Genomic DNA, 121,449 nt, shown 5'->3' on the forward strand with positions numbered 1-121,449 from the left:
CGTGCCCACTGACCGATCCCCTCCTCCTTTTGACTCCCACCCCCATGTGCCACAGAGGTCTCTCCTCCCTCTCCATCACCCTTCCCTATTAATACAACCCGCCCCCACCACCAAGAGAGCCTCAACTGGCATCCGGCCACCCCTCTTCAGGCACACTCCCTTCCCTGGGCACCCATGCCCCTGCCCTCCCTCCGGCCCCACACCTTCCTTCAGCTGCCATGAAGACCGCCCAAGCCCACCTCCGAGCAGGGACAGCGGCGCCTCCGCCCTTGCCCATTGCCCTGCCCTCTTTCTCAGCACCCCACTCTTGCCCTCTCCCCCTCGTTGAAGCCCCTGGCAACTCCCCTTCTTTGCCCTGCCTGCCCCCTCGCCTGTTCACGCTCCCTGCCAGCCCGCCTCAGACCCCTCTCTTGTGCTCCTCCACCGCCCTTTTCCAGTGGGGCCGCCCCACAAGTGCCCCCGGAGTCTCTCGCCCTCCATCTCAACTTGCCCCGCGCTCCCTCCTGCCTTCCACACCCATCCCCGGCTTCTGCGCAGCCGACCTGCTTCTGCTCCCCCGGCTCTTTGGCACACCCGCCGGGGGCGCAACTCTCTGCCCAGCCGGTTCCCCGGCAAGCCCATGCCTCCTCCTGCCCTGCCCTGCATGCATCACCCCACCCTCCACGGAAGACCCCCTTCCCAGATCCCCCGCCCGAGCCCCCCCCATGCACCTGCACACCCATATCCGCCCCACCCCGTCGCTTGTGTCCCCCCTCCCCAGCGCGCTCCCCGCACAATCACGACCCCCCCCCCCACTCCAACCCCGTCCACCCACTAGTCCCTACTGCCCCCTGGCCGCACCCGTCCCCGCCACGCGCTGCCGCCGCCGCGTCCTGCACCCCTTCCTTCCCCGCGCCCACCCCGTCCCCTCCCGGCTCACTGTGGTCCCCTCGGTCTCCCCCGCCCGCTTGCCGCAGCACCGCTCTCCTCCTCGGCAGATGGCTCCGGCTGGGGTGGGCTGCCCTGGCAGCAAGGCGGCTCTCTCCCGCCTGCTCCTACCTGGCTCCAGTTGGCAGAAGGGGGTGGGGTGGCCAAATGGCTGGCGAGGCTGGTGCGCCCCCCCCCGCCCGCGGCGTACAGCTCACACCCCTCCCTCCTGGTGCCGTAGCCCTCCCGCTCCCCCCCTCCCCGGTGCGAGGGGAGGAACGGATGGCGGGATGCAGCCTCCGCCCCCCCCCACGAACCCACCCCTCTTACTTGCTCGCTCGATGGCTTTGTCTGCAAAGCCGCCCCTTCCCCTCCCAGTGGCGCGCGTCAAATGGTCTCATCGACCCCGCTTCTTCAAAGCAAGTGGGGGGGGGGGAGTAGTGGTTTGGGTTTACAAGCATCAGCTGATCTGGCGGGGGCAAGACGCTCGTGGAGACTGGGGCTGGTCCCGGAGGCGTCCCCCGTATCCCGCTCAACCTCCCCCCCCCCACCCGACAGACAGAATTGACTAAAACTTCACATCAGCAAGCCACAAGTGCAGCAAGCATCCAAAGACCGAGGAGTCCCAGCCGCCGGCGCCGATCCCCCGGGGGATCGCAGGCAGGCGGGCGAGGAACGCGACACTGTCAGTGGGAGACATGGCAGGGGGGCGGGGAAGACCCCGTGGGGGGGACTGCGGGGCACAGGAATAGAGGGGATCCCGAGCCTGAGCAAAGGGGAAGGGAATTCGTTGTACCTCCCGCCTGGCTGAGCTCAGCCAACCGGCGCGAAAGGCGTTCTGCACCAGCCAGTGTTTTGGGGGAAATCCGGCATCCTCAGACCTTCCCTGCTCCCCCCTCCGGGAGAAAATTATATAAAATCTCTCCCTTCCAGCTTCTCATCAATTATTTATAACCTATCCCTGCTTGCTGCACAAGGGGGGTGGGGAGAGAAAGCGCCCACAAATTAACCCTTTGCGAGCCACAGTACAGTTCCGGAGCAGCGTTAAGGATCTGGACAGAACCCCAACTGACTCTCCCGAATGCCCGGCAATAGCTCCTTCTCCCTTCGAGAAGAGTTAAATGCAGCAACAGCAAAAGAGAGACTGGAAAACCCCTTGGGAAATCACAGGAAACGAGCAAGCGTTTTGGGAAATCCACTTCAGAGAGCCGAGACTTGTGACCTGGTGCCAGATCCATTAGACATTTTAAATAGGCATAACAGTCCCAAGGAGCAGATTCTGGTCATGTGGGAGGCAGGCAGCGCGAGAGAGGGCAGGAAACGCAACGCTTTCCTTCACACCCAAAAAACGACAGCGAAACACTTTGACAATAAACAAGACAAGAGTATGCGGATATTTTTCCTTCAATGTTTTTACTAAAATCTCTTGCTGTGGAGACACAGATCCAGAAAGAATGGGTGCACAGAAGAGGGAAGGGAACGGGTTTGGGGAAGAGGGCAGGGAGAAAGGATAGATGGACACAGCTTCATTACATTTTGTGTTAACAAAAACAAAAAAAGAAACACAAAAGAAGTTTATTTTAAATGTCGGGGGGGGGGGTAGTTTATATATATCATACAAAAAAGCGAGAGACTCTAACCCCAAACTGGGGGGCTGCATGCAACAAGGAAGGGAATTGGGGGGGGTATCAACGCTTGGTGTGGAGGGCTGACACGCTCGGAACACGAATCACAAGATAAGCCGAGGGAACGGAGCATTAAAACAGACACCACAGAAGAATGAGGTGCTGGGCAGGGAGGGGAGGCCAGAGCAGCTCCTCAGCGGGGGAGGGGGGGATAATGGGCACCGCGCATGGAAGCCCTTCTCTAGCCCGTCCCACCACAGCCCTCCTACCACCCCAGACGTGGGCTCCGGGGATCTAGTGAGCCCCTCAGTCCTGATTCGCACCCCACTTCTATCCCCTTCTGTGGGCTCCCCAAGCTCTGTCAACCCCCTCTACCAAGAACCCGTTAAAGCCTCTACTCTCAGCTCCTTTCCAGCCACAGTGCTGCCCCAAAGCTGCCCTCCACTTCCTGTTCCTGAACTGAGCTTGCCAAATCTTCTGGTCCCACTCGCTCATTCACTTTTTGTGTAGTTCATTCAGGGGCTACAGGGGGCACTGTTGGAAAGGGCAAGAGACTTCTGGTGACAAAGATGGTAGTGTTTCGGCCAAGGACAGGGGAGGGTGCACGGATTTTAGGGGCTCTTGTGGGGGCTAAAAGTTAAGGATGCTACAGCGGGGGAGTCAGTAAAATCAGGCTGCTCTCTGAATGCGCGCAAAGCCCTTCCACGACCCTCAGAACAAGGCGCCCTCTGAATGAGAGAGGCTGTCTCGGCTGGACAGGTGCTTTCCCAGCCCCATTATTTTATGAGCACAGGCAGGGGATAGCACGAATGAAACCACCATTAAATTAGACACCCAAATATGGCCACTGCATATCCATCTGGGCTTGGAGGCTCCAGCTGCTGGGGAGGGACGGGACTGGAAAGGTCGGCTCCTGCCTCCCCACTCCCACAAATCACCAGGGCTGTGTGGGGAGGGCTTGGCTCACAACCGAGGCTCCCTCCATGGGCAGCACCGTGACGGCAGCAGGAGGTGGGGCCGAGACGGCTGCCGCAAGGGGGCAGACCTCACCCGTACCTGTGGAGGAAGAAAGATACACAAGGTCAAATGGCTGGTCATTCTCAGGACCCGCTATGTTTCTAAACTGGCTTCCTTCCTGTCACCCTCCCGTTTTAAACTGGAATATGAAGGTTGAAGATTCATGTAGCAAGAGTAGATGCAGCTGCCCCTTCCTCTACCACAAGCAGAATTTTGGAAAGGTGGCATATATATTCCCTAAAAAAGTACCCTTGTTTTCTTATGGCCTAAAGGGGCGAGCCTTTCCTGAAATGACAGACAACGTTCAGAATCCTCTACGGTCCACATAAGAGTCAACTGTCCTGGCCTGTACTACCTTGACATTTTTGAGGGCCTGTATTGAAGGCCATCCAGGAGCAAGGCTTAAGTACTGCAACGCCTTAACATTATGAAAAAGTGGGAAGTAACTGCTGTCACAGTGCATGGCTGGAGGTTAAGGGGTCAGGTTAGTTCCCCCAGGGGACTCCATTTACTGTTGCTCTCCAGAAGAGTGGGGCAGAACGTAGCCCAACATATGAATGGAACTGGGGAAATCTGCCATCACACCCTCTAGCCAGCTCAGGCTAATGCATCCATTGGCTGGTATCCTACAATCATCACTACCCTCACAAGCAGCAGAATAAGCAATGTGGTTTTGGTTCGAGGCAAATTCTGCAAAACCAGAAAAGAGCTAGAACTCTTATCAATCTCAAGATATTACTGGTGGCTCCAGTACTAATGATGTTTCTTGCACTGGTTGAGACAAAAGACTTTCTGTGACACGCTGGAAAATAACAGGATCCCATCAAATCCAACTTCCAGACAAATGAAATTTTCACAGGATTTTGTGTGCCTTTTAAATCTGTTTAGAGAAAGCTCAAATCCTCAGGTGCCAAATTCAGCACTAGATTTCAGGATCCACCCTTGAAGAAGGAAGCTGCAAAAGGATTTCCTGATTATCGCACATATGCTCACAACCTGGCAGACAACTGCATTACACATGCACTCAGACACAGGAACGGGGTTGTTAATTTAGGATGCAGCCGCCCCAGGGGAGTTGAGATTCACCCTTCTCCCACCTAGAATAAAGGGCACCCTATAGGGACAGTGGGCCTCCCCTCCCCATTCCCCAGGACAGAAGGAAGCGGCTCTTGCCTGGTGGCCCGGCCAGCGTTTCACCGCAGCGGGTGGCCCTCAGTGGCCGCGGCCCCTTCTCCCGCGTGCGTCTGCAGATGCCCGTTGAGCTGAGCCGGGGTCTTGCAGTGCACACCACACAGCTTGCAAAGGAAACGCTCCAGCCGCGGGGCGGCCAGTCCGTGGTCCTTGACCGCGTGGACCCTGAGGTAGGCCGCTGTGGTGAACCCTACGGGAGGGGGAGAAGGACAAAAACCAGCCAGGTCAGTGTCCGGCCTACTGAAAGCGTACCCCAGAGTCCTGTAGTGTTTGGCTGTGCTTCACCCTAGAGGCGGCTGCGTCTGAGCACCTAGTGAGTGGATGCAATGCAACAGGCACCCCTGACTACGGGTAACTCCTTCATCCCAGAAGGATGCCACCAGGCAACCTATCCCTGTATGACCAGCTAGCCCCGCCCTAGGGGCAGCTGCATCTGGGCACTGCAAAAATCTGTAGTGGGAACTTAGGTCTCGGTCTCTTTAACACAAAATATCAGAACTTCAATCTTAGATCAGAAACGTCTAGAGGAAAATACCCCCCCACTCATACCAGATCTACTAACTTTACTTCTCAGCTACATGTAATTTATTACAAGCTATTTGAAAGCCATAATGGGATTTCAGGAAATGATTAGCAGCAGATTGTTTCCTTTTGATGCAGAGAATCCAGAATCTATTTGGGTTAACAGTGTGATTTTTAATATATGAGTAAATGGATTATAGACATGATCTAGAGAAATAATCCAAGTATTACCATAGAGGACAAGCATAGCTAGAATCAAAAGATTCAGCAGGACCTATCACTACTGACTTTTACCAGCTAATCTGCACATTGTCCAGCCAGTTTTGATTCACGTTCTCCTGTGTATTAAATCTTGTGTCAACATGGGCATTGAACATGTCAGATAAATAAAGCTGAAAGACACGCAGCTTAAACTCTTGACAGCCTCTTTTTATCTTTCACTTACAGAACATCTAAGCCATTTAAACTTCTGACAAGATGGAATTAACAAAATGCTTGGTGGGGGGGCATTATAAGATAGTGAAACAGACAGGCAATTTTGTTTTATTGTCGAAGGCTTTCACGGTCAAGTGTTCATTGGGTCTTATAGGTTATCCGGGCTGTGTGACAATAGTCTTGGTATTTTCTTTCCTGACGTTTCGCCAGCAGCTGTGGCAGGCATCTTTAGTGTCCTTCAGTGTTACTCCTCTGAAGATGCCTGCCACAGCTGCTGGCGAAACATCAGGAAAAAAAATACCAAGACCACGGTCACACAGCCCGGATAACCTACAAGAACCAATTTTGTTTTATGGTTGTCTATTGAGGAAATGGGCATACTGAACAACAGCTTTATATAGAGGAGCATCATGCTGTTGTTTGGTTTCAAGTTGTTTCTTTTGACCAATTAAATAGACAGCTTCACCTGCAATCTTTTGCTTAATGCTCACAAAGAACAAGTTTAGTTGTAAAAGGAGTTTAGATTTATTTCAAACCCAGCTTCTTTCTTCTAAAGCAGAATTGCACAACTTGTGACATACCAGCTGAATGTAGCCCTCTGGCCATACACGGTGACCCGCTAGAGAACAGCAACCCAGGACCGCCCTTCCTATCTTTGGAGCCCCAGGCAGGCAGCAAGAACAAGAAGTTTAAGGAGGCTCCAGTGGGTCACCACACGTGGCTGCTAGGCTGTGTGGAAGTGCATGAGTCACAAATTGTGTAAGTTGCTTCCTACACGTAGGAAAAGTAATGGGGAAATTAGGCATGTCTGGTCCAATCTGAGAGTGAGGTATTTGGGAAGGGAAAGAAAACAGACTATTTACTGAAATGGATTATACAAGCCTGACTTTTGTTTTCAGCTGGAATAATAAAGGAAGAAACCTTGTGTTTTACCACCTGAAGATACCAATTGGGACTGCTGTTGCTCTTCAAACGTAGATACTGTGTGCATTTTCCTCTCCGATTCCCTTCGCTGGCTTGGCCCCTTACCTTTGTTGCACAGTTCACAGACATGATTCGGCCCTTGGCTGTGTACTTTCATGTGGTCTGTGATGTAGGCAGAGCTCAGCATCTTTCCACACACGTGACACGGCACCTTCTCCTCGTGACGGACTGTGTGAGCACGCAGCCGATCCTTAGTGGCAAAGGCTGCTTCGCATCTCTGTGGAGACATCAGCAAAAGGATAGGGATGATCATGGGGCCAGCTTTCCAGAGGCAACTACAGGCTAAGGGACTAGCCCACGGCCAAGGTTCCCTTTCAATACAGGATGCCTGAACTTTGCTCCCTCTTACAGTAAAAAGCTGCCACCACTCCTACCCCTCCGCCACTTTATAATGGAAATGAATTATTGGGTAATCGCTCTGTAAATAAAGACAGTGATGGGGTGTCCGTACAGCAGTACTGTGAATAGAAGGAGATACCTCACATTTGAAGGGCCTCTCTGTTGAGTGGACTTGCCGCACATGGCTATTCAAATGGTCCGGCCTGCGGAAGGGAAGGAAAAATGCGTCAGTCATCTGATCTTGGACTTTTTATTTTCCAATAAAAACCCTGCCTCACCCACTCTTCACCAACTTTTCCCTCAGTCCCAGACTGATCTAGTGAAATATTAATCCCACACCATCCTTATGAAAATAAACAAATCAAACACTCTGCTGCAAGCAAATCTGAACATTTGTGCTCGGAAAACAATACATGAACCACTCTGTTGCAACTTTTATGGCATCTTAGAACTAGGACTTCCATTTTCAATCACTTATATACACATTTGCCATTTTACTGGCAGAGCTCCAGTGCATTTAACGGCTGCAGGTATTGAAAATGTGCAGCTTTCCCCATGCCTACAACTGGTGATGACAGCACTTCTTGAGTATATCATTCAGAACCCAGCCATTAAATAGTAACAACCCCGGGGCTCCTTACTCTTGCTATTACTTATTTCAGAACATGTACAAGACGATTAGAGGTACACTGATATAAATTTAGGAGGGGTAGATTAGACACTTAGGGAGCCTCAAGTGCTCGCAAGATGGCTATGGGGACATTCAGATACTCAAGGTTGATTAATTAGTCATAGTTGAGATGCAGATGGATACTACAGAATAATTTAAGGCAAGAAAAAAAAGTCTGAGAAAAATATAAGAATGTGGGTAATTCCCTAGAGATCGGATCTCAGGATGCCAGCTGAAGCTAGTAACAGGCTTAAAAACTAGAAAACATTACTAACAGTTCATGAAGGTTAAAGAAATGCAGTGTTAAAAATTCTGAGTGGCTCACCTTGATTTTGAAATTATTTATTAATTAAAGTGTTTATATCATGCCTTTCCCCAGGGATTCAAAGCAGTTTTTTATAGGCACTTCGCCTAAGGCCACTTTTTAAATAGTGTGTTCCATCCAACCAGACTTTTTGTGTGTGGAAGAAAAAGGAGAGGTCCTTTCAGCACCAAAAAAGGTCTATTCTTGGGATCAGGGGATCTGCACATTCAAAAGCCATTGGGGGGTGTAGCAAGGAAGGAAATTTGGCAAAATGTAGTGAAAAAGCTGGCTGGATCCAATCATTTGTCTTAATTGACTGGAATTTATAACATTTGTCTTAATGATAAGTAGCATCTGTTAAGTTTTTAACAGAGTGCACAACAGATCCTGCAGTCACATGCTCTTCTGCAGCTATTTCTTCCTTCCCAAAGCACATATTTATTCTGTGACCACATTAATACTCACACTTATTTTTTTTAAATTACACAACAGACAGACAAATCCTCAAATTGTATTGTGAAGTGTCTAACTTGAAAAGCTAACTCTGTGGCTTCTTCACTGTTGCAAGTCACAGGCCTGAAAACAAAATTACAGCCTCTACTGGCTTTGAAACCAGTAAAAAAACACAATAATTTTGTAAAAATGAACAAAATCTGTTTCTCTTATTTGCATGAAGAGCTGCTGGGCTGGGTACGTTGCTGCATTCTCTAAGGGCTCACAGGAAAATATAGTCATGGGGCAAGTGCTGACTAATCAATTTCCTTCACATCTGCATATTCAAGTACTTCCGAAAGCACAAGGCTATAGTCAGTATCCTGGATATTCCATATAAGTGTAGGTTCATGGAGAATCTGCGCCTAATGCAGATAGTCAAATTACCTTTGTTGGTTTTTGAATTTTTTACAAGAGGCAAGCTTACAGAGAACTGCTAACATGAAAGCAGCTTCTGCTAAAGCTTCAGAAACCCAAAGGGAAAAACCATGGTCTCAACAGGCCTCCTCAGTCTGGTTGTGGTATTTTAGTGCCCTGTACAGGTCACTCCTGTGACTACCACATTCCCTCTGCCCCCTTAGCTATCTAATCATGATTTCCCTGGCCTCTCCTCCTTCCAGTTGGCAGCGTGCTTCATGTTCCTCCTTACAGATTCCATGTTCTTGAAAAACCTAACTTCTGTAAGTAGAACTATGGGAAATTATTCAAGCTATTATGTGTTCAGTTAAAGTTATTGTTTGCTTTCAATTTGCTCCTTTATGGTTTTTTCAAATATCTCTTAAGACTAAATCTGCTGCAGAATTTTTAATCCTGTGTTTCTTTTTAAAACAAGTTTTTAATCATTGTTACTGTGGAGAGGATGTTAGAAATATGGGAAGAGTGTTTAACAAATAAGGAACTTGGGGAATAGGAAGATAGGATGCCTATCACCGAAAGAGAGAATATAAATGTAATAAACAATCCCTTCCAATTGCTAAGGTTTGGTTATTCCAAAATCTGCCCAAACATTGCAAATTATTTGAACTCTTAAAAAGTATTATGCAAGTATGTTGACCAACTTCATAATAAATAAAAGTTTTAGTTATTTCCCACGAAGAGTACACACATCCCTGTCCTTTTGCAGTTGTTTCCAGGCAAACAGCAGCTGCAAACTTGTACTCTATTCATAGTTCTACCAGAATCCTAAAACTTTCTTCTCTTATGATCTATTTTCTAAGCTGTGGGGTTTCAAACGTTTAGTCTCTATGTGGAAGATGTCCCAAGATTGATTTATTCTTTTGTGGTTTTCACTTTTTCTTTTTGCACTTGTATTTAATATCTTAGAATGCAAAATATTTTCCAAATAACCGAAACTCCAATCTCAGCACACAGACAAATATTTCTAGGCTGGATGCCAGCATAGTGTCATAATGCCATTACTAAATAAGCCTATGAAGGTTTAGTTTTCACAGTGTGGGTTTCCGGCCCCCCCACAAACTGACCTCAATTTTTATTGCTTGTTCCAAGTATAGGTAATTACATTGTCTTGTCTTTCCCGGTCTATGATAAATTGTATGTTAAAAGAAAAAAGAATCCCAATCCTCATTTTTAGGTATCTTACTCTGTCAGACTTCTAACTTTATTGCTGACATGCTAGTTCTGCTTACACAGGGAGTGATATTCAACCATGCACTTTGTGCCTGAAGTGACATAATACCGTGCTATTTCTGATGCTGAGATAGCGAATATTAACATCTGGAATATGCCATGAAACTATAGGTGTCTATGTGTAGCCTTGGCCCTTTCCCACTAACTTTCTGCTGCCCTCTTAAACTGCTTGTCTGCATATTTTCTTTCTCAGGTCTGCCAAGATGCCTTAATGCCAGCAGGAAACCTTCAGTATAAGCACAATTTTAAGGCAATCAAGAAAAACTACCAATTAATTCTTTTTCTAATGGGTTTCTAATTCTTTCTCTAGTGGGTTTCAACAGAACTAATGGTGTGAATAAGGAAGCTCTCTGGTGAGGTTTATACTCTGCCAAATTAAAATTAGTCAGTGACCACACCCGAAAAGAGATGTGCTTTCACATGTCTGTATCCACTCTCACATATCCGTTTGTTCAGCTGAAACAGGTGCAGAAGAACTCAGAGGAAGCTGCTGCTAATAATGGAAGCAGAAGCTATATTTCCTATGTTGCCTTTAACAGGAGCATCAAAGATCTGCCAGTGTTTCTTACAAACCCCATAAAGGACCAAAACCTTGGAGCAAACAAAGCAGTCAAGAGTAATGGAGGAGCTGAGAGGGCAGCAGGCCTTATCTGGTGTACAGATTTCCCTGCGCTTGGTTAATGGGAAAATCTAGTCCTTCCTCTTTGTTTTTGTGTCCCAACAATATGTGGTCTGCAAATGTTTATCTTTGATCAGAAGTACACTTCACAAAGTCAACCTCCAACTTGGCCAAACCCTGAAATAATTCCCATTTGAATTGCCTCCTCCCGGCGCCCTTAACTCTCTCATACCGTGAGAAACTCTTCCCACAATGGCTGCAGATGTACGGCTTGTGCACAGCACCATCATGCGAACGGACGTGATAGCTCATGCGGTCCTTCCGCTTGAACCGCTGCTGGCAGACAGGACACTGATAGGGCTTCTCATCTGAGTGTGACAGCTTATGCCGATTGAGGTGATAGACGTCCCGGAAAGCTTTCCCACACATCTCACACGCGTGGTTCTTCCGGATGCGTTTGCCCGATGCTGTAGTGGTCACCAGCCCTGCGCCAGACCCTGTTGTGTTCCCTGCCCCCTCAGCAGGGGCAGGTGTCGCCGGGGTTGTCCCACCGATGGCTGACACACTAAGCAAGCTGAGGGGAACCATAGTGGGCATCTTCATGGTCGTAGGTCCAGCACGGGAAGCTTTGGCCCCCGTGTGAATAGCTTCATGGCGCCGCAGGTTGTAGCCATTTTTGAACTCTTTAGCGCACAGGGAGCAGATGTAGGGCCCTTTGCTCTTCGGCTTCTTCTGAGCCTCACCTTGTGGCGTGGCAGGAGCTGCCTGGGGAGTTGGGGCTTGGGTGGTTTGAGTGGTTGGTGCAACCTGCCCCCCACCACCTTCAGAGGCGGAAGGCTGCTGCTGTTTCAGGGCAGCTGTGTCTACTGTGGAGGCAGCCGATGCAGAAGCTGTGGCGGCAGCAACTACAGCCGCAGCTGCTGCTGTTTCCTGGGCAGCAGCCAAAACAGGCAGGAGGTCCACTTGGAGGGACTCAGCAGAAGTGGCTGACTGTTGTGGAGGGGCTGTTGTGGTAGCAGTCTGAATGAAAAGACAAAAGATGGTGTAATTTATTAAGACAGTGATGAACATCCAATCCCAAAATGCTGTGGTGTACCCATAAATCAGGTGAGGGAACTGGGCTGGGCTAGCTGATTCCCACTTCAAATGGGGCTGCCATTAATTGATTAAAATAGTCAAAAATCAACCTAAAAATACACCTAAGGAAGACTGGATTCATCACTATGTATCACGTGCTATACTACAGAGCTGGTCTCAACCAAACCTGGGCTCTTAGTGCTCTTAGAACGCAGCTTCCCTCTAACTAAGTCTCTGGTGGATTTTTATTATCACACAAGGTGAGGTCAAAGGACACATCCTAGTTCCATGAAATTTTCCGGCAATCTACTGTGTGCAATAAGCAAAACATAGCATTCATACCCATAGAGTAAGAATAGCTTTTTGTCTTAGACTATGCAAGCAGAGGAGGGAATGAAATGGCTCATTTCCCAGGGCACAATCTGAAGCAGAAAATACAGCAAAGCAGACAAGAGGGCCATCCCAGAATCCCCTTATATAAGAACATAACAGCCCTGCTGGATCAGACCAGTGACCCATCTAGTCCAGCATCCTGTCTCACACAGTGGCCAACCAGTTCCTCTGGAGGTCCAAAAGGGCACAGGGGTTGAGGCCTTCTCCTGATGTTTCCTCCTGGCACTGGTATTCAGTGGTTTATAGACTCGTAGAAAATTGGGATGCAAATGTAATGAATAAAGTAATTATACAGATTAGAAGCCTAATGCCTGAATGGCCCTAAAGACTCCTGCTTTCCAGAGCACTTGTCCAGTTAACGGATGAGTACTCGCTTCATTCAGAGTTGCGTCAATCAGTGGCATCATGTTTATATGGGGGAAATAAAGGGGAAGTAATTCCACTCTGTCTGGCTAAACTACAAGAGCCCAACAGAGAACAGACTATCCTACAATGCTATTTGTGACAATTCTGTCTCCATGGAGCTCCTCTTGCCTGAGCTTTCAGTTGTTGACAGTGTGCACACCCACTTGTATAAATACAATGGGTAAGCATTTGGATATAGAGGGCAAAACTGCTGCCATACCTGTGTGCTTAGGGGAGGATAGGTATGCATGCATGCATACCAGTGTCCCTATGTTTATATATGCTGGGCCAGAGATGAGAATGTGAATACATGGCTTAGTTGGAGATTGTTAAATCAATTCATGCTGGAGGTAGAGTTCAAGCAGAAGAATTGGCTAGTAGACTTTTTTAGACAGTTGGGTGTAATCAGATAGCTCATTTCTTGCTGTATTTATTAGCATATAGTCCCCTTTATTTAGATTATGCATTTACCTTTCCCAAATAGTTTCCCAGTTAACGATTTGTATTCCTTTTTTGTTGTTGTTTAATAAATAATATTATATATAAAAAAGAATTGGCTAGAAGGACTTGCCAACTCCATTGAATATTTAAGTTGCATTTTGGAGTTCAAGCTGTAAAAGCTAGATTTGGATATCCCTCACTGAATACAGAAACGTCTGAACAGGCTCTCACTTAGTGAGATTCATGGTGGAATAGGATTTATTTAATTTCATTTAGTCCCTGCCTCTCTTCTCCATGGAGACCCAATGCAGTTTAAATTGTTCATTTTATCCTGTTGGGTAGGTTAGGCTGAGAGTGGGCGACTGGCCCAAGATCACGGAGTGGAGATTCAAACCCGGGTCTCCCAAATCCTAGGCCACCTCTCTAACCCACACTGAATTTGAGCCTATGGCTCCTAGTCTAACATTCTACCCACGACATCACACCAGTGCTTATAGAACTTAATGTAGTACCACCAGTGCTATGGTATGAAAAGCTTATTCATTCTCACCCAGCCTCACTTTTCTATGACTTGTAGAAACTGCTGTTCAAATTAACAAATTTGCTACAGGAAACCAGCTAAGTGGCTATTTCAAAGCCTGAAGTACAGAAACTTTAGCAACTGGGGAAACTTTCTGCCTGACTCTAAAATTAGCCATGTGTATATCCAATAATTTGCTTTCAGAAGCAAGAAATTCAGGGATTATCAGCAACAGGGCCAGACAGACACCAGTTTGTGCTTATTCCCTGGCCAAAATATTTGCTTGAGATTAAAAAGGGAAACGAATCACAGAGCTGAAGACCTGGAAGGGGTTCAAACCTGTTAATCTATGAAAATATTCACTTAAAAATTCACACATGCAAACCCTAATTATGTATAAACTCATGTCAGCAAAGCTTTTCAATGAGCCAATGGGGCCTTTTTACTTTGACAAGGCTTTCATAGTTTTTTTAAAACAGAAAGGAGATTTTAACTTTTTTTGGATGCATCTTTATAATACTTCATATAAACTAGAGGCAATCTGTTATTTGTCGAGACGTTCTCCTCATTAGTTGTCCTGCAGATGTAAGATGAAGGGCATATCTAGGCTCCAGCCAACAAGGTCAGATATAAAGAGCCCTTAAACACAGGCGTGGCTACCTAGAAGATAGTCTGAGTGCTCTATTGCCTCCACCCACTCCCTCCATACACACACACAGCAAGGAAGCAGCATCCTAATGAGACAATCTTCACTATGTCCTATAAAACGTGTAGACACCAGGAAGGAGATAATTATCTCCTTGAGGTAAAAAGCAGGGGAGATACTTAAAATGAGCTGCTAATTTCTCAGTTTATGACTGCCTCAGAAGCCTGAATTCAAGTCCCTAGTCAGCCACTTGCTTGTGACCTTGGACAAGTTACACACAGAGACAGATCTCAGAAATGTCTACTCAGAGGCAAGTCTCACTGTGCTCAATGGGACTTATTCCATGAAAGTGTGCACAGATTAAAATCTTAAATCTCACTACACAAATCCAGTAAAATGGAAGTGAGCAACTGCCTCAGAGGAGTATCAGAAAAGAGAAGATTGTAAAACACTATATAAACCAACCGGTTATGTAGCATTTCACATATATATCTGACCCATACCGCTTTGAAAGGCTGTCTTCATTATGTCTCACTGCTTTTTAAAAATCAGCCACAAGCACTATGTTATACATTCTGTGTGCCCAGTTTGAACAGTCAGAATATGCAGAGATGTTTCCAGTGTCGAAGCCATAACGGTGCTCACCGCTGGCTTGTCAAAGTCCAAGCTTCGGAAGCTTCCAGGAGCACAATGACTGGTGAGATCTCATGTAGCAACCCAAAGAACACTTCCCTGAAAGTAAGCCTGTTAAACATAGTGGTTGACTTCTGAGTAAAGGTGCATAGGTTCAAGCAGCACAGCAGTTTTTATGGAAAATAATCAATTTTATTGCTTTAAATTATGGTTAACTTTCCCAAGCCCAAGGAATATGAGGCTGGTAATCAAAATAAATGTAACAAGGGTAAATTAAGCCAACAATTAACCTCTGCATATCAAGCTGTTCTGAATTTAGAAAAATCTCAAGCTATTTCTAAAATCCAAAGAAAACTTAGAAAAGTGTGCTAGATTGATTTTATTGGCTTGGTGACTGAGAATTAAAGAGGTGTTTTTTGTTTCTGTTTTGTAGAAAACAGCGTAACAGCACACTTATACTTGGACTCAAAATCCCTGCTGTGAACTTTTTTGGGTGATCTTGGCCAGATCATTCACAAGCTGCCTCCATTCCAACTCTGTAAAAGTGAGCTGCCTTCAAAGAATTATTAAAAGGATGGTAAACCAATATTTTAATCAGAGACACAGGTTTGTTTCTGTGCTCAATTCAAAGTACTAATTTTGACTTTTAAAGCCCTAAATGGCTTGGACCCAAAGTACTTAAATGATTGTCTCTACGTTATGAACCTGCCCTGGTTTTGAAGTTGGCTACAGGGGCCTTGATATGGAAACTGTCCTATCCAAAATATGACTAACAAAGACTCATGGGAAAGTGTCTGCATCTGCTACCTACAAGTTATGGACCTCCTTCCTCCAAGAGGTATGAGTTGCGCCATCCTTATAAGCCTTTTGGCATATGAAAAACATGTTCCACAAGGCCTTTGAACAGTACCTGGCTGCTGCCTCAAGATTTTATTGCTTTTTTATTTCTAGTGGTTTTATTTTAATGATGATTATAGCATGCATTTTATTTATTGTAAGCAGCCTTGGGTATTTTTTTTCAAACAAAAAGGCATAATACAGATTTGGTAATCTATAGACAGAAAGATGGCCTCCATAATGGTTCAGTTTCCAAAGCGTTCCATTACTCTCCCTCATTTGTTACACAGACAAGAGCTCACCTGGAAGGGGCTTTGACCGCAGCCCTGAGCAGCAAAAAACCTCGACTGGATTTCTGTCCCGACTTGCAGCGGGTTCTGTGTATGACTCTGCTAAAAGTAAAGAAGAAAGGAGATCAGAGAACCCTAGGAGAAAAAGAGCCCACTCCATTCATTGGCAAGTTGAGACAGTGTCTATTGAACACCAAGAGGTCAAGGACAAGTCAAGGAGATGGCTTTGATCAGCTTGTCAAACTCCTGGAACAATTTAAGTGAAAACAGGCTTAGGAACTGAGAACACTCCATAAGACAATACCAGGTTTGGGGGAAGAACAATAAGGAGAGGAAGCATGTGCTCGAACCAAATGTCTTTGGGCTGCACACAAACTTAGAGAAGCTGCTGGAACAGGGTAAGTGAGTAAATGGTGCTGTAGGGGGAAACAGGAAATGAGAGAGGAAGGAATAATTGCTTGCGAAAGAACAGCAGCATGGGAGAGGAAGGTAGGAATCAAAGAAAAGCAGGGTGTGAACTGAGCGGAATGCCCTAAATGTCGGTGCATGGGATAGAATATTAGGGGAGCCCCTTTCTTCTGCTGGGGAGGAGAACAGAGTGGGCCAAAGACCCTGAGCAACAGAAGGTATGGATGGGTACTGTGTAAGGTGTGTATGCGAGCTGCTGAATGCTGCTGCTGAAGGAGCAAGAAAGGGCCTTTGCCGAACCCAGGTGTAAGGGCAAAGAACTAGGATCAAGAGCAGCAGAATAGGACTTGATAGAACGCATACGCAGGGACAGGAGAAACTGTTAAGAGCAAAGCATGCAGGAATGGGAACCCGGAAAGGCCTAGGCAGGACTCTGCAAACAGAAAACCACGAGTGGGAGGCTGACTGGAGGTTCACATAGATATCTAGTGAATGAGAACAGGGTGCACGAGGAGGTTATTCTTTGGCCAGACCTGGAAATGGGAGGAGTTACAGGTGTAAAGAGAGAGCTGTCTGAAGGAGAGGCTTGGAAGTGGGAGGGGGAAGAGATTGGGAGACGTGGGTGAGGTCAGGGCTACAAGGTAAGGGGAAGCGGTCCATGGTGTGGCGCTCACATAAGATAAGGGGTTTGGGCCCCACACGCCAATAACAGCAATATAACATGCTTCCTACTGGTCGTGCCTAAGAACGTTAGCTGGCCAATGTACTAAATATATATATATATATATATATAGATAGATAGATAGATAGATATATAGATATCTCTCTCTCTCTCTCTCTCTCTCTCTCTCTGAAGGACTGGTATCTTTCAGTTCTGTAGCATGCCAAGGGACCACCCACGTCCGGGTCCACAAACCGGCTGGCAGCAAACAGGTGGGAAAACCTACTACACCTGTTGGCCCCTAGAAGTGATTACCTCTCTACCTAGTAAGGAGTATATAGACTTGGGGGGCAAGTATTAAGGAAGTAAGAAAGCTGTCTCTTTTTTATAATGCGTGTGTGTGGCCAAGCCCCAAAGGGAGGGAGAGGAAGACCCCTTGGGTCTGGGTGAGAGGTGGGTGGGGGGGACAACATGGACGCATTTTATTTGCTGTGGGGGGGGGGTAACTGTGGGACGGCCAGGAAGGGTCTGTAGGGGCGGGAGAGCCGCCTTTAACAGGGAGGGGCGGCTGCGGCGGGTGCATTTCCTTCTTCTCCCCCCCCTCCCCGACAGGCGGGTGGGTCCCTGGGATCCAGTGGGGCTGAGGGAGCCAAGTGGCGGCAGCGGGGGGGGGGAGAGAAGCGCGAGGGGTTCTGGGCAGAAGCGAGCGCGAGAGGGAGGTGACCGTTGGCGGTGGGGGGGGGAAGGAAGAAGCGCGAGGCGCAGGGAGGGGCCGGGCGCAGCGAGCGTGGCGCGCGAGGGGTGTAGGGGGGGAGCGCGAGGCAGCGCTGGGCGGAGGGAGGTGACCGTTGGGGCAGCGCGAGGCGGCGGCTGCGGGTGGTGTGGTGGGGAGGGGGGGTTGGGCGGGAGCGCGTGCCGAGTGCGCCCTGCCGGCCCGCGCGCGCGAGAGGGGCCCCCGCCCGCTGGGATTCCCGAGGGGAGGGGCGGGGCAGGGAGGGTGGCGAGCGGGGAGCCGGGAGCGCTCTCTTGTCCTTTCTCTGCTCGCGCTCCCCCCCCTCTTTTTTTTTTTTTGGCGGAGAAAGGGAGGGGGGGAGAAGGTGGAGGAAAGGGGAGGGGGGGTTACCTGGAAGATGAAGCTGCTCCAGTTGCTCGGGTCCATGGCGGCGGCAACGAGTGGGGGGGGAGGGGGGGCTCTGCTCCTCCAGAAGGGGGGGTCGGGAAGGGAGGGGGGAGCGAGTGGGGAGCAGGCAGCAGCGTCGCGCGGGCGGGGGGGAGAGGTGGGAGGGGGGAGCGAGCGAGGAGGAGGCAGCGGCGCGAGGAGGCCTCGGCGCGCACGCTGATTGGCCCCTTTCCGCGCGCGCGCGCGCGCCCCTAGGCGCCACTGTTTCTCTGCGCGGGTGGGGGGAAGAGAGAGGGGGTGTGTGGGGAAGGCTGCAGGTAGCGATTGGGTGGGGCCCGCGGTGCTCGCTCCCGACGCGCGCGGGACCGTACAAAGGACCCCACGTGTGCTGCCTGCTGATTGGGCGGAGTGGCGAAGCCTGTGACCGTAAGGATTTTTCCTTTGGAAGGAGGAAGCTGATTGGTCGTTGCCGAGGCGGCCGCGCGCGATTAACGGTCGTCTCCTTCCCCTCCCCGTTAGTTTTCAATTGAGTTATACAGTCCCTTCTCACAAAATGGCCGCCGGGATGAGCGTCCATTTGTCCATATTGTTTTTCTTTCCCCATTCTCTGCACTTGAAAAGAAACGTACACCACAGCATATGTAGGCCGATACATTATAACTGTTAACGAGTAAAGGTGCGCAGAGCGGTATGCGTAGCTTATATGAACTGTGATCCACAATTTGCACAAAAGGAGACGTTACTCTTATTAGGATGGAAGCTGCTTACTAGTGACAACGTTTGCGGGCAACGTTATTTCCTTTCTATATACCTCGCCACACAGCGTAAGGTTGCCAACCTCCAGGTACTAGCTGGAGATCTGCTATTATAGCTGATCTCCAGCAGATAAGAGATCAGTTCCTCTGGAGAAAATGGCCGCTTTGGCCATTGGACTCTATGGCATTGAAGTCCCTCCCCTCCCCAAACCCCACCCTCCTCTGGCTCCACCCCCAAAACTTCCCGCTGGTGGCGAAGAGGGACCTGGCAACCCTAACCATCTCCACACAGTGCAACCTTATCCACGTTTTCACAGAAGCAAGTACTGATGAGGTTAAATGGCACTTGCTCCAAAACTGCACATAGAAATGCAGCATCTTAAGTGATCTACATTTTTGCTGCTTTTTTAGTGTTTGCAGTAGTAACAATTTGGAGGGAGCGCAAAAATTGAAAATCCCAGGAAACACAAATCCCTGTGTTACACCAGCGTCCATTGGAACAGCTCAGCAAGAATAAAGATGCGTGCTTTTCATACTCTGGCCCATGTGTATTTTTTCTGTCATAGGATGACCTCAGATTAAATCACTCCCAGTCTTAAATTATCCTGTAGGTGTCCCCAAGTACAGCGAATATAATTTAGATTTGTCACTACCGTTGTAATTAACTGAACTGGATATTGAGAGAATGTGGTTAGTATATGGTAAAATGGGTGGATGTTTCTGATTACTGCTTGGGCAATATACAAGTTTACAATTCAAGGTGTAGTCCAAATAAACTAGGCTCTTGGCCTAGTGTGTGTCACTCCCAATTTACACAACCAGCTGGACTCCAGAAATCGAGGGAAATGTTTAAAAAATGCTTTATTAAAACAAAGGTGGAGTCAGGGTTATAAACACCCCACACGCCCACCCTCTCAGGTCTTTTATACAACCTTCACAAAAGGATCAGTTTTACTAAGTCCACTTTCTGTTAGCCTTATTTGGCTATTGTATTATAAGCACATACACACATATTTGGGCAGTGATCGCACATTGTCCAGATGATTTTGGTCTAACAATAAACAGTTGTAAATTGTAACTTCTTCCTGTAGTGTTTTATTGCCCTCCTCAGCCAACTGAGTTCTAGCACACTGTATTTTTCTCTAAACTTGGTAAATTTTAGATAAGCATGCCAGCCAGCACTTATTTTCCCAGCAAGCAAAGAACAAAGACAGAAAGTGCTAAGGCTGTGCTAATTTAACCTTTAACCCAAGATGGCTGTATTCTGGCCTCTTCACTACGGCATACTTTTTGTGCGGCAAAAATGCACTTGGCTTAGCAACCACAGAACTGCTTAAATATGCAGCAGATTTCTGTACACATATATAGTCTGCATTATCAATCCACCAGTTCAGTTGTGTGAGCCCTAAGTTTCAAGTCTTGTTGCAGTTCATAATTTTCCACTTCAAGGGCTTGAGAACAATATTTGAAAGCCCCACCAAAATGCCAAAGCATCACATACCGGTTCCTAGGTGACAGTGGGCTGGGTAAACCGAGCGGAGCCTTTGATTTGTCTTTCATAATTGCTGTAGTGGAAGGATTAAATTTCAAACAACCAATTAAGACTGAAGATCCACAAATGCGTCCTTCTAAACTGATAAAAGGGAGAGGCAAGAAATGGCCACCAGATTGGCAGGAAATATCAAAATGGTCACTTTTGGTAAAGATAGGAATTAGATGGCATAACCAAAAGCCAGTGCTGCTGCAATAGTAGCATGAAGTACAGCTGTTCAGCATAACACCCTATGCATATTTACTCCAAAGTACTATTTCTGGAAGCCAGATTTGTTAAAAAGTATGCATGCTAAGGGGGAAGCAAATGCTACTGAGCGCAGTGAGTCTTAGGCCATTTATGCATGGGAGGTTTTCTCTTGGATTTGCTGCTCTCTAGATGCACATTTTCTCCATCCAAATTCTCAAAACTCAACAATAAGCCCCCATGCAGTTTTGAGAATTCGGACAGGAAAAACGTGCACCTAGAGAGCGGCACATCCAAGGCAAAACCTCCCATACATAAATGGCCTGACTTTCAAGTAAGTGGTCAGGAATCCAGACCCAACTGCAGCAGTCTTGTGACACACGTATCTGAAGGTGCCATAAGACTTCTGTTCGTTTTTGGTGCAACAGACCAACCGGAAGCCTTTACCACGGTTGTCATAACGGCTAGCTCAGACATAACATAAGATGGCTGACAGATTAGCAGCAAGACAACCGAAAATACACCCTTTTCCTGCTCGCACAACCCTCCTTTCAGCCGTCTACCGCCTCCTGAAGATGGAAGCGGCCAAAAACAACCTGCAAGTGACAACAAATTACCCAAGCCTGCATAGTTTTTGGAGAACTAATGTTCTCGACGCGCATGCGGGATGGGGAAGGAGAAACTCCGCGCCGTAGTCTTAACGGGAACGGGGGGGGGGGGAACCACGCAGCGAGCCGCGCATATGGGGATGCGGAGGCTCTGCGAAAACAATGCGCGCGTGCGCAGTACGGCTCGTCGGCCGGGCGTGTCGCGCGCCAGGGCGGATCAAGGATGTGGGGTAAACAAATCAGCGCGCCTGCGCCTGTGGCGGCTTGCGGTTCTCCGCTGCCGGGTGCTCACGGCGCACGCGCGTCCCGACGCGCCGAACAAAGCATCCAGGGCGCAGCCGACTCACTGGTAAAGATGGCGGATGTGCCCGACGCATGCGCGCGGAGGGCAGTTGGCGGGTGCTGAGCGCGCTAAGTGCGCAAAGCCGCCTCCTAAAAGAGTGCGAGAGGACGAAAAATAAACAACTAGTATCTGCAATATAAAGAGGCAGGGGCTCCGTTAACACAGGGTTCTCCAGGCTGAAAAAAATTCAGTTGCCTTCGACAATATCAATTATACTTGTTCAATTAAAGTTCAACTGGAATGTTTAGTTAAAAAGTTGCTACGCCCAATCATTATGTATTTCCAGGTTTCTAATAAAACTTTTCCGAAGCGTTCAGGTAATTTCGTATACACTGCCTCGGTAATCCTTACAACAACCTTTGAGGGAGGCCAGTATTACAGCCACAGCCCTCAATTTGCAAGATCTGAGCCAGGCTGTCAAAGATAGGACATTTTGGAGGACTTTGATTCATAGGGTCGCCATGAGTCGGAAGCGACTTGACGCACTTAACACACACAGTATTACTCTGGTAGTTGTGTGTACAATAAACTGACAGATTCCTTTTTGGTCCTGGACTTGGCTGTACATGTGTAGGGGACACTCTTGTTTCACAGCTGACTGGGGGTTTGAATCCAGTTTCTCTAAGTATACTCTGATCCCTTACACTACACTCAAAGCAGTTTTATTGTCAAAGTCAACATTTATATTGGTGGACAGTGTTAATCTTTTCCAGTGTGAATCAGCTGTACGTTGAGGGTTTTTTTTTTCCTGATGGGGGGGAACACCAGTTGCCATGCAATTATACCCTGCTGAGGTCCCTCCAAGCGCAGAGTTCAGAATCTGGTCCTGCTGGCATGCAGTCTCCCCCACCCACCCATCCACCAACACAAACCAATTTCTTTTTTGGCATTGTTTCTTTTTCTTTAACAGTTGCATAACTGGTGAAATGGCAGATGTCCAAGGTTTCCTAAAAAGGGGCAATAGGGTGTTGCTTTCCACCAGTCTAGCAAAAGTGATTACCAACTGTAGTGCCTAGAAACGTTACTCAGATCTGGTCAAGAATAACGCACTGGAGAACAGGAAATTACTTTACAGCTATGCAATTTAATGGTATACCAGTTTAACAGTACAAAGCTGGGATCAAAATCTCTCCAGCCAGAAGCAAGAGAGAGAACCACACTTGCCGTTCTCCAAGCATCAAGCTTTATACATTTCTAACAATGGATTTCAATACGATACAATCCTGCTGTTCCCATGGATGTCATTCTTGGCAAGCAATTCTGCAATAAGTTCTTTTTGTTGGGACGTGAAGGTCCCGTTTACCTAGATAACAAACTAGCAGAGCAGAGGAAGCTGGCAGTGTTTTCGTAATGTTGCACATTGAGGAATGTTAGTGTATGTGCTTTATGCAAACTAAGTGAAGAAGGAAAGCAAGAGAAAATGGGGGGGGGTTCTTGACACGCATTTATCTACATGGGTGTCACGTCTAAAAGGAGGAAACCTGCACCTGTTTATGTACACAGGGGCAGTCTATAATGCCATAGGTAAAATACCTTTATTTGGGGCACTTCACAACCAGATCTCCTTTTGTTGTGGCTGAAGAATCCAGCTCCTGCAGCGAGCCCCCTGAGGCCAGAAGGTGAGGGGACTGAAGGAACGCAAGTGGGACCCTCTTCCACCGTGCCTTGACCATAGGGTTGCAAACAATGGTGTTATGTATGCATATCTGTATGTGTAACTGAATCAAGGGAAACAAGTTCCTTGTAATTGCACCAGGGGAAAACAAGCACCCTGAGGAGCTTGGAGTTCCCCAGGGCGCCTGAACTGTATGCTCCCATTGGCTACTGAAGTTCCCCCCCCCATCATGGACTTGGGGGGGGGGGAGTGGCCGCAGGCGGCCAAGCGGGCATATAAGCAGGGCTCCGGTCACTGTAGTTCAGTTCTTGTTCTCACAATAAAGCGTTTGCTGTTGGAACTCCGTCTCCGACCTCCTGTGTTCCCCCACGTGGACTTAACAAATGGGTTGAGAAATTCCTGGAAATCTGGGGGTGGAGCCTGGGGAGACCAGGGTTTGGCGAAGGGAGGGACCTCCGCGGGGTGTAATGCCATAAGAGTCCATCCTCCAGTGCAGCCATTTTCTCCAGGGAAATTGATCTCTGTGGTCTGGAGATGAATTGTAATTCTGGGAGAACTCCAGGCCCCACCAGGAGGTTGGCAATCCGACTTGCCCAAGACTTCACTATGGACCCAAAATGAACACATGAAGCTGCCTCATACTGAGCGATGCCCTCGGTCTGTCTTGCCTATGCCAACTTTCTCTATCACTTAAGGGAGACTCAAACCGGCTTACAATCACCTTCCCCTCCCCACAACAGACACGTTGTGAGGTAGGTGGGGCTGAGAGAGTGTGACTTGCCCAAGGTCACCCGGCTGGCTTCGTGTGTAGGAGTGGGGAAACAAATCCAGTTCACCAGTTTAGCATCCGCCGCTCATGTGGAGGAGTGGGGGAATCAAACCCGGTTCTCCAGATCAGACGCCCCCGCACCAGACCACCACTCTTAACCACTACACTACGATGGTTAGGCAGGCAGCCACTACACCATTACACCATGCTGGCTAGGCAGCATTCTAACAGGTCAGGCATATTACCTACTGCATCTCTTTCCTGGTAGACAACAGTTGCGTAACTGGTAAAATTGTAGCTGCCCAAGCTTTCCTAAAAAGGGAAACTGGATGATTACTAACCAGATCCCCTTTCCATTCCCCTCCTTCCCAAACATGTGGGGGAGGGCATGCCATTGTATTTAACCATGCCCACCCCTTTGATTTAAGTATGCCACGGCTGTGAACCGCTAAAATGATGGCAGGCGAAGGAGCTCTTTAAATATTCATAACCACCCACTCTTCCAGAATTGGGGCGGCGGATGGTTTCCTCTGCCATGATCATCCCACCTGTCTTTCAAACGGGGCGATCTCCCCCCTCCCCGCCCCCATCACCTTTCACTTTAATATGCTCTTTGTCACTCTCGGCTTCGCTCCTCCTCTGCCAGGAACTATGAGCTGTCGGGGAATACCCAGCCAGCCCTTTGAAACTCTTCCAAAGAACAACAAGCTGCCTGCCTGGTAAGGTTTTCCTCCCCTTAATCGGCGCTCCCCTCCAGAAAACAATCAGTACGGGGAATCTGGGGAGACCCCCAATCCTCTCCCTAATCTTATTTTGGAGGAGGCAGGGGGGAGAGCTCAGATTTGGCATTGGTTGCAAGGGGTTAGGGCTGGGCCCTCTCCCATGCAAGAGCGAGAAATGCGGGCTTGGAGCGGCGAGCTCAGATTTGCAATTACAAGGACCAGCACCAAAGGGTTGAAATTAAATCGAAAGAGTTTCCGTCCAGACATTAGGAAGCATTTTCTAACGGCTAGGGCGGTCCCTCAGTGGGAGAGGCTTCCTCGGGAGGTGGTGAGCTCTCCTTCCCTGGAGGTTTTTCAGCAGAGGCTAGATGGCCATCTGTCAGCAGTGTTGATTCTATAACCTTAGGCAGATCACGAGAGGGAGGGCATCTTGGCCACCTTCTGGGTCACTGGGGGTGTGGGATGTAGTTTGGAATTTCCTGCATTGTGCAGGGGGTTGGACTAGGTGTCCCTGGTAGTCCCTTCCAACTCTGTGATTCTAGGAGTTGGGGCGGGGACTATCCCATGCAATAGTGAGAAATACTAAGGTCTGTTTCCCTTCCCTCTTATTTGCACTTCCCACGAGATCCGGGGCTGGTGGCGATCCTCGCCCTTCTGCTCCTTCCACGCGCGTAGCCCTTATGGGTTTGGGTTGCTAACCAAGTCATCTTGTCGTTAATTGCCTGCGGGATCCTGATTCCACGGGGTGGATCTGGGTGGGTCCTTCCCCTAGCGCCTGGTGGGCGTGGGCTCATTAAACTTCTGGTTAAAAGTCAACTTGCTCGATTGGTTTCCTCTCTTTGCTGAAGGATCAAGCAGGAGGAGTGTGTTTGTTGAAGAATCAAGGGCGAGGAGGTGCATACAGTTGTCAAGGGTAGGTAACAAAAGGTGCCGACAGGTTTCCTCCCTAGCCCTACCTGTTTTGGGGGGAGGGGGGAATGGGGCTTTCTAAAGCGGCTGGCCTCTTCCTTGTGCCTTCAGAGTGCTAATCTCTTGCTGGGACTCCCATCCTTACACCCTCAGGAGGCAAGATGACAGCCGAATCGATCATCCGGATCCCGCCGTACCACTACATTCACGTATTGGACCAGAACTCCAATGTGACCCTAGTGGAAATGGGCCCCAAGACTTACATACGCCAGGACAATGAGAGGTGAGCTTGTGGGGTGGGTGGAGGAAGAGAGTCTGAAGGGTGGGACCCAGAGGCAGCCTTGGGGGGAGTGAACTGGGTGCCCAGCAGGGTTTGAGCTTCATGCTAATTCTGGGCCCCTTTCCCCATCACTAGTGGGGAGCAAAGGGAAGCCGTTAGACCAGTGGTTCTCAACCTTTTTTTTTTTTGCTCCATTCCCCCCTTTCACGATTGTTCAGAATATAATTCCCCCCTTCCCAAGATCGTCATAAACTTTATTGAATGCCGCAGATTAAATTAAAAACAAACTACAATTTTACAGCTTGTACATAATCTACAGGTCTTCACACTTTGCTGAAGTGTGGTCCCATTCCCCCCCCCCCACAAACCCTAAAATCCCCCTCAAGGGGGCATTCCCCCCCTTGTTGAGAACCCATGCTCCTGCCTGCAAGTTTCTCCCATTCCCCAAATAGGCTTCCTCTTTCTTCATTTGTTTTCCTGAGTTTTGCGTTCCTTCTGACCAGGCCCTTCCTAATTGAAGCTATCTTTACAATGCTGAGATTTATTTATTCAGTACATTTTTTTTTATCCTGCCTTTCCTAAGGTTGCCAACCTCCTGTTAGTAGGTGGAGATCTCCTGCTATTACAACTGATCTCCAGCCAATAGAGATCAGTTCCCCTGGAGGAAATGGCCGCTTTGGCAATTGGACTCTATGGAATCGAAGTCCCTCCCCTCCCCAAACCCCACCCTCCTCAGGCTCCACCCAAAAAAATCTCCCGCCGGTGGCAAAGACAGATCTGGGAACCCTAGCCTTTCCTCCAAGGAGCTTGGGCAGGTGTGCATTATTCTCCCCACCTTCATTTTTTCTTCACCCCAACCCTGTGAGGTAGGCGAGGCACAGAGTTCCTAGCCCGGGATTCATGGCAGACTGGGGGTTTGAACCTACGTCTCCCAAATCCTCATCTGCCAACCAGCTACACCACTGTAGCCGCTGTCCTAGAGCAGCAGTTCCCAACCTTTTTGGTAAGGTGACCCACAAGTCCAGGTTTATTTGGTATGGTGACCCAGCCAGGGCTGGCCCAAGGGTTTTTTGATGCTCTAGGCCAGGGGTCCCCAACCTTGGACTTCTGTGACAGAATGGTGGGTGCAGCAACAAAATGGTTGCCTCAAAATGGCTGCCGCAGGAGGCGGAGCCAGCCACAAAACGAATGCCACAGCTTAGCTTCGGTAACGCAGTGTAGATCCTTGTACTGTGGTGGCAGCTGCTGCCAAAGAAACATTTTTTTAAAAAAAATCTGCACAGCCAATCCGAAGTCTTGCTGGACAAAAGTCCTACCTGGCCCCGCCCACTTCCAGGCACCAGAAAAGGTGGTGGTGGGTGCCATGGCGCCCATGGGTACCACTTTGGGGACCCCTGCTCTAGGCAAACGATGACCTTGGCACCTATCTAGTTCAACGCTGCATTTTCTACCGTGGCTAACCAGATGTTTGTGAAAAACCTATAACCGTTGAAAAACCTATAACCGTTGTGCAAAGGGCACAACTGCTCCCACTATAAACTCCAAGCAAATAGCATTCCGACATATTCAGCCTTTGCAAGTGAAGGTTACATTCCAACCTTTGACCAGGCCTCTCCTCCATTATTCCCTCTAATCCCCCCTAAGAGTCTAAGAAACTCGCTCTGGTAACAATCAGGACACTTTACTTGATCAACGTGTACATGCAGTGAAGAAGAAGAAAACCCAATTAATGTAAAGCACGGAAGATACTGTTTCCAGGGTCAGATCTTGGTTCCCAAAATACAAAAGAGGGCAACGGAAAGGGCAGGAGTGGCCGTAGGGAGGGCTGGCCCCCGACCCAGAAAAGAGCAACCAAAATGATTAGGGGACTAGAGCAACTGTCCTATGGGGAGCGGTTAAGACGCTTAGGGCTGTTTAGCTTGGAAAGAAGGCGGCTGAGGGGAGACATGATAGAGGTCGATAAAATTATGCATGGTTTGGAGAGAGTGGACAGGGAGACATTTTTCCCTCTCTCCCATAATACTAGAACACGGGGTCATCTGCTGAAGATGGAGGGTGAGAGATTCAAAACAATTAAAAGGAAGTATTTTTTTCACACAACGCATAGTTAAATTGTGGAACTCCCTGCCCCAGGATGTGGTGATGGCTGCCAGGTTGGAGGGCTTTAAGAGGGGAGTGGACATATTCATGGAGGAGAGGGGTATTCATGGCTGTTAGTTAGAATGGATACTAGCCATGCTGCATACCTATTCTCTCTAGTATCAGAGGAGCATGCCTATTATTTTGGGTGCGGTGGAACACAGGTAGGATGGTGCTGCTGCAGTCGTCTTGTTTGGGGGCTTCCTAGAGGCCCCTGGTTGGCCACTGTGTGAACAGACTGCTGGAGTTGATGGGCCTTGGTCTGATCCAGCAGGGTCTTTCTTATGTTTTTATGACCCACTTTGGGGTCCTGACTCACAGGTTGGGAAACACCGTCCGAGAGCAACGTGCTGTTCAAGGCAGCTATAGTACCATGGCCCTGGTAGAGAGCTCGGAGCTAAGATCTGTTCCTCCTGGCTAAAGCAAATCCACAAGCCTGAGAATCTAGCTTCGCCTTTGACCCTCCCCTCCTCTACATCTCCAGGATTGTCTTTGCCCCAAAGAGGATGGTGATGGTCCCTCCACGCCATTACTGTATCATCCTCAATCCGGTGGTTTGGGGAGCGGATAACGCAGTCCAGTTCGATGCTGTGGGGCAGGCGCGGCTGCGACATGCTGACCTAGAGATCAGACTGGCCCAGGACCCTTTCCCTTTGTACCCAGGAGAGGAGCTACAGCAGGTAAGGATGCGAGCTTCTCTACACAGCTGGGGGTGGGGGCCTTGCACCATGCTGGTGTCTGTGTATCTAGTAATTTCAGGCTGTCTACCGGAGTGCCCCCCCTGGGGTTGCCTCTGTGGCTGTGCCCCCCCCCCCTTTGCCTGACAATCTCCCTTGCTCTCCCTCTCTAGGGGGTTACACCTCTGCAGGTTGTCTCGGCTAATACGGCCCTCCACCTCAGAGCTCTTCTGGACTTTGAAGATGACCAGGACGGGAAACACGTTGCTGGTGACGAGTGGCTGTTTGAAGGACCTGGTAGGTGTTCGATCGGTTCCTTTTCTGCTCGGTGTGGTTTGAAGCCAGCGTGGTGTAGTGGTTAAGAGTGGTGGTTTGGCGTGGTGGACTCTAATCGGGAGAACCAGGTTTGATTCCCCACTCCTCCACTTGAGCGGCGGAGGCTAATTGGTGCACTGGGTTGGTGTCCCCACTCCTCCACATGAAGCCACCTGGGTGACCTTGGGCTAGTCACAGCTCTGTTAAGAGCTCTCTCAGCCCCACCTACCTCACAGGGTGTCTGTTGTGGGGAGGGGAAGGAAAGGTGATTGTAAGCCGGTTTGATTCTTCCTTAAGTGGTAGAGAAAGTCAGTATATAAAAACCAACTCTTCTTCTCCTCCTCCTCCTCACATGCCTCTGTTGTTCGCAGGCACCTATATCCCACGCAAGGAGGTCGAGGTTGTGGAGACCATCCAAGCCACCATCATTCGGCCCAACCAAGCAATCAGACTTCAGGCCCGCAAGGAGTGCGTGGACAGAGAAAAGAATAAACGCGTGACAGGTACCTGCTGCGTCTCTCCCCTCCCGCAGCCCTCCAAGGAGCACTTTTTCCTCTCTGATAGATGTTCTCTTTCCCTTCCCTTGGCAGGCGAGGAGTGGCTGGTGAAACGGGTTGGGGCTTATTTGCCTGGAGTCTTTGAGGAAGTGGTCGACACCGTGGATGCCTTTGTGCTGACGGAGAAGGTGAGTGTCTTGTCTGCTGCTCCTAGTGGCGCGTGGAAGAAGGACTCTTTGGAGAGAGGTCTGGGGTGGGGCACGCTCTTTCTTTTTGTGGTAGATAAAGCTGATACTAGGAAAATTACACAACTTTAAGGTTGACAATAAGGAAATTGAAATTGTCCAAGACTTTCTATTCCTTGGCTCCACCATCAACCAAAAGGGAGACTGCAACCAAGAAATCAGAAGGAGGTTGAGACTGGGAAGGGCAGCCATGAAGGAGCTAGAAAATATTTTGAAGGGTAAGGACGTGTCACTGGCCACCAAGACTAGATTAATTCATGCCATCGTATTCCCTATTACTATGTATGGATGTGAAAGCTGGACAGTGAAAGCTGATAGGAAGAAAATAGATTCCTTTGAAATGTGGCGTTGGAGGAGAGTGTTACGGATTCCGTGGACTGCCAAAAAAACAAATCAGTTGCTATCGCAGTGGTCGGCAAACTCATTAGTCAACAGAGCCAAATATCAACAGTACAACAATTGAGATTTCTTTTCAGAGCCAAATTTCTTAAACTATATAGGTAGGTACACTGTTTATTAACTTAATAAACTTTAATTAAAGTTTTAAGTCTTAATTAAACTATAGGTACACTGAATAAAACTTGATATCATACTTAATAATCTTATTTATTGAAAAAAATTAAATTGTAAGTAAGGTATCCATAAAATTAAATCATGACAATGACTGACAAACACTTAATGTGAACAATGGCCTTGCATCTCCCCGACCCCCACTGACTTCTCGGCGGCCGCCCTGGCACATCCCGGCCGCCTCGGCCTCCCGCGCTCGCCTCTCGGCCTCCTCCTCTTCCTCCTCGCTGCCTCCTGGGCTGTTTCCTTCCTTTCCTCCCCTGCCGGCCTGCCGTCCGCCCCTCCTCAGCGCCTCGGCCTCCGAGGAGGAGGAGGAAGAAGAGGAGGAGGAAGGAGGGGTCTCCTCCCCCCCTCCCCTCTCGCTGGCGTTCTCCAGCGGCGGAAGGGAAGGGCAGGCCACAAGGGCGACGTGCTGGAGCTTGCAAATGAGGAAGGCGGGGGAGGGTGTGTGTGTGCTGGATTGGGGCCTCCCTCCCTATCCCCGGTGCTTGGGCCAGCACGTTGCAAAGGCGTGGCAGCGGCTGCCGCTCTGGGCTGGCGGAAAGGCGGAGAACTTTTGCGGGACTTCTGCGTGCACGCAGAGCCCGGCCGGGGTAGGGAAGGGACGCCAGGCTCTCCTCCACCGCGATGTGCAGCCCCGATCCTCCGCCGAAAGAAGCCAGCCCCCCCCCCGCACCCTTCGCGCCCGGGGAAGGTGGCTTCTCTCGGGTGGGCGGCCGCGATCCTGCAGCCCAGAGCTGCACTCAAGGGGCCAAAGAGCCGCATACTGCTCTCGAGCCGCAGTTTGCCTACCCCTGGCCTAGGCCAGCCTTCATCTTAAGATGGAGTTCCCCAGGCAGGACACTTGCCAGCATTTGCTCCCCCAAATGGGACCTCTTTATAACCAGTGGCCTTGCATTGTGCCTGGTGCTTCCAAGCATCTCTGAACATGAACACATGAAGCCGCCTTATACTGAACCAAACCCTTGGTCCATCAAAGTCCACTCAGACCGGCAGCGGCTCTCCAGGGTCTCAGGCAGAGGTCTTTCGCATCATCTACTTGCCTAGTCCCTTTAACTGGAGAATCCAGGCATTGAACCTGGGACCTTCTGCATGCCAAGCAGATGCTCTGCCACTGAGCCACAGCCCCTTCCCAGCCCCTATTGGCATGAGCACTCCGGATTGTAGCGCCATAGCAACTATTTCCAGTCTGTGCATGGCAAGGACCTTGCAGGTTAAATGGCCTGCCTGGGCATTTTCGCCACCTACCCTGTTAGCCATGGGCGTAGACTGAGAATCAAGTTTCTTGAAGCAAAGGGTGGAAGACATTGAACACCAGCAAGCCTTGGTAAATCACCATTTCCCCTAGTACCTGATAAGTCTAGATACTTAGTCTCACCTGCGGCTTATTTTTCTCATCTTGAGCCTGTTAATTATAGGAAAACCTTTACCCTTGCCAGATGCCAGGCCCTACCATCGGCTGTTTTAGAAGGGAAATATAAAAAGATCACTAGATCAGAGAGGTTTTGTCCGTGTGGGACAGGGGACATTGAAACCATCGAACATGCTCTGATATGTTGCCCATTCTACCGTGAAGTTAGATCAAAGCTTATTTCCCCCCTGCTTGATTAAATTCCCTGAAGAGTCAGTTGAGCTTTTGGCAAAGAAGCTCCTATTAGGAGAAGATCCTCAGCTTACACTCCAAACTGCCAAGTTCTGTGCTGTTGCTATTAAAATACGCAGAACTTTATTCGAGAATGTTAGAATGTTTTACAATTTTATCAAGTTTTAGGTAATAATTGTAACCAAGGGTTGTTTTTATTGATCGTACACCTTTATTTGTACGGGCAGTCTGTAATTCTGCAGTGCAAAACTATTGAGTCTGGAAATTTTGATGTGTTGGCATGTGATTGGTCAGTTGACCGTATTAATATAGATTTGATTTGACCCTGCAAATTGCTTATCTGGATCTCTGTGGAAGAACCCCAGCGGGGTTTCCCCAAACTTTAACCTCCCTTGCCGTTATCTCTTCCTTGAAGAACGCCCTTCATCTCCGGGCCACCAAGACATTCCGGGACTCCCAGGGAGTGGTGAGAAAGACTGGGGAAGAGTGGCTGGTCACCATGGCTGACACCGAGGCCCACATCCCCGATGTTTACGAGGAAGTTATGGGCATTGTTGACATCACCACCTTGAACAGCTGCCAGTACTGTGTCGTTTGCGACCCCGTGGACGCTGGTGGAAAGCCCCAGCTCGGGCAGAAGAAGGTGATCAAGGTACGTCTGTGGCCAGCCCCAAGTTGCGTAACAGGCTGTCTTGGCACCCTGGTCGAGCTGCCGAAAGCATTACAGCAATCTTATACCCACAGTTATGGTAGATCTCCTTACACCTACTGGTTGCATTCACTTATGTATGTATGGCAACAGGCCTGGGGTGTAATGTTAGCAGCTTCACTAGCGCCCTGGTTCTTTGTTCAGCGGTGGTGACATTTTCTGGCTTCCAGGAATCCTTTCTGCCTTAAAGTGTCGGCCATTAAACTTCTACCATTGCCAAGGACACATGAAGCTGCCGTATACTGAATCCGAGCCCTTGGTCCATCCATGTCAGTATTGTCTACTCAGACCGGCAGTGGCTCTCCAGGGTCTCAGGCAGGGGTCTTTCACATCACCTACTTGCCTAGTCCCTTGAACTGGAGATTCCGGGGATTGAACCTGGGACCTTCTGCGTGCCGAGCAGATGCTCTGCTGCTGAACCACAGCCCCATCCCAATTATCCATAACTATTCACCCCCATAAACTCCACTGGTTGGTGCAAGGTCTTTTTATTTTACTTATCTACATTTCGATTTATACTCTGCCCTCACTTCCCGGCTGAGGCTGGGCTCAGGGTGGCTTTGGAGCCCCTTCCTGTGGGTGATACCCACCCCTGCCCCATCCAAGTCTCCTTCCCGCGTGCCATTGCTGGATTTCCAAAGTCCTCTTTTGGAGGAGAGCAGCTGCCCCGTGTTCCTGCTGGCTGAAACATGCCTGTCATCGAGTCTCCTGACTTTCACCTGACCAAAGGCAGCTGCCACCACCACCCCGACACCCTTGCCTGCCAATGCTTGCCTGTGTTTCGTTCTTTGTGTGCAGGGTGTCCTTGCAAGCAAGTGGGGGAGGGAAGGGCCTGCAGGCAGATAGCAGAGGAGGTGTGGGTGGGTGGGGGTCAGTGGCAGTGGGCCCTGGCAGAAGCCTCGGGCCCTGGCATCTGCCCCATGTCAGCGTATGCTGATGTTAGCCCCGTTCCAGAGCCAGATTGTCAACTCTTTGCATAGCACATGGTGCAAGGGTTCCAATCCAGAATTTGGCCCCTGAAAACGTCCCCTGGGTCTTGATGCAGGATCAGGGGAGCCCCCACCTGCATCTCACAATGCTCCCCCGCCCCGTGTCTGCCTCGTGCAAGCTGTGAGCATGTTATAACTTGTGTAAGCATCTCCCAGATTTCTCTACAGAGTCTGACGGAGCTGTACTGCTGAGGTCAAAGGGCTGTTGTTTTAGAACATGTCTGAAAGTAATGGCAAACCATACTGTCTGTACTCTGTTTGTGCTGCAGTTCCATTGAAGGAAGGGCACCTTCATGTTATCTATGCAGATGAGTTCTAGGCTGCACTTTCCGTTTTAAAAAACTGCTCAAAGTAGCTTATGAAATCATAACGGTAAAAACATTTCACGCCAATCTGAAATAACTTCTGAGGTCCTGCTTTGGCTGCCGCTGGCTTTGGCGTTGCCGTTGACTGGAGACGGGGCCTTTTCTGAGTGGCCCCCAGCCTAAAACATTCATGTGGCACCAAGCCGATGGTCTTTTTTAGATGTCGTATTTTATTTTCCTGAACAGCTGCGTGCACACTGCTGTCTTAGTTGTTGTTATGTTTTTACCCTGATACTTCTGGATAGCTGATATTTCACTGTCGTCGTAGGCCATCTTAATAGTGGAAAGGAGAGATATAAATGTTTCAAGTAAACAAGAGTGTATACCTTAATGTAAGAGCCAGTGTGGTGTAGTGGTTAAGAGTGGTGGTTTGGAGCTGTGGAGTCTGATCTGGAGAACCGGGTTTGATTCCCTGTTCCTCCACATGAGCGGCGGAGGCTAATCTGGTGAACCGGGTTGGTTTTCCCACTCCTACACGCAAAGCCAGCTTGGTGACCTTGGGCTAGTCACAGCTCTCTTAGAGCTCTCTCAGCTCCTCCTACCTCACAGGGTGTCTGTTGTGGGGAGGGGAAAGGAAGGTTGATTGTAAGCCGGTCTGAGACTCCCTTAAGTGGTAGAGAAAGTCGGCATATAAAAAACAACTCTTCTTCTTCTTAGGGAAGACCCCAATAGCTGTCCAGTGAATACCTTTTCCTGACTGGAAGTGCCTACTAATGTTTGTGGCCCTGGGTCTTCTAGACAAAAGGGGGCAGCTTGAATGGCTGTATTTCTCAGGCTAACTGGCTGAGCCTCACTTTTCTCAACTTCCGCTTCCACAGGGAGAGACGTCCTTCTTCTTGCAGCCTGGAGAACGGCTGGAGAACGGGATCCAGGACACTTACATCCTCTCGGAGGATGAGGGACTCCTGCTGCGTGCGCTCCGAACCTTGGAAGACGAGAACGAGGTTAGGCCTGAGCCTGCATTGGGTGGGGAAGGGGGAAAAGTGAGATTATGTATGCAGGCATTGGACTCCTTCCCCGGTCTCTCTCTTTGCCTCCTCCTTAGGATGGGGAGGAAGTGACGCGCAAGCCGGGTGACCGCTGGCTGATCCAGGGGCCTCTGGAGTATGTGCCGCCGGCCGAGGTGGAAGTGTTGGAACGGCGCCATGCCATCCCGCTGGCTGAGAATGAGGGCATTTACGTGCGGGATATCAAGTCAGGGAAGGTGAGCAGAGAAGATGGAACCGCAACCCACATTGTCCACTGCCACTCTGAGTGGCAGCAGGACAAAAAAACCCACAGTGTTGTGTGCACTTTGAGGTCACTTCTGGGTAAAACCAGGAAGTGATATTGGGTACTCTAGGAATTGCCGTAAAATGGGAACATTGGGGTGGGGACATGAGGGGGTGCCTGGTATTGCATGTGCAGTAATGTCACTTCCCGGGAAAACTCTGGAGTAGATAGACGTGCCCTGACCTGCATGGCCCAGGCTAGCCCAATCTCATCAGATCCAGGAAGCTAAGCAGGGTCAGCCCTGGTTAGTATCTGGATGGGAGACCACCAAGGAAGTCTAGGGTCACTACACAGAGGCAGGCAATGGCCAACCCCCTCCGAATGTCTCTTGCTTTGAAAACCCTACGGGGTCACCATAAGTCAGCTGCGACTTGATGGCACTTTCCACCTGTCAGGCCTTTGCCTTATTTGCAGGAGCAAAGGCTTTTGACATGAGTCAGGCCAGGTTCTGGCCACACGTCAAGTCCTTGGTTCTCATGCCTATGAACGTCTGTGTACAGTTTCGCTCATCCTGTTTTCTGCAGCTGTGGTAATGTTTAGTCTGTCTTCCTGGGAACCGCTTATCTCGAGGTTGCCTAGCAATGTTTACCTTCTCAGTCCGTAGTGTCTTTAACGTGTAACCTTCCTGTGTTCCCCATTACTAGCCTCACCTGCCTGTAGGCAGTCAGTCCTTTAATCTGTCTTTTTGCTCCTAATAAAGTATTACTGCTTCAGAGCTAACTGCCTGGATGAGTTTGCTTATGGGATGCTAGGGACAGACTCCTGAAACTGACACCACCACCAGCAGGCAGGCATGAGGCCTGACCTAGCCATGCAGTTCTTATGCTGCTATTTTTCTAGACATGCCGTGTGGCTTGCTTATTTCAGTCACCCAGGTTTCTTGCCCTGCTGTCGAACTGTGCGGCGCATCTGACCACTTGCAGTCTAGAATGTACAGGGTGACTTGCAGCTGGGTCACCTCCTAGGATGGTGAAGACCGCATCCCTTGAGAAAGAGGCTGCCTTAGGCTGCTGCGGTAGGTCAGACCACAACCAACGGGTTGAAATTAAATCAAAAGAGTTTCCGTCTAGACATTAGGAAGAATTTTCTAACATTTAGAGCGGTTCCTCAGTGGAACAGGCTTCCCTGGGAGGTGTTAAGCTCTCCTTCCCTGGAGGTTTTTCAGCAGAGGCTATACAGCCATCTGTCGGCAATGGTGATTCTATGACCTTAAGCAGATGATGAGAGGGAGGGCATCTTGACTATTTTCTGGGCATGGAGTAGGGGTCACTGGGAGTGTGTGTGTGGGGGGGAGGTAGTTGTGAATTTCCTGCATTGTGCAGGGGGTTGGACTAGATGACCCCGGTGGTCCCTTCCAACTCTGTGATTCTATGATTTCTGACTGTGGGAGCACTACTGTGTGTGTGTGTGTGGTACTGCGGCTCAGCAAAAACCTTAATCTTTCTCTCCTCACCCCCCCACCCCAGGTCCGAGCAGTCATTGGCCACACTTACCTGTTAACTCAGGATGAGGAGCTGTGGGAGAAGGAGCTTCCTGCCTACGTGGAGGACTTGTTGACCTTGGGGAGGGACCCTGCTGTGGATCGCTCCAGGGATGCCTCAGAAAAGGGCAGCGGGGCACCCCGTGATCGGACCCGGGCTGTAGCCTACCGTGTCCCCCACAATGCAGCGGTGCAGGTGTACGACTACAAGGAGCATAAAGCCAGGTGAGAGGATTTTTTGGGTGGAGTGAATGGGTTCCCTTAACCATGTCATGTTACCCAAATTAGGTGGTCCCTGCTTTAGTTAGCTACAGAAACAGAGTGAGAGGTAGGTAACTGGGATCTGTAACCTAGGTATACCTGGATTAATCCTGGGGGAAACTCTTAAATAAGCAGGCAGTTGTAGAATAAAATGGTTTTTAATAGTAAAGAGTTTTACTTTTCAAGTATTAAGCAAACACACAGAGATCATACAAAAGCTAAGGAAATAAGGGTGGAAAATTGGATAGCGTTAGGGATGGGCAATATTTACCGTACCAGAAGACGTCCAGGGAAAGCAGAGCTGAAGAGGGAAATGACCAGTGTTTCTGGCAACGAGAAAAGAGGCACCTGCACGCAAGTGGGGGTGTATGCTCAGATCCAAGGCAGACACACATGACGAATGCCAAAGGACGAGTATTTATACCCCAAAATGAGTCCTGAGGTGGTATGAGGTAACTGGCAGGAGAAACCCACCAGAGACCAAGGACTGATTGCTTTACCAAGGTCCAAACAAAAAGACAGGAGAGGTTTCTTCCTGCTGCTGTGTGTGAGACCAGGCCAAAGAGGGGATAGAATTGAGGGGAGGGGCAGGAGCTCCGTAAAGGGGAAAGGAATGCATTGAAGGATGGGCTTCCTTGGAAATGAAAAGCACCAGCCCCGGAGACTGCCTGGAATCCACGTCCTGTGGCTGACAGGAAGCCTTTCCCCACCAGTCAGTCTCAGATGCCTGGAAGAGCTTTTGCTGGTGCTTACTCAGCGGTTAGGAAAACGCACACTCATGCTCCAAGAACTGGCACCAAAGGCGGCTCGTATGACTAAGTCCTGCTTGAGGCCAGGCACAAACTGGTGCCCGGTTTCACTGTGGAAACGGGCCAGTTACAGTTACTTTTGAGAGGCTAGTTTTTGGATAGGCTAGTTTTTTTTAATCAGCTTCCAAAGCCTTATACTAAAAGAATCAGATGGAGGCCATGGGGAAAATCACACACTCAAGGGTGAATATCCTAGTTAAAACAAACCTACAAATCTTCATAGAGCTGATTTCCAGCAAGCGACAGGGTGAGGATCTTCTTTCCCTGCTTCTGGGGTTCAGGAAGGATGGAGCCATACACTACCATTTTGGGGAGGGGATTCCAAAACCCGGGGGGAATAAGAGAGAGCGCCAGTTTGGCTTCCCTGTGTGACGAAACCTGAAACTGTCCAGCATGTTGAAAGCGAAAACGATAGAAGAATTTCAAAAGAAATGGAAAGGTTATCTTGATTATGCTAACTTGAAAGAGAGATTTTTTTCCTGAGGGGTAAAAAGCAAATATAAGATTAAAACAGAAGCAATAGACAAGGTTTATAATGTTAGAAATCAAAGCTTTGGAACCTGGAATAATTAGAAGACTAGTAGTGTGGCTAGTAAAGAATAGAAAGCTGATATATACATAGATGAAGTAATGTGTGATGTACACCATTATTTAAAATTGTTAATTAGTTTCCCTGGAAAAAGCCCAATCTGTATGTGAATGGGTACGTGTATGTGTATGTCTATGTTCAATTTGAAAATGTTAATAAAAAGTATTTTTTTAAAAAAAGAAACCTGAAACTGTCCCATGAAGTTCATAAGCGTTGGGAAGATTCATGGTGTGGGGAGGAGACAATCAAGCATCTTTCTTTCCGAGAATATCTCCAGCCTAAGAGTCGGTGCCTCTCTCCTTCTTCTCAGGGTGGTTTTCGGGCCGGAACTGGTGCTTCTGGGCCCAGATGAACAGTTCACGGTGCTGAGCCTTTCAGGGGGCCGGCCCAAGCGGCCCCACGTCCGCCGCGCCATCTGCCTCCTTTTGGGGCCTGACTTCTGCACAGATATCATCACCATTGAGACCGCGGATCATGCCCGTCTGCAGCTCCAGCTGGCCTACAACTGGTGAGTGTGTTGGGGTCAGAGAGCCCAGCTAGGGTTTCCAGCTCTGGGTTGGGAAATACCTGGAGATTTCAGGGGTGGAGCTTGAGGAAGGCGGAGTTTGCGGAGGGAAGGGACTTCAATGGAGAATAATGCTATGGAATTAGGGTTGCCAGCTCTGGGTTGGGAAATACCTGGAGATTTTGGGGGTGGAGTCTGAGGAGGGCGGGGTTTGGGGAGAGGAAGGACTTCAGTGCCATAGAGTCCAATTGCCAAAGCGGCCATTTTCTCCAGGTGAACGGATCTCTATCGGCTGGAGATCAGTTGTAACAGCAGGAGATCTCCAGCTAGTACCTGGAGGTTGGCAACCCTATATAGAGTCTGCCTTCCAATGCAGCCATTTTACCAGCTGAACTGATCTCTGTCGCCTGGAGATCAGTTGTAATAGTGGGAGATCTCCAGCCACCACCTGGAGGTTGGCAACCCTAACCACAGCTGGAGGGAGGAACGCAGTACAGAGTAGTGGGAGAATGCTCAGAACAGTGGAGACTCTGTTGTCAAAGAACAAACAACTCTGATCATAGTTAAGATAATGTATGCAAATTAAGCAAATATATGTACTCTTCAATATCCTGCATGCCTCGTTCTGCCAGCAGGGCATTTATGCATTCCAACGTATTTAATTTGTTTGCAATATATAGGGTAATAGATGGGCTTGGAAGGAGGTGAGGGGGTGTGACAGAAGGAATTTGGCTCAGGGGGATTGAATAAATTGCAGATGCAAATACAGGCATTTGTCAGGAAAGACGGAGTATCCTGCTGGACCTTTCGGCCCCATCCCCAAATCACTGAAGTCCTGCTCAAGGAAGACCAAGACTGGAACATGTGCCAGCAGGGTGTGGCCTTAGCCAATGGGCATCAGGGGCAGCTGCCCTGAGCCCCATGCTTGTAGGGCCTGCTCACAGCCCCAACCCCTCAAAGCAAGGGAGGAAAGAAGGGCAGAATTGCCCTGTTTAAGAGCAGCATTGGGGTCTTGCATTCATCTCTTTTTCCCCCCTGCCAGGCACTTTGAGAACCCCGCTGCTGGCGAGGCCTCCCGCCTCTTCAGCGTCCTGGATTTTGTCGGCGACGCCTGTAAGACGTTGGCCTCGCGCATCCGGGGGGCTGTGGCCGCCGTCACATTTGACGATTTCCATAAGGTGAGCTTCCTGGTTCCGTTGTCCTTTTCGCCGCTTTCTCGCCCAGAACGCAGCTGTGCAGCTCCTCGGCCTCCCTTGGTCCTGGGTCCCTGGCCGGAGTATAGCACCTGAGGGCTGGGACCTGGAATGGGCAGCAGTGTTGGGGGCCCCGCCAGCGGATACTGCTGGAAGTCCAGCATCAGCTGGGCCTCGTAGGCCAATCCTCTGAGCTGAGGAAGAGCCTTTCTCACATGGCAGATGGGTGGGTAAAGAGGCAGGGTGGCCAAGTCCGGGTTGGGAAATTCCTGGAGATTTGGGTGCAGCCTGGGGAGGGTGGGGTTTGGAGAGGGTGAGGACCTCAGTGGAGTATAATTGCCATAGAGTCCACCCTCCAAAGCATCCAAATCCTTACTGAGGAATTGATTTCCTCGGTGATTTAACAGTCCCGGGTTTCCAAGAGCCGTTACGCTTGCTCATCTGAACATGCCGCACCTTCAGCAGTGCTAAATGGAAGGAAGGGCAATTTACCCTACCCAGAAAGATTTTGCTCATGTAACACGAAGAAAATTGATACGCTTTCTCACACAATCCTGAAGCGTCCCCATTTCAAACTCCGACATGAGCAGTGGATTACTCCTAGAGCCAGCGTGGTGTAGTGGTTAAGAATGGTGGTTTGGAGCGGTGGAGTCTGATCTGGAGAACTGGGTTTGATTCCCCACTCCTCCACGTGAGTGGCGGAGGCAAATCTGGTGAACTGGATTTGTTTCCCTGCTCCTCCACATGAATCCAGCTGGGTGACCTTGAGTTAGTCACAGCTCTCTCAGCCTCACTCACCTCACAGGGTGTCTGTTGTGGGGAGGAGAAGGGAAGGTGATTGTAAGCTGGTTTGATTATCCGTTAAATGGGAGAGAAAGTCGGCATATAAAAACCAACTCTTCTTCTTCTCCTCCTCCTCCTCCTCTACCTGCCACCGTAAGAGGTGATAAAATAGTCCCCTTTTTGCTGGTGGATAGAGATCCAAATAAAATACTGACATTGGCCAAGTATCTCTCCACAGTATTTTCCTTAAAGAAAGAGAAAAAACTCCCCATTAACTGCTCAAGACCTGTGGGTCATGGGAGCTTGGAAGGAAAGAAATTGATTTCTGTAGTCTGGCGATCAGTTGTAATTCCTGAAGATCTCCAGACCTCGCCTGGAGCCTGGCCACCTTCGTAAGAGGTGATGCTGGTCTTCCTTTGCCAGGTAAACGTTGTTTTGGGTACCCCACTGGACGCCACACTGCGGCTTCTTCTGTGGAGAGAGGGGGAAATTACTTGCATTGGCCCAGAGAATACAGCTATTGGTACCAGCCATCATTAAAGCTGCCTTTGGCTTTGGGGCGTTTGTGACAATGAGCGGCGATCGAGTCTGTGCCTTGACCTGCAACCGCCATTCCCAGAACTCCAACCGTCTCATCTGCGCTGCCGTGTTCGGCTTCGACGCCGAAGGGAAGCTGCGGAACTCCCTGCGCTTCGCCCCCAATGGCCTCATCATTAGCAGCATCGACATCCAGAGCGTGGAGCCCGTGGACCAGAGGACCCGAGACTCTCTCCAGCGCAGCGTCCAGCTGGCCATCGAAATCACCACCAACTCTCAAGAGGCAGCTGCTCGGTAGGGATTCGTTCTGGGTGGGGAGGCGAGTTCACAGCAACGGTGCATAATCGGACAGTTCCTTGGCCAGCGCTGAGCAGCCAAGCGTGGTGTAGTGGTTAAGAGCGGTGGTTTGGAGTGGTGGACTATGGTCTGGAGAACCGGGTTTGAATCCCCACTCCTCCACATGAGCGGCGGAGGCTAACCTGGTGCACTGGGTTGGTTTCCCCGCTCCTCCACATGAAGCCAGCTGGGTGACCTTGGGCTAGTCACCGCTCTCTCAGCCTCACAGGGTGTCTGTTGTGGGGAGGGGAAGGGAAGGTGATTGTAAGCTGGTTTGATTCTTCCTTAAGTGGTAGAGAAAGTCAGCATATAAAAACCAACTCTTCTTCTCCTCCTCCTCTCTCACCAGCTGGATGTTAGGAAAAACTTTTTTACAGTAAGATCTGTTTGACAGTAGAATCAGCTACCTAGGGAGGTGGTGAGCCCTCCCCCCCCTCACTGGCAGTCTTTAAGCAGAGGCTGGACAAGCACTTGTCAGGGATGCTCTAGGCTGATCTTGTGTTAAGCAGGGGGTTGGACTAGATGGCCTCTATGCCCCCTTCCAACTCAATTATTCTATGATTCTTCCATTGGCAACCCCCTCTTAGCATCAATGTCCCTGATCTCTCCCCCTGCCGCCTGACCCCAGAACATTGTGGCACAACCTTCTGGAATTATTAGGCATCAATAAACCCAGAGTTGTGCATTCTTAGCACTTTACATAGGAAGGGAAAACTGGGCCAAAGAAAGTGTCAACTCTGTGGCCTGAATTGATTATGCAAGACAACTATGCTTAAAAAATATTGTCGAAGGCTTTCACGGTCAGAGTTCATTGGTTCTCAGAGGTTATCCGGACTGTGTGACCATGGTCTTGGTCTTTTCTTTCCTGACGTTTCGCCAGCAGCTGTGGCCGGCATCTTCAGAGGAGTAACACTGAAGGACAGTGTCTCTCAGTGTCAAGTGTGTAGGAAGAGTAATATATAGTCAGAAAGGGGTTGGGTTTGAGCTGAATCATTGTCCTGCAAAAAGTAACAAAGGTAATGTGCACATTACCTTTGTTACTTTTTGCAGGACAATGATTCAGCTCAAACCCAACCCCTTTCTGACTATATATTACTCTTCCTACACACTTGACGCTGAGAGACACTGTCCTTCAGTGTTACTCCTCTGAAGATGCCGGCCACAGCTGCTGGCGAAACGTCAGGAAAGAAAATACCAAGACCACGGTTACACAGCCGGATAACCTACAAGAACTATGCTTAAGATTTTTTGGGGGGGGTTGTTTTTCTCTTTGCACAATTTTCTCTTGTCAGTTACAGAAAGGGATATCAGGAGTCAGAGGGGTTGCACAACCACTTGGGGTCTTTGGGTTGAGTTTTGTGGGGACGTCTGTAACTGGCTCTCTCGATATTCTCTTTCGCTTTGAAAAGCAGCATGAAGGGGCAGCCAGTTTGGGGAACGGCTGATCCATTCTTCGCCACACCGTTTCCCCGAGCGAAAGGGCTTCCCTGCCCCCAAGTTGCTGCTATGCATTTACTTCACTTACAGCCTATCAGCAATAGGAGAGAAAAGGCAGGAATAATAAGGATTCCTGGGTCTTCTGTCCCCCCACCCAAAAAAGTAGTTTAATTTCTGTCAGGAAAATAGTGGGACGGGGAAGGGCTTAAGAGTTTCCTAGCACAGCAGCTGTATCCAAAGCTTCTCCCACTTCTTGCAATAGGGAGGCTTTTCAACATTTAAAGGTTGGATGATCTGATGTTTTGACCTTCAGCCAACCCTCCCTCTCTCGGCCCCCATTAAAGTATTACTTTCCAAACTCCCAGTACTGCTAGGAGTCTGCTCCCATTGATTTTCTCATCTGACTTTCCAAACTCTGAGCTTGCGAGCACCCGCCACCCCCCACACAGCTTTTGGCCCCAGCTCTCTCCTGAGGGCCGCCTTAGAAGAACAGAATCATAGAATCAGAAGGGACCACCAGGGTCATCTAGTCCAACCCCCTGCACAATGCAGGAATTTTACAACTACCTCCCCCACCACACACCCAGTGACCCCAACTCCAGGCCCAGAAGATGGCCAAGGTGCCCTCCCTCTCATCATCTGCCTAAGGTCATAGAATCAGCATTGCTGACAGATGGCCATCTAGCCTCTGCTTTAAAACGTCCAGGGAAGGAGAGCCCACCACCTCCCTCCTTCTAGTGACTCCCGACATGGACGGATCTCGACCCCTTTTAGGCTTTCAGGGCCAAAGAAAATGTCAACTCTGTGGCCTGTATTGATTATGCAAGACAACTATGTTTAAGCATTTGGGGGGGTTGTTTTTCTTTTTGCACAATTTACTCTCATCGGTTAGAGGAAACAATATCAGGAGTCAGAGGGGTTGTGCAACCACTTGCAGCCTTGGGGTTGAGTTTTGGGGCGGGGACATCTGTAACTGGCTCTGATTCCTTCTCTTGTGTCCCAGGCATGAAGCAGAGCGACTGGAGCAAGAGGCGAGGGGTCGTCTGGAGCGGCAGAAAATCCTCGACCAGGCCGAGGCCGAGCGGGCCCGGAAGGAGCTTCTGGAGCTGGAAGCGCTGAGGTGTGGTGGGGTCAAGGCTGGCGGGCAGCTGGAGTCTGCTCAGGGGCAAGGTAGACTTCCATCCTTGCTCTTTCCTCTCCCTGCAGCACGGCGGTGGAAAGCACCGGAGCGGCCAAGGCTGAGGCCCAGTCGCGAGCAGAGGCTGCCCGGATCGAGGGCGAAGGGGCCGTCCTGCAGGCCAAGCTCAAGGCGGACGCCACGGCCATTGAGACGGTGGGTCTGGCTGTCCTTTCTCGTGCTCCTTTGCCAGCCTTGCCTTCTGCTCAGCTCTTATTTATTCATTTAAAAGGTAAAGGTAGACCCCTGTGCAAGTGCCGGGTCATTCCTGTGCCAGTTGCAGTGTCTCCCACGATATGTTTGAGCGCACTGAACACAGGAAGCTGCCTTCTACTGAGGCAGACTATTGGGTCATCAAGTTCGGTATTGTCTACTCAGGCCGGCAGCAGCTCTCTGGAGTCTTAGGTGGAAGTCTTCCACATCACCTACTACTTGATCCTTTCAGTTGGAGATGCCGGGGATCGAACCAGGGGCCTTCTGCATGCTAAGCAGATGCTCTACCATTGAGCCACAGCCCCTTGTCCCCTCACTCCCTCTTTTCCTGTCAATCCTTGCAGGCATCAGAACTGCAACGCCTAGCTAAAGCTCGGGAGCAGGAGCTCGGCTTCTCCAAGGCGCAGGCTGACCTGGACGTGGCCCGCGCTGAAGCTTTGGCTGCCGTGGAAGTGAAGAAATTTGAGTCTGTGATCAAAGCACTTGGGGCCAACACCATCCGGGACATTGCCGTGGCCGGGCCAGAGATGCAGGTGAGAAATGGCAGGAGGGAAGGTCTGGGAAACACGGAGGTGGGGTTTGTTTTGCAAAGGGTCCTGGCAGAGGGGTAAAGGGATGAGTGTGCAAAGCCGACCGGGATGACCGCTGTGTGTGTGTGTAAGTAAAATGCCATCAAGACACATTATGGCAACCCCTAGTGGGGTTTTCAAGGCAAGAGGTTCGGAGGTGGTTTGCCATTGCCTGCCTCTGCGTCACCATCCCGGTATTCCTCGGAGGTCTCCCGCCCAAATGCTTGCCAGGGTCAGGGCTGAGAGTGCGTGACAGGCCTGAGGGCACCCAGCAAGCTTTCAGTGTGGTGTAGTGGTTAAGAACAGTGGTTTGGAGCGGTGGACTCTGATCTGGAGAACCGGGTTTGATTCCCCACTCCTCCACATGAGCGGCAGACGCTAATCTGGTGAGCTGGATTTGTTTCCCCACTCCTACACACAAAGCCAGCTGGGTGACCTTGGGCTAGTCACACTCTCTCAGACCCACCTACCTGTTGTGGGTAGGGGAAGGGGATTGTAAGCCAGGTTTGAGTCTCCCTTAAGTGGTAGAGAAAGTTGGCATATAAAAACCAACTCTTCTTCTTCTTCATAGCAGAGTGGGGATTTGAACCTGGGTTTCCCAGATCTTAGTCTGACACCTTAACTGCGACACCATGCTGGCTGTAGAGTGTGACCTGTTGGCCAGAGACAATGATGGATTCTCACTTTCTCTTTCCCGCAGGCAAAGCTGCTCCAGGGCTTGGGTATCCAGTCCACGCTCATCACAGATGGTTCCTCCCCGATCAACCTTTTCACAGCTGCAGGAGGACTGTTGGGGATTCTTCCCAAACCTTCTACAACCTGATGGGTGGCTGAAATACATACCTCTCCTCCAGGCTTCTGAGTGCCTTAGAGCCCTGCGGGGCCAGGCAAGTCTTCCTTTCCTGCCGGGCTGCCCTTGAATGTGCCTTCACTGGAGCGTTATAGTTCGTTTCCTTCCGTCTTATGAAAATCATGTATTTTTCTTTCTTTCAGTTCTCCTTGCTTAGAGTTATAAGAAGGGGGCAAAAGAATAGCTTGCAATAAAGTCTTCTGTGACACGCAGTAGTTCGTCTCGCCTTTTTGACAATTAATAGGCAGGGCGTGCTTCTCCCCCCCCCCCGGGAATATGATAGCTTTTTGTGGGGGGAGAACTGGGACAGAGGGGGAGGTGCTTACATTGTGAGGTCATAGAATGTGGGCGAGGCCAAGAGAGCAGTGATGCAGAGCCGAGGGGAGCTTCTGCTACTCTGTCTCCTGTCCTTTTTTACAAATTTCACTAGGGTGGCTCTGGCCCTGGCGAACCCCCAACGGGTGACAGGTGAGCACAAGTCCTACTATACGCTCCCTCCACCTGCAAGGACTTGTAGGAACCATCTTATTTTCTCTCCTGTGAAAGCCCCATAGCCCTTCCTTGCTTTTCCTGCTGCCTTCTCTCTTCCCACCCATTGGCCAAACTACCTTTATCTGCCCCCCCCCCTCCTGGCAGCCTCTATCTGGGCAAACTATGGCCCAGTGCACGGTGGGGGCAATTTCCCCCTGAATCTCCATCTCCGCACTATTTCCTCTTTCCCTTCCCCTGGCAAACCCCCAAATCCTCACATTTCCCTGTGTCCTTCTTTCATTCCCACCCACCAACCTACTTACATTTTCTCTGCCCCCATCTTTGGCTATATCACATTTTATTTATTTATTTATTTATGGCGCAAAGTGGGGTTTTGAACCTGGGTTTTCCAGGTCCTAGTCCGACACCTTATACCCTGCCATTATTCATAATGGGATCCAAAAGCACCTTACATCATTCTCCTCCACCAGCATGGTATAGGGGTTAAGAGCGGTGGTTTGGACTCTGATCTGGAGAACCGGGTTTGATTCCCCACTCTTCCACATGAGTGGTGGAGGCTAATCAGGTGAAACAGGTTGGTTTCCCCACTTCTCCACATGAAGCCAGCTGGGTGGCCTTGGGCTAGTCACAGCTCTCTCAGCCCCACCTGCCTCACAGGGTGTCTGTTGTGGGGAGGGGAATGGAAGGCGACTGTAAACTGATTTGATTCTTCCTTATAAGTGGTAGAGAAAGCCGGCATATAAAAACCAACTCTTATTCTTCTTCATCATCATCAGTAGTAGTATGTTAACTGCTGACTTAAAAAACACTCCAAGGCCCCTCCAGTGGTGGGACAAAATGGCTATGGGGGGGGGGATGGGGGGAAAGGGCAAAGCCAGACTTTCCCTCCCTCATGGCACCCTGCCTGCCTTTACTGCCATCCTTCCTAAAATGCCACAGCAGAGCAAGTGTGGGAAAGATTGCAGGAGGCACTAGGGGAATGAAGATGGTGCACAAAAGCATCACAGTGCTGGGAGGCAGGGAGCAATCCCTCCTCCCCAATAAGATCCAAGTTGGGCCAAACAATGTGTGTGTTAAGCGGCCTCAGTGGCGGACCTACATTTTTGGGGCCCTGAAGCTTGAACGGTTATGGGGGCTCCTTCGCAACCAGCAACAATAGGGCAACATCCAACGAGGTCCAAAGGGCCTTGCTGCCCTTGCAAGGACCTTGAGGCCCAAATAGTGGAGAATAGGGTGGTGGGGTGGAGTCCTTGAAAATGGGCCATACAGTGATGAAATAAAACTATAGAACTATTAAGCCGTGCACCAATGAAGGATTTGAGGATCCAGCTGCCAAAATATAGGCTATGAATAGATTCTGGTGAGCTCAGAGAGCCCTTACAGCTGGGGATTCGAGCACTGCAAGCCACTGATAAAATTTTGAAATTTGACCAATTACAGGGACATTTTGAGGACATATGAAATGGGTATTAGAGCATATTCTAAAGTCAATATTAAGTACTTCAACCCATTGGCTTATGATTCTATCACTAAAAAACTCCACCGATTTTGTTGAGAAAATCACTCATTTAAAAAAAGTTGCTTTAGGGGCCCCCCTCCGGGATTAGGAGCCCTGAAGCTTAAGCTTCATTAGTTTCACAGTAGATCCGCCTCTGAGCGGCCTAAATCCTATGAACTGTCGGAAAGAGAGAACTGCTAAGAAGAATCCAACGATGTAGTTGTTCTTGGGAAAACGCAAATGGGAAATCGTCTTGGAAGATCAAATTAATATTTTCATAGAGGAATTAAGCTCCCGCATCCCTTAACTCTCAATGATAAGAGGCTTTCTGGCTTGTTGGGTCTACAGCACCGGAAGAAGAACCAGGACGTGTCAAGGAAATAAAGCCCTCTTCGTCAAACCCGTCGCTCTGGTTCGATTATCCCGACTCCGATAAAGAGAAGATCCTTGCTGTCTACAATCTTATTGGAGAGGAGCCTGCATTCACTGCCCCAAGTGAGACATGGTCCCTACTCCAGTTAAGCGCTGGCGCCCTGCTCCTCCATCCTAAGGTGGAGTTTTGCGGGTGGGAGCCAGCCTACGGTAAAGGAGCTCCCACAACAAACCTACCCACCCCCACCCCTGTTGTTCCCTGCAGGCACCTTCCCTCAGCTGTTGCGGTTCATCCTGGTCGGATCCATCCTGCTCATCCTTCTGTTTTTCTTCTACCAGATCTGCGCTAAAGTGTAGGTGTTAATGCTGGCCTTCCGAGTGTGTTGTGCTGCAAGTATATCCCCCCCATTACCTTTGGAGGTGATGGTGGAACTCCATGCCCCAGGATGTGGCAATTTGGAAGGCCTTAAGAGGGGAGTGGACATGGAGGAGAGGGCTATCCACGGCTACTAGTAAAAATGGATACTAGTATTTGAGGCAGACCTGTTCTCTCCAGGATCAGAGGAGCAGGCCTATTATCTTAGGTGCTGTGGAACACAGGCAGGATGCTGCCGCTGCAGTCATCTTATTTGTGGGCTTCCTAGAGGCAGCTGGTTGGCCACAGTATGAACAGACTGCTGGACTTGATGGGCCTGGGTCTGATCCAGCAGGATCTTTCTTATGTTCCACTCCCCCCCCCATTGATTTCCCTTCTTCTTTTAGGATTATCAAAAAAGGGACTGTGTAAAAAAGACTTCAGAAGATCATATTTTTGCTCCATGGCCAAGCTTTTGCCTCCTTCCAGCATCACTCCTGTACAATAAAACACTTATTGTTTGTGAGAACTGTGATCAGAGGAAAGTCAGGAGGTTTGGGATGGAGAGAGACGGGTATGGGGGAAGCTTGCAAGTTTTAGTAGCAGGGAGACCAACAGTGAGGGCTGGCGTGGTGCAGTGGTTAAGAGAGGCGGGACTCTAAACTGGATGCACCGGGTTCGATTCCACACTCCTCCACATGAAGCCTATTGGGTGACCTTGGGCCAGTCACGGTTCTCTCCAAACTCTCTCGGCCCACACGGAGGCAGGCAATGGCAAACCGCCTCCGAACGTCTCTTGCCCTGAAAACCCTACGGGGGTCGCCATAAGTCAGCTGTGACTTGCTGGCGCTTTCCACCCCCTTGCTCAGGACTGGAGGTTGTGCACAGGGTCGGTCCCAGTTTTTGAGGGGCCTGGGGCAGAGAGTTCCCAGATCCCCCCTCCCCTCTTCTATACACCACCAGGCCCACAACCATGCCCTTGTTTCGTCCACTTGCCTGTGTGTTCCTCCCCTGCCTGCAAGCTCTCCCTGCTGTCTATTCTCACCTCCCCTTGCAGTCCTTGCCCCAGGGGTACTGGGTAGAGCAAGTAGGTGGGAGCATGGTAATGCGCCACCAAATGAGTGAGTGGGGGTAGGGGGGTTGATAACAGCAGGCCCTCCCAGAAGCCCCGGGCCTTGGCAGCTGCCCCACTTCAGGGGTGGGGGTGCTGTCGCCAGCCCTGGTTGTGCAGAAAGCTCAGTGGGAGCCAGCATGGTGTAGTGGTTAATAGCGGTGGCTTGGAGCGGTGGACTCTGATCTGGAGAACTGGGGTTGATTCCCCACTCCTCTACATGAGCAGCAGACTCTAACCTGGAGAACTGGGTTTGATTCCCCACTCCTCCACATGAAGCCAGCTGGGTGACCTTGGGCTAGTCACCGCTCTCTCAGCCTCACAGGGTGTCTGTTGTGGGGAGGGGAAGGAGATTGTAAGCTGGTTTGAGTCTCCCTTAAGTGGTAGAGAAAGTTGGCACATAAAAACCAACTCTTCTTCTTCTTCTTCTGGGAGGAGAGGGCAAGAAAGAAACACACGTGGCCCTCCGCTGGCATTAGATAAAGGCTCCTTTAATACTTCGCAGATTTCAGGTTATAAATACACCCCCACCCCACCCCCTATTTACAGCTGGATCCCCTGCCCGGTGGAGTGGGGATTTCTAGAAGGGAGGAGTGAAGGGGGGTTGTGCGCTGAACTGAGGAGAAGGTGGCAGGGGGGGCAGGCGCTCCCCTACTTGGTTATTGCTAGTTGGGGGCTTGACGGTGGCGAGGAAGCAGCCCCTCTGGTCACCTTCCCATTGCAAGGGTGTGCAGTTTGGGGTGTCCTGGTGGGTGGCACCCCGGTAATACTGAAGATTACTTCCTATTTAAGCAGCACCCAAAAATTCTTGGGTTTTTTTTCCTTATTGGGCATCCTATGAAAATTCCTAAGCACCTTGAATAATACTGGGGGGGATCCTGTGAATATATGGTTAATAGCAGAGAGGGAAAAAATCCCCGTTTGTCTATCGGCCCCCACTGTATCACTAGCATCTCCCCACGCAAATGACTGGAGTTGTTCTCCTCTGGCCCAGCTTGTGCTCAACCTGGGGCTGGCTTCATGGGTAATACTGCAAAAAATCTGGGAATACTCCAAATAAAAATGTTGGGTTTTTCTTTTTGTTTGTTTGTTTGGCTTGGCAGAACCCTCCACAACCCCAGAGCCCCTTTGTTTCATCCCACAGCCCCAAAGACACTTCAACCGTACCCTGTTGCGGGCCTTTCGAAAACCCTCCTGGCCTGAAAGCCTCCCTACAAGAGAGATCCCCCATGTATTCTCCTTTGGCTCAGGAACAGGACCTTAAACGCACCCCCACTATCATGAAACTTCCTGGATTGCTTATAATTAGAGGGTTGCCTTTGGCAAGAGAATCCCATAAGAAACCTCGGGACTCCAGTCTGTGTTGTCGTCCCTCCGAATACTTGGTTCCAGCCCCCTTCTGAATCCCCTTTGGCCTAGGAGCCCATCCCCCCAATACTCCAGTCCCTCCCAGCATCCCCAATAAATAAATAAGTTAGAGGAAAATGTGTTCTGTCCGTCTGAGGCTTGAGGGGAGGGGTGAGCGATCAGTCCAGCGCCTGTGCTTCCTCTGGTCTGTGCCCGTTTCGCAAGGCCTGGTCCTTCCCGGCCCTCCGGGCACGGGAAAAAACGCGGAAGGCCCCACGGCAGATGAGGCCGAACCAGTAAAGCTGGGGCGCCATGAGGATCGCCGACCCCAAGTTGTACTCAGCGGGGATGGAGAAGGGCACGCGGTAGAGGGGGAGCCCAACGTACTTCCCGTATACCCAGTACATGTATGGGAAGAGCAGGATCCGGCAGCAGAAGAATGTCACCAGCATGATGACCCCGTTCACCTTATGCAGAAGGGTGTGCTGCTGCTTGTACTGTGGGAGGAAGAAGGCCAAGAAAATGGGTCAGTGGTAGAGCATCTGCTTGGCATGCAGAAGGTTCCAGGTTCAATCCCCAGCATCTCCAGTTTAAGGGACCAGGCAAGTAGGTGAAGTGAAAGACCTCAGCCTGAGACCCTGGAGAGCCATGAAGAGGGGCCATGGCTTAGTGGTAGAGCATTTGTTTGGCATGCAGAAGGTCCCAGGTTCAATCCCTGGCATCTCCAGTTAAAGGGACTAGGCGAGTAGGTGATGTGAAAGACCCTGAAGAGCAGCTGCCTGAGACCCTGGAGAGCCACTGCCGGTCTGAGCAGACAATACTGACTTTGATGGACCAAGGGCTTGGATTCAGTATAAGGCAGCTTCATGCATTCATGCATTCATGTGTTCGCCCCCCCCTTTCTCTGCCAAACTCAACTTTCAGCCAAACCGGAAGGCCTTGCTCTCATCTGCCAGGACTGCTTTTCCTCCCAGGGGAAACTGCCCAGCCCCACTGCATTACATTCTTTCCCCAGGAAACCCACAGAGCCAGGACACACACTTACCAGAATGAGGACCTTGCCGAGGCAGACAAAAGGGGTGCTGACTTCAGCCATTAGCATGCAGCCCAGGAAGAAGTCTCCCTTGCCCTGGCGCCAAAGCTGCAGTGGAAGACATTGGAGAGGAGTGACCGTTTTGGGGAGCAGCTTTTAAGGGCAGAGCGCCCCCCCTCTGCACTCCAAGGGCAGGCGCATCACGCGCCTTGCCCAGCCGTTCCCCCAACTCACCACAGACACAGGGAAGCAGACCAGCACCATGAAGAGGTGGTGAACCACCATGAGGAACTCCTTGTGCAAGTAGGTGCGGGTGACGGCGCGCAGCGATCGTGCTCCCGCCGCGGCCTCGTGCCCCTTGACCCGGTGCTTGTGCCAATGGCACATGAACATGGCGTAGATGTCGTAGATGAAGTAGGGAATGGCAAACTGGGTGTAGGTGGCAGTCAGCCAGTGTCTGGAAAGGGGTGAAAGCAAAGGGTAAGTTTGTGGGACTGAGTTACTGTAGCGTCAAGGCACGGTACTGAATCATAGAATTGGAAGGGACCACCACGGTCATCTAGTCCAACCCCCTGCACAATGCAGGAAATTCACAACTACCTCCCCCCCCACACCCCAGTGACCCATACTTCATGCTCCGAAGATGGCCAAGGTGCCCTCCCTCTCATCATCTGCCTAAGATCATAGAATCAACATTGCTTACAGATGGCCATCTAGCCTCTGCTTAAAAACCTCCAGCGAAGGAGAGCCCACCACCTCCCGAGGAAGCCTGTTCCACTGAGGAACCGCTCTGACTGTTACAAAATTCTTCCTACTGTCTAGTTGGAAAGTCTTTTGATTTAATTCCAACCTGTTGGTTCTGGTCCGACCTTCTGGAGCAGCAGAAAACAACTTGGCACCATCCTCTATATGACAGCCCTTCAAGTACTTGAAGATGGTTATCAGATCCCCTTCAGTCATCTTAAGAACATAAGGGCCCGGCTAAAGTGGATCAGTGATCCACTTAGATCAGTATCCTGCATCACCCAGCAGTCAACCCATGTACCCCGAGGGGCCAAGAAACAGGGCACAAATGTCAAGGCTTTCTCTTCATGGTCAGAGGGTTTACTGTCTCTGAATGTGGAGGTTCCCTTGAGTCATCACAGCTAATAGCCATCAATAGATCTCCCATGCATCTGTCCAGTCCTTATTCTAAAGCCATCTATACAAGCGGCCAACACTACGTCCACTGGTGGTGAATACCACAATTTAAGAAGTATTGCCTTCTATGTCCAATCTGTTGTGCACCAAAACCATTGGGTGGCCAAGAGTGCCAGTATTATGGGACAGGGAGATAAGTTCTCTCTGTCTACTTTCTCCAAGCCCATGTATACATTGATAAATCTGGAGAAGAGGAGGTTGAAAGTTTAGTCTGGAGAAGGGGAGGTTGAGGGGGGACATGATTGCTCTCTCTATTTTGAAGGGCTGTCACTTAGAGGAGGGCAGGGAGCTGTTCCTGTTGGCAGCAGAGGATAGGACTCGCAATAATGGGTTTAAATTATGGGTGGAAAGGCTAGATATTAGGAACATTTTTCTACAGTAAGAGTAGTTCAGCAGTGGAATCGGCTGCCTAGGAAGGTGGTGAGCTCAGTGGTAGAGCCTCTGCTTGGCAGGCAGAAGGTCCCAGGTTCAGTCCCCAGCATCTCCAGTTTAAGGGACCAGGCAAGTAGGTGAAGTGAAAGTCCTCAGCCTGAGATCCTGGAGAGCCATGAAGAGGGGCCAGGCAGAGGGTGATGTGAAAGACCTCTCTCTGCCGGAGACCCTGGAGAGCTGCTGCCAGTCTGAGTAGACAATACTGAACTTGATGGGCCGATGGTCTGATTCAGTAGAGGGCAGCTTCATGTCCTCACTGGCAGTCTTCAAGCAGTGGCTGAACACTTGCCAGGGAGGCTTTAGGCTGATCCTGCATTGAGCAGGGGGTTGGACTAGGTGGCCTCTATGGTCCCTTCCAACTCTATGACTCTGTCTCTACCACTACCCCCAATCATCTTTTTTCTACACTGGAAAGCAGCAGACTCTTTTCGCCGTTCCTAACAAGGAAGGTGCTTCAACCCCCTTCGCCTGCCCTTCCCCCCAGTCTGTGATATGTTTTCTCAGATACAGTGACCAGAACTGCATCCAGTCTTCTTGAACGGGCCATACCACAGACCTATAACGGGGCACTATGACACCGGCTGTTTAGTTTTTCTGTCCCTTTCCTAATAAACCCCAGCATGGCATTTGCCTCCTGTCAGGGAGCAGTGGGACGTCCCCTACCCCCCTTGGAACAGGCTGAAGGCCACGATCAATGAATATTGATGACCTGCTGCTACTGCTGCACTCCGCTTGGAAGGTCAGTGAGAACGCTGTTCCTGCCTTGCCCTGTTCCCCAACGGTGTCCTTCAGGCCCAGATCGCAACCTTTGGCTGCCACCACACTGGGCTCACCTCAGTTCTTCTCCCTCCCAACCCACGCCAAGTATGGCTACCAACAGACTGGTCTGTGACTCTCCACCCCCAAGGCCTGCTCTGCCATCACCTTTCCATACTGACAGCCACAATTCAGCGCAGTGGCCAACCCCTGCAGGGCACCCTTCAGTCCCCTTAACATGCAGGAAGTTTAGGCTTATTCATGGCTGCGGACCCTCTGCCTTTTGACCAGGAACCTTGTTTCAAAACTGGAGCGGGGGAGGGCTTCTATAAAAGTCAACAGGATTAACTCTAAAGGGAGGGGCTGTGGCTCAGTGGTAGAGGCATCTGCTTGGCAGGCAGAAGGTCCCAGGTTCAACCCCTGGCATCTCCAGTTAAAAGGACTAGGCAGGTAGATAATGTGAGACACCTCTGCCTGAGACCCTGGAGAGCCGCTGCTGGTTTGAGTAGACAGTACTGACTTTGATGGACCAATGATCTGATTCAGTATAAGGCAGCTTCATGTGTTCATGTGATTACAGGTTTAATTTTGTTCCTCTTCAGGCAAGGAGGAGTGAAAATTCTGGGACTCCTAGATGTGCTTCTTCTGGCCCTGATCCACTCCCCCCCCCCCCACCGCAAGTAGGGAGGCTGAGTCAGGTGCAAACAGAGTGCTGTTTCTTTAAATAGGGGCTGTGACTTCCTGCCACATCCTGACAGAGTTCTCTTTGCCCTCCTCCCTCCCCTCTTTTGCTGCAGCTCGCCTGGGCATTTGTGCTGACAACAGGCCCTGCTCTGCAGGCAAGGTGATTAGGCCAAATGCCAGGGAAGCCGGCTAGATGCTGCAGTGCTAGACTCAGCGGCCCAAACGGACTTTAGGGGGTGCCCAGAACTGGGAGAGCAAAGGAGGCAGCAGGATTTGAGGGGCATTTTATGTGTGTGTAAGGTGGGGGAGGTCCTGGTGGAGGGACCATGCATATGATTTCATTTGTTGTTCCTGGCATTGGGGGGGGGGGGTCAGTTAAGGACACACTGGACTGTAGTTGAAAGACTGCCAGGAAAACCTCCCGTCACTTCCCAGCAAGGCTTTGACATTCCCAGTATGAAGAGCATACGGATATTGTTTGCAAAAATGGGCAAAATTTAACTGAGACTTGCTCCAACACCCGCAAGACAATCTAGCAGCCCTGCCTCCGAAACCCCGTGCTCTAACCAATCAGAGCTCGCTCCTGAAGAACCCAGAAATCCAGCCTCTGGTCTAGATTTCACACACTCAGAGCCCACTCCCATTCCAGGAAGCTCAGGGAATCCGTCATCACTGGCCGCCCAATAAAGCTAATTGTGGGCGCAAAGACCTCAAATCGGCGGTGGAAACAGCTGTTGCTTTGGTCTAATCCCCTCCCCTGCTCCCTCCTGTGAGGGAATTAACACACATGGCCCATCGAGAGTCCCAGTCAGGGGGAAGGGAAATAATCCCTGCTAAACTCATTAGAGTGAAAGGAAACAATCTTGATGACGAAGCCAGGAGGGGCCGCCCGAACAGTGAAGAGAGAATCCAGGCATCACAACACACACACCCCACTCTCCTTCCCCCTCCTTAGAGAGCTCTGGCGCTGCTAAATTCCTGCTTGCCCCGCAGAGCTGCCCTCCTGCCAAATCGGTTTTCTGCAGAGACTCGGGTCTGGCGGATCTCCCAGCATTCAACGGGACAGCCAAATTCTTTCCCTGGGCTCGCTTCGGCAACCTCTCTGGGAAACCTGAGCTCACCTCCCACATAGACTGCGGTGTGAGATCAAAGTATCTCCGGACAGCGTTAGTTGGATTTCTTGATGAATCTGACGTGGCTAAACTGGAATATCTGTTGTCTGATGGAAAGCCCTGGGTATCCAGAAAAGCAGCTAAATTCTGCCTCGGGACACGTAAGGGGGAAACGATGCTAAAGCGGATGCAGAGTTTTAAACCCATTTGACTAGCCCGAACGTTCGTGCAGCTATTTTTCTGTTGTATTGAACTATTGTTGTTTTAATGATGTTTTAACCTCGTAATACTGGTCAAGGATCACAATAAATTATATTACTGGACTGTGGTGTGGGCGCTTGGGGAGGTTTTGGGTGAAGGGGGCTGTCCATGGTGCTGACACAGGAAAGAAAGAACCCTGAGTGCTTGCAGTACCATGGAGAGCACCCTGCCTCCGATGGGCCAGTATGCCTCAGCTTCGACTATGGTCACCTGTGCCCGGCTCCCTCCAGCGCCACCTGTAGGGAAGAAGAGCTGGGTTTTATATGCCGACTTTCTCTACCACTTAAGGGAGACTCACACCGGCTTACAATCGCCTCCCCTCCCCACAGCAGACACCCTGTGAGGTAGGTGAGGCTGAGAGAGCTCTAAGAGAGCTGTAAGTTGCCCAAGGTCACCCAGCTGGCTTCGGGTGGAGGAGCAGGGAAACAAACCCAGTTCACCAGATTAGCCTCCACCACTCATGTGGAGGAGTGGGGAACCAAACCCGGTTCTCCAGATCAGAGTCCACCGCTCCAAACCACCGTTCTTAACAACTACACCATGCTGGCTCTCTCCCTTCACATTCCTTTCTTTTACCCACCCTCCTTGTCCAAATACCCTCCTTATGGGACAGGAATGGCAAGAGGCTTTCTCATGCCAGACAAGGCCCTGCACTGCCCTCCCACAGCGCCTCCTGCTGGCAAGACCAGTGCACGGCACAGCAGTGCCCTCTTCCCAGTATCGAACTGCCCTACCCTCTGCCGCTGCACATCTGCCTTCCACATGTCACTGTCATCCCGTTCTAAATTTGGTGCCCGTCCCGGCATGGGTGTCGGGTTTCCCGCTAGAGTGACCTTGCCAATATGCTGCCGGGCTGGATCCAGAGGCCTGAGGTTTTGAAGGGGTGGGCGCAGTGAGGAGGGGAAGGAGGCCCCGCTCTGCAGTGTCGCCCCAGCACACGGGCAAATGCTGACTTACTGGTCGTCGATGATGTGCTTGCAGGACGAGGAGACGATGTAGCCGACGGTAGAAGCCATGATGGCCTGCACCGAGGAGACGAGCCTGTTGAGTGGGGAGAAAGGGGAGGAAGGGAAACAAGTCAAACAGCCTTTTCCCCACTTGGTCGCCTTTGCAGAGCCCCCCTGCAGACTGATCCTGGTCTGAACTCTGCATTCCAGGCCTGCAGAAACCCCCCCCCCCAAATGCTCCTTAGAGCAGGGGTGTCGAACTCACATGAACACATGAAGCTGCCTTATACTGAATCAGACCCCTGGGCCATCAAAGTCCATTTTGGGGAGGGGCCGTGGCTCAGTGGTAGAGCCTCTGCTTGGCATGCAGAAGGTTCCAGGTTCAATCCCTGGCATCTCCAGTTAAAGGAACTGGGAAAATAGGTGATGTGAAAGAACTCTGCCTGAGATGCTGGAGAGCCGCTGCTGGTCTGAGTAGACAATACTGACTTTGACGGACCAAGGGTCTGATTCAGTAGAAGGCAACTTCATGTGTTCCATAGTCAGTATTGTCTACTCTGACTGGCAACGGCTCCCCAGGGTCTCAGGCAGAGGCCTTTCACATCACCTACCTGCCCAGTCCCTTTAACTGGAGATGCCGGTGGCTGAACCTGGGACCTTCTGCATGCCAAGCAGATGCTCTACCACTGAGCCACCGCCCCTCCTCTAAAAATGAACACGTGAAGCTGCCTTATACTGAATCAGACCCTGGGTCCATCAAAGTCAGTATTGTCTACTCAGACCGGCAGTGCCTCTCCAGGGTCTCAGGCAGAGGACTTTCACATCACCTACTCACCTAGTCTTTTTAACTGGAGATGCCGGGGATTGAACCTGGGACCTTCTGCATACCAAGCAGAGGCTCTACCACAGAGCCACAGCCCCTCCCCATTTGTTAGGAGGGCCATATATGACATAAATGTCACTTGGTTGGGATGGGCCATGCCTCGCCAGCCCAGATTGGGAGTGGGAAGGGGGGGTAGCTACCTTGGTTGCCTCGCCTGCCGGATAAGAGTTCCTGAGGGGCCAGGTCCGGCCCTCGAGCCATACGTTTGACACTCTTGCTTTAGAGCTCCCTCCTCCAAAACATCACTTGCAATCTGTAGTCCTTTTTCCTTCCCACACCTATAGGGGATCTAGAGGGGATGGGCAACATGGAGAGCTGGAGGACTGGGAGACCCCGCTGCCCCTTGACCCTGCAGTGCAACATGATCATGTGATGGCTGGAGACTGTCCGCACAGAGGTGCCTGGGTAAACATTCCAAGCGATGAGAAGAGCCAGGCCTCCTGGTCCTCCATCCATTGGTCCTCCTGGTGCTGCCCACCCCCCGCAAGGACCAGTTTTTGATACTCCCAGACATGGCTCCAGATGACTGCCCCGATCCCTGGCAGACCTTCCCAAACCCTAACCCTAAAGTTCACACGCTTCAATTTGTGGCTCCAGATATCCCGGGCAAAAGGAGATCATTGCCAGCACCGGTTGACCTCACGAGTGAGTGGCAACTTATCGTCCTGGTCCAGCCCGTGCTCAGCCCTTCGCTCTAAATTAATAAGCCTCAATCTCTCCCAGAGGACTCGGGAGTTCTGGCTCGCAGCCCCACTGTAATCAACCAGACTGTACTCCTCGCCCGGAGATCCCTGGCTCCTGGCCTCTCCTTACCTGCTAGCGATCCTTTAAAGAGACAAACAGTAAGGAGGCGCAGGTTGCAGCCCGGCATACCCCACTCCCATCAGACCCGGACCTCCTGGCCCCCCACCCTCTTCTCCTTCTTGGATCCACTGAGCCTCCCGGGAGAAACTGACTTCACAGCTCTTCCTCTTCACTGCAACGTACACCACTCCCCTTTCTGAGGAGTCTCGGCTGCCACCCCCTTCGCCAAAGCCCCGGCAACAGGGCTCCTTTTCTCCCCTTCCCAAAGCGACAAAGAGGGGGTCCTCTCCCCCCACACCTGAGGCCTGCTGACTGCCCACCCGCGGCTCCTGGATCCCTCACCGCATCCTTTCCTCTGCATCCCCGGTTACCTGGCGGAGACGATGACCGCGTCGGCCTCCTCCCATCGCAGCCACGGCAGCCACTTGAGGCCGTTCTTGGACAACAAGAAGAGGCCAGGGAAGACAATGCCCCCTGCTACCAGGGCGTGAAACATCTCGCTTCGGGCTGCAGTTGGGGGGGGGACTTGGGGGGAGGGGGGGCAGCGCAGGTGGGGAGGGTCAGCGGGGCTACCCTCGGGGAAGGCTCATGGTACCCGAGGGGGTGAGGGGGGATGGAGAGGGAAGGGGGGGACGGCGGTGTGGCGGGTGGGTCCCAAGCAGAGCTGCTGTGACAGACAGAGAGAGAGACAGAGCCAGGGGAGGGAGGGAGGGAGGGAGGGAGGGGGAGCGGGGGAGCAGCTGTCAGCAGTGCGGGGAGGAACTTAAAGAGACAGTGGCCTGTGGCGTGCGGAGGGACTGGCAGAAAGGGGTGGATCAGCTGGGAGAGTAGTAAAAGCCGAGGACACGGCACAGTGAGGGGGCTGTGGGTCAGGGTTGAAATGCATTGTGGGGGAGGAAGGGAAAGGGAGGGGGAGGGCCAGTTTGGAGGCCTGGGCTGCAGGTGGGTGAGGGAGTCAGAAGGGGGCGCGCTTTGGGATGGCAAACCGGAGCTGGGTGGGAAGGAGCTCAGGGTTTGGGACAGGGGAAGAATCCGGCCATTCTGGCTGTTAAAAAATCCCCCCCACCCCACCACCACTGGCAGGGAGCTTCCCTGACGTTTGCCTGTTTTAAATGGGAAGCAGTAGCTAATCAGACCTGGGATGTCTCACCCAGTCCGCAGCCATCTAACCGGGAGCAGGATTTAACTCTCTCGATGCTCGGGCATAATTTCCCCCAATTTGTACACCCCGTTTTTGCTCGGCAGGATGATTTGGCTGATCCCATAATCTGAGCCTCGTTTGTGAGTATTGGGTCAGTGTTGCGCTGGGGATGGAAGAGGTTTGATCGAGTGTGATTGGGGGGGCAGTTAACCCCTCCCATCTCCAGAGTATTAGGGCTAATCCTCCAGTAAAAACTCCACCTGCTGAGCAGGTGACCCTGATGTGACCTTTGATAGGTGGGGTGGGAAAGAGTCTAGAAACTAAAGCAGCAGTGACCCCTTGTGGCTAAATATAAAAATTACAGCTTTTCTGGCTGCCCAAAGTTTATATTGCTACTTTAAAGCCATTGGGCTTCTTTGTGGTGGTGGGAAGGGCCCTCAAGTCACAGCTTACTTGTGCCAACCACCCCCCTCAAAAAACCCAGGCATCTGGGAGGCCTCTCACCTGGCAGATACATAGACTGCATTGACTTCTTCCAGCTTCCCAAAGTGAATCAGAAGCAAACGTAGCATCCAGAAGAAGCAATGGTAGGTGACGAAGCCCTGGATGAAAAGACTGTGGGTCTACAAAAGGATGGGGGCAGAAATTAAGAGATTTAGCAGGTTATTGTTCTATTAGCCCTCTAATCTATACATTAGCCCCTTCCTCTAAGAGTACGTTAATGCAGTACCCATGACATACCACATCAGACCAGACCAACTTCCTAGTTATTCATTTAATCTTCTATTACAGAAACCTATCTGGGGTTGTTAGGTTGTTACCCTTGATAGTAAATGGAACCTCCATGGATGGAAGAAACGTCCCTCTGAGAATCTGATGCTGAGGACAAACTATAAAGAATAACTTTCCTGCTAGAATTAAAACTTTCCAAATACTTCCTGGCTAGAATTTGGCATGCTATCGTGAGGCTTGGGAGTTTTTTTTTAATCAATTGTAAACAAAGTTTACTTTTGACTACATTGATTTAAAAAAATCTTTAAACACATAATTCCAGAATATTTGGACACTACCATTATGCTTCCTGAGGTGTTCTTTTTTGAGTCCTAGCGCCCGCCCCCATCTGCTGTTGGGCAAAAATTGAAACCTGATTTGCTTCGGTAAGAGCAATATTAATACCTTTCAAAGTTACTGAAATCAACCATGAAAGAATTTGCTTATATTAGCCCTCAACCAATAAACCTACCGGTTCCAGGGTCATCTTAGTAAGTACAGCATAGGGGATCAGTTACACCAGGGCTGTTCTGTGCATCTGCCTCTATGGAGGGTGGGGCATGTCGAGAAGAGTTCTTTCCCTAAGGAGCTAATTAAGATGTAATTGAAACTTCCACACCTGCAGATATTCTGCTTCTATAACAGCTAAGTGACCAAATCCCAATACTACAATTAATTAATTCATCAGAAAGGAAACGACTCGGGCAACGAAAGAACCCCCTTGGTGATAAAAAGCAGTGAGAGCATTTTGGGCTTAGATCAGGTTTTAAGGCTGAGTGCAACACACACATCCCAACAATGTAGCTCAGTTGGATCACAGCCATATCTAGCTCACAGGTTTGTTGAGAGGGTCAGGTTTAAGGGGAAGGTCATCTGTACCATTCTGAGCCCCCTGGAGAAAAGGTGAGATAAACAAGTAATAACAAATAAAATCTGAGCACAAATTTAAAAAAAAATACAGAGTTGGAAGGGGCCATACAGGTCTTCTAGGCCAACCCCCTGCTTAATGCAGGATCAGCCTAGAGTATCCCTGACAAGTGCTTGTCCAGCCTCTGCTTAAAGACATGGGTCACCATAAACAACACAGGGGTGTGTGTCTAACAGAAGGAGTTGGTTTTTATATGCCGACTTTCTCTACCACTTAAGGGAGACTCAAACTGGCTTACAATCACCTTCCCTTCTGCTCCCCACAACAGACACCCTGTGAGGTAAGTGGGGCTGAGAGAGCTCTAACAGAGCTATGACCAGCTGACTTCATGTGTAGGAGTAGGCAAACAAATCCAGTTCACCAGATTAGCCTCCACCGCTCATGTGGAAGAGTGGGGAATCAAACCCAGTTTTCCAGATCAGAGTCCATGGCTCCAAACCATCGCCCTTAACCACTACATCATGCTGGCCCTCTTCCACAAAAGGGCTGCTGTCCACACAAAAAAGACTCAGATGTTGGCACCTTTCTTGATTATTCCTTTAACATATTAGTTCAATAGCACCTCAAAATTGAATGTCTAAATAATTAGTTTTAGATGTGGTAGTACACTAATATATAAACAGTACTTAGGAATAGTTCATCGACTACACAGCATGTTCATTTTTGATCCAATAGTGTTAAGTTTAATCAAAGAATACATTCATGAAACCAAAGGGCTTGGGTATGTACCTCTGTGCTACATTGTGGGCAAATATTTGTAGGGCACTGCAGACCTACCTTAAAAGAAAGTGCATTAATGGTAACTGATTAGTACTTCTTTTGGTACATGTGAAAAAGTATTAACCAAGGTGCAAAACCCCCCACAAAAAAACCTATTGAAGTGTTTGCTTTGTGAAGGAAAATGTAGTATCAGACTTTGTAAAGATGTATATTTAGTAGGGTTGACAGGTCTCTCTTTGCCACTGGCGGGAGGTTTTTGGGGTGGAGCCTGAAGAGGGTGTGGTTTGGGGAGGGGAGGGGCTTCAATGCCATAGAGTCCAATTGCCAAAGCGGCCATTTTCTCCAGGGGAACTGATCTCTATCAGCTGGAGATCAGTTGTAATAGCAGGAGATTGCCTGCTACTACCTGGAGGTTGACAACCCTAATATTTAGCCCTGACCAGGGTAGCCCAGGCTAACCTGATCTCATCAGATCTCAGAAGCTAAGAAGGGTCAACCCTGGCAAGTATTTGGATAGGAGACCTCCAAGGAATACTAGGGTTGTGATGCAGAGGCAGGCAATGGCAAACCACCTCTTAACCTATCTTGCCTATACAACCTCACCATGGGTCACCATAAGTCAGATGTGACTTGATGGTTAAAAAAAAGATGTATATTTACTAAGTAAATTTTGATAATTGTTTGGCTATCAGTGTGGAGAATAAAATTTGTTGCGCTCAATTAGCGATTGCCATGCATTGTTAAGGGCGGATTTAGAAAATCTAAAGAACTTGGCTAGGAACTAAACTATAGCTGGTTCAAACATTGAAACTTGTATCTTGGCATCTAGAAAAAATAACTTTATTCATTTAAAATACTTCCCACCACTTTTTAGCATGTTCATTCAGTAGCTTAGTACAACACACAAAGAAATATTATACAGTCATATAAAATAAAGTTTTAAAAAAACATAGGGCTAGACAAAGGCCACATCCAGTCACAAAAGTTACTTTAGGGAGAAATACCAAAAGTCTAACTAAGGAGTTTTTTTTTTAAACAAGCCTTTTCAAATGAAAACAAAGAGGAACAATGTCAATGTATTGGGAAGGGAAAGAGGCGATTTTAAGCAAATTAAACATTAGTTTAGCTTTCAAGAACATGAATGAAGCAAAGCTGCTTTAAAAAATGAAATTAGCTAGAGGATTTGCACATTACTTAAGATGGTGGTTTAATTAATGCAGATACATTTCGCCCTGTGGTCAATTTGAATGAATTTGCATACATAGACTTTCGGCCTCCCACCCATCCATGGGATTAATTAACGAGGTGTCTGTTAATATAGTTAAATTATTACAGAATATATTTGCACGCCATTCTCTCTCGCTCCTCCTCGACCGTTGTGGAGAGAAAACGTGAGAGTCCTGGTTTCCATGGCAACGGCAACCACCACCAACCCGCAACAGTGCGGGGAAAGGAGCACTTATGCGCATGTGCGACACTGCAGACCATCGCCGTTCGCCATCCCGCCTCCTCCTCGCACGCAGGCGCAGTTGCGTGAAACGCGAGTGTGACTACAGAACTGCGCATGCGCGACGAGCGGAGGCAGCGGCCTCCCGAAAAAAACCCATGAATTTAGAAGCGGGATGGGTCTCCCGTTCCCCAAACTCTGATTGGTTGCGGCAACGAGCCAATGGCGTTTCTTTAAAATAATCTCGTTGCTGGGTAGATCGTTTAGTGGGGATTCTCCGAGTTAAGGGGTGTGGGAGGTTAATAAGAGAAGGAAAATCCTGAGGGAGAATATTTAGGCTGACGGTGAGAGGGGGCGGAGAGGTTTGTGCTCGATATAGAGCAATAAGGTAATTAACGGCCGTCAGTTATCGCTGCTGGAGGGGGGCGTGGCTTAAGAGCCCGCAATCCCTATTGGGCCGTCCTCCCCCTATTGCTACGGATCAGCGAGCATCTTTAGTGACGTCACTTCTGGCGCAGGCGCCGCATTTCCGGCGGAAAGCGAAGCACTGGGCCGGGGGAGGGGCAGTAGGGCTGAACCCTTGCCGACGAGGCTGCGGCGTCGCATCAGGTGACGTAAACCACTTCCGGTGCTCTTTCTCTTTCGGTTCTTGAATGTACTTCCGCGGAATGACAACCGGCGCGTAAGGAAAGTTTGGTCGCTGAGTGGATCCGTAGCGCCATTTCCGGCTTCGGCGGCGGTCTCCAAGGCAACGAAGGGACGCGTAAACCTGAGGCTCGGACCGTATGGCTGTGCATCGCCCGAATTTGTATTCAGGAGGGTGGAAACGGAGTTCCCGCCCCTGATGACTATTAATACTGTTGCATCGTCAGTGACGAGTGTTCACGGGGTTTGTTGCTCACTTGGTATTGGCACGAGGCTGTTCCAGGGATTCTCTTTTGTCTAGTCCTGGGAAGAGGGTGGTTGCGGATGGCACCTTCTTCGTTGCTAGGGTTGCCAGCCTCCAGGTACTAGCTGGAGATCTCCTGCTATTACAACTGATCTCCAGCCGATAGAGATCAGTTCCCCTGGAGAAAATGGCCGCTCTTGCAATTGGACTCTGTGGCAGTGAAGTCCTTCCCTTCCCCAAACCCCACCCTCCTCAGGCTTTGCCCCCCCCCCAAAAAAACCCGCCAATAGCGAAGAGGGACCTGACAACCCTTGTTTGTTGACAAAGGGGCAGGTGGGTGCTTTACAGAAGGGACGTCCAAGACAAAAAAAAAAATCCAGCTTCCTTGCATTAAAAAAAATGAGGGGCTGTGGCAGAGTGTCTGCTTGGCATACAGAAAGTCCCAGGTTCAATCCCCGGCTTCTCCAGTTAAAAGGGACCAGGCAAGTAGGTGATGTGAAAGACCCCTGCCTGAGACCCTGGAGATCTGCTGCCGGTCAGAGTAGACAATGCTGACTTTGATGGACCAAGGGTCTGATTCGGTATAAGGCAGCTTCATGTGTTCATGAATTATCCCAATAAGTTCTACGTGAAGGCATACTTATGGCAGAAAATAATCCATGCTGTTAATATGGACCAGGTACACAGATGTATACAGTATGGCTGAGATGGCTCCTTGAAGTCCGTATTATGCAAGAGTAGTATATTTGAAAGTTTGGCAAAGAAGGGAAGTTTAGATTTGATACAGAGTAAATCCTGGTCTCTTGCTCTAGGAGGTTGTTATTTTCTTGAGGGTGAAACAGTGGGGGAAAGTGGAAGCATGGTTGATATGCTTTGTGAAAACAATTTTCTGTCTTCTTCCAGGGTCATCAATGGAGCCTCCAGGGGTTGAATCTTAGTCCCTCCCATGTTGAGGCCCTCCTTCCAATTTTGGAATGGCAGTAAGCAGAGACTCCTCATTACTTTTGTAGGCATACTACACTTTGTGAGAGCCAGCGACGTGTAGTGGTTAAGAGCGATGGCTTGGAGATGTGGACTCTAATCTGGTGGACCGGCTTTGATTCCCCACTCCTCCACATGAACGGTGGAGGCTAATCTGGTGAACTGGATTTGTTTCCCCACACCTCCACATGAAGCCAGCTGGGCTAGTCACAGCTCTCTTAGAGCTCTCTCAGCCCCACCTACCTCACAGGGTGTCTGTTGCTGGGAGGGGAAGGGAGGTTGACTCTAAGCCGGTTTGATTCTTCCTTAAAGTGGTAGAGAAAGTCGGCATATAAAAACCAACTCTTCTTGTATCGCTAGTCAAACTACTGTGTTGCTCCTCTTCTCCCGCTGGAACTGATGAGGATTGAAAGATTCTACTTTGAAGTAGCCTTAGAAAGACTTGGAAGCTACATGCTCCAGACCAAACATTTCAATTTAGGAATACAGATCATTGTTGGATCATCTCATTGATTTCCAGCCATGTACTTTAATGACTGGGAAAGGCAATGACAAACCACCCTGTAAACAGTCTGCCTAGTAAACGTCAGGATGTGATGTCATCCCATGGGTCAGGAAGGACCGGGTGCTTGCACAGGGGAGTACCTTTACCTTTTACTAATGGTCAGAGAATCTACATGTTTATTGTGTGTTTGATGATTCTCTGATAATTTTGCTCCTGTTTGGCAAATGCAGCCATCCTAAGCAGGTCTACTCTGAAGGAAGTCCTGTGTGACACAGTGGGGCTTACTCACAGGAAAGTGTCTTTAGGATGGCACCCATACACTCAAATTGGGCTTTTGGACTCAGCCATGTAACTGCTTCCATTCCATTTTCCTCTTCTTCATCACTCCAAGCTGCCAACTTCCCCTCTCTGGCTTTCCCCACCCTACAGACTCCATCGCCGAACCCTCCACCAGACCTCCCTTTCGCCGCCACTTTGTTCCTGCCCCTCCCCGCCATCGTCTTCTTGGCCGTTGGTTTCTACCTTCTGCTCCTGATGCTGGTCTTGGTCCTGCGACAGTGCCTGCTGGTAATTGGGGTGTGGGACAGAGATAGCTGAAGGGGCAAAGAAACCCTCTTTGGGCATTTAGAGGAGGAAGGACTAAACAAGGCAAGACCCTGTATTTCTCACAGTAAAGGGGCTTCCTCAGAAACAGCAATTGTGGGACCAGCCGTCCTTTGGCAGGGCAAGGGGGAAAAGGATGGATTTGTATTGCTAATTATGCACTACAGGACTTGGCCCTCTCTATTTGATAGTCCCCAAAATACAGTGAGGTGTAGTGGTTAAGAGCAGCGGACGCTAATCTGGAGAACCAGGTTCGATTCTCCACTCCTCCACATGAAACCTGCTGGGTGACCTTGGGCTAGTTACAGTTCTCTCAGAACTCCCTCAGCCCACGCAGAGGCAGGCAATGGCAAACCACCTCTGGATGTCTCTTGCCTTGAAAACCCTACAGGGTCACCATAAATCAGCTGTGACTTGACAGCACTCTCCACCACCACCAAAATACATAACAGGAAACAGATATGCAGTCTTCAGTTTATCACTGTGGGCTTGGCTTTTCTTTAAACTGCATTTTGTAAATATGTGTTGTTTCTGGTCTGTAAATGCTGGATTACTTTCAATATGCACCAGGTTTATCAAAGACAGCAGGGACAGAATTAAATCTTCACTGATTATTTTATTTATACAGTATTCTTACCCCAGCCTTTGGTCCTAAAATCCACAGCGCGTCATAACAAAAGGAGACATTTAAATAGCACAATCAAATGAACAACATTAACCATAAAAATGGACAAAAAAGAAAAACAAGAAGCCAACTTTGCACGCACCAACCTAACTGTGTGGTCTATGTCTTCTCCCTTTGCAGGCCCGTGGCCTCTGTGCCAACTGCTGTTCGTGCCAAAAGGGGTCTTTGCCAAGTGTATGCGAATGTTGTTTGGCCTGTGCAGAGTCATGTGACTGTGCCCTCCCTTCCCCAACTCGCTGTCTGGATGACTGCTGCCGCTGCACTAGCGTGAGTTCTTCCATCTCCCCTCTCCCCAGTGACCAACTGACTGACTGTTTAGAAATATCAATTACTGGTAGTCTTTGGAGACAGCAGACAATGTTGACATCCCATGTTGAAAGAAGTTCACATGAAACTGTGAGAAGTGGCATTTGGGGCGGGGCTGTGGCTCATTGGTAGAGCATCTGCTTGGCATGCAGAAGGTCCCAGGTTCAATCCCCGGCATCTCCAGATAAAGGGACCAGGCAAGTAGGTGATGTAAAAGACCTCCGCCTGAGACCCTGGAGAGCCGCTGCCAGTCACACACATACATGAACCTTTATTGGCATAATAACCATATTGGCAGATGCATTTATTTTAAAAAAGGTAAAGGTAAAGGTCCCCTGTGCAAGCACTGGGTCATTCCTGACCCATGGGGTGATGTCACATCCTGATGTTTACTAGGCAGACTGTGTTTACGGGGTGGTTTGCCAGTGCCTTCCCCAGTCATCTTCCCTTTACCCCCAGCAAGCTGGGTACTCATTTTACCGACCTCGGAAGGATGGAAGTCTGAGTCAACCTTGAGCCGGCTACTTGAAACCAACTCCCATCGGGATCGAACTCAGGTCGTGAGCAGAGCTTGGACTGCAGTACTGCAGCTTACCACTCTGCACCACAGGGCTCACTTATACAGGTGCCTTAAAAGAAAAAAAAAGTGTTCCATCATAAAATGACAATCTGTTAAAATCAGTATATAACTAACATTAAAAAGGATCTCCTTCTCATATTTCAGGCTAATAAAACCCATTAATATGGACCCATTAATAACAAATACAGTATTACATCTCTATAGTCATCGTTCTTGTCCTAAACCATAATTCTCTGTCTCTCTCTCTGTCTTTATGTCAATTGCAAGAAATTCAGCGACATGCTTGGTGACTTCTGGGGATTTATCCATCAGTAACAGTTTGCCACTGCCAGTCTGAGTAGACAATACTGACTTTGACCAAGGGTCTGATTCAGTATAAGGCAGCTTCATGTGTCCATGTGACTCATTTTAAAGCATCTTGCATATTCTGGAAGAGTTTCTGATTATTTTTTGTAAGAAGAAAGGGCAAAGCATCAAGGCAACCATCCCCTTAGAGCTCTCTCAGCCCCACCTACCTCACAGGGTGTCTGTTGCGGGGAAGGGAAGGCGATTGTAAGCTGGTTTGATCCTGCCTTAAGTGGTAGAGAAAGTGGGCATATAAAAACCAACTCTTCTTTCCTTTACTGGTGCAAATCTTTAAATACAACTTCCCCCCACCAACTGTTGTCATTATTCTGTATTTGCCATCTTGAGGCAGGTGGTCTTGCAGGTTAACAGAGTCTGGTTTTTTTCCTTCCTCATAGGGTTGGGACAGGGGGTCTTGCTCCACCCTGCCCAGCTGGTGTCCACTCTGCGACTGTGCCTGTGCCTACCAGCCCCCAGACTGTCAGAGCATCAATTGCATTTGCTTCGAGATAAAATTGCGATGAGGGGCTCTCAACCTGAAAGTTACAGGAAATTACGCCCATGATGTAGGAACACGGGAGGCGTCTGCTGTAGCAGTGGACCAGAAAAGAGGGACTCGCCTGCCTGGCAAAAAAAGAAGTCTTCTGATGCAAAGTGGTTTTTTTAATTTCTGATGTGTTTTGGTTTTTGTAATGCGTGTTTGTGATTATTGTTTTTATAAAAGCTACAGTGTTGTTGTTTTTTAAAATAAAATAAAATGAATTATATATCCGCTTTTCTGTCTTTAATGAGAATGGAAAGTGAGGCTGTTTGATAGTATATTGCGTCTGGATTTATGGAAAAGCCAAACTAGTCAAATGAGTTTTCTTTCCTTTCCAAACTCAGGTTTGTGTTTCAGGCTGGAAGGACATGTTGAGGATATTATCATTGCCAGCTGGCCTGAGTGAGAACCAGCAGCCTGTGGGGGGGGGGGGGGAATCAACTGTCTTCCAGTATGTGAAAGCACACGGTTATGGAAAAGGAAGAAAACCCAGCAGGAATGGAGATAGCTTCAGGACAGCTTTGTGGGAGAACAGAGAGTTAACTAATAAACATACAGAACACACGTGCAAAGATGAAGAAAAAGCAACGTGATTAAGTAGCCACTGAGTAAACAGAATGGTTACAAGTTGTTTTCTGTTGCCCCAGAATGTCGGACCAAAACCAACGGGTTAAAATTAAATCAGAAGTGTTTCCATCTAGACATTAGGAAGAATTTTCTAACAGCGGTTCCTCAGTGAAACAGGCTTCCTCGGGAGGTGGTAAGCTCTCCTTCCCTGGAGGTTTTTAAGCAGAGGCCAGATGGCCATCTGTCAGCAATGCTGATTCTATGAACTTGGGCACTTCATGGGAGGTGGGGCATCTTGGCCATCTTCTGGGCACTGGGGATGTGGGGTTGTGAGTATCCTGCATTGTGCAGGGGGTTGGACTAGATGCCCCTGGTGGTCCCTTCCAACTCTATGATTCTATGAATGACATGATCGCAGCTATGGATGACCCTACCCAGGGCTGAGCTAATTGAGCCTAGCCATGCAGGTTAAGACAAAGCTCTTGGGTGGCAGAGTCCAAGCAAAGCACACTTAACTGCGGGGAGGTCTATTGTTGAGTTTTGAGAATGTAGACGGGGAAAATGTGCATCTAAAGCACTGGTTCCCAACCGGGGGTCCGCAAGAACTAAATTAAGGTCCGCGAAACAAAGTTATAAACCCATAATAAATTAATATTTTCAATTGAAAGTTCTCTATTATAAAAATATATATTCAAATATTATTCTAAGTTTAATGTTTAACTAACAGTTATGATTAAAGTTTATTTTCAAATTCTCGGAATTTTTATTTTGAACCTTGGGGTTCCTGCACCGAACAAAAAAGTCCTAGTGGTCCCTGGTCAAAAAAAGGTTGGGAACCACTGATCTAAAGAGTGGCAAATCCGAGGCAAAACCTCCCACGCGTAAAAGGTATGAGAAAGAAGCCTCCATCTTGGAACAGGGCGAGCCTGCCCGTAGTTAACCCGCCGGCGTTCCCTTCCCGGCGGCTTCACGGCCCGCTTTGCCAGGCCCCAAGATGGCTACCCGTTTCGGGGTGAAAGCGCGGGTGGGGGGAGAGGGGTGCGTCACTTTCCCATCAGCCCTCGCGCGGCCGCAGCCGGGGTTGCGGGGAGAGACTGGAGCGGGGGGGGGAGGAGGGGCGGCCGGGGTCCTTGGGCTTCGAGGGGGTCGGGGGTGGGGGGCAGCGATGGGAGCCCGGGCGCCTGGGTCCTCCGGGGAGGGGGCGGGGGCTTGCTAGGTTTCCCCGGGAGGAGCGACGGCGTCGGAGAAGGACATGTGCAAACTAGGGGGAAGAGGCTGCATTGTGGCGCGTTGCACGCCGAGGCGCGTTTGCAGGGTGCACAGCTGATTTGTCGGGTGCATTAAGTGTGCGGGTAGGGGGGGGGGAGGAAAAAGGGGTCACCGAGCAGAGTCGAAGGGGCTGCAATGCAGCGCTGGGGTGTCGCGTGAGATGTCACGGGGCGAGGGGGTTGCATTATTTTAAGGGGTGCTGTTTTGGGGGGTGGGAGGACTCCTGGGTTTGGGCAAGCGGCGGGAAGGTTTTTGGGGGCGCCGGGGGTGTGCTGACCCCTTTCTGCTTGTTTCGTGGGCTGGGCTCTCTGTTGGAACCCGAATCCTTTTTAGGGGCATCTACCTACGAATGGGATGGGCGCGTAAACTCTAGGGCGTTGCAATCCTGTAGAAGGTGTTCGTTTCATTGTATGGGTCTGCGCGCCTTGGCGTTTGGGAAATGTTAGGGCGTGAGAAGGATTGCCCCCCCCCAAACCTTCACTCAAGAAATATACAGCCTCATCCCATTTTGGTAAGATTTCCTTGTGAACTGAATGGGGTGTGTGTGAGAAGTTAATTCACCAGAAACACCCCTTAACGTTGTAGGGAGTTTCGGATGCCTGAGGATTTTCAAAAGCCGTATTTATTCCCCAGCGGATGTTCCATGTAGTGATTTGATTTTATTGTATATTGATGGTTACTTGGCAGAATTTGACTTTGAGTACCTGTTTAGCTTTTAATGGAGTAGATCATTGAAGAAAAGCTGTGCTGTAATTCTTGACGTTCTGTAATATATTGGAGATGGAGAGGAATTTAGGGGCTACGTAAATCTGCCAGACACCCAGCTTTATTTCAGACTGCTGAAGTCTTATTTGTGTTTCCAAGAGGTTTCTTCCAAATTTGGAAACATACCGTAATTATTGGGGAGGGTGGCTTATTCTGGTTACTTCAGGTGTATAATAAGAAAGCTTGGGTGGAATTATACAGTACCAAGGAAATACTTTATTCTGGGGTGGGGTGGATTATTTGACAATTACGTGGATTTGAGGAAATCAGTTGCTGCTAAATGGAAGTTGCGCTCTAAATATCCAACAGGCGGGTTTTCTAGTTCGCAAAAACTGCTCCTAAACACTGAGGCACCTATATCAGTTTTGTTGAGAACAATACTGTGGGAAGGGGTGGTGGATCTTCCACCACCTCATGCTTCTCCAAGCCATGTCGGCTTTTGGGGATGCTCACGAGTGGTATATGGGAGCTCTGAGCCGGCAGGAAGCAGCTGCCTATCTCCAGGGACACCGCCACGGAACCTTCTTGGTGCGGGACAGTACCACGTGCCCTGGAGACTACGTGCTCTCTGTCAGCGAGAACTCCAAGGTGAGTTCTGGGGCTTTGCGGGAAAAGGTGCTTTAGAAGTGGAAGGAGGGTGCTGGAGCTGTGGACTAATTTGACAGTGTGGGTGTGGTTGCACATGAGAAACAGGAGTTTGGCCATGTGCGTATTGAGACTGGCCCTGACCTGGATAACCCAGGCTAGCCTAATTTCATCAGATCTCAGAAACTAAGCAGGGCCGACCCTGGCAAGTATTTACATGGGAGACCTCCAAGGAATACCAGGGTCGTGACTCAGGGGCAGGCAATGGCAAACCACATCTGAAAGTCTCCTGCCTTAAAAACCCCACCTGGGGGCCGCCATAAGTCAAACGTGACTTGATGGCAAAATAATAATATTGACACTGAGGGCGCTTTCACACATGCTTAATAATGCACTTTCAATCCAATTTCAATGCACTTTAACAATTGTTTGGAAGTGGATTTTGTCATTTCATACAGTAAAATCCAGCTGCAAAGTGGATTGAAAGTGCATTAATTGGCAGGTGTGAAAGAGACTCATGACAACATGCTTCTCTGCCGTTATGTTTCCTCCAGGTCTCTCACTACATCATAAACAGCCTCCCTGGGCGCCTACGGATTGGAGAGCATGAGTTTGATGGTTTCCCTTCTCTGCTCGATTTCTACCGCCTCCACTACCTGGACACTACCACCCTGGTGGCCCCTGTGGGCCGGGTCGTGGCCCCTGCATCTGCTCAGCCCCCTCCTGCTGGCGAATGGGTGCGCGCCCTCTACGATTTCGTTGGCCGTGATCAGGAGGACCTCCCATTCTCCAAAGGGGAACCGCTGAGGGTGCTGGCCAAGCCTGAGGAGCAGTGGTGGACAGCGCAGCGCGCGGATGGGCGTGTGGGGATGATTCCTGTGCCCTATGTCCAGCCCTGCCCGTATGCTCACCCCAGCAGCCACGGTGCCCCTCGCCATGCTCCGGTAATCGCAAGAGCAGTGCAACGGAGGGTTCCAGGGGCCAACGACAAGACGGCCCTGGCCTTTGAGGTGAGCGTTGGGAATTATGCTGATTATTTCAGGATCTGGAAAGTTAGGACAATTGCATGGGGGAAGGCGTGCTTGATAAACCTGTCTGCAGTAACAGCGAGCCGTACCTTTGGTACTAGCCCTCTTCGCATCCCTGAACAAAATTCCTGAATGGGTCTTGCCACTTTAACCTAATTCAGATAAAATATTTTAAGTGGTATGGCTGTATTTGCAGAAATGTTGGTGGATAGTTGCAAATCTGAATGCTTGAGAAGCAGCAGAGGGGTTGAGAGAAGGAGGCAGACATAGTCACATGAACACATGAAGCTGCCTTATTCTGAATTACACCCTTGGTCCATCAGTCAGTACTGTCTACTCAAACCGGCAGCAGCTCTCCAGGGTCTCAGGCAGGGGTCTTTCACATCACCTACTTGCCTAGTCCCTTTAACTGGAGATGCCTGGGATTTAACCTGGGACCTTCGGCATGACAAGCAGACGCTCTGCCACTGAGCCACAGCCCCTCCCCTACTTAGTCCATTTGCTGAGGCAAAGGGGGGAATTATTTCAACCTACATGGAATACAAAAGGCCCATGCGGTCTCTTAGTAGACTGGTTCCCCCCCCCCCCTTTGCTGGTTAACAACATACTTTCTGTGGATCTCGAAGGTTAGGAACTTTAAAAACAAACATAGGGGCAGTTGGGTTTTGTCACTCCCGGATGTCAGATAACGGGAAACAAATAACATTTCTGAGGAGTGATATAGGACCAACACAAATCTGATACAACCCAAAGCCTTGATCCTGGGTCAAAATGATATTGAAGGACGAGGAGATGCAGCCGACTGGGTGAGGGTGTGTACGGAAGAAGGGGTTGTATGGGAAAAGATAAGACTAGCAGCCTGCTGGTGGGGCTGAGGGACTGGGGTTGGGGAAATGACCCTCTCTCCTTTCTAACCCCAAGTCTCTCGTTGGTGCTCTGCAGGTGGGTGACCTCATTGCTGTTACCAAGATGAATGTCAACGGCCAATGGGAGGGGGAGCTGAATGGGCGCCGCGGCCACTTCCCGTTCACCCACGTCAAAGTCCTCGACCCCGAGGAAGCCAGCTGAGCATTTGGTGTCACCCCTGAACTTTTTAAATTTTCCCCTGAGGAGGTCACAAGTCCCGAACTCTGACCCGCGCCTCTGAGCTTCTCGCCATCTTCAAGCCCATCCTTCCTGACACAAAAACCTTGAATTTTGACCTCCCCCAGTGGATGTTACAGAGCGTCGGTTCATTGATGCTCCTCGGATACTGACAGCTTCTACCACCTCAAACGCCTTACCTTATAAAGATGGCTCCTCGACTCACTCACTGTTCTTAAATGCTGTGGTTAGTTGACTTTTCCGGACATTGACCTTTTATGGATTCCGTCATAGTTGTTCGCTAGGAACTCTGACCCTTCGGCCTTGTGATTTGAAACCTTGGTTATGTGCCCTTGAATCTCGCAGTTCGAAATCCTATGACCCACCCACCCCTAAGCTCTGAGCCCTTAGTGCTGATCCTTAGGGCCTTTGATTGTTGACCCCTTTACTTCTTTGTGTAATTATTATTATTTTTTGTCGTCGATGTTGACTTTGCTCGCATGGGGCAGAGAGAGTGCTTGGCTTTGGTGGAGGACGGGAATCCCACCCCATTTGTTTGTTCCAAACTGCCTTGTTAATTAAAAGTTTCCTGCTAAGCTATTCTGTGCCGATATTTACTCATTCTGGGAAAAGGGGGCAAAGGGTGAAGTGTGGGAGAAGAGTAGCCATGTTGCTACGGTAACCAGCATCATAATCCAGGCCTAGACCGTTGCCATGGTAAACTGGATCCAAGCCTGTTGCTTTAGGCAGCAGGGAAACTTGATGCTGTTAGTACCAAGGCCTCATTGGGGCTTCTTGGTTTCTACCAGGGAGTGGTGTTTCTGCATTTTGTTTTCCATATGACATCGGCAGCATCTGTGGAATAGGTATGGCATAGGGTTGCCAACTCTGGATGGGGAAATTGCTGGAAATTTTTTGGGGGGTACCTAGGGAAGGGAGAATTTAAGGAGGGGAGGGAGCTCAGCAGGGCACAATGCTGTAGACTCCACCCTCCAAAGCAGCCATTTTCTCCAGGGGAACTGATCTCTGCCACCCAGAGATCAGTTGTAATTCTGGGAGATCTCCAGGGCCTACCTGGAGGATGGCCACCCTAGTAGGACACATTACTGAGTGTGCTGATCTCCTGGATTTTCCTACCCAGCTGTTCCTCGTTGGCTGGTTAGAGCCCCACCCTCCTTATCTTGATATGTTATCTAACAACACTGAATATAATCAGAATTTCAGAGTTTCCAATATCGTGCTATTTAAAGGATAGGCTTGGATGGCTCAGTAAACGTAGTCAGGTTTTCTTTGAATGCAAGCATGTTATAAATATGAAAAAGGTGTATTTTATATATAAAATTATAAGGCTGCTTCAGCAGGTGGTGGCGATGTTTAACGTACAACATCTGGAGGCATGTGGTGTCAACTCTCTTCTACTTTGCTATCAGGGCACTGGAATAAGGCCATCCACAGACAAGATGGGGGTGTCTGCATATTTGGGAGAGGAAGTTCTCAGGTATACCGACAATGTGACTTTGTGAATTAAAAAAAAATACCATACCTCCCATGACCTAATGAAAATGGAATATGTTCTAAAGATTTGGAATATTGATGACATTTGAGTGTCAGTTGGGGTTGGAGAAGAAGAAGGGAAAGAGGAAGTGGGCTATTCAAATTTCTAAAAACTTCGAGTATGCTGGAGGAGGAAGATTTCAGTAGTGGGGAAGTCACCAAATAATTTATTCCTGCTATCAATCCTTTTGAGCCCCCAACCTGTAGATATCAAAACAAATTATGCTCTCTGTGACAATGAAATGCTGGCTTCCTCAAAGTATTCCTATCCAAGAAAGTATTCTTGTCATGCCAATACTTGTTCTTCACCCTGAGGCTCTGCTTTTACATAATGTAAAATGAGAATCCCCATTTATCAGAAGAATGTTTGGAGGCGGTCCCCGCCTCATGCAGGCAAGGTGCCTGTACAAAAGAAGTTGGATTCTGAGTCTTTAAACAATCCTTTTGGATTCTTATTGGTATGATCATCCCTGCCCCCCAGAGGGCATGTATGGGATTCAGAGCTCTAACCTATGCTATTATTGTGGTCTGGGTGAGAGTCTGAAGCATATTAATGCATTTCACTGTGGTGGGACAGACTCTCAACCTGCCCCCAACTCTCTCTAGGCCCTACATAAGAAAGGCCATGCTGGATCAGACCAAGGCCCATCAACTCCAGCAGTCTGTTCACACAGTGGCCAACCAGGTGCCTCTAGGAAGCCCACGAACAAGACGACTGCAGCAGCATTCTCCTGCCTGTGTTCCAAAGCACCCAATAAAATAGGCATGCTCCTCTGATCCTGGAGAGAATAGGTATGCATCATGACTTTTTTTTACTAGTTTTACTATTTTTTTACTATTTTTACTAGTAGCCATGAATACCCCTCTCCTCCATGAACATGTCCACTCCCCTCTTAAAGCTTTCCAAGTTAGCAGCCATCACTACATCGTGGGGCAGGGAGTTCCACAATTTAACTACGCGTTGTGTGAAGAAATACTTCCTTTTATCAGTTTTGAATCTCTCGCCCTCCAGTTTCAGCAGATGACCCCACATTGTAGTATTATGAGAGAGGGAGAAAAGATTCTCCCTTTCCACTCTCCAAACCATGCATAATTTTATAGACCTCTATCATGTTTCCCCTTAACTGCCTTCTTTCCAAGGTAAACAGCCCTAAGCGTTTCAACCGCTCCTCATAGAGCAGTTGCTCTATTCCCCTGATCATTTTGGTTGCTCTTTTCTGCACCTTCTCAAGCTCTGCAATGTTCTTTTTTTTTTTTTTTTTTTTTAGGATCTCTGCTATACGAAGCTAAGTTTTACCCTCCAGTGACATTCCTTTTATTTATTCAAATTGCCTTTTGACTTCTTACACCGCAAAGTGTTTTGGAGCTGAGTTGCAGTTCCTCTTGGGGAACAGCAGATGGCACTGGGAGACTTAAGAACGGGGCAGAAACTGTAATGGTTAGACCCTTTTCAAGAGATGGAGGGTGGGGGGCTCAGTAACCCCATTTTGGCCTTCCTATTGGGTGGGAAAGAACAGGGCGCAGGGGCTTTATGCTGGCACTCAGAGGGGGGCTGATCCACTGGACTTACAGGCTGAGCTGGGCCAAAGTGAGGGGGCAGCGAGAAGGGAAACAGTGCCTGGTTGGGACCGAGCCACATTTGGGGCCGGGGAGTCCCACAGCACTCTCAGCCCCTCGCCCCGTGACCATAGCTGTTCCTTGCTCTGCAGGGAATGTCAAGGGCCTCGTGTTTCACATTCCCAGACCCCGAGGCCTAAATTTAGCCTGCCTCGCAAAAGGCCAGGGGTCGGGGAGAAGGTTAGCGCTGCCCGCCTCCCGCCCACCGGCCTGTTTTTATAGCCCGGTCGCCGGCTTTGCCTCTGCCAGTCACCCAGCAGCCCTCCGGAGCCGCCGTGTCTGCCAGAGCTTCCCCCCCGCTACATCCACGGTACTGGAGACGCAGAGGGGTATCGGGGTGGTTTCGAGAATCCATTTTAGAGGGCAGCCCTGTCTGGTTTTTGCAGAAACCTATCAATATGGAAAGGGTTTTCGAAAGGGTGCATCAGAAGCCTGGGAGAGATGATCTGCAGAGAAGGCAAACCTGGGGGAGGGGGGTCTTTAAAGAAATGGAGGTGTGGGGGCAGCGGGAGAATTGCCCTTTCTGGTAGGGAAGTGGCCATCTGGAATGGGAGTGCTATTGGCAGATATATATTTTTTGCAAGGTTATTTAAGCCAGCGTGGTGTGGTTTGGAGCGGTGGACTCTGATCTGGAGAACCGGGTTTGGTTCCCCACCCCTCCACATGAGTGGCAGAGGCTAATCTGGTGAACCGGGTTGGTTTCCCCACTCCTGCGCGTGAAGCCAGCTGGGCTAGTCACACCTCTCTCAGCCCCACCTACCTCACAGGGTGTCTGTTGTGGGGAAGGGAAGGTGATTGTAAGCCGGTTTGAGTCTCCTTTAAGTGGTAGAGAAAGTCGGCATATAAAAACCAACTCTTCTTTAAAAAAAATACCAGATTGTAGTCTGAATACCAGTGTAAATTGTTGCTGGAGCCAAAAAACAGCCCTTCCCTTTAAAAGCCTCTGCTGTGTTCCCCTTCTGGCAGACTGCAGTTTTAAAGGCTTTTAAAATAAACACTGGTGTCTGTCCCCTCCCTCCCTTGCTGTTTCTTCCCTTTGTGTTTGGTCAGGCCTAAAACGCCGATCCTGTTTGCCTGCCAAGAGTTCAGGCTGCCTGGAGGGGAGCGACTGAACCTTCCCCTTTCCTGTCCATCCTCTAAGCCCTGTCGTGACTTGCAAATGTCTTGCACAAGTGCGGGTTGTGAAGGAAATGCTGTTCTCCTGGTCCCCTGGTATCTGGGGCAGAGGAGCAGAATGCGGCTTGCTGTCTCAATCCTTCCTCTGTCGCTTGCCCAATCTGTCCTGACTAGGTTTCAGTCTGCGGGCTGCGCCTTCCCATTTTTTGGTTCCTTAAATTGGGCTTGTCAAAACTGTGACTTGGCCTTGTCTGGACCTCCACCTCTCTTTCGTGGTGTAGTGGTTAAGAGCAGTGGTTTGGAGCGGTGGAGTCTGATCTGGAGAACCGGGTTTGATTCCCCCACTCCTCCCCATGAGCGGCGGAGGCTAATCTGGTGAACTGGATTTATTTCCCCACTCCTCCACATGAAGCCAGCTGGGTGACCTTGGACTAGTCACGCTCTCTCAGCTTCACCTACCTCACAGGGTGTCTGTTGTGGGGAGGGGAAGAGAAGACGGTTTGAGTCTCCCTTAAAGTGGTAGAGAAAGTTGGCATCTAAAAACCAACTCTCCTCCTCCCCCCCCCCCATACACATACATTTTTTGACTTCTGTGCGCAAGGCGATTTTCCTATGTGGGAAGTGCAACAGCTGACTAGAGCGCCACATTTTTAAGTAAAATGTTACTTTGCTTTTAAACAGAACTGCCTCCTGCTTTGTGTTCTGCAATACAGATTTTTTAAAAACCTTTCAAAATAATTGTTTAAAACATCACTAGCAAGCACTTCTGAGATAGGACTGCGGGCCCCTCTATGGCGGGGGGAGGGGGTGTATCCTTTTCTGTATACTAAGCATCAGCTCACGACGGATTGCCGTTGATTTTGGAGTGGGTCTGCTTTGATTCTGCACATTTCACTGTGTTGTGGTAGTTTGGTGCATGACATAGGGGTATACTGGCTCCTTGCTTTGGCTGCTTTCCTCCAGCTCTGCAGTTAAAGCTGCTAGCTTGTTTGGGGGAAGGCGGTTTTGTGCCTTTAACAAGGGCCCGCTATGTAGAAACTTCCACAAAGCTTTTCCTAGTATGGAAATGAAATGATGGAAGAAAGCTTCCTATCATGAGCTTCTGCCTGGCAGGCAGTTTTTAAGAGATGCAGGAGGAACCATTCCCGGAAAACAAACTGGCAATCTGGACCTTGTCTGTTCTCCGTTGCCTTGTTAAATGTGGGGGCTGGTAATTTTATTGAAGGGCAGTGTTTGATATTTTAAGACTTGCTCAAAGCAGTGTGAGCTTTGCAGGATTATTGGGGGGGGCATGAGAGAGGTGGTGTGGTATAACTGGAGATTAGGATGCTCAGGAGAAGAAGGGTTTATAGAACCTGTGGAACAAGATGCATAGCTGTTGTGCCAAGGGTTGAGCCCCCCTTCCTTTAACAGATGGATATGCAGAAATCCAACAAGTGGTGATTCCCCCTCCCCCACCCCCAGAAGAGTGATGGGAATAGATTGACCACTTGATGGTTGCATGACAGGTTGTCATTCAAGACAGCAAAGCTCAGGGGAGAAGAGGGCGAATTTGTTTGATGCCAAGTGGCGGGTGGGGAAATAGAGGCCTTGTTAATAACAGCCGGGAGTCTCTAATCTGCGTTAGGAACTGTAAATGCAAAAACCGGGGCAGATCGTAGAGGGTTACCAACCTCCGGGAATTCCCTGGAATTACAACTAATCTCCAGATGACAGAGATCAGTTCCTCAGGAGAAAATGGCTGCTTTGGAGGGCGGACTCTATGGCATTATACCTTCTCCTCCCCGAACCCCACCCTCTCCAGGTCCCACCCCCAAATCTCCAGGAATTTCCCAACCCAGACTTGGCAATCCTATTTCATGCAGGGCATAGGGGAAGGGCCTTAGTGGAGGGAGAATGGGGGGCATTGTGAACGAAGAAGGGGAATGTGAAACGGATGCTGACCTTTCTAACCGGTCAGTACCTGTGGTTCTGGTCAAGCAGCCCCCAAATAGCCTGGCCTGCTTGATAAGGGGGGGTCGGCAGTGGTGAAAACAGAGGGCTTTCCTCGCGGCCCCCCTGCGGGGCCGCTACGTGCTTTCCTGCACAGCAACCGGTGACTCAGCTGTTACCGTAATCCATCCAAGAGATGCCCGGTATGGATTTTTGGGGGGGATGGCCTAAGAAGGTTCTGATTTGGGGAAGATGGGACCGGGTGGCTCTGGGATCCTGTGTTACCACAGGTGGCTGCCCTTTCTCTCCCATCATAAATCAAATCATCGCTGGCCTCTCCCTCCCCAGGGAGTGTTATATAACTCATCTTGCCTTTCTGCCAGGGTGGGGAGTGCGGCATCTATTAACTCTTCCATTTGCTGTTGTCACCCACCCACACAGGACGGCCCTTCCCGTACCTCACCAGAGATTTCCCTTGATGCTAACACACACACCCCTCATGCGGTCCCAATCTTTGCCTTGCATAAATGAAATTTACCTTCCCTGGTTCTCTATTTACAGTTCCTAATGCAGATTACAGTCCATGTGTAAAGTGCCGTCAAGTCAACACATGGCGACCCTATGAATCAATGTCCTCCAAAACGTCCTGTTCTTAACAGCCTTGCTCAGGTCTTGCAAACTGAGGGCTGTGGCTTTCTTTATAAAGTCAATCCTCCTTTTGTTGGGTCTTCCTCTTTTCCTGCTGTCTTCAACTTTTCCTAGCATGATTGTCTTTTCCAGTGACTCTGGTCTTCTCATGATGTGACCAAAGTACGACAGCCTCAGTTTAGTCAATTTAGCTTCTAGGGTCAGTTCTTACTTTGCTATAAACACGCATTTAGAAAGTTGTGTGTGTGGAGTTACTCTCTTGCTCCTCTTTAGCCTCCCTGATTGCAAAATACGAGGGTAATTCAAAGGAAAACAAAATGTCTGCCTTAACTGGTTTCTTTGTGCACTTTTAAATCTAGGGTGGTTAGTTGAACAGGAAGGCTGATAGAGTTAGCACTTAATTTCTCATATGAGAAGGTCCGGGTTCATGCAATTCCTGCCTTCTGACTCCAATCTTCTAAACCTGCCCCCCCCCCAAAAAAAACCAGATGGGTGGAGAGAGATCTGGTTCTTCAGAAATGAGCAAAGGCATTCAGTTCATGCTCAGATGCACTGTTGGTTAGGACTTCACGGGAGCAGAGCTTGGTGGAAACCAAGTCCGGGAAGGGGTGGGGGAAGACCTGTCTGAAACTAAGTTCTGGGTAGGATCCAGAATGGTTCGGGTGATATGACTGGGCTAAACTATACGTGTCAGGTTTGGAGGCATTGTTACAGCCAGGGTCTCTGTATATGTGCATCTCTCCAGGAATCTCATCATTAACCCCCAGCTATCTGTGACCTCTTTGCCCTATGGAGTTCCTGTGTTACAGGTGCAAGAAGAGCATAGGGGCTGCAGTTATTGGGCCTATTAAAACACCCTCCTGTTCCATTCAGCCATGCAATGAATCCTGCCAGGCATCTCCATTGCTAGATAAGGCAGTATGTCAGCTGGTGCTCTTATCAACTAGCACTCTGATCCCTTTGCTTTGGAGGCTGAAGTGCGCTGATTTTAGTGGAACCTGTTCCAATGCAACAGAGCTCAGTCTCCTTCCTAGTATCTCAGGAATCCTGTTTTCTATGCTTCTTTGAACATTAATTTGCCCTTTCCTCCATGCCACTAGCTCTACCTTTTTGCTCTGCTCCCCCCGACACCCCCCCCCACTTATTTCTTTTGCACAATCATCTCCATGTGTGCCTGGCTCTCTGTGCAGCTAAGCCCAACCCCCACCCCCCTGGAATGGGGGATCCAGAAATAGCTCGGTGTCCTTCAAAAAAGGACAGAGGAGCCAGAGGAGGGGGGATCGAGTATCTCCTTGAAAGGTCAATTCTGAAACTGGAGAGGAAAGACCCTTGGAACCGCGAATCTGGCTTATTCCCTTCTTTCCCCCAAGGCAGGTGTTTGTGTGTGTAAAGTGCCGTCAAGTCGCAGCAGACTTAAGGCGACCCCTTTTGGGGTTTTCATGGCAAGAGACTAACAGAGGTGGTTTGCCAGTGCCTTCCTCTGCACAGCAGCCCTGGTATTCCTTGGGGGTCTCCCATCCAAATACGAACCAGGGCTGAGCAGGTGCTTAGAGAGGGAGAAATTGTAGGTTGGGGTGTTGGGTCACAGAAAAATTCCTAAAGCAAGATTTTATATGGCTGTTACCCCATATTGCTTAACGCAGGACTCTTTCTTCTGTTTAATTGCTCATCTGGTATTAACACTGGGGGGGAGGTGTTTAAAGAATAGTAAAAGGGTCGTTTTAATTGCATGCACGTATCCATACAGAGATTCAAATCCATATTAATGATTGCACTGAAGGAATCAAGATTTTGCGGTGCGATCTTGTGCTAGGGTGAAATTGTGGTCTTGGGGGTAGTGATGGGGGGTTTAGATATGAATAATAATGTCAACGTGGGGGGGAAGGTTGGTGACAAATTGCAGTTGTTAGTGGTAGGGGGGCTGCCCCCATTTGGCCTGCCAGGACTCTGGGGCCGAAGTGGGCAGATTTCCTGCAGCCTGAAACCGACTCCCAAAGTCTGCCTCCTGGAGCACACCCAGGCTGACTCAGGCCAGTTTTAGCAGAGCTGGTCACTTTTATATTGGCTAGTTTACAAGGTCCTATTTTTCGGTACAGCGAGGGACCTCGTGTGCGGTGTGGACTAAACAAAGTCAGGATTTAAATTCTCAGAGCCTCAGAGCCAGTCGCAAATTTTTTTTGCTACCCTGTCTATCCTGGCAGGATTTTGTCCCGAAAGGAAGAGCTGAACCTTACACTTATCTGAAGCTCCATTCCATTTAACTAGGAGCGAGCTAAGGGATTTGGCCTGAAAGTCAGCATAAAAAGGGCAATACAGAAAAACATGTTGCAATGATGCAACACACCTCAGTCTATAAGGACAGAGTCTGTTTATGTATGGGATTTCCTGAAACCTCCCAGGTAGCACACCTGAAGGTAGAACATGAAATCCAAGAATACATAAGATGAAAGCCATTTATGCATGGGAGGTTTTGCCTTGGATTTGTGTGTGTGTTAAGTGCAGTCAAGTCGCTTCTGACTCATGGCGACCCTAAGAATGAAAGTCCTCCAAAATGTCCTATCTTTGACAGCCCTGCTCAGATCCTGCAAACTGAAGGCCGTGGCTTCCCGTGGCCTTGGATTTGCTGCTCCCTAGATGCACATTCCCCCCATCCGAATTCTCAGAACTCTGCTCGTTGTTGAATTTCGAGTATTTGGATGGGGAAAGCGTGCATCTAGATAATGGCAAAATCCTTGGCAAAACCTCCCATGCATAAACGGCCGAAGAGTTTTGATTCGGTGACGCAGTCGCTGGCCAGGGCGCGTGCATTAAAGCCCTTTATTGCCACACTGTGAGACTCAATGGAGAGGGGAAGAATTCCTTCGCTTCCTCCTATTTAAAGAAATACCTCCCGCTGTTTAGGGGCGGGAGGACTGGGGCTCTTGGAGTCTCCTCCCCAACGATGAGTCAATTTCACACCCTTTTCCGCCTGGCGAGGCTACGGGAGGGTCCATTGCGGAACGCTGCGCTCCTGTTCCGCGGCTCTCCGTTCGGCTCGCGCGCGCCCCCGCACTCGGTAGCCGTCGCCAGGAGGGGAGCCGGGAAGACCCCCCCCAAAACACGCCCGCAGGCAGACATTCAACCAAGGTGAGAAAGGCGAGCTGCCCGTCTTGCTCTAGAGCAGTGATTCCCAACCTGGGGTACGTGTGTCCCCAGGGGTGCGAACCAGGGGTACACAGAAAAAAAAATAAGGGCGGAAATCTAAATTTGAAATAACAGCAACTGTATTCATTGCAAACATTTTGGTATTAAGGAGGATACAATTGATAGAAATGAGCTGCCAAGGGGGATGCAACTGGGGAAAAAAAGGTTGGGAGCCATTGCTCTAGAGGAAGGATGGTGGTGGGGAGCTTCTCGGAAAGGATAATGGAGAGCTTGCAGAGGCGGTTGGGAAAAGACGTTTCCCCCACCTGGTTTATAAGCTGCAGAAATCGGTCTTCCAAGACGCAGAAGGAAAATGGAGACGGTGAACTATGGGATGGGGGAAGGGAGGAGGAGGAGGAGGAAGCCACGCCGGACGCGTGGGGGTGGAGAGGGAGAGACAAGAAGCCATTTACGCACGGGAGGTTCTGCCTCGCATTTGCCCCTCTCTAGATGCGCATTTCCCCCCATCCGGATCCTCAAAACTCCGCACGAGGGCTTGTTTTGGAGTTTTGAGCGTTCGGATGGGGGAAACGGGCATCTAGAGAGGGGCAAATCCGAGGCAAAACTCCCCATGCATAAATGGCCAGAGGGAGGCCGGTCACGTGGTGGAGTTTAACGTGCAGATGTTGCACTGGGGTAGGGAGAAGACTTTAACCTACCGGGGAAAAAGTGGTTTTGTAGGCCGTTTATGCATGGGGAGGGTTTGCCTTGTATTTGCCACTCTTGGGGTGCACATTTTCTCCGTCCGATTTCTCAAAGCTCAACAATAAGCCCCCCGCCCATGCAGAGTTTTGAGGATTCAGATGGGGAAATGTGCATCTAGAGAGCGGCAAATCCAAGGTGAAACCTCCAGTGCATAAATGGCCATCGGTCCCCGTCGTGAAAGAAATCCTCTCTCCTTTTCCTCCAACACGTGTTCCACTTTCCTGCCCTGTACTGTTCTCCAGGAGACCCCCAGGGCTGGGAGGGAGAGGGGAGAGCTTGGTGCATCCAAGGAGATTGTATTTACTTTGCCTGCCTCCACACCTGGCGTAAAGGGCCTTGGGGACGGGGAGGGGGAAGTCCTCTGTCCTTGAAACGTCCTTGGCCTGGTTTCTGTTACCCTCTGGCCTGCTGGAGAGTTCATTAAAATCCGCAGTCCTTACTGCCTTCAGTTTGGGAGTCCCTCTCCTCCGTGGAGCAAGGACCTCTGCAGCAACAGGGGAGAGGCAGGATTGTTCACCCTGCCCCCCCCACGGTTCATTGACCTGGCACTGGTGCCCGGGTGTCTGCCGGGCACAGGAATGGGTAGATGGCAACCAGGCAAATAAGGCAGCCTCTTGGAGCCGCTAGGGCAGGGGTTCTCAATAAGGGGGGAATTCCCCCCCCAGGGGGGAATTTTAGGGTTCCAGGGGGGGGGGATTTGGACCACTATTCAGCAAAGTGTGATGTCCTGTAGATTATGTACAATCTGTAAAACTGCCATGTGTGTGTGTGTGTTTTTTTTTAGTTTGACAATCTTGGGAAGGGGGGGATTATATTCTGAACAATGGTGAAAGGGGGGAATGGAGCAAAAGTTGAGAATCACTGCGCTGGGGGGTGTTGTGGGTCACCCCATTGCTGGGGCGTTCACGCTTTGCCTCCCTCCTCCAGTTTAGCCATTCAAGATGCCTCACGAATACCCAGCCCTGACCCCTGAGCAGAAGAAGGAGCTGTCAGACATCGCCCATCGCATTGTGGCTGCTGGCAAAGGCATCCTTGCTGCAGATGAATCCACCGGTGAGGGTGCAGGTGGAGGGTGTGGGGCTGGAGGGGAGGGGAGGGTGGGAAGGCTGGGAATCCAGACCCCTAGAGGGGCTGTGGATCTTGACAAACTCCTGCCTCATCCATCTGCCTCCTAGGCAGCATTGCCAAGCGCCTGAGCTCCATCGGCACGGAGAACACCGAAGAGAACCGCCGCTACTACCGGCAGCTGCTCTTCACTGCCGATGACCGCGTCAACCCTTGCATCGGCGGCGTCATCCTCTTCCATGAGACAATGTACCAGAAGGCCGACGATGGCCGCCAGTTCACCAAGGTCATTAAGGATAAGGGCGCCGTGGTTGGCATCAAGGTAAGCAGCGCAGATAGAATCATAGAATCGGAAGGGACCACCAGGGTCATCTAGTCCAACTCCCTGCACAATGCAGGAAATTCACAACTACCTCCCCCCCCACAGCCCCAATGACCCCGGAAGATGGCAAAGATGCCCTCCCTCTTGTGATCTGCCTAAGGTCATAGAATCAGCATTGCTGACTGATTGCCATCTAGCCTCTGCTCAAAAACCTCCAAGAAAGAGAGCTCGCCACCTCCCGAGGAAGCCTGTTCCACTGAGGAACCGCTCTGACTGTTAAACTCTTTTGATTTAATATCAACCCGTTGGTTCTGGTTTGACCTTCTGTGGCGGACACCTGTAACATCTCCTGCCCCTTCCCTAAAATCGCCGTCAGTGCTCAGAAGCAAGGGCTTCTAATGAAGGCCAAAAATTAGTGTTTAGGAGGGCTGGTATAGCCTTGTAAACAAGTGATCTGGGATGGGGGAGCCTAGAATATTTGAGGCTAGCTCAGACCTGCCTTGTATCAATGGGGATGTCAAAGGAGATGAATAATTAGATCACATTGTTCACATGTTGCTGGACTAATGGAGGAAATTTATCAAGATCACTTACGAAGCTGAAAACTGCCTAGTCTTCGTCCTCTATTCCAGTGTGTGTGTGTGTGTAATTCTGAAAAGCCTTTCCACATAAGACTTTTCTTCTTATAAACTGTTCATAAGAACCTGAGCTGCTGATTGACAGTGCCACGATCTGTAGAACTACCCAATGGTTTCATAATGGATTCCAACTGTAACAGATTTGCATAGGATTGCGCTGTTAATCCTACATGTTGGTTAGTTATTAATATGCATGTAAATAATATGGAAAAGCATTTTGAAGATAACGGCTGTGCATCTTACAGTAGGCATTCCCCTTGTGTTTGAGAGAAGGCGGAGTTCCTTTTTTAAGATTACAGTTGCTGCCCACAGTTTATATGAATATGTTTGTTAAAAACAATTCAACAATAAAAAAAATAAAGGGAACCCATCTATGCTGCTAGGTAGTGAGTAGTGGTTGAATCAATGAAAACATTGCAAGTATCATTCCTAAAAAATTTTTTTGAGGGGGGAGTGTAGGAAATACTATTTAAAAGTGGAAGAATGAGGAAGCAGGGTAAGCCAGGACATGGGTCCTTTGGGAACAGAGCAAGGGCTGTGGCTCAGTGGTAGAGCAACTGCTTGGCATGCAGAAAGTCCCAGGTTCAATCCCCAGCATCTCCAATTAGAGGGACCAGGCAGGTAGGTGAAAGACCTCAGCCTGAGACCCCGGAGAGCCGCTGCCGGTCTGAGTAGACAATACTGACTTTGATGGACCAAGGGTCTGATTCAGTATAAGGCAGCTTCATGTGTTCACAGTAAGTTATCATGCACATACAGTAATGTTCTGGGGTTCTGTTGGGAAAGCCAGGTGGGTGGCACAGGCCAGGCAAAGCCCTTGGGTGGCCACTGGTGCCCAGATGCCTTGGAGGGCAGGATGGAACAGGCCCTGCAGGTAAGTGTAGGACTGTTCCGCCACATCTGGGACTTTCTGCATGTCAAGCAGATACTTTGCCACTGAACCATGTCCCCTCCCACAGCGGAATGAGTGGATCTTGGTCTTGTACCACTTCTGGGACTGGAGGGACCCAGTGAGATACATTGGTGGTTAAAAAAAAGGGGGGGGACTGGTCTTCTTAAAGTGGCTTTCTCAGAGATGCATCACTCCAGGTGAGAGAAGACTATTAGGAAGCAAATGGCTGGTCTGTGCCTTGACTAACTTCCCTCTTCCCCACCCCCCCAGGTTGACAAAGGTGTTGTGCCCCTTGCTGGAACTAATGGAGAGACCACCACCCAGGGTGAGTTTAGGGTGTGCCTGGGGCAATTTGTAAGAAGCACTGAGGGGAAACCTGGCAAACCTGTGATAGCCGTTAGGAGCCTGTAAGTCACGGGCCTCCACGGAAGTCTGCCCTTACTATGTTTCTCTCCCTCCCGCCCCCGGGCAGGTCTGGACGGTTTGGCCGAACGCTGTGCCCAGTACAAGAAGGATGGAGCTGACTTTGCCAAGTGGCGCTGCGTCTTGAAGATTACCCCAACCACCCCATCCCATCTGTCCATCATCGAGAACGCCAACGTACTCGCTCGCTATGCCAGCATCTGCCAGCAGGTGGGTGCTGAGGGCCCCTAGAGCAGGGAAGAACTTCTTAACTGGATAGCGGCCATTTCCTCACCGCCACCCACACTGTGCTGTGGCACTGGTCCGTGGCTCTACTGAAGTCCTGTATTTGGGGAATTCCTCGCTAGTTAAGGGCACATTCTGCCAGGAGAGGCTGAAGTTTGCCATCTCCAGTTATAGGCTGTCATCGGAGAAAGTCTGTGTCTGTGACCCAGGGGAACCAATGCCCACAGAGAACACAAGCAAGCCATAGTTCCCTGGTGGAGCTTGGAGAATGCTGTAGGAGGTTCTGTCTCTAGTATCTCCTCTGGTCTCTGGTAGCAGGGCTGGGGAAAGTCTCAGCCAGAGAGACCTTGTGTGTGTGGTGGGGGGGGGGGGGCAGCTGCCAATAAGAACATAAGAAAGGTTGTGCTGGATCAGACCAAGATCCATCACGTCCAGCAGTCTGTTCACACAGTGGCCAACCAGCGGCTTCTAGGAAGCCCACAAGCAAGACGACTGCAGCAGCACCATCCTGCCTGTGATCCAGAGCCCCTCAAATAATACGCATGCTCCTCTGATACTAGAGCGAATAGGTATGCATCATGACTAATATTTATTTTGACTAATAGACCTGGATAGCCCTATCCTCCATAAGTACATAAGGAAAGCCCTGCTGGATCAGACCAAGGCCCACCAAGTCCAGCAGTCTGTTCACAGTGTCCAATCAGGTGCCTCTAGGAAGCCCACAAGCAAGACGAAAGCAGCAGCATTATCCTGCCTGTGTTCCACAGCACCTAATATAATAGGCATGCTCATCTGATCATGGAGAGATTAGGTCTGCATCATGACTAGTATCCATTTTGACTAGTAGCCATGGATAGCCCTCTCTGCCATGAGCATGTCCACTCCCCTCTTAAAGCCTTCCAAGTTGGCAGCCATCACCACATCTCGGGGCAGGGAGTTCCACAGTTTAACTATGCGTTATCAGTTTTGAACCTCTCACCCTCCAGCTTCAGCAGATGACCCCTAGTATTATGAGAGAGAGAAAATCTCCCTGTCCACTCTCAATCAGAGGTGGAGGGTGATCCGGAGAAGGCAGATTCATCACATCCATATGTTGTTTGGTTTGACACAACACATAGTTAAATTGTGGAACTCCCTGCCCCAGGATGGGGTGATGGCTTCCAGCTTGGAGGGCTTTAAGAGGGGAGTGGACATATTCATGGAGGAGAGGGGTATTCATCGCTGTTAGTTAGAATGGATACTAGTCATGCTGCATACCTATTCTCTCCAGTATCAGAGGAGCATGCCTATTATTTTTGGTGCTGTGGAACACAGGCAGGATGGTGCTGCTGCAGTCGTCTTGTTTGTGGCTTCCTAGAGGCACCTGGTTGGCCACTGTGTGAATAGACTGCTGGACTTGATGGACCTTGGTCTCATCCAGCAGGGCCTTATGTTCTTATGGGCAGATTTGGGCATCTCCTGGCACTCCGTCACAGAAAACCGTGGGTGCTGGTGGTGGCAGGGAACTGGCAGATGCATACCCTTCTCCAGCAGCTGCTCTGGAAAAATTTCCAAGGACATAAGAGTGTCCTTGCATTGCCAAGGGGTGGAGGCAGTCTTTGGCAACTGCAATACCCATGTGTTGCTACAAGAGGGCAGCAAGGAATTTGAGCAGCGGACAGGCAGGCACAAGATTTTTTTCTACCAGCCATTTTAGAGCCCTCGCTGGTTATAACCGGGGTTTTTTTGTTCTTAATCTTGACAATAAGAATATAAGAAAATGCCATGCTGTATCAGACTAAGGCCCATCAAGTCCAGCAGTCTGTTCACACGGTGGCCCTACCAGGTGCCTCTAGGAAGCCCATGAGCAAGACAATTGCAGCAGCGTTATCCTGCCTGTGTTCCAAAGCACCTAATATAATAAGCATGCTCCTCTAATACCGGAGAGAATAGGTATAAGAACATAAGAAAAGCCCTGCTGGATCAGACCAAGGGGCCGTGGTAGAGCATTTGCTTGGCATGCAGAAGGTCCCTGGTTCAATCCCCGGCATCTCCAGTTAAATGGACTAGGCAGATAAGTGATGTGATAGACCTCTGCCTGAGACCCTGGAGAGCCGCTGTTGGTCTGAGTAGGCAACACTTACTTCGATGGACCAAGGGTCCGATTCAGTGGAAGGCAGCTTCCTGTGTCCTGTGCCCAAGGTCCATCAAGTCCAGCAGTCTGTTCACACCGTGTCCAATCAGGTGTCTCTAGGAGCCCACAAACAAGACATCTGTAGCAGCATTATCCTGCCTGTGTTCCACGGCACCTCAAATTATAGGCGTGCTCGTCTGATCCTGGAGAGTATAGGTATGCACCTTGACTGGTATTCATTTTGCCTAGTAGCCATGGATAGCCCTGTTCTCCATAAGAACATTAAGGAAAGCCCTGCTGGATCATACCAAAGCCCACCAAGTCCAGCAGTCTGTTCACACAGTGGCCAACCAGGTGTCTCTAGGAAGTCCCCAAACAAGACTACTGCAGCAGCACCATCCTGCCTGTGTTCCACAGCCCCTCATATAATAGGCATGCTCCTCTGATCCTGGAGAGCAGGCATGCATCATAACTAGTATTCATTTTCTCTAGCAGCCATGAATACCCCTCCTTGAACAATGGGAGGGATCCCTCATAGCAGGCCAAACATGTCCTTCCTGATATTGTCGAAGGCTTTCATGGTCAGAGTTCATTGGTTCTTGTAGGTTATCCGGGCTGTGTAACTGTGGTCTTGGTATTTTCTTTCCTGACTTTTTGCCAGCAGCTGTGGCAGGCATCTTCAGAGGAGTAACACTGAAGGACGGTGTCTCTCAGTGTCAAGTGTGTAGGAAGAGTAATATATAGTCAGAAAGGGGTTGGGTTTGAGCTGAATCATTGTCCTGCAAAAAATAACCAAGGTAATGTGCTAATCATTGTCCTGTACAGGACGATTAGCACATTACCTTTGATACTTGTTTCACATTACCTTTGATACAATGATTCAGCTCAAACCCAACCCCTTTCTGACTATATATTACTCTTCCTACACACTTGACACTGAGAGACACTGTCCTTCAGTGTTACTCCTCTGAAGATGCCTGCCACAGCTGCTGGCGAAACGTCAGGAAAGAAAATACCAAGACCACGGTCACACAGCCCGGATAACCTACAAGAACCAATGTCCTTCCTGAGTCAGGTTAATGTTTTGGTGTACAGTTGGAACGTTGGGCATCCTGCCGTATCCTCTCCTTACCGTTTGGAATCTTTGCATGTGTGTTTATTTGCTACGTTATCTAACCCTTCCTCGCTGTCTCTTTGCTTTTACCCTTCAGAACGGGATTGTTCCTATTGTGGAACCTGAAATCCTCCCCGACGGCGACCACGATCTCAAACGCTGCCAGTACGTGACGGAGAAGGTGAGGAACGAAGCGGGGGCGGTCTGCTAGCAAGGGGGAGGGGCTTAATCATTTTCAGTCAGAGGTCCGCAACATGGTGCCCATGGGCGCCATGACACTTGCCGACACCTTTTCTGGTGCCTGCCAAGCGTTATTAGGAAGCGGGTGGGGCCAGGCAGGGCTTTCGCTCGGCAGGACTTCTGATTTATTGGAGATTTGATTGGCTGCACAGATTTTTTTTGTTAGAAAAAATATGCTGTTTATGTACAAATGTGTCTGAATGCCAACTTAATGTTCCTTCTGCCGTGCGCAGGTCCTGGCTGCTGTGTACAAGGCCCTGAGTGACCACCACGTTTACCTGGAGGGAAGTCTGCTCAAGCCAAACATGGTGACGCCCGGTCACGCTTGCACCAAGAAATACTCTGCTGAGGAGATCGCCATGGCAACTGTCACTGCTCTGCGCCGCACCGTTCCACCCGCCGTGACTGGTAAGAAAGAAGGACCTGGAAGCATTCTCTACGCATGATCAATACTTAAGTCGCCTAGGCCCATGCAGTTCCTTGACAACGAGGTAGCTTCCAGAAACCTTGGGATGTAACTGTTCCATAGTGGCCGTGTCAGTCCTTAGAGAGAGAATTCAGTTGCGTTTTTTAATGACTAGCTTTTCTATATGGGTCCACAGTGGTACATAGAAACTCTCACAGCAATCTGGCTGACCCATGTTTTTGGTGCTGTCATGTACCGTGGAGCGGTTTTTAGAGGCTCCCATATTTATTGAAGTAGCGATAACAGTACGCTGCTTTTCTTCCCAACGGGAACCCAGATTGGCATATTCCATCCTCCCTTCCTCCGTTTTATTCTCACAACGATGCTGAGGTTTATTTAGCGTGAGTGTGTGACTGGCTCAAGGTCACATCGCAAGCCACCGTGGACACCTGGTTCTCCCAGATCCTGGTCTGACTTTCTAACCACTACTTCATGCTAATGAGCCAGCATGGTGTAGTGGTTAAGAATGGTGGTTTGAAGAAGAGTTTGTTTTTTATATGCCGACTTTCTCTACCACTTAAGGGAGACTCAAACCTTCCCCTCCCCACGACAGACACCCTGTTTGGAGTGGTGGGCTCTAATCTGGAGGGGTTTGATTCTCTTCTCCTCTCCTCCAGATGAGCCGCGGGCTCTAATCTGGTGAACCGGGTTGGTTTCCCCACTCCTACAAATGAAGCCACAGCTGGGTGACCTTGGGCTAGTCCCAGCTCTCTTAGAGCTCTCTCAGCCCCACCTGCCTCACAGGGTGTCTGTTGTGAGGAGGGGAAGGGAAGGTGATTGTAAACTGGTTTGATTCTTCCTTAAGTGGTAGAGAAAGTCAGCATATAAAAACCAACTTCTTCTAATGTTTGAACAAGGTCCAAGGATGTATTCCCCAACCCTGTTTCTTCCTGATTCCACTCTGCTTCTGGGAGAACTTCTCACATTTTGGACATGGACCTATCTTCTGCTTTATAATCCGCGTTCCACCCTATTCACCTGAAATTGAACTCAGGAAACAGAAAAAGAACAAGGATATCCTGTCCTCTGATCCTAAAGTTCTCTGTTGTGAAGCTTCTTAGTGGAAACACTTCTTCTTCCCTCTCCCTCTCGAAACTTGCCTTGCAGCAGACTTAAAAACCAAGCCCTTCTCCCCACCCCCCTGCAGATTGCTAATCTTCTGTTCCTTATTCACAGGCATCACTTTCCTGTCCGGTGGCCAGAGCGAGGAGGAGGCCTCCATCAACCTGAACGCCATCAACAAGTGCCCCCTGCAAAAGCCCTGGGCCTTGACCTTCTCCTACGGCCGTGCCCTGCAGGCTTCTGCCCTCAAGGCCTGGAGTGGAAAGAAAGAGAACACCAAAAATGCCCAGGAGGAGTACATTAAGCGTGCTTTGGTATGCCTTGTCCATTTCTTTTCACGTAGGTGTTGGTCTTCAGTAGAAGAGCAAAATTCGAGTCCAGAAGCACCTTAAGGTAAAGACCAACAAGATTTCTAGGGTATAAGCTTTTGAGAGTCAAAGCTCCCTTTGTCCCTGGAAATCTTGCTGGACTTTAAAGTGCTGCTGGACTCTAATCTCGCTTCAGTAGGATTTCTATTACTATAAAGAGGAAAGCCATTTCCTTGGCTACCGTCAAAGGTCTTTTGGTGGTGGCAGCAGCGATTTAAAAAATGGCAGGGGAAACATCTTGCCCCTCCCTCCACTGCTGCTAAGTCAGTTTGTTTTTGCACGATCGCTTATTTGGAGCCAGGGTTGGAATCCAGCGTTGTCCGGATATTTTTCCCCTCTGCCCTTTGAAGGATAGGATTATGCAGGGGGCAACTAGGAGGTATTTAGACTGTGTGCCACTCTTGGAACAATGGACGGGGAGATCAGGACTCTCTCTACATACGTGGGAGCAAGGACACCTGGCAGAGGGAGTGAGGGCTTTAGAAGGATGGGGAGTGGGGCATTTGAGTCCAAGTTCCTACTGTGTCCTAATCCATAGACGGTAAGATTGGGAAGAGGTGGGGCCGTGGCTCAGTGGTAGAGCATCTGCTTGGCATGCAGACGGTCCCAGGTTCAATCCCCGGCATCTCCAGTTAAAGGGACTGGGCAAGTAGGTGATGGGAAAGACCCACCTGAGACCCTGGAGAGCTCCTGCCAGTCTGAGTAGACAATACTGACTATGATGGACCAAGGGTGTGATTCAGTATAAGGCAGCTTCATGTGCAGCATGTGAGACTATTCTTTCTGGGCTATTCTGATCCCCTATTTTTTTCTCTCCCTCTCCTCACAGGCCAACAGCCTTGCTGCCCAGGGCAAATATGTTCCATCTGGCCAAGGTGGAGCCGCTGCCAGCGAGTCCCTCTTTGTTTCCAACCATGCTTATTAAAATCTGAGGCCAGATTGCGTTGTCTGCTCTCACTTCTGTTTGCTGCATCGTGCCTGAGCTACCGTGGTGTTTCCCCACCCCGTTTGTTCTTTGCCTCTTCTCCCCCCATCCCCAGTTCCCTTCCTGCCAGCTTCTCTAGTAGGGATTGCTGGAAATCTGCTCATCCTTGGCCTTGGAAGAACACACACGTCTTGGCTCCTTCCCCTTCTCCCCCTCCCCCATCTCCGTGTGTCCGTTTGTGACTTTTCCAGCTTTTCCCTCTGGTGACCGACGACACTCCTGGTCCGTGGCCAAAAAACATCTGTCTCCGGAGCTGGGACACCTGACTCCCGGACCGCTAGAAATAAAGAGAATCTATTTAAACGTTGCAAGTCCCTGTGGTTTGTTCTGTCAAAGAAGTGCAAACAGGTATAAGGCCTGTTCCCTTAATGCTTTCCGAGGAGATCTAGGAGTCGTTGGCTGAAGATTCTTCCTTGTCATAACTCATTAAGAACACAGTCCATCCAAGAGCTTTTATTATTTTTTTACTTTATTAAGCTTCTACCCCGCCCTCCCCAGCCAAGGCCGGGCTCAGGGCGGCTTACACAATTGGTTAAGATAAAATAAAGCAACCAGAGTAAAAATCCTTAAAACATCAATGTAAAATCCCTATCAAATAAAAAAAAACAGGACAAAATGACACACGAGAGCTTTCAGGTTCACCAGAACTCTTCATCGGGCTGGGTGCTACAATAAATAAATAAAAATGTTTAAAAAGAGCCTATGAGGGGAAGTGTCAAAGTAGGTTGGCCAACATCGATGTGGGGCCTGGAGATCTGCTATTACTACTGATCTCCAGAAGATAGAGATCAGTTTCCCTTGAGAAAATGTATGCTCTGGAGGGTGGACTCTATGGCATTATACCCCATTGAGGTCCCTCCCCTCCCCAAACCCTGCCCCCCCAGGCTGTACTCCCAAAATCTCCAGGTATTTCCTAACCCAGAGCTGCCAGCTTGGAGGAGGGGTGCTCTAATATCAAGGCCTTCCCTTACTGCAGGAATCAAGCCTTAAGACGACTTCACCCCTGAGAGGAATGCTGGTGCAGCCTGTATAAGCCTGTTCGTTCAGCTGCGGCAGTAACGATGGGGAACTCAGCCTCTTGACTTTTCCATGCAGGGGAACACTACATTCTTGTTACCTACACGCAGGAATGTGTAACCAACAAGTGCATGAGCCCCTTGCCAGAGATGGAAGAGGATTGTTTGAAGGATTCTCAATGCTTCATGGCTACCTTTAACTAATAGCAGATCCATGCCAGCAGTAACCTTTGGATGTAGCAAGAGGTGCGAAAGAAAGACTACTGGCTCGTGCCAGGCTTGTTTTATTAACATGACAAACCAATTCCACCAGGAACCTCAATATTATGAAAGTGTTCTCTAGGATTAGCTACAGCCCTGTTAAACTGGGGATACTGCAGGCAACCATCAACTACAAGAGATGCGCTTTGAGTGGATCAGCCATAAACACATGCACTCTAAGCTCTGAAAGATGTCTTGGGCCATACAGAATAGATGATAAGGCTAGCCCCTAACTGATGGAACTGTTTAGTGAAGTGATAATGAGTGGTTTAGGAGCCCGCTGTGGTTCTTCTGAACACACTTTCCCCGGTGTGACACCTGCCCTGGGTTTCAGGAGAAACAGCAAAGCTCTTGCCAGGTGTGTGTGTGGGGGGGAGCTTGTGGTTGACAGTTGGTTTCCCCCTTAGAAACAGCCACTTCCAGAGGAATGGGCAAGCTGCCTCCCAGAGATGCAGAACAATGCCAGGAATGGAAGTAAATGTGACTCTTTTTAATTGGTGATTGGCTTTCTAGGAGCCAGGAGTGAATTCCACTGCTTTAGCTGATTACATTTGCAGAAAGGTATATCTGAATAAAATAATTATACTGGGACCAAACAAACAAACACCTTGGCTTTAGATAACATTAGCACACATAACAGGCTAGTTTCTCTGTTAGGTTCTTCAGTTGTTTTTAAATCTGCCTCTTTAAGCAGAGGCACCTTTTTAAATCTCAGAAGGTTTTTAATGAGGCCAACTGATAAGGATGTGTGGTTCTAAGCATGCTTACTACAATCTAAGCCCCACTCAGCTCAATGGAACCTATTTCCGAGTAACAAAATTAGAAAATAAAAGGAATTATTTATCCAGTGTGTACCAATTAATGACTGAAAACAAAGGGCCTGAAAAATAGGCTTCATTAAAATCACTGCAGACCTAAGTCTTGCTGAGATAAAAGACCACAATATACAAAGTTGATGAAACATGAATTCACAATAAACCACAAAAGACCAGACGCGTTTGGGTCTCTTAACCACTACACCACACTGGCTGTCATGTGGTCTTATTGGCAGCTTTGTGCTAATCTGCACGTCAACCCTTTCTCACTCTGTCCATGAAGGGTGTTTCTCCCCCCCCCCCCATCAATTTAGCCCGCGTTTAAACAGAAGGCCACCCAACACAGAGATCTTGGCACCTGTTTCCGTTTGGCTGCCCTGAGAAGGGCAGCTGCTTCAGCCACTATAAACGTCATATCCGTATCAGAATCCCCGCCTCAATTTCCCCTTCGAATCATCAGACTGCATTTTCTCTATATTTCCTGCGGCTATACGCCGACTAAACGAAATATATTATTATACTTAACAAATTAATGTAATCGCTGACGCTATTTCCGCCTTTACCCTGCAGCTACTTCCGGCACCTGACCGACTTCTTTCATCACCTTTCCGCCCCTTTAAAAAAAAGATCCTATCGCGTCACTTCCTGTCAGCCAGACGTCCCTCCCCTTAAAGGTATAGGGGAAAAAAGGTTCGTTCCCCTCGCCTTACCCCGACCGTCTTCTTTCGAGGAGGAAGCGGAAGTGACGTACAACCCCCGAGCACTTGGTGGGAGAGCCGGAAAGAGAGAGGGGGAGGGGCCCGGGCCGGGAGCCGGAGGGAGCCGCGGAGCAGCCGCCACCGCCGCCGGGACCCCAGGTACAACCCGAGGGCCCCGGTGCGCATGCGTGGGGGCCCCCTTCCCTCCTCGTTCCGTGCGTCCCCTCGGGTGGGGCGCCGGCGAAGTTGGTTGCCATAGAGACAGGGGGCAGGTGGAGGAGCGGGGAGAATTCTTCACGTGGACCCCACGAAGGAAGCATCACTTGTGGGTTGCAAGAGGGTCCTCGCTCGCTTGTGGGGCTGGGGGCTTTGGGGTGAAGCTGGTCTCAAACGGTGGGGTGCCTCCGAAGAGAAGAAGAGGTTTCCTCTCCCAAGTTAAGGGCTGGATGCCTTCTGCCCCAGGGTCGTCCAGTCACGGGCATGGGGTGGGGTGGGAGGGTGCCAGAAGGAAGGCCTTTGGGTAGGGGCCCTTGTCGTTGATGGTGGAAGGTGAGCTACATGCTACAGCCAATTTATTTTTTGCCTTGCTTTAAACCAAAGCTTCTTAAACTGTGGGTCACGATTCCATATGGGGTCGTGTGACTGAATGTGGGGGGGCTTGCTAAAAATTTGGCAACAGTCAATGGTAAAATTATAGGTATACCAAATAATTGTTTTAAAATAAATTTCTTTATGACTTATTATCCGTAAATGTTTGATTTGTATACCTATTTTATATACCTACATTCCTGGAGTCGCGTTAAAATTTCTTGGGTGAAAAGGGGTCGCGAGTGGAAAAAGTTTAAGAAGCCCTGGTCTGAACTATCTCTGGGTGATTTTAAAAGGTGTATAGTAAAGTGGCCAGGCTAGTCAGATCTCAGAAGCTAAGCAGGGTCTGCCCTGGTTAGTATTTGGATGGGAGACCACCAAGGAAGTCCAGGCTCTCTGAGAAGAGGCAGGCAATGGCAAATAGCCTCTGAACGTGCCTTGCCTTGGAAACCCCATGAGGGTTTGCCATAAGTTAGCTGTGATTTGATGGCCAAAATAAAATAGAGATGGTGAAATTCTTAAGCGGTGGGATGGGTACCACTTTGGAAGCCTTTCTGGGGTGGAGATGGGTGCTCAGGTTCTGCTGAGGTAACAGAAGGGAGATGGCCATATTCTCTTCTTTGGCTGTGCTCCTTTTGCCTTCCGCTTTCTTTGTCACCCCTTCCAGGTATTGCTGAGAAGGTTAGATGAGCTGATGAAATGGAGACCAGGATTTTGGGTGGGGTGATTTTTTCTAGGTGGGTGATAATGGTGCCTTGAGTCTCCTTATCCAAGTTCTCGCTTTTAACGCTGTGTTGTCCCCCTTCCAGTGCTACAAGGCACAATTTTTTGAGAGCCAGGATGATGGTAATGGTTTGGAATAGGATGGTGATGTGAATTCAGATCTCCACTCATCTATGACATTCACAGGGCGGGCGACTTTGAGCTGCTCACTCACCTACAGCCTAACATGCCTCATAGGGTTCTTGTGAGTCTGAAATGAAAGGGGGGGAGCAGCACCATGTACACTGGCCTGAGCTTCTTGGAGGAAAGGCAAGATAAAAATGTGAGAGATCTCTCTGAATTGTGCATTACAAAAAAAAATGTCAGTTTCATTTTTGGCCACCCAGCCCCAGATTTTCAGTGCAGTTGAAACTGACAAAGGTCCTTAATAAGCTGGAGGAGCAACTGCCTTTTTCATAAGACCTTGTTTCCCACCTCTTCTGAATCTTGATACCGTCTTGTATAGCTGGGTGGGCTGAGTAGGACCTTTGGCAGCAGAGCTTGTAAAGGACACATCGTAGTTGCGGCACAATTTGCAAGATTGGTGAATAACCTGTGGACCTGTTGAGTCCTCTGATAGAAGCACTGCTGTACTATAAATGCCACCCATCTTGACTAGAGAAGGCACAACATCCTCCTATCCTCTTAGAGATGTATGGAGGTTTTCGTTAGTCCAGTGGAAATTATGTCAAAATGTCCTTGTGTTGGTTTCCTTTAACTATTGTATGTCAGCTACCTGAAAGGCATTGATTTGGCTGCTGTGTGTATGAAGTATCTCCCAGTATTGCTAATAGATTCCCTTCGATCATAGAGATAATCATGGAACGATTCCTGTATGGATTACTAGGCTCTGCCTCTATTCCTCTCATTCCTTCCTCGTGGAATATTGAACACTGGATGAAGGTCCTAATAACAATAAGCTCTCCTTCTTGGGAGGTTTTTAAGAAGAGGTTAGATGGCCATCTGTCAGCAATGCTGATTCTATTACCTTAAGCAGATGATGAGAGGGAGAGCATCTTGGCCATCTTCTGGGCATGGAGTCGAGGTCACTGGGGATGTGGGGGGGAGGAAGTTGTGAATTTCCTGCATTGTGCAGGGGGTTGGACTAGATGACCCTGGTGGTCCCTTCCGATTCTATTAATACTGTTTACCCACACTGCTTGCGATGAGAAGATTTGCTTGAGGTGACTTTAACTCTTATGCTCAAGCAGTATGCCGTGATATTCACGCCACAGGGTTTTTTCCAGCTGAACTGACCGCACTTCTACTTCTGCAGGGAGCAAGATGGCTGAAATCAGTGACCTTGACCGCCAGATTGAACAACTACGGCGCTGTGAGCTCATCAAAGAGAGCGAGGTCAAAGCCCTCTGTGCCAAGGCCAGGTGAGAGCTGGCAAGCGTCTCTGGGGGGGATGGCCATTTCAGGGATGCAAGATGTATCTAATGGTAGTATGGAGTGTCTGAGGGTAATGCATCTCTGTCCTTCTCTTAACAGAGAGATCTTAGTGGAGGAAAGCAATGTCCAGAGAGTAGATTCTCCAGTAACGGTGAGTGAGTTTTGGGGAATAGTTGGGGTTGTTTAATGGTAGTCTGGGATGATAGTAGGTGTATCCTACTATCGCCTACTATAGTAGGTGTATCCTACTATGGAGTGGTGGACTCTGATCTGGAGAACTGGGGTTGTTTCCCCACTCCTGCACACGAAGCTAGCTGGGTGACCTTGGGCAAGTTACAGCCCTGTTACAGCTCTCTCAGCCTCATTTACCTCACAGGGTGTCTGTTGTGGGGAGGGGAAGGGAAGGTGATTGTAAGGCAGTTTGAGTCTCTCTTAAGTGGTAGACAAAGTCGGCATATAAAAACCAACTCTTCTTCTATCCTTCCCAATGCCTAATTCATCTTTCTTTCCAGGTCTGCGGAGATATCCATGGCCAATTCTATGACCTTAAAGAACTTTTCAGGGTGAGTTTCCGCCCAGTTCTAGGATGCCCTTCTGCAGCTTTCAAGTCTTTGTTGGCTAACTCTTTATCTGATGCTTCTCTTCCTTCTACAGGTGGGTGGGGACGTGCCTGAGACCAACTATCTCTTCATGGGAGACTTTGTCGACCGTGGCTTCTACAGTGTTGAAACATTCTTGCTGCTTCTGGCCCTCAAGGTTGGAAAGCCTCCCTGAGATTCCCCCCCCCAAATCCCGAGTCCCAGTTTTCTTTGCTTTAACCCTCTGTAAAGTTCTGGATCCTACAGGATGCTTAATTTCTCACATCCCTGCTCTAATCCGGCTCAATCCCGTTCTTCCTACAGGTCCGCTACCCTGACCGGATCACCCTGATCCGTGGCAACCATGAGAGCAGGCAGATCACCCAGGTGTATGGGTTTTATGATGAATGCCTGAGGAAATACGGCTCTGTCACTGTGTGGCGGTACTGCACTGAGATCTTTGACTACCTCAGCCTCTCTGCGATCATCGATGGCAAGGTGAGGGGTGTGGATCTGGGCAATCCAATCTTCTGGAATTAGATATGAGTTGGCTTTTAGAATAAAAGGAGTGGTGGCAAATATTTCAAGGTTATGAAGCGTAGTGATGGGAAGGAACAATTGTGGCCTTAGGGCATTGATAGCAAATCTTCGATGTGCCCTTTGTGGCTCTTCCGAGCGCTGTTCCCATATGTGGTACCTGCCCCGTGCTGGGCAAAGCCTTTGCCTGGTGGGGCTTGTGGTTGGCAGATGGTTTCCACCTTGGGACCAGAAGAACGGGTAAGCTGTGAGCCAGCGTGGTGTGAGAGCCAGTGTGGTGTTGTGGTTAAGAGCGGTGGACTTTAATCTGGAGAACCAGGTTTGATTCCCCACTCCTCCATGTGAGCTGCGGAGGCTAATTTGTGAACTGGGTTGGTTTCCCCACACCTCCACATGAAGCCAGCTGGGGGCTAGTCACAACTCTCTTAGAGCTCTCTCAGCCTCACCTACCTCACAGGGTGCCTGTTGTGGGGAAAGGAAGGTGATTGTAAGATGGTTTGATTCTCCCTTAAGTGGTAGAAAAAGTCGGCATATAAAAACCAACTCTTCTTCTCCCTGCGGTGTAGGCATGCCAGGGGTGGAAGTAAATGCTGCTCTTTTGGTTGATGGTAACTGTGAATGTGGCTCTGCCAGCTGTGGACTGAGCACCAGCTGCCTTACAGTTCAACTTTGCCAGTACATTGACTATTTTGCCATTGATAACGTTTCTTTCCCGCCGTCCAGATTTTCTGTGTCCACGGTGGTCTCTCGCCCTCCATCCAGACGCTGGACCAGATCAGGACGATAGACCGCAAGCAGGAAGTTCCTCATGACGGTCCCATGTGTGATCTTCTCTGGTCTGACCCTGAAGGTATAGCTGTGTGTGTGTGGGGGGGCTCTGTTTATTTCCAAGGAGCATTGAGCATGGAGAAGGTGTAGTGGTTAAGAGCGGTGGTTTGGAGTGGTTCGATTTCCCACTCCTCCACATGAGCAGCGGACGCTAATCTGGTGAACTGGGTTTGTTTCCCCACTCCTACTCATGAAGCCAGCTGGGTGACCTCGGGCTAGTCACAGCTCTCTTAGAGCTCTCTCAGCCTCACCTACCTCACAGGGTGTCTGTTGTGGGAAGGGAAGGAGATGGTAAACTGGTTTGAGTCTTCCTTAAGTGGTAGAGAAAGTCGGCATATAAAAACCAACTCCTCCTTCTTTCATAAAAGGGACTAACAAGGGATGTTCTAGCTGGGAGAGGAATGAGGTGCAGGGGTCTTTGAGTCTTTCAATGTTGGTAGAATTAAACCTCTTTTCGTGCTGATGCAGAATTGTACAGGTACCCCAAGGGAGGGTGGATGTTGCTTTGAGTTCTCTATCTATTTTGACCTCACCCTGCAAATCTTTTGTTCTATCCACTGAGATGGAGAGGTAATAATTATGCTGGTTATTTTTAATGAGGCTGTGTTGAATTCTAGGTCATGGTGTCTTAATAGGTAACGGAAGTGGCCAGAGTGTTGGGCTAGGGACAGGGAGACCTGGGTTGAGAAAGAGCCCCTCTGCCACAAAACTTGTCTTTTGATGTCCCTGCCTTGCCTACCTCACAGGGTTGCTGTGAGGATAAAATGGAGGAAGAGAACCAATCATGCTGCCCTAAACTCCTTGGAGGGGAAGGGGGGGATTAAGAAGTGTGTGAGAGAGATCTTCTGGTGTTACTGTTCTCTTCAGACAGTCTTTTCCCCATGGTGTCCCCTGTTGGGACTGTAGAGAATGGCCCTTTCTCCCTTTTAGGACCAAACTCTCCCATGTGGACGATTCACCAATAGACAGATGCTTGTTGCAGAAGCCGCTCTTGGGAACTGGCACCTTTGCCTTCCAAGGAGCCTGCCAAGACACAAGCGCACACCATATCCCTCTCGCCACTCTTGCTTCTTTCCTGTAGCATCTCTTAAAGTGCTGCAACACTTTCCACCTCTGCTTTAGGGATCCCAAGTGCAACCCCCCTTCCTTCTAGCCCCATGTTAGAACATGCTACTGCCTCATCTCTTGCCTTTTCACAGATGTGTCTGGGAATCCACACACCGGGGCTGGGATTTCTGCTTCTTTCTGGACAGGCAAAATGTTTTGCAGTTGTTTTTTTTAATCTTGCTGACTTATTGTTTGTTTTTTATGCATTTGCAACTCACTTCTTTTAGCTGCCTTGAGTCCAGGGAGATAAATAAATAGAAAAGGACTTTGGTTGCTGGAAGGCAACCCATGTAGCTTTCATGTCACTAATGGCCAATTAGCAGCCGAATTAACATTATAACTCTGCTTCTAAAGGAGATTAGCGTACTTTGCTCCCCCCACTTCCTGTTTGGGTTGTTAATAACGTTGCAGAATAGACACATGTGATGTGATCCTTTTGTTTTGGATTTGGCTGGGGTTGGGGAGCGGAATTCTACAGATTCCCACCAGTCTAGCTTATTACCACAGACGCAATCCTTACCAACCCCTGGTTTCTTTTGCCATTTTAAATGTTTTCGGCGCACGGTCCTCTTCTTTCCCTAGATCCCGTCCAATGCTTGGTATCCTTCGCAGTAGTAAATTCAGCCTTTCTTCCTTTGCAGACACTACAGGATGGGGGGTGAGCCCTCGAGGGGCTGGCTACTTATTTGGCAGTGACGTGGTGGCACAGTTCAATGCGGCCAATGACATTGACATGATTTGCCGGGCTCACCAGCTGGTCATGGAGGGGTACAAGTGGCACTTCAACGAGACAGTTCTCACAGTTTGGTCGGCTCCCAACTACTGCTACCGGTGAGGAGATGGAAGGATGTGTGTAGGAATGCTGGAGAGATGTTGCGGGCAGGTCTAGGTCTGCATATCGCTTTGAGTTGCTTAGAAGGAATCTTGGGGCCCAGGGCAGTCATCTTGTTTGTGGGCTTCCTGGAGGCACCTGGTTGGCCCCTGTGTGAACAGACTGCTGGACTTGGACCCTGACCTGATCCAGCATGCCATAAGAACATAAGAAAGGCCATGCTGCATCAGACCTAGGCCCGTCAGGTCCAGCAGTCTGTTCACACAGTGGCCAACCAGGTGCCTCTAGGAAGCCCACAAACAAGACGACTGCAGCAGCATTCTCCTGCCTGTGTTCCATAGCACCCAATATAATTGGCATGCTCCGTTAATCCTGAATTGGTATGCATCATGACTAGTATCCATTTTTACTAGTAGCCATGAATACCCCTCATCTCCATGAACATATTCACTCCCCTCTTAAAGCCTTCCATGTTGGCAGCCATCACCACATCCTGGGGCAGGGACTTCCACAATTTAACTGTGTTGTGTGCCTTTTCTTATGTTCTTGTAAGATGTGCTAGCAGAAACATGGGGGGATAGTGTTTGGAGTCACCCCAGTTTGACCCCTATCATTTCTTCCACACGCAGCTGTGGGAATGTGGCAGCCATACTGGAACTAGACGAACACCTTCAGAAGGAATTTATCATCTTTGAAGCAGCCCCTCAAGAAACTCGAGGCATCCCGTCTAAGAAGCCTGTAGCGGACTACTTCCTGTGAATGCTCCTCCTGTCTCCTTCGTGCGGTTTCTGTTTTCTATCGTGGCTGGGGTGGGCAGCCTCCCCGCCCCTAGTCTGGCAGGGTTCAGGTCTCCCTCTTTCTAGTCTCCCTCCCCCCCCAATAAATCCTCAGTTCTGGACTCCTTAGTCTGAATTGGGTATATTTTTCCACATTATTGTATTCCAGCCAGTCTCTCTACCCTTTGTGGTCTTTTCAAGGCTGTCCCTTCAAGGCTGATTCCCCACCTGTAATGCTGCTTGGGATGTCTGGTTATTGGAGAAACCCAGATCACTCTGTGCAAAAGGGTCACCTAGAAATGCAGAGAACAGGAGATCCCAAGTTCTCCTGATTCGTAGAGGAGCAGCTTCCTTGTCAAAGCTTTCTGGCTTAGATGTAGTGCTTCTCTACTCCCTAAAAGTGTTGAAAGCTGTTAGTGGGGAAAGAGAGAGCGAGCTGGATTTAAATGCAACCCCCTCCCCACAATCCAGTGGCCAAAAAATACAAAACTCCCTGGGAGGGAAAAGTCTCTGGAAGCACCCTTTCTGATCAGCTGACCATGGAACTCTGTGGATTTGGTGCCATTCTGATACATTTAAAGCAGCAAACAGAAAAGTGCTTCAAACCTAGCTCCGTCTGACTACTGGAAGACCTGGAACACTGGATTCTCAGCGCTCCAGCGTGTAAGTCTGGTTAAGCTACATGGAATAGATTGGCCAGGAAGTGCTTCTTTCTCTTTTTAAAGGTGCTACCACCTCCTAAAAACTTTTATCTGGGCAGTGTCAAGTTGAGCTGTCCCCAGCTTATTGTGCTAAGTTGCACACAGTGGTAGACTTTCTGGTCAATGGAGGTTCCAAGTATCTATGGAATCCATTCAAGTCTAGTAGTGGATTTATTAAACTTTTAACAACTGATCTATATCCTGCCCCTCCCCTCTTTCCTGCTTCCCCCTTCTCCCTGGGTGGGGAGATTGGGACCACAACACGCTGAAGTATTTGACCAATGGGGTGTAGTTTTATTATTCCCCCCTCCCCACCAGACCTCCTGCCCCCTGTGGGGATGGTGTATCCAAATCCCATCCACCCCAGGGTCAAAATTCCCCACCCTTCCCTTTATTCCTTTGAAAGGGTATTCTCTGTCCAGATATCTGTTTAGAGTTAGAAGGGGGAGGGAATTCCTGCCCCTTTCCCTAAATCCAGGAGGGGCTTTCCTTACATCTCCCATGATCTCTCTTGCTCTGATTTTATTTTATTTTCATTTGAGGGATTTTTCCCCCTATTTACAACTTTTTAGATAAAAAATTCTAATAAAACTAAGGAAAAAATTGACCTATTGTACACTGCATGTTTTGTTTTTTCAAATGGTTTTTGGAGAGTGTGTGTTGAAAGCTGCAAGATTATGAGCAAAAATGTCTAATAAGCATCGCCCTTCTCTGTTATACTCTTAACCAATTTGGATTCTCCATCAAAGAGAGGAGCTCTGTAATGTATAATAAAGCGAGGGTTTCTGCCCACTGTAGATTCTGAACTAGTAAAAGATGAGAGGCATGGAAATCATCATAGCAGGCACTATCTGTCTGCCATGGAACATACCTAATATATTATTAGAGAATCTCACCTTTTAATCTCTACAAAAAAAGGCTTCTAGATCTTGGTGCTACTACTGCTTAAAGGCATGTTGCTGTCCCACTACTGTCAATGCTGCTGGTCTCAAAATGATGTGCTATGCAAATGTCAATGTAACTAAGAAGTCCTGCCCTGATTTATTTCACGCTTGATGAGGCATGCTAAGTGAAGACAGAAACTGCTGAAGTCTTAACTTGGGTGGAATAAGCCAGGGTTCCCCCACCCCAAAATAGAAAAACAAATGAGAGTAGCGCCCCAGGATGGAACTTGGGTGTTCTGCTTTACAAAACCCTTAGAAGAAGAGACATGAACTGTATGTTAAGGTCTTAGAAGGATTTCATTTTAAAAATAAAGGATACACACAAGTTTACCACTGCCTCTTCCCAAAGAAATAACAAGACAGGAGGAAGCACCAGGATACCTTGAAAGAGCTAGGATTCTGGGTTTTGTGGGAGAAATACGGGTTAGAGCATCGATGGCTGGGAGCCAGGATAGTTAGTAGGGGGCCCATACACACGAGGGGTGGGGGGATAAGGCGTGAAGCTGAACTTGAAAGGTGGGAAAGGAGAAGCATCCGGCGGTTCTGGGCCCCCAAGGAATGGAATTATATCCAGGCTGTTCCAACTTGTCGGGAGCATTGCTCTGAAGTCTGATTGCTCATGAGGTGACTTGGCAGTGGGTGAAGATGGAGGAGCTGCCATTTCTTGGCTTGGGCTGTGGAACAACAAACGGGAGAAGTCAAAAGCAGTAGAAAAGAGCAAGTAGCACCTTAAAGACTAACAAAATTTCTGGCAGGGTATGAGCTTTCGTGAGCCATAGCTCACTTCTTCAGACGCAGCTAGAATGTGATTCCATCTATCCTTAAGTAGAGAAGAGTGAATTAGACACACAATGGCAATGTAAATGTCAAAAGCAAGTAAATTACATTAGCAGGTGTGATTGGATTAGGTGTGATATGCAGAGGGGTAGAAGGCATGGAGAAATTAGCATTGGTAATAAGACAAGAATCTCAGATCTCTATTCAATCCAGGAGAATGCATTGTCTCAAGCTTCATTCTTAGTTGTAATTCAGCAGTCTCTCTAATTTCCTTTTGAAATTTCTTTGTAAGGAGAAGTCAACTTGCCCTGACCTGGATGGCCCAGGTTTGCCCAATCTTGTCAGATCTTGAAAGCTAAGCAGAATTGGCCTTGGTCAGAATTTGGATGTGAGACCACCAAGGAAGGCCAGGTCCCTACACAGACGCAGGCAATGGCAAACCACCTCTGAATGTCTCTTACCTTGAAAACCCTATGTGCCATCAAGCTGTGACTTGATGGCACTTTCCACCACTAAAGTATGTTGGTGGTATCACAGCTAATATGACCCTCTACATCCCACTTTTCTTCAGTTCAAGCCTTGGCCCAGGACAAAAAACAAAACAACACATTTTGTACCAAGCGTGTTGTGAGCGCTCTCAGACTGGCCCCATTTTTTTTAAGCTTAAGTCTATCTTTGTCCCAGTAATTGGTTTCTTTAATCGATCTCAACTTACATGATCTGAAATCTCCCAAGAGTGCTGCAAAAATCTTTATTTTATGAAGATGGAAGGTTGCCATAGTAACTGGGCTGCTGAACAGTAGGGAATCCAGTGTGACTGCTCACCTGCCGTAGGGCGATGTGGCTCCTCGCAAACCATGGAAGGCAGCTGGGTGTTGCACATAAGCCTCAGCCCCACTGGGATTAGTCCCTCCAGTGGGGTAGAAGGAACAGGAAGGGTGTGGAAGCACCGGCGGCGGCTGGTCCAGAGGCATCTCCTCTGTAAGGGTGGAATCGCAAGGGCCTTTCTTGCTCTCTAGGTGGAAAAGAGGCTGGAAGGTTACACTTGGATAGGGGCATCTCAGGAATTGAAACTGGAACAATATGAAGGAGCTGTATGGATATACAGCGAGCAAGTGGCCATTAGGAAAATCATAGCATACGTGATGCTTAAGGTAGAGTTCAGAATTCAGTAGTTTCAGAAATAAAGGGAAGTCTGGAAGGTTGGCCTGGGGTAGCCCAGCTTAGTCTGTTCTTGTCAGATCTCGGATGCTAAGCAGGGTCAACCCTGGTTAGGATTTGGATAGGATACCACCAAGGAAGACAATGGGTGTTTCACAGAGGCAAGCAATGGCAAACCACCTCTGTACTTCTCTTGCCTTGAAAACCCAAGGGGTTGCCATAAGTCAGCTTGATGGCACTTTCTACCCCTCCACTGGCAGGTTGTATGATGCACAGGGAACATCTGTTCTACTCAGCGGGGTTGAGGTATCCTCATATTAGCAAGCCTTTGCTATGTGGGCAGTGTAGGATATGATTGTACTGGCTGAGAAAGTTTATTCTTAGGAGATAACAGCATCTGAAAGAGGATAATATGGTAGAAGGGCTTAATAGGTTATAGGACATGGGGGAAGGGTGTTATCACCCCCACAAACATGTGGACATACATTCAGATTAACATGAGAAATCAGTTTATGTGTTTGTGCGGGGCGCAGCAAACAGATCTTTTACCTGAAGAAGTGGCTGTGCGTAGCAAGTATTCAGTAGGAAAATAATGACATAGGAAGGAGAGTGATGGGCTGTATGGAGATGATAGGCAGGATTAGACAATGAAATGAACCAAGGGGGTGCCAGTGGTGGGAGATGAGGGTTTACATTGAGAGATACTTATAGTGATGAGCAACTATCTAGAATTGTGGTTAGTGAGCTGAGGGGGTCATGTTGACCTTTGTTAACCATATCCATAACCATATGTTCAAATTAAATTCTGGAGAGCTCTTCTTTGTGGTGAAGGAAAGGTTAGGGATACAAAAGTAAGTGACAGAATAAAGGGTATATTTCTCTTACCACTTTCCCCCACATTGGTCTCGCATTCATTTGCCTTCATTTTCCTCTTGATTCTGGCCTCGCGCTCCCTATATTTTGGAATGGAGGGATCACAACAAGGTGTAAAAAAACACTATGAAGAGGCTTTGACTATCTTCAAGATTCCTGTGGTTATTTTGGCCTAGTGAGCAATTGGTTTAAAGAAGAAAGCCCCTGCCACCTTTCTGGTGGTGATTATTCAGACTCAACTTGTTGATAGGTGTAAATTAGGGTTTGAAGACCCTAATTCAGGCCAACCTGAGTGTTTTCAGGGGCAGATTAGCAGTAGGGAGTCTTTGATGCTAGGAAGTACAGAGACTAGAATGGTCCCTCCTGGAATCAGCATCTGCCTCCCTTTGCTCACCTTTTGCTGTTCATCCCATTCTCCCGGAAGCCTTTGGCAAAAGGGTTGCTCTCAATCTTCATTTGGGTGATCTGAGAAAGGAAGCAGGTAAGTGCTGGTGATAAAAAGGGTCTATATATATCGATGATGTGCATCCATATAGCGCAGACACTTGTTAATTTGTCCTGAGAATCTTAGCTTTTCACTTTTTCAAAGTTTACATAAGAAAGGCCCTGCTGGATCAGACCAAGGCCCATCAAGTCCAGCAGTCTGTTCATACAGTGGCCAACCAGGTCTCTAGGAAGCCACAAACAAGATGACTGCAGCAGCACCATCCTGCCTGTGTTCCACAGCACCTCATATAATAGGCATGCTCCTCTGATACTAGAGATAATAGGTATGCAGCATGACTAGCATCCATTCTAACTAATAGCCATGAATACCCCTTTCCTCCATGAATATGTCCACTCCCTTCTTAAAGCCCTCCAAGCTGGCAGTCATCACCACATCCTGGGCAGGGAGTTCCACAATTTAACGATGCATTGTGTGAAAAAATACTTCCTTTTATCTGTTTTGAATCTCTGATGACCCCGCATTCTAGTATTATGGGAGAGGGAAAACATCTCCCTGTCCACTCTCTCCAAATTTTATAGACCTCTATGATGTCTCCCCTTAGCCGCCTTCTTTCCAAGCTAAACAGCCTTGGAAATGTCTAGTTCTCATTGCCGTGAGTATAGGCTCGAAAAGTTGAATTCTTAGGAAGTTGGGAGAAGCATGATTCTGGTGCACAGAAGTGGCCTGTGTGGTTCTCCTTGTGACTAAAAGGAACGGAATAGCTTGCAGAAAGAAAATATATAGAAACGTGTTCAGTTTGCCTAATGTAATTTATTTAGGCTGCCTAATTTAACTTACCTTCGAGCAACACTTCGCTTTTGTTTCTAAGGATAGCATAAATAATGTCTTGTATACCTATATAGGGCAATGATCGAATAGGGAAGGAAGGGCAGAGAGAGAGAGTGAGGAATTGGTTTGGAAATGCTGTGGCAGCTGAAACCTGGCAGAAATAAGGAAGTGCTCTGCTTGTTCTGACAAATAGGTGGGGTGGCAAAGCTGGCATTGCCCTGCATAGCACCTACCGCAGTCACATGTATTAAGATTCCAGTCCTAATTTTTAAACGCTTCCTGTTTGGGTGTAACATCTTTCTCAGTTCACCTGACAGAGGCCCCTGAATGGTCAGTCGGGTTGCCAATTCTGGCTTGGAAAATTTATGGAAATTTGTAGGCATTACCAGGGCAGGGACTTCCATTTCTCCTAGTCTCTATGGTATACCACAGAGCCGTGTTGGCGAACCTATGGCACGCGTGCCGGACTTGGCACACTGAGCCCTCTCTGTGGGCACGCGCGGGTAAGTTGAGCAGCTGTCGCGGCTGCCTTCCCTGGACTCCCTGCCACCCAGCTGTTCAAAAGCATGCCAAATGCAAACTTTTACCTTTCTATAAAAAGTTGTTTGTATCATTGAAAGCTCTTATTGTGTTTTTCTTTTAAGGCAAAAGATGTTAATGTATGTGTTGTTTTTTTCTAAACTAAAACCTCAGTATTCAGGTTAAATAGCCGTGTTGGCACTTTGCGATAAATAAGTGGGTTTTGGGTTGCAGTTTGGGCACTCAGTCTCTAAAAGGTTCGCCATCACTGCCATAGAGTCTGCCCTTTGAAGTTGCCATTTTTCCCCCCAGGGATATTGACCTCTGCAGTCTGGAGATCATTTGGAGGTTGGTGTACCTGGTTTGCCTGTTCATTGTCCCCTTTTGACAACCTGATGAGACAATAATAGGGTTGCCAACCTCCAGGTAGTAGCTGGAGATCTCCTGCTATTACAACTGATCTCCAGCTGATGGAGATCAGTTCCCACGGAGAAAACGGTCGCTTTGGCAATTGGACTCTATGGCATTGAAGTCCCTCCCCTCTTCAACCCCCGCCCTCCTCAGGCTCCACCCCAAAAACCTCCCGCCGGTGGCGAAGAGGGACCTGGCAACCCTAGACAATAAGCTTAGCTAGTGTTGTCTTGTACTGAGCAGGCAAAGCCATGGTGGGTAGCTGGAAATGACCTCTATGTCTCTGCCAGGTAGCCAATGTTTTCCAACTGAACTTTTTCTCCTCTTACCCTAGCAATGACAAAATTAAGTTACAGAGGCCTGGAATTGTATTGGGTAAAGGTAAAGGTAGTCCCCTGTGCAAGCATTAGGTCATGCCTGACACACGGGCTCACATCATGACGTTTACTAGGCTGACTATGTTTACAGGGTAGTTTGCCATCGCCTTCCCCAGTCATCTACACTTTACCCCCTGCAAGCTGGATACTCATTTTACTGACCTCAGAAGGGTGGAAGGCTAAGTCAACCTTGAGCCGGCTCTCTGAAACCGACTTCTGTTGGGATCAAACTCAGGTTGTGAGCAGAGCTTGGACTGCAGTACTGGGGCACGGGCTCCTTAAGCTCTCAGTGCTGGGTTCCTCACTTGTCACTCTTATTGATAACTGGTATCTATTTTTTTTTCTATATAAAAATCAACCATGAATATAAGTGTCTACATCTTTGGGGGGGTGGGGCGGGGAACTGCACATGATTTTTCTAGTAATGAAAATAGCTCCTGTAATCTTCCATGTGTTCCTACTTCAAATATTATATCACTATGCGAGCAGATCACTAGTGACTTATAGCCTATATGTAATGCCTGATTCATACATACTCCTGATTCAGAAGCATGAAACTGTAGAATGGAATAATGTAACACTCCAGAAAGCCAGCGTGGTGTAGTGGTTAAGAACGGTGGTTTGGAGCGGTGGACTCTGATCTGGAGAACCGGGTTTGATTCCCCACTTCTCCACATGAGCGGTGGAGGCTAATCTGGTGAACTGGATTTGTTTCCCGACTCCTACACACAAAGCCAGCTGGGTGACCTTGGGCTAGTCACACTCTCTCAGCTCCACCTACCTCACAGGGTGTCTGTTGTGGGGAGGGGAAGGGAAGGTGATTGTAAGCCGGTTTCATTCTCCCTTAAGTGGCAGGGAAAGTCGGCATATAAAAACCAACTCTTCTTGTTCTTCAGGTGGTGTATTCTAGCTTTAAAAGGCATCTATCTATCTAGATAGATAGATCTCTCCTTGCAAACAGAAAACCAGCCACAGCAGGGGGATATTTCCTCTCTTTTCATGCAGGGATGGTTTTCTATTTGCAAGTTGTTGTTTTTTAATGCAAAGGAATAGTTTAAAGCTGGAATCTATAACCTGCATTCTGAAACACTGCAGTCCATCTATTGCCTCATTCTCTTGAAGGTGTATGAACAGGGTTGCCAGGTCCGTCTTTGCCACGGGTGGCAGGCATTTGGGGCAGAGCCTGAGGAGGGTGGGGTTTGGAGAGGGGAGAGACTTCAATGCCATAGAGTCCAATTGCCCAAAGTGGTCATTTTCTCCAGGTGAACTGATCTCTATCCGCTGGAGATCAGTTGTAATAGCGGGAGATCTCCAGATACTACCTGGAGGTTGGCAACCCTATGTATGAACCATGCCTTAGCAGGCCACGAAATATATGCCGTGGCCACCTTCCGATAAACTTAAGTACCACTTGTCATGAGTTGTTCCTCGAACAACTACTCAAGTGAAATGCACCAGGGGAGAACAAAATATTTATTTATTGTAACTTATCATAGGTCTCTGAAAGAGAAGTACTGTGTGGGGCTGGCTTGAAATGACAAAGCTGGAAGTGATGAGGCACTGAGGGACTATATAAGTGGTGGAAGGATATGAGGGACTATTTAAGAGTAGATTGAACAGTTATCTAATGGAGGCTGACTGTTAGAATAAAAGATCTGTTCAAAATAGTTAAGGAAAGTAAGAATACAATGGGTCAGCAGATGGTTGGGCAGAGGGATATAATAAAGTTGGGGAAAGCTTCCATGTCAAGACTACAGGCAAAAGGCGGTGGGTGTAAGGATATTTGGGATGAAGGTGAAGAAAGAACAAGGTGAGGTAAAAAGCACAGAGGACTGTTTTTTTTTTTTAATGGTCCAGGGATACTAGATATGAGAGAAGATAGAGTAATAGATGAAAATAGAAAGAAAATATACATAAAAAGAGGTATCAGGGTAACAAAGCCAGTGTAGAGGCGGAAGGATATGCGGAAGGATATTGTTTAAGGTGAAGAGGCACTGAAGGGGCCGTTCCCGGAAGGAGCTGAGAGGATTTAGGGGAGGAGGGATAATGAGGGGAAGCTTCATTCTTTGCTGTGGTCAAATAAGTCTGTGTGGCATATTAAATGTAGCTGTGTAAAGGGCAGGAGAGGAGTGGCTATATATTAGGAGGTCAGGGATTTAGGGTTGCCAACTCTGGTTTGGGACATGCCTGGAGATTTTGGAGGTGGAGCCTAGGGAAGGGAGGGAGCTCAGCAGGGTATAATAATGCCTTAGAGTCTAGCCTGCAAAGCAGCCATTTGCTCCAGGTGAGCTGAGCTCTGCCCTCGGTATCAATTTCAATTCTGGGAGATCTCCAGGTCCAACCTGGAGGGTGGCAACTAGGGTTTCCAGGTCCCTTTTCACCACTGGCGGGAGGTTTTTTTTGGGTGGAGCCTGAGGAGGGCGGGGTTTGGGGAGGGGAGGGACTTCAATGCCATAGATGCCAATGGCCAAAGCGGCCATTTTCTCCAGGTGAACTGATCTCTATCAGCTGGAGAGCAGTTGTAATAGCAGGAGATCTCCAGCTAGTACCTGGAGGTTGGCAAACCTAGTGGCAGCTAGGCTTGTCAGGTCCCCACCTTGGCCACCTCTAGGGGATTGGGGGGTAGGGTTGCCAGATCCAGGTTGTGAAACTCCTGGAGATTTGGGTATGGAGCCTCGGGAGGACAGGGGCCTCAGTGGGGCACGATGCCACAGAGTCCACCCTCCAAAGCATCCACTTTTTCCAGGGGACCTGATCTCTGTAGTCTGGAGTTGAGCTGTGATTCCAGGGGATCCCCAGGTCCCACCTGGAGGCTGGCATCCCTAGGGGCAACCCTATGACAGGGAAAGGCCTGATATCCATGAAAAAGCTTCTTAGAAGGAGGCAAGGAGGAGATGGGATGCCTGTTTGCCTGTTGACAATACTAGTGAGTGATAACCTAATTTGACATTTGTCTGGTTTGGGAGGAGTAGAACAAAACAGGGTTGGGCAGGGGGAGAGAGATCTAATTGTGCAGAACCTCCTTAAAATGGCATGTGCTGGAACAAGGGCTTATTTTTTCTTTTACTCTCCCCCCCATTTGGAGGATTGCTAGTTCTTTGCTTTGGGATGTTCTAATGTTTTTTTTTTTTTTTTAGTTTGTTGTGATTTTATCTTTGCATTGTAACCTGGAAGGCGTTGTCCTGAACCTAGGGTTTCCAGCCTCCAGGTGTAGGCCTGGAGATCTGGAATTAAAAGTGATCTCCGGATGACAGAGATCAGTTCCCTTGAAGAAAATGGCAGCTTTGGAGAGTTGGCTACATAACATTATACCCCACTGAGGACCCAAACCTTGCCCTTACCAAATCTCGAAGAATTTCCCAACCTGGAGGGAAATTTTTCATATGCTACAACTGAGCACTGGTATATCCCAGCTTCAAGGCCAAGCTTAGGAGGAATCTTTACTCGAACTGAGCCCCTTTGGTTGGGCCCATGATCTCACTTGCTGCTCTTTCGATCTCTAAAATCAAAATAGCGATGTTTACACTAAAATGTACTAAGGATTTAACGCTAGCCGGAGTGTATAGTAAAGAGAGAGATAGGGAGTTTTAAGGAGAGATTTGTTTTATTTTTATTCATTTATTTAAAACATTTATTAGCTGCCCTTCTTCCTTATGGAGCTCAGGGCGGCTTAAATTATAGATAGAGTTGAGAAATATCTGGAGATTTTTGGGACGGAGCCTGAGGAGGGCGAGTTTTGGGGAGAGGAGGGACTTCAATGCCATAGAGTCCAATTGCCAAAGCGGCCGTTTTCTCCAGGGAAACTGATCTCTATCGGCTGGAGATCAGTGTTAATAGCAGGAGATCTCCATCTATTACCTGGAGGTTGGCAGCCCTGATGATAGAGATGGCTCTCACCTGTGGATTCTGATAGGCTGTGACAGTCAGAAACTGGGTCTCTGGAAAGGTGAAGGAAGCACAGCCACCTCCTGCACCACGGCGTCCTCCAGCTCCAACCACGTGTACCCGCGGCTGGTAACGATGCATGGAGTGGACGATCAGCTGAGAAACACAAGAGCCAGAGGTGAGTCGTCATAACCATATAGCTGCCCATAACTTTCTGCCTGGCATAGCTCTTGTTTACCCACCTCCCCAACTAATCCTTTAGCTCTCAGATAGGGCCAATGTGTTCTTATGTCAATTCAGAAGAGAATGTGTGAGAGCACAAGTTTCTAGTCCTACATGGCTATGAAAAATAGGGATGAATGCTTTGTGAAATTTCAGGCCCTTATGGGGACTTGTGGGCTTCAGTGACCTGCAAAGCTTCTTGTCCCTTTTCATGAATGGGTGGAAAATGCATAAAAAGACAGTATATGTAAATGTGCTTAGTTTGCATAATTATAGAATTAATCTTTCCTTGATGTGAGTGTTATAGTACCTCGGAGGAAGATTTTTAAAATCTTATTTACTTTAAGCACTGATCCAGTGTGGTGTACTGGTTACAGTGTCAGACTAGGATCTGGGAGACCCAGGTTTGAATCTATGATTGAAACTTGCTGGATGATCTTGGGCCAGTCACACACACTCAGCTTAATCTACCTCACAAGGTTGTTGTGAGGTTAAAAGGGAGGAGAGAAAAGTGATGTTAGCTGCCTTGGGCCCCATTGACGAGAAAGGCATGGTATAAATAAAGTAAATAAAATAAAAAATAAACTCACAGCCCTGTCTATGGTTCATCTCTGTATACCGTAATCCATTTTGCCTCTATTCCCATAATCCCTTAGTTATCAGCCTAAACAATCCTCCCAGGTGTTTTTCCGTTCTCTTGTATGAAACGCTCTAATAGAGTCTATTGGGGCCTCCCCTGTACGCATCTTTCTTCCCATATCTTGTCTCCTGGCTGCCATTCCCAAACACCCCTTATTTTCCCTCTTTCCATACGTGTCCATGGGGGTCCAGTGTATTGTTGGTGAGTTTGAGCCGATGGAAGGATACAGGTTGGCGCATCCAGTGGGCCCCTGACGCAGGTGAGTCCGGGTGGATGTAGACCCGGTCTGGTGGAGGCAATTCGGCCTTGCCGCTGGCTTCCCACCGCTTGCCGTGCCACTTGTATCGGGAGCCGCCAACTGGGACTACATCCACCAGCAGCAGATACTTGGCCTCGGGATCCAGTCCAGTTACTGAAACTTTAAGCTGTGGAAACATCCGCCTGGGAAGTTGATTAAAAGCAGGGTCAGGAAATTCTGATTAGGGAGACGTTGAGGTAGAATATAGGGGAAGAGCGGGATGGACACCTTCTCTCCCTGTCCCCTGCTGCAATGTTTTTTTCCACATTTAATTTCATTAATTTCAGATTAATGAAACTAAGTTGGGCAAATGTTTCCCACCAACTACATACTTTGGCAACCATCTTAAGGAAAAAAGAGACTCATGATACATTTAACAACTTTGGCCCTCAGACCCCTTTAAAGCACTGGAAGAAAATTATGATTCACCCAAGCAGCATGTATGGGTGAGCAACTGTGTAGGAAGATGGAAACAACACCCATTTTAGGTTGGGTGGGGCAGAGGAGGTACCCCTTCCTTAATTTCTCCATGCTTTAATTTTTTAGGGGCAAGTCCCCGTTATTCATTCATTTTTTCTGTTAAGGAGCATTCCAAATAATCCCTCCTCCATGACAGCAAACCAGCTGCTCACTCCTTGAGTATCCCACACAGTCCCACCCCCATTTCAAAACATTACACGTACTATTATATTAAATAATTATGGAAGCATGAGAGACAGACCACACACCCACATGCACGAATATATAGATGACAACATATATGGGGTCTGGGCCTAAACATGAAAGGTCTTTTTATAAGATGTCTGGATAATCTTTTTGGGTTTTGTTAAAAGTTTCTGAGTAATGCTTTAATTTAACAAGAGAATGCTTGGGGGGTGGGGATAGGGCTGTTACTGGCTCCTGGTTACTCCGTGGTGCAAGTAATGCAATCTGAATCAATTCAAAACCACTTTCTGTACATGTTCCATGGCTGATGCCTGGCACAGGGTGAGCTCTGGCTCAAGGTAAGTTCTCTCCCTCCTTTCTGCGTCATAGCTCACCTGCCTGCCTTGGTGATGATCATCTCTGTGCCAATGCTACTGAACTTTTTCCAAAGCTCACCATTCTCCAGGCTCATTCGTACTCCAGAGGGGAGGCGTGTACTCGGTGGGGGACCTGGTGGCAGAGCCTGACTTGACCCATAAGGAAGGCCAGGAGCAGGGGGCAGGAGGCGCCCTGAAGGTTCCAAGCTGGGAAAGAAGCTATCCAGCTTGGGGGCAGCATCGAGGTCTAGGGGCAGAGAAGAGAAAACAAGGCAAGGAAGAAGGTTAATATGATAGAGGGGTATTTCTTGAGGTGAGTGTGTGTGTGGGGGGGGCACAGTCAGGGCTGAGGAGTGTCATCCAGGAATTTGTCACCCTTCTGCTGGTTTCCGCTCAATCTCACCCCCCCCCCAACCTCTTCTCCTGACCAGTTGGTCTCTGTCAGGTGCTAAAAGTCCAGCTAACCGGGGAGGGGGGAGACTAAGCTACTGAATTTCTGTGAATTCGGCATCCTTGTTATCCCAGTCCTGGCCTCCCACTGATCCATCTAAGACGAACAGCTGCTTTCCCTCTTTTGGGTACCACTGGGTCCATCCTTTTGGTTTGTCTTAGCCTCTGCCTAACTACTAGCCTTCCATCTTACTCATTCAATTATATTCCACCGTCCCCCCAGCACAAAGCAGCCCTGGCTTACAGCCCCTGTTGCACTCTCCAGCCCTTCCTGCCGTTCCAGGAGTTCTGCTTCCTCATTTTGCTCAAATCTACTCTCCCTTGGTAAATGCAGGAGTCCTAGGTATAACCCTACTCCTCTGATCTAGTAGCCATCACTGCCCTCGGAAAGAAATCATAAGTCTTGACTTGCAGCTCCTTCCTTCTCTGTTCTTAGACACTTTGAACCATTCCTATTCTAGGGTATCTTTGTGAGTTGTTTGTCTCCCTGTCGTTCATTCTGTAGATAAATCTTACTATATTCTTGCCTCATTTGAAACATTTGTAGGCTTCTTTCTCCGTTAAAAATCAATTTCCCAGCCTATTGCTCCCATCTACTCGACCCCATTAATCCAAGAGAGTACCCAGCAGGTCTAGTTCCCAGTCATTCTTCCAGGTACATCTCTCTTCAGCTCCTTCCTCCCACTCTCCCAATCCCCACTCCTCCACCACATCCCATTTTCTCACCTGGATATCTGAAGGCTTCGTATTGGGGTGCCTGACTCTGGGGGTACCCGGCTCCTGGAGGTGGGGGAGGTCTCAGTGGATAAGAGCCCCCGTACTGTGAGAACATCTCTGAAGGGTGGTACATGGGTTGCTGAAGGAAGCCTGGGCACCAGGACTCCTGGGTTTTCTGGGAAGGGAGCTTGGGAAGGGAGCTTGGGAAGCAGATCAGATGAGGTTGGGAGCCAGGACTCCTGCCTTTGGTAGGTAGGTAGTGAGTTCTAGGGGCCTGATGAAAGTGGCAGGGCCTCTTGAGGGGAGTGGGGTACAAGGGTATGGGGGTAGAAGCCAGGAGGGAGGGGAGGGGAGGCTGCTGGGGTACAGCGGGGTGGAGGGGCTGGGAGGCAGGACTCCTTGGTTCTGTCTCCTGCAGCAAGACTGGTATGCCTCCACCTCCGGATCCTTCTCTCTCTCTGAGGAGCCCCTGGCTGGGGCTGTATTTATGATTCCGCCAAGGCTCTTTGAAGTGAGACCCCAAATGGCACATTCACACCTCCAGGAGGGAGGGGTTTTGGGCTGAAAGCAGGGGAACTGGAGCACAGAAGTAGCGGGGACATGTATTCTCGGTCCCAGGATGTCCTCTCCTTACACACCCTCCAGCTATATCTATCAGTGTCCCTCTATTTTATCCCTCTTCCACCTTCCCTGATACTTCAGCCTTTGCCCGCATTTCCTTGGGGGGGGGGTACAAAAAGTTGACTTCAGCCTTGGTCCTCCAAAGATCCCTGTTTAACCCCCCCCCATTCTGATGCCCAAGGCCCCTCCTGTGGTCCCCACATTCAGCTCTCCCACTCCATCTCAGACTTCATTAAGAATCTTGGCCCAGTCCCTTTCTGTGACCACCACTTGAATCCTCCTAATTGCCTAATTAACACTCTCACTCCAAAGTTTCCTGATTGATCCTGACCTATGGGGTCCTTGGTTTACAAGTGAGTGAGGGGGGAGGTGCCATGGTCATTTGTCATCCAGATGTTTTTGCAGCTGGGCTGGACAGCTGCAAGATCATGAGAGTGGAGGAGTCCAATGAATTATTCCGGTACCCCAATTGTGGCCAATGCCTGGGTTCTTTGTAGCCTCATAATACAACTAATTTTATATATTATGTACATTTGTTACAGTAGTTCTAACTGGTAATTTTGAGAACTTTCAAGGGGTGTTGAGATGATCAAATGCTATGAAAGGAAGAGTAGTTGTTGATACTGT

At 49.2% G+C, this 121,449-nt stretch overlaps 8 protein-coding genes across 12 annotated transcripts; 5 read left to right on the forward strand and 3 right to left on the reverse strand.

Moving 5' to 3' along the window:
- Nucleotides 1-3,092: 3,092 nt before the first annotated feature.
- MAZ (MYC associated zinc finger protein) lies at nucleotides 3,093-18,320 on the reverse strand. Of its 5 annotated transcripts, none has more exons than XM_056863592.1 (6): nucleotides 18,186-18,246; nucleotides 16,006-16,092; nucleotides 10,984-11,771; nucleotides 7,159-7,222; nucleotides 6,726-6,897; nucleotides 3,093-3,587 (listed from the first exon to the last, which is right to left on the reverse strand). In XM_056863592.1, the coding sequence occupies exons 1-6, from the start codon at nucleotides 18,219-18,221 to the stop codon at nucleotides 3,466-3,468; spliced, it is 1,269 nt and encodes a 422-aa protein (XP_056719570.1). In that variant the 5' UTR covers nucleotides 18,222-18,246; the 3' UTR covers nucleotides 3,093-3,465. The 5 variants fall into 5 exon arrangements, with proteins under 5 accessions (XP_056719570.1, XP_056719569.1, XP_056719566.1 ...); XM_056863591.1 differs by having other exon boundaries at nucleotides 16,006-16,095; nucleotides 18,186-18,244; XM_056863588.1 differs by lacking the exon at nucleotides 3,093-3,587 and adding an exon at nucleotides 4,689-4,929 and having other exon boundaries at nucleotides 16,006-16,095; nucleotides 18,186-18,320.
- A 7,482-nt stretch (nucleotides 18,321-25,802) lies between these two features.
- On the forward strand, nucleotides 25,803-46,033 carry MVP (major vault protein). Its single transcript, XM_056863152.1, has 16 exons — nucleotides 25,803-25,924; nucleotides 28,545-28,740; nucleotides 28,911-29,034; nucleotides 29,424-29,555; nucleotides 29,643-29,737; nucleotides 32,383-32,619; nucleotides 34,849-34,974; nucleotides 35,076-35,234; nucleotides 36,769-37,007; nucleotides 38,752-38,949; nucleotides 39,989-40,124; nucleotides 41,542-41,753; nucleotides 44,236-44,352; nucleotides 44,439-44,565; nucleotides 44,967-45,155; nucleotides 45,892-46,033. The coding sequence occupies exons 1-16, from the start codon at nucleotides 25,803-25,805 to the stop codon at nucleotides 46,012-46,014; spliced, it is 2,532 nt and encodes an 843-aa protein (XP_056719130.1). The 3' UTR covers nucleotides 46,015-46,033.
- A 5,362-nt stretch (nucleotides 46,034-51,395) lies between these two features.
- On the reverse strand, nucleotides 51,396-59,845 carry TLCD3B (TLC domain containing 3B). Its single transcript, XM_056863599.1, has 5 exons — nucleotides 59,700-59,845; nucleotides 57,652-57,735; nucleotides 52,484-52,706; nucleotides 52,262-52,357; nucleotides 51,396-51,713 (listed from the first exon to the last, which is right to left on the reverse strand). The coding sequence occupies exons 1-5, from the start codon at nucleotides 59,822-59,824 to the stop codon at nucleotides 51,396-51,398; spliced, it is 846 nt and encodes a 281-aa protein (XP_056719577.1). The 5' UTR covers nucleotides 59,825-59,845.
- A 6,271-nt stretch (nucleotides 59,846-66,116) lies between these two features.
- Nucleotides 66,117-69,794, forward strand: LOC130490085 (uncharacterized). The gene is made up of 4 exons (XM_056863883.1): nucleotides 66,117-66,204; nucleotides 67,140-67,277; nucleotides 68,119-68,265; nucleotides 69,628-69,794. Exons 1-4 carry the CDS (start codon nucleotides 66,199-66,201, stop codon nucleotides 69,751-69,753), a joined length of 417 nt encoding a protein of 138 aa, XP_056719861.1. The 5' UTR covers nucleotides 66,117-66,198; the 3' UTR covers nucleotides 69,754-69,794.
- Nucleotides 69,795-72,739: 2,945 nt separating this feature from the next.
- LOC130489696 (crk-like protein) lies at nucleotides 72,740-75,115 on the forward strand. The gene is made up of 3 exons (XM_056863473.1): nucleotides 72,740-72,959; nucleotides 73,511-73,966; nucleotides 74,927-75,115. Exons 1-3 carry the CDS (start codon nucleotides 72,786-72,788, stop codon nucleotides 75,050-75,052), a joined length of 756 nt encoding a protein of 251 aa, XP_056719451.1. The 5' UTR covers nucleotides 72,740-72,785; the 3' UTR covers nucleotides 75,053-75,115.
- Nucleotides 75,116-78,478: 3,363 nt separating this feature from the next.
- ALDOA (aldolase, fructose-bisphosphate A) lies at nucleotides 78,479-95,740 on the forward strand. Its single transcript, XM_056863207.1, has 9 exons — nucleotides 78,479-78,548; nucleotides 86,750-86,875; nucleotides 86,998-87,209; nucleotides 89,010-89,064; nucleotides 89,212-89,372; nucleotides 92,712-92,795; nucleotides 93,088-93,262; nucleotides 94,497-94,696; nucleotides 95,580-95,740. Exons 2-9 carry the CDS (start codon nucleotides 86,764-86,766, stop codon nucleotides 95,673-95,675), a joined length of 1,095 nt encoding a protein of 364 aa, XP_056719185.1. The 5' UTR covers nucleotides 78,479-78,548; nucleotides 86,750-86,763; the 3' UTR covers nucleotides 95,676-95,740.
- A 2,929-nt stretch (nucleotides 95,741-98,669) lies between these two features.
- Nucleotides 98,670-105,979, forward strand: PPP4C (protein phosphatase 4 catalytic subunit). Its single transcript, XM_056863082.1, has 9 exons — nucleotides 98,670-98,684; nucleotides 101,152-101,257; nucleotides 101,370-101,421; nucleotides 101,783-101,833; nucleotides 101,925-102,026; nucleotides 102,173-102,346; nucleotides 103,109-103,235; nucleotides 104,962-105,151; nucleotides 105,782-105,979. The coding sequence occupies exons 2-9, from the start codon at nucleotides 101,160-101,162 to the stop codon at nucleotides 105,909-105,911; spliced, it is 924 nt and encodes a 307-aa protein (XP_056719060.1). The 5' UTR covers nucleotides 98,670-98,684; nucleotides 101,152-101,159; the 3' UTR covers nucleotides 105,912-105,979.
- Nucleotides 105,980-107,997: 2,018 nt separating this feature from the next.
- On the reverse strand, nucleotides 107,998-120,334 carry TBX6 (T-box transcription factor 6). Its single transcript, XM_056863863.1, has 8 exons — nucleotides 120,211-120,334; nucleotides 119,053-119,281; nucleotides 117,888-118,155; nucleotides 116,865-117,008; nucleotides 110,779-110,849; nucleotides 110,397-110,464; nucleotides 109,176-109,365; nucleotides 107,998-108,247 (listed from the first exon to the last, which is right to left on the reverse strand). Exons 1-8 carry the CDS (start codon nucleotides 120,332-120,334, stop codon nucleotides 107,998-108,000), a joined length of 1,344 nt encoding a protein of 447 aa, XP_056719841.1.
- Nucleotides 120,335-121,449: the final 1,115 nt, after the last annotated feature.

This window comes from Euleptes europaea, chromosome 18 (assembly GCF_029931775.1).
Source record: "Euleptes europaea isolate rEulEur1 chromosome 18, rEulEur1.hap1, whole genome shotgun sequence".
NCBI lineage: Eukaryota > Metazoa > Chordata > Lepidosauria > Squamata > Sphaerodactylidae > Euleptes > Euleptes europaea.

Coding starts and splice junctions, on each gene's coding strand:
- MAZ (XM_056863588.1), bottom strand. CDS start 18,221: ATGGACCCGAGCAACTGGAGCAGCTTCATCTTCCAG. Junction 16,096..18,185: donor GGAGCAGCTTCATCTTCCAG/GTAACCCCCCCT, acceptor CTTTACTTTTAG/CAGAGTCATACACAGAACCC. Junction 6,898..7,158: donor AGAGGCCCTTCAAATGTGAG/GTATCTCCTTCT, acceptor ATGTCTCCACAG/AGATGCGAAGCAGCCTTTGC.
- MVP (XM_056863152.1), top strand. CDS start 25,803: ATGACAGCCGAATCGATCATCCGGATCCCGCCGTACCACTACATTCAC. Junction 29,035..29,423: donor GTGGCTGTTTGAAGGACCTG/GTAGGTGTTCGA, acceptor TGTTGTTCGCAG/GCACCTATATCCCACGCAAG. Junction 44,566..44,966: donor ACGCCACGGCCATTGAGACG/GTGGGTCTGGCT, acceptor CAATCCTTGCAG/GCATCAGAACTGCAACGCCT.
- TLCD3B (XM_056863599.1), bottom strand. CDS start 59,824: ATGTTTCACGCCCTGGTAGCAGGGGGCATTGTCTTCCCTGGCCTCTTC. Junction 52,707..57,651: donor AAGCACATCATCGACGACCA/GTAAGTCAGCAT, acceptor ACCCCTTTCCAG/ACACTGGCTGACTGCCACCT. Junction 51,714..52,261: donor TCGGCAAGGTCCTCATTCTG/GTAAGTGTGTGT, acceptor TTCCTCCCACAG/TACAAGCAGCAGCACACCCT.
- LOC130490085 (XM_056863883.1), top strand. Junction 67,278..68,118: donor TCCTGCGACAGTGCCTGCTG/GTAATTGGGGTG, acceptor CTCCCTTTGCAG/GCCCGTGGCCTCTGTGCCAA. Junction 68,266..69,627: donor ACTGCTGCCGCTGCACTAGC/GTGAGTTCTTCC, acceptor CCTTCCTCATAG/GGTTGGGACAGGGGGTCTTG.
- LOC130489696 (XM_056863473.1), top strand. CDS start 72,786: ATGCTTCTCCAAGCCATGTCGGCTTTTGGGGATGCTCACGAGTGGTAT. Junction 72,960..73,510: donor CTGTCAGCGAGAACTCCAAG/GTGAGTTCTGGG, acceptor TGTTTCCTCCAG/GTCTCTCACTACATCATAAA. Junction 73,967..74,926: donor AGACGGCCCTGGCCTTTGAG/GTGAGCGTTGGG, acceptor GGTGCTCTGCAG/GTGGGTGACCTCATTGCTGT.
- ALDOA (XM_056863207.1), top strand. CDS start 86,764: ATGCCTCACGAATACCCAGCCCTGACCCCTGAGCAGAAGAAGGAGCTG. Junction 87,210..89,009: donor GCGCCGTGGTTGGCATCAAG/GTAAGCAGCGCA, acceptor CCACCCCCCCAG/GTTGACAAAGGTGTTGTGCC. Junction 89,065..89,211: donor TGGAGAGACCACCACCCAGG/GTGAGTTTAGGG, acceptor GCCCCCGGGCAG/GTCTGGACGGTTTGGCCGAA.
- PPP4C (XM_056863082.1), top strand. CDS start 101,160: ATGGCTGAAATCAGTGACCTTGACCGCCAGATTGAACAACTACGGCGC. Junction 102,027..102,172: donor TGCTGCTTCTGGCCCTCAAG/GTTGGAAAGCCT, acceptor TTCTTCCTACAG/GTCCGCTACCCTGACCGGAT. Junction 103,236..104,961: donor TCTCTGGTCTGACCCTGAAG/GTATAGCTGTGT, acceptor CTTCCTTTGCAG/ACACTACAGGATGGGGGGTG.
- TBX6 (XM_056863863.1), bottom strand. CDS start 120,334: ATGTACCACCCTTCAGAGATGTTCTCACAGTACGGGGGCTCTTATCCA. Junction 110,465..110,778: donor AATGGGATGAACAGCAAAAG/GTGAGCAAAGGG, acceptor TCCAAAATATAG/GGAGCGCGAGGCCAGAATCA. Junction 109,366..110,396: donor GACCAATGTGGGGGAAAGTG/GTAAGAGAAATA, acceptor TTTTCCACCTAG/AGAGCAAGAAAGGCCCTTGC.